Here is a 138,612-nt window from a genome sequence, read left to right as displayed (position 1 = left end):
ATTTTTTTTTAAGTTGTTTTTAGTTGTTTTTAGTTGATTCTATGCTGTTTTATTGTGTTTTTTTTTTAATATAGGGCTGTTTTAATGTTTATGTATTATGTGTTTTATTTATTTATTTATTTTTGCTGTTTTCTGTTATTCTATTGTTTTTAACTTATTTTCTGTACAGCACTTTGGTCCTGTGCTGGGTATTTTAAAGTGCTTTATAAATAAAATTGGATTGGATTGGGATGATGTACGTTGGTCCACCAGTTAAGGGGGAGAGGCAAAATAGAGATATAGATACTTACATGTGCCACGAACGTTATAGTATGGTATTATTTATATTTTTTATCTGATGTAAATCAATCATTTATTATAAATGATTGTCTGCAAACTATTTTTGAATGAACCCTAGTTTTATGTTGAGGGAGAACCTATTTTAAGACCAGTTTGAGCAGATGGTTAGACATCCTTTCAAAGATGTTTTAATTGCAATGACAGTGTAAAAATGTGACGCAGCTTCCAGGTCTGAAAAGTGGACCAAGTGCTGAAGTGTCTTGAAGCTCTTTCTAATAGCTTGTAGGTGGTGAGCAAGATTTGTCGATGTCTATGGGGACAATAACCCTCAGCTGCCCTGCTGACCAACGAACCAACGAACTTAAAAAAGGTTCGTTGGTTGAGGCCTTGTCAATCACAAGTCACCAGCCAATGAGACGGCAGTGTTAGAATTAGTTCTAGTGCTGTTTCCTTGCCAAAATTAAACTTTTGTCATTTGACATGTCTTGGATTTTTTTTTTTTAGTTAAATTATGCATTTTCTACTGATTGCAATATAAAGTGGCAATTGATAAACAATATCTCAAACTAGAAAGTATCCCTGCAAGGTTTAATGAACTTTCCCATACAGCATTTTTACATCTATAAATCTACGAAGTTGTAGTCGGACAGAAATGTTAATTTGAATTCTTTTTGTGTCATAGCAAATTCAGGACTGACATAACAAATTTAGGAAACTGAGTGTCTTTCATATATACACAAGTCTACCTTCATCTGTCTGAGGGGGAAGTCGCCAACTGTGATCAGCCCAAACATCTTTGCTTTCTCTATCAGCGTTCAGTTTCATTCTGCCTACAAATTGTGGTGCCACTTGAGAGTGCAACGCATAAATCAGTTTTTATTGATATTTTATGTCATATCTCAGTATACAACCGCTTTCCACTGCCTAGACATCAACAATGGAATGGCCTCATGATGACTAAAGTGTTATGTAAACATGCAACTAAGAAAAAGTTCCATTTGAGCACAAGTGGATTGATTTATGAAACCGCATAATTCTGCTTTTAAATTTTCTGTGTGGAATCCTGTTGACAGGGACATGCATTGTTTTAAAACAGAAGTGTCTTTTTATTGTGAATATGTAATGCCCTAGGGCATGCCAGTGTGGGTTCCCCCTGAAGTCATTGTTAGAATAACTAAAGCAGAGACAGACAGGAACTTTGCAAGGACTGATTGGAAGCAAGAAAAAGTGATCAGGATCTTGTCCAATCGAGGACCTCTGTGTTTATGACTTTTGATCGGCACGAGGAGTTTGTCTCTGCTGCTTGGCTGTATGAGCTTTTGGCTATGAATCAGGGCAGCCTCTCTGAGTGTGAAGAATTGAATTGGTGTGGGTATTTGTACAAGGGACTGGATGATGGCAGGGGAGGAAATGCTAATGATCTTTATGGGGCAATAAACAATAAACTTTGCTGTGATTTAGTTCCACTGAGTGAGTGTCAGGGGAAGAATGACGTCAAAAGGCATTTTGGCTTTTTAGTGAAGCAGAGATGACAAAACACAGAAGTTGAAAAGCTCTTTGCCAGGACATGCTGTTGACTATAGATCATTTCTGTTCTTCCAAGCATCATATTTCGCAACACCTCCTGTCTAAAAATAGTTTCCCAACTTCCACCTTCTTTCAATCTATGAATGACTTACTAACGTTGATGTGTCACCTTTCGACTACATCTGTGTGTGTGTCATTTGTTGTAACACTATTGATCATTCTGGTATATCCCAGTTATTGACCTCTGGTTTACTATTTAATAAGGTAAGGGAAGACTAGTAGGACACTTCACAGTATGCACACTCCTTGGTGCCACTTCTACAAGGCCTCAGTAACACAGGCCTAGAGACCAGTGGGTGACTGCTTGTCATCCACCAGATGCTAGGAAAATAGATTATTCGTGCACACTCACCAATTGCTTGCCAAGTAGTAAACAAATGGTGAAAAGTGTGACAAAAAACCTCAAGAAACAGTTTGCCTTCAGAGTAAATGTGCCTTTTGAAACTTGTTGGTTTCATTGGCAAGACACCAATGTTAGTTGGTGAGTGTTTTTACTTACTCTTCCATGCAAGTTAAGGCCACCACTGGTAATCTGCTGATTGGTCACTAGGCCTGTGCCACTAATGGTGGCACAAGTCTTATGCCTCTTATGCCACCATTAATGGTGAAGAGATACAACTGATTTTGAACTTCTTCAAAAACATAGTACTAACTTTCTTGCTGATGCACCACCAATGGCTTTATGGTCAAATTAACATTATAAGTACTACTAAAACGTAATATTTAAACAACAGTCACTTCCTGGGCTGGAACTTGCTTCTTCTTTGCACAATTAGTTCCTTTGGAAAGAACTGGTTCTAGTTCATACATTAGCTTTAAAGCCTCTTCAGTAGCTTAGACGATTGTGCTACAACTGTTGTATAGTGTTGGAAAATGTTAGTGTTAATTTGCAAACTGCATAAATAAGTCAAATAAAGTTTAAGAGCTGTGAGAAATACCTTTCCCAAAGAAGAATGATTTACTGCCTGAAATGAAAAAGCTTTACTTCCTGGAGCCAGTTAGCTTAACATACATACCATTGCAGTCACTTTTTTTGTACAAATTAAACAAACAAGACGTGACCTGTTTAGTGTCATTCCTAAACATGTCATGTCACACCCTCACCCTGTCTAGGGTTAACATAGCTACTATAGCTATATTAGGGTAAGCTAGTAAGCGATAGAATGACACATATTTCACAAAATTTTAAAGTCAAACACACAAGTAATCTCACCCTTCTACTAGTTTCATCAACCTGCCAGTTTTTTTTAACTACTTAGTGATTTCTGCATGCAAAGATATGCTCTATTGTGTAATTTAATAACAATAACCAAAAAGCAAGAAGTTTTATGACTTCATGCTGTGGTTGTGGCAAATGTTGTAGCTTTAACGCGAGATCAGGCTGAAACCATAATTTGTAAGACGTTTCTCTTTTCACACCGTTGTGGTGTGCCAAACAGCCACCAGCGGGTGATCTAACATTAACCATGCATTTTTTGGGAAAAAAGCCGCAGAATCAGACCACATGTTTCATGCACAGTCCCATAAGGTACATGCTGGCTCGCAAGTGTTTGAATGAAACAGCTCAAATAATGATTTCTACATGGGGAACACATACTGTGTAATAATATACTTCAGGGAGAAGTTGACTGTGCTAGCAGATGAATGCAATCCAGCCTTAAATTCATTATTTATGCGGCTTCCTCCTTTTCATCACCCTCAGCTGTTAGGCCTAGACTTCTAGATGAAAGCACTCTTAGTGTCACTTGCCTATACTTGTGTTTCAGTTTTTCAGCCCCATATACCTGATAGTACAGTCAGTGTATGAGGTGGGACTATTTAAATTCTGAATTCATTATCCTAAGCTTCTTTTCAAGTTGTTAAAATTTCTAAAGCCACAAAACATACAGCTGTCATTTTTGCACAACCAGCTTCAAACGCTGATAATCCACATTCCTGCATTCAAGTTCAAAGAGTGCTTTTTCTCTCAGAGCTCAAATTATATGAAACTACATACGCATGAAGTCCATTGATCTCGCGCTGATGCTCATTATATGGATGACTGGCTTCATGAGATCTCTTAGTGTTAAAAGCTAGCGCACCCAAATTAAAACATCTGCTGTGTGCATGATGTTTAAGTGGCTGTAGCACCTGTTCCAGCTTGATGAATAGTGCAGATACAGATCAGGTTACACTTGCACAAAAGTTGATTTCGTATTATTTTTGTCTATTTTTCTCAACTTGAGCTTTTCCAAGCAGGGGAATGCTTTTATTAAAGGAGAGGAAGGAAAGCGAATGGATGTGAAAACATGCGCAAAAACAGTGTATTCATCAGAGACGAGGTGGGTTCATGTTGAAATAGCTCCCGAAAGATTAATCATTAGCTTCCTTACAAAATACACAATTCTGCTTTGACTCATGTGGGGATAAAAAGGAAGGTTAAACAATATCAGCCTTTCTGGCACACTAAGTTGTACGATTAAAACATCATCTTGACTGTAGGGAAATCTTTGGTTACCATGGCTCAAGCCACAGTTAGGGAGGTCTGGACAAAGTTACCCAACATAGCGTGGTTGAGAAAAGGCAATAAATCTGAAGGCTATTATCATAATTCAAACCTGTCATATTTCTGTATTGTGTGGTAATAGGCACTTTAATACTGTGAAGCAAAGCCGTCAAGTTACAAACATGTAAATGACTAAAACAGCTGTGTTTTGTGCATAATGCCAGAAACATGTCTTAGATTCACTGTAAACATGTACTGTTCTTGCCTTTGTTTTTAAATTCTGCTGGCAAACATGATATAACTGGAAGTGAAATCTTGCAGCTTGCTGTTGTTTTACTAATGTTACACAGATGCCCTGAGAAAACACTATAATTTTTGTTATAAAAAAAAATCAAGTTCATAAGTGATATCATAATGAGTAGAGTTGGGCGTGTAAAGGCTGGGCTGAAGCTGTACAATTTGAAATGCGCCTTTTTTCTTGTTTAGAAACACACACACACTCACTTTATTAGGTACAGCTTTCTAGGACTTGTTTGGACCCTCTTTTGCCTTTAAACTGCCTTAATTCTTTGTTGCATACATTCAACGAGATATTTTCAGATATTTTAGTCCATATTAACATCATAGCATGATGAAGTGGACCAAAAAAGTGTTCCCCACACCTTACACCTCTATTACTAGCCTGAACCAATGAAACATGGCTGGCTGGACACATGCCATCATACTGATAACGCCGAAGTTCTGATCATACCATGTAGATGTTGCAGCAGAACTCGAGACTCATCATACCAAAGCAGCTTTTTCCTTTCTTCTGTTGTACAGTTTTGATGAGCCTGTTCGAGCTGTAGCCTCAGTTTACTCTGAGACGAGTGACACCCAGTGTTGTTTTCTACTGCTCTTGGCCATCTGCTTCAGGATTTTCAGAGATACTCATTTGAATATGTTGGCTGTAGCCCATGGTTGTTTGAGTTACAGTTGCCTTCTTGACATCTCAAAGCCGTCTGACCATTCTCCTCTGACCCCTGGCATCAACAAAGGATTTTCACCCAAAGACCTTTTGCTCACTGGATATTTCCTGTTTTTCTCTGTAAATTCCAGCAGATCAACATTTTCAGCAACACACATGGCACATTCAAAGTCACTTAAATTAATCTTTTAGCCTATTTTGATTCAGCAGGTCAGGTGGCTATGTCTACCTTATAAAGTGGCTGCTGGTATAAAAAGGAGAACTTTTCCAAGTTTCTCACAGACAAGTCTGAGCTAGCTTATTCAGTTGTACAGTGAAAAATAAAATAAATACACCAATAGTCCACCTGAGTCAACTACAACCTTGGTTGTGGTTGTTCTGAAGAACAGCCAATAAAACCAATTGTGTTTTCAGCAAAAACTAATCAATGTGCACATTGAGCTTCCAGATGTGCTTGTAGGCAGATGTTGTTTTCTTGAGAGGGAGTTAAATCAAAATGCTTCTTAGCATGCAAAAGAATGGTATTAATCTTTTCATCCAACCTCTTTCTTATTTTGGCTCTAACTGGATCACTATAGAACTGACCCGTGCAATAAGCTGTTGGTCTGTCTGTATCTTGTACCCATTTGGTAAAAAATCTTCCATTAGAAGATCATTTGAAATGGAAAATAAAATGAACCCTTTTCAGTAGTACTCTTGTCTCCTAGAGAAAAGAAACGCACACAGTATTTGAATCTAACCTTGGTTGGTGTTGAGAAAAGATGCGGTTTAAATGAAATAAACACATCGTCTCTCAGGTCACTGTAAACTTTATTTGTGTAGACTTCAATATTTTGCCAACCTGACCTCAAGGCTGTGAGGGTTGCAGTCACCACAAAAGATTATTGTACTGCAAGATGCAATAACTTAACAATTACTTGATGAATTAAGTTAGAAAATGTCATCCTTTCTTCCCAAAACATATTGCAGTTGCAGTTTAACTGTTAATACATTTCTTTTCTACATAACTGTTTAAATTCTTCCACAAAAGCCCCTTTTTAATGAGAGGTCTGCTCAACACACACACATGTTAGTGACATGATGACATGACAGACTTAAAAAAAAACCCATCAAACTTTGTATTTTAATTTATTCCAAGCTCCAGAGTCATTCCCTAAAACCAGTTCCTTTCATCAGCTGATCTTACGGTTGGAATATTGGCCGGTTTTGGTATCTGAGTTACGAAATGTAGTTGCTGATCTGTGAAATAGTGCAAGCAAAACACATTAGCTATGCTGTTTTCAGAGTGGTGCTGTGTGTGTGTGTCTCTCTCTGTCTGGCTACACTGTGGGCCTTTTCAGTTGCCCCTCTCTGGGCCTCCTTCCCCTCCAAAACCCTCCTACTCGCTATTGTTCATCTGTTTGGTGCTTTGTTTGAGGCTTTCTCTTATCATCTGTACAGGCTCCAACTGTCCTATTTATAAACATCTCAAATTCTCCCCCCGTTGCGCACTAACTGCCTGGCTCCCGAAAGCTGCAATAACAAATATAACATTAAACACAGCTAATTAGTTGACAAATCTGCAGGACATATTTGTCTGCATCCATCACATATCACCAAGTTTTCTTCACTCTCAGGACATTCTCCACCCTTTGCCTGCCAGCAGCCCCTTTTATTGGCCCTTTTAGTGCATTGTGGGAGGCTTGTGTGGAGGTAGAGTTAAGGCTGCCCGCCCTTGTCTGGAAGGTTTGTTTTATGGGAGGTCTGCGTTCACCGCACAGGATTTTCTAGAGACATGCAGAGTTTAGCAGATGACAGACTTACCTCTCTGTCTGCACGCAGAGTTAGAATCTACACGCAGGTACATAAGGGATTGTTCCCATGTTTGTAAAATTCTTATTATTTATATGCTTAAGCTGCAAGACCGGAAAGTCGTGTTGGGAAAGTAAAGCTATATAGGTGCGACTAGGACCACTGAACCGCAAGGGTGTCATTACACAGTTTTGCTTACATCAGCCACATATCCTTCACACCCCAAAACACATGACTGTAGTGCAAACAAAGAGCATGCCTCCGCTCTGTCCAGAAACTCAAAGGCAGACTGAGTGCCCTCACCGCAAAGTTTGACTTCCCAAAGTCCTGGGTTTTCCAGGGTGACATCTTGAACTTGAGTTACTCCAGAGCAGCTGTGCAGGAGAGGCAGACTTCAAGCTTAAATGACTTGTACAAGAAAGCCTGAATAAATGCATGGGCCTCCATGTGCTTTCAATCAGATAAGAGTAAGTCCAGGGAGCAGGCATGGACTTCTCTGAGCATTCCTGTGCTGCTACACAAGACGGCTTTTGTCTTCCCTCCGTAGCTGTGGCCCCTATTTCACTGGGAGTGTTAGATGTGTGCTGTTTTTAAGATGCAAAAGGCTTTATCTGCTTGTGCCTAACTGGATCACACAGAAAGATGATGCGATTAGAGCCAACATCTACTGTAGATAATGGGCCACCCAGCTGTACGTGGCATTAAATGCCATATAAACTCCAGAGAGACAGTACTGCATCTGCATATTAAATAACCAACTTAAAGTTTAATTTAGCTGCACTTACATAATTATTTTATACGTACAACTTTTTATGTTTTGTTCACCTTTCAATAACGATTCCCTTTCGTGTGTCTAAGAAACTGCATCAGACAGCACATGTAAGTTCAAATTCATCTTGAGCTTTGCACTGTAGCATTCAGCTGGAGATACAAGGGGTTAATGTTCTTTGCTGGGACACAGGGAGAAGTACTATCATTATATTCAAAGCCCTCTAGGGCATTTCTGAATTTCCGACACCTGGCTACATTAAATTCAAAGAAAATATGCTGCACAAGTAAAAAAAACAAGATCATTTACATTTCTGTGGTAGATGTAGTCTTACCTGCCAAGACTTTTAGGATCTCTTAATCACAAAGAAAAGGACGAAATATAATCTGGCCATTTGATTAGGTACATCTCACTAGTATTGGGTTGGACCCCGTTTTTCCTTATGAACTACCTTAGTGTTTCATGATTTAGAAATAACAAGGCAGTCGAAACATTTTGAAAGTGAAAGCAGTTTGAGATTACTTTTTGACGTGGTGCGTTATCCCGCTGGAAGTAGCCATCAGAAGATGAGTACAGCAGCAACACTCACAATCCAGCCTTTAACAAGCCTGCTGCGCAGTCAACTGTACAGTAAAAGTATAAGGATCACTTGCACATTTGATTATGTTATTTTTACCATATGTTCACTTTATTACTTCGATCTTGTATCCTGTGTTTTATCACTTTACTATTTTGTGTACCTGCAGGGAATACAGATGGAAATTAACTAGCAGCTAAATCTGGAATGAGGAATTTTTTTTCTCATGAGATCAATATTTTTGTGCATAATCCCTAACAAATAAAGAATAAAACTAAATTAACATAAAACATCTTTTCGTATCTAGAAAGTACATCTTTCTTTTTAGTCAGAATTTCTTATTAGCTAATGTCTGCATATAATTGCAGGTTCTAACTTTTTCCTTTAGACTCCTGCTTCCTGATTTTCATACATTGCGTCAAAATCTTCTGTCCATCAAATCAAAAGTCACACTTATGTTGTCAACCAGCTTTCATCACAAATTGCTGTTGAAACTGTAAATCTTTTTCCGTTTACGGTAACACACCTCCCGAGTTTTGCTGATGGATGAAGTCACCATGAAGTATTTCCATCCCATTAATATCTGATGTCATTATGCTGGCGTTTATTTTTGCAGCATTCAGTTTTCCTTAAGTAATATTTCATTAAGTCTAATGGCTTGTTTACTAGTTTTGGCTCGACGAAGAGTGTGATGTATGGTTCTTTAAACGTTGTGCACTACACTGCAGTTTAGCCGGGACAGAGATTTATGACACCGATTATTGTCTAAGTGTGTGCATACAAGACAAAAAAAATGATTTTAAACTGAGGGGTAACTATGTGTACGTGAGGCTCGTGAACTATTTTGAATTCAATTCACTGAGAACATTGAACGTTTAATGGTTTCTACTTTTTGTGTGCTCTATCCACCTGGGAAACTGAAGATGTAGATTAACACAGAGCCAGACTAACCTGTTTGTTATCTCCATTCAGACATCTGCTCCTGCAATAACGGCGAGATAAATGTTAGATGAACAGACAGAGCAGGGTTTTACAGTAGGGTTTCATCCTCAGATGATAAAAAAACAACCACTCCCCACTCTCCTCACTTCAAAGAGAGCAGTGCATTCTGGGGCAAACTGCAGGATTTTACTGTTGTGTAACAACCATGGGGTGTTTCTAGGATCTGAGTGAAAGGGAAGCTGTATGTGTGTGTGTGTGTGCGTATGTGCGTGCGTCTGGCTGGCTGGGTTGATATGTGTGAGCGTGTGGATGTTTGTATGCACTCGATCTGATAAAGTACAGTCTGTCTGCTCATGCACTGATTACCGAGGCTGTTTGGTATTTTCCATTGAAGCTTTGGGAGATGTGCATATAAGCGAAGACTGGATAACCTCGGTTTACATTCACGTCAATTGTTCAGCTTATATAAATGTTATTTCATGACATAATACATTGTTCTTTTTTTGTCTTATTTTGATAGAGAATCCTGACAATTTACTGACAATCACTAAGCCTGAAAAAGTGGAAGACCCGCTCATGTTTTTGTCTGATTTTGGATAATTTTGCTGTTAAAGCAAAGCTCCGCTGCTATGTGAGGAATCAGCCATGTTGCTAGTGGAATCCACTCAGGGGTATAGGATGAGACAGTGCTGGTGTTGCCAAATAGCAGGCATCTGGATTGAGTTTCATCACGCTGAGGCCTGGTCCTCAGCAGATGGTGCTCGCCAAACAAGCAACGCTGATTAGAACCAGAGGGGCAGCCCTCTCACTTATATGCACACATTTCACGCATGCTTGTCCAAAGGCCAGTTTTAATAACATGTAAGGAAAGTGAGTGCCGTACACGCCTCTGTGATCAGGGTAGGGGAAAGCTTCATTTACAGTAAAAAGCTGGTGGCGACTGATTAACAGCATTGTCTTTCTGTTTCTGTTCACTTTATTGCGAACCTTTGAGTGCTGATTGTAACCTTTACTGGCATTTTGGGTAAGAACAAAGTCTACAAATTTGTTTGCATGTTACGAAAGAATTTAGGGGCAAATGGTCTTTGTCAAGCATGCCAGCAAGAACAAACAAGTACATTAGCATAAAGAAATGCATACTACTGAGCATGAGAGGGATGCCCGAGGTACATTTCTACTGGAATACAGGCGGGCAATTTTTTCTTTCTAAATCTCACCACATGATGTCCACATGATATGAAAATACAGAGCAGTGCTTACCCACAGTGGCCACAGAGTTTTTTAACTGCGTGGGAGCTGATGAGAGCAGACTGTGAGTGTTGGCAGCTGCCATGGTGGTCCCAGGGACTCAATGATGGCATCCATTGGGGCTCTGAGCAAACTAAATAGGCTGAATGTGGGTTTTTGGCTGAAGTCTAACTGTAGAGCATTTTGACTTGTCGAGGCCAAATAGTTTGCTTTGCTTAAACTGTCACCTTTGAGCCGTTTGTCTCCTTCTGTGTATGCATCTTTGTTCCAGTGACACACTCAAATAATATACCGCTTACAATAAGCTTTTTTAAATTTTTGAATTTCTTCAGCTGTGTGGTCACATACTGTGTTTAACTGAGGCTGTTTATTTATGCGGACATGGCATGGCTGGAAGAATGTTTTGGAGACAACAGGACTATTTCTGACAGCCTCAGCTTTCCCCTTTGGCTCATGTGAAATCATTTGCATGTTTCAACACCAGTAAGACAAGCTAGGGTCTGTGCCTTTGTTCCCGCCTTTCGTGATAGATTTCCTACCTACTCTGATGATCTGTTAAGAGGTGTTTAAAGTCAAGATCACAGGAGACTGCAAAACAAAACGTGGGACAGCTGAGCCGGCTGTAAAATACGTGTGATTGGACAGGATGTTAGGATAACATTTTAACAGCTGCTCCCGTCCATGAAAAAACACACAATTTGAAAGTGCCAACACCCCCATAACTGAGACCCCATCCACCTACTCTCCACCACCCAGGGAAAGTTGATTTGGCTTATGTGGAGGTCTGGGGGCATGGGAGAGAGGCTGACATTTATACACTACACCCACAGGCCGAGTGACCGCAGATTTGTGTTAGATTTGTGTTTCTTACCCCTATTCTCTTTTGGGAGGATTCTTTGAATCTATTCCCACAGCCTCCATGCAAGAGGTCCGGTCAGGAAAGAGAAAGGGGGGCACTGTTTACAGCTGTACCCTCTACCCTGTGAACCTCGACTTTATGGCACTTTCAGGAAGTGCTGCAGGAATAGCCCCCATTATCGCAAATCTCCTCATCGTCCACGAAGAAATGTGTGCTATTTTATTTCATCTGAAATTGTTGAGGATATGCGTTTCCCTGTTCAATACAGTTATATTTCACCACTTCATTTGCACACTGCATTGTTCAGTCATCCAGCTAATGCATGCAGTGAAAGAGGGCATGAGATCCTTCATGTGAGCTGACTGGAAATCTTCCAAGGAAACGGAATAGCTGGCACTGAAAAACAAGACAGCTCTTTACAGCTCTCACGTATACTTTATGAATTTGCAGTCATGCAAAAGCCCCCGAGGGATGCGAGAGGAAACACATTGTGGTGGAGTCTGCTTCGGCAGCCAGCGTTTCCTGTATGAATCATCACAAGCCTATGAAAGTTATAAAGGAGTGGTAAAGGTTTGGTACACAATTTATATCTTGTCCAAAAAAAAGTTGGGGAAGTGTGAAAAGTCTGCTGACCTTGAAATGAACTGGGAGATTTCAACTGCAGTGACTGGTCACATTCTCCCTCTTTCACCACTGGTGGCCATGGATACAGTTGTCTTTATTAGTTAGTCACCTTCAAAGACTTCAAAGATGGAGCTGTGGGCACTTTGGCTTTAAGACTGACCACTTGACCCTCAGATGCCCTGCTCGTGGAGAGCTGTGATAGGAAATGAACTGAAGATTAGTCTGCCTACAATCAGTCAGGGGATAAAAAGAGGCTTTACACCAGAGGATATTAGCCTTTGCAACAAGAAGCGAGAAGAATACACCGGGCACTCAGAGATAAATACAAGGGTGGTGGTCCTTCAGATTCAATTAATCCTGACTTTGGGTGGCACGGCGGCTACTTTGAAGAATTCAGACTTTGGTTCTGTTATTTCTTGCCTGTGAAAAGGGCAGCGGTGACAACGAATGAATAACAAGAGGTCTAAACAACTCTGGTCAAAATGTCATCTTTAATGTCACCCCAGGCATTGGTGGAATGGTTTGCATTCTTCGATATGCATGAGATACAGATCCATTCTTTTGGATGCGGTCCCCACCTTTTGTGACCTTCTTGCTCTCTCGTGAAATTAGAGTGAGCGCCTTTTTTTTTCTTCCCCATTTTTTAAAGGAAGTGAAATAACTTTCATTGCATCCATCAACACAGCCAGCATGAGCCAGAAAGAGGAAAGGTTTAGGTTTGCTTGTGCAGTTGTAGTAAAAGTAAGACTGCGTCACATCGTATGACTAATGTGATGAAAAATAGATTTAGTGCTGGATAAAAATTATTCACTTTGAACTGTTTTATCAATGCCAGATTGCTGGCACGATCCCTAAATGCAGTTCTCCTTAAAGCCTGCCAATGTTCTCTCTCAGTGCCAAAGCAAACAGCATGAATAAGTGCACATTGTGTTGAAATAGTGTGTTTTTCTAATTAATGCTATTGACTGCATATAAGGAGTGAGGTATCGAAAGCTATTAGGGAAACACGCAACAATTAAAAAGTCGTTTATTTTGCTTTGCTCTTATAATAAGCAGACCAGAAGTATAAACAAGTCCCCCTGATTGTAAATGAAACTACGAAAATAAAAACATCCTTGTGGTGAGATATGTTTCCTCGTGTATTTAAAACCTTAAATACAACCTGCATTTAAATCCAAAATTAAAATCACACACATTCAACTGAAATGACCATTTATGGTATGTGTTTTTCTACCAAGCGCTATATTTCCCACTGATGTTTGCAGCGCAACACAGCGTGGCGAGTTGTGCACAGTCTAGCGTCTAGCTCAGGTTTTTAATCTCAAACTTTCCGTCATTTACCATTTTACATCTGCTCTGAACCATATGTTCGCTGATGAACGTTAAATTTTAGCGGCATCTTACTGATGAAGACTTGAAGACTCGAAGAAATCAGCAGCTTGAGGCCAGCCTTGCATGTAAAGTCCTGCCAAGCAGCAAATTATGTTGGCCTCCTGTTAAACTACGGGCTCATTTTAAGACGACAAGCAAAGTTAGGAACAGTTAGTCTCTCCATTAAGACGCACTGCCAAGAGAAAATCAAGCATGAATGCCCATACTGTAGACAAAGGAGAATACCAGGGGGAGATAACAATGTTTAATGCTCACTTTCAGTCATATAATTACTGTGCCAACATGTTTTTCTTCCAGCGTTGTGATTTGTTTGGGAGCTTTGTGTAAGTACATACTGCTGTGGAAGTATAAGTCTTTTATAATGTTGCAGAAATAGCTGGGGATAGATGTGCGTGTTTGAGACCAACTGAGTGAATGCGGTTAGTGTGCTCCCCGCACTGAGTGGATAAACAGAGGATTCATGTGGACATGCCCTGCCACAATAATGACTTCTTCACAGAAAGAAGAAAGAAAACCGTTCTGTTTTTATTTAAGTCCCAAAATGAACATCCTTCACCGACATCAAAGCGCAGGGCTGGCCTGCCTCAACTGTGAGCTCCTGTCTCTGCTTTTTAGGTTCTGGGTTTGTGCAGCTGACCTCCTCAGTCCATGGTCTACCAGCAAAGGAGTCATTCACATGCAAGCTGTCTAGTAATTCCTGGAGTATGACTAGAAAAAAATCCTCTGATAACCTTTTATAGCTATCATAAGTCAAAAAAGGCCAGAATGCTGAATGTGTGCTGAGGCACTGCACATTTTTTGTGTATACGATCTATTGTTTAGCTGTCATAACTAATTATTTACAGCTCTTCAAAGCTTACAGCACAATTACTGTGTGAACACAATGGAGACATTTGAACAAGAGCATGAACAGAAAGATGGAGTGAAGGCTTTGAGGCAGACTCTGCAAGGGCACCAGCAGGGGAGGAGCGAGACAGCGGGGTGTCTCCTTGATTAGTTTGTTCTTTAAACTACTTCCAACTGTCACTCCTTCAAGTGAAGAATGAGGAAAAGTTAATTATTATTGCAACCCGGGAGTCATGTCATGTGGAGCAATTGTGGACAAAGAAAACAACAACATAATGCACAACACAGAGAGAAGAAGGGAGTTCAGTGGCGTGCGAGTGCATTGTGTAGACACAGGGTTAAACACAAATGTATTGAAGTGTCAAATAGGGTTGTGTAGGTTGTGTAGGTTATTGATATTCTGACTTCTTTTTGTAACTGAATTGAAGAATTTTCTGGCCACTTGGGAGCAACTTTAACAAACCACTGGCATTTTAATATCTTTCAAATTCATAGGTAACTTATTGCAAATTCCTTCCTGCTCTCTCACAAATGTCTCAGAGGAATAAATATCTAAATGCTCTGCATTGCTAGGGCTGAGGAATTTAGGCAGGACAAAAAAAAAACAAAACAGTTACCTGGTTTAAACTTTGAATGCTAGATGAAAATTGACAACCAGCCATTCCCAATTTTAAGGCCCCAACGCTCCTTTTAATCTGAAAAACCTTCTGCAGGCCACCCAAACCTTTGATAACACCTCTGATCATCAAGCAAGCCCAAAATAAAGTCTTTGGGGTTTTTTTTAAAATTCATTTTACTCTAAAACTAATTTACCTCTTGAAGTCTATTCTACATTAATGACTGTTCTTCGAGCACCATCGATTTAGTTCTATGACAATTAAACATATCTTTTTTTAAAAGCACAAAATTTAATGTAATTTAAAAAAACAACTTTCAATAGTTTTCATTCTTTTAAAATACATTTTTTGTCACTGTTGAGCAAACAAGTTTTATTATATTTATTTATTTCAAATGATGTCAGCAGTACCTTCGCGACCCATCAGGGGGCCGAGCTCCACACAGTTTACTTACCCCTTGTGAAGCGATCTGGGTCACATTTGATTACTTAATTATTTGCAGTCTAAATTTGAATGTGTCCTGATGCATCCCTGACAAGTACACATCAAGGAAATATGTCATCACCTCAGTACTCTGAGTACTTCTTGGGAAATGAAATGAACAGTGATGTATCTTGGTAGTTGTTTCAAGGTAGTTCACTTGTTTGAGGTGAGGCCACAAGAAACTGGTAATCAAACAATATAGCACAGCTTTAATAGTTTAGAAAATCTGTATTTAATGGAATGTATATGAACTTTGCTGGTTTTGCTGGTCAGCCACGGTGGTTGGCACTTGTCACCCTTTGCCACGAGTGGTGACCTACATGCTTGCACTAACGTCACGGACAGGATAACATGAATGCATGAGGATAATAGCTCAAAATAGCATATTGCTCTTCATAGTGACCGGAGCACAGGCATTTCTGTGGTCAGGGAAGTGAGGCTCATGTTTTGTATCTCATTAAATGAGTGTTACTAAAAGGGGGGATAATAATAAAGCCATATTGTTATTGGCTGAGATCATCTATAAACATTAGAAATTTGCTATTATTGGATGAACTCACTGCAATGGTGCCTGGCTATATTCTTGTAGGCCTAAACTTGTTCTTTCCAAATCTGGGGTCAAATCCAGGCTTTGGGTTTCCCTTGTTGTTCATTTTAATAATTTAATAACGCTATGAATCATGGGTAATGTCCTGACCAGCTGTCGCTCCCGATTCTTGGATTCTGACCTGGTGGAAACACACGACTCGAGGCGGACTTCTCAGTTCAAGAACTTCTTTATTCACCCATGAACGAGGGGAGATGTGCACAGCGCGAAGTCCCTCGATCTGTTACATTTATACTTTTTCAAAGTTCCTCATTCAGTGCCTACTTTTCCTGTTATTTAATACTCTGTGTTCCTGTACCCTTCATACACAGTTTTGATCAAAACATCTCCTCCTTCCTTTAACATTCTTATCTTTTCCTTTTACAGTCTTACATGAATTCATCTCTCCTTCTCTGCACGCCCTCATTTTCTATGCACGTGGGTGCTGCATGTAGGGTCTCTAAATAAGCTAAGCTTTCTACCTAGTTCTACTTTTTTGATCTATACTTATCAAGATGTGTTAGACGGCAGTTAGTGCTGCCCTTTTCACCCACTCCTGTAATGCTGCTTCTTAACTCTTTCCTATAATGCTGTTTTATGTTGCAACTACTTGCTCCTGCAGTTACAAAGGGGCCTGCTAGTAGGGCTGTTCGATATAACGATATGTATCGGATGACGATATAAAAACGTCTATCGTTTCATTTTACGCTATCGCTTGTTTTGTGGTGTTGCAAAATAAACTGTTTACGGCAATATTTTTTCATCGTTTTGATGGTCACTGTAGTGGCTATATTAATTTCTTAAAGTTCTCTCTTTCTCTTATATTTAATATAACCACACTACCAACAGACAAGCGCCTGTTTTTATGTGTTGTCGTTAGCAACAACGATGGTAAAACCATCATGTGCCTGCGTGTTTATTTTCCACATAAACCTTTCACAATAAAGCTCAAGATCCTGTTGAGACTTTTCAAAATAAACTGAATCGCGTGAAATAGTATGCAGAGAGTTTATGGATGACAAGCAAAAAAGAGCCGCCAGGTGCTAAAAAATAAACCTTAGACTCAAACGTTAGAACAGGCTTTTCCCCGCAGCACGCTGTGTAATAAATACTCACAAAGAAAACGGCGGCCGTTACAACCTATGTCTAAAAATGTGTTTCATGCATCAGTAAAACACTCGACTCCAGGTACACGCTGGAAACACTTCAGCTACCCGAGATTCACAGAATTTACAGAAAATGTTAAATTTTTGTGATTTATATCGTTATCGGACGATAGATTTTGGTCATATCGCACAGCCCTACCTGCTAGCAGTATAATACTATATACAGTTCCACAGTAATTCTTTTAAAAAGTGTTGGTGGGACTGTAGACTTCAGAGAGACCTCAAGCACTTATTGCTTGAACATTGGGTTAAAGGTAATGTCTATGTCAAAACCCACGTGTCTATATTGATGGACCAGGAATAGACTTGCTTTCCCACTCTATAGAGATCAGTCGATACAACTTTGTGTGAAGATGATTCTGCGATGGGTCTCATTAAAAAGCTCACTGGCTTTGGCCCAAACACTGTCCTATTTGCATTCCTCATAGGCAAGCTGTCCAATATTATCTCTACTCACTCCATCACAGGCCCCTGAAACCACAAAGGACTTGCTGTGTTGGCTTCTTCCCACATCATATTTGCCGGAGAGGAGAGTCCAGACAGACTCTCCTCTCTAATAATGCTGACGCCACACCAAAGGATGCACCTGCAGTCAACAGGTGTTTTTGTCCTCAGCCTGCGAGGAGCCTTCCTTTATTCTGAGGAAGGCTTCTGAGGTCCTGCCAGTGTGCTGTGTCTATATATATTCACATTTTCCGTGAAGCCTCAAAGGTGGATCTTTCTCTGGAAGCGATTCAGATGTGAATTCTTTTCATTGTTTGAAGTGGAAGTTTTTAAAGATTTTTTAAAATAACTCAAGCAAGCGAGCGCATGCTGATATACATGACAGATTGGTTAAGCTGAATTAATAACCTCCCTCTCCTCCTTCAGCACATGTATCAAGCTACAAAACTAAACCTGTGATATCAGTCTAAGAAAGCCATACAGTGCCATGTCTGGAAATCTGCAGGTGTGAAATTTTACATCTCAGACAAACAAAACAAAAGTGTCTGTGTGGGGGATCCAGGCTGACCTGCTGCAGTGGGAGGAGACGGCCTCTGCAGTGTAACATTACTGTGTGGAGTTGGAGGGTTGTTTGAGGGAAGATAAGAGATTGTGGGATCAGTGCGCTGTTAAATGTATCTGCCAGAGCCAGCAGAGGAGCTACAGCAATGCAGTGACTCTGCCAACATTCCTGGGGATCAACACGAGCTAAATGCTCCCACCTCTCTCCTCCACGGCTAGAAGTTAAAGAAAACCTGATAGATGGAGCTCACTGGAGCTTCCAGCACACTAAACTGTCTTCTTATGTCTCTATTGCTTTGTTTTAAATCAGGTTACTGTCCAAAAATAAAAAAAAACTAAACTCTGTTGATGGAAAATACTTACACTGTAAAAAATGCCCCTGATAAAGAACAATACTGGCAGGAAAACACATCACAAAAATGGTATTATAGGCCTATTCTATGAATGAATATGGACTATACTTTATGATGCTGTCTGTTTGGTTGGTATTAAGTGTATTGATGTGATCTCCACAAAGTTTATTACTGTAAAATATAATCACACACCCTCCCCCTGTACTCAGCAACTGTTGCCCATTACTTGCATTGCAAGGGGACAGAAGTCTGAATGTATTCATTGCAAATGTCATTCACAGTAGCCCATTGGCAGCTATACTTTAACACTGCTCTTGGTCACACAAACAGTGCAAACTGCATCACACTTCCACAACAAAGTCTACATATATTGTATTTTAAAAAAAAGTACAGTAGTTTGCTCTTATTTTCTTTTACCATAAAGGCCACCAATCTTGCAGTATAGCAGATTATTTTAGAAAACGTCCTGGGTTTTTTGTAGCAATTTGTTACATTGTTAGTACTTTTACTCATGTACTTCTACACCACTAAAGCTCAAAGAGCAACATTATTTCTCTCATTTCTGTCTCTCTCTTTGGTCCATTAAGATTTATTTAAGATTTGCCACACAAACATGACGATAAGAAATAATAACGTGCATTTTCCCACAATTATTACACTTGCTTTTTATGTTTTGACTGAATCAAATCACTAGTCACAGCAGCAGGCGCTTATATCTGTATGTCTGAAAACATGCATGCATGCCCCAACACCCAGCGTCACCAGCTGAAGGCTGTCTAGTCCTTTCGATAGAGGAAGAACCTTAAAAGGATAAAGTAGTCACTTCTTATTCTGTGCTCCTATCACAAAATAATGTAAACAATCAAGTGACATCAGGCCTAGGGCGACCCCTATAAGGCTGAGTGAGGATTTGTAAAGTTACGACTACATCTAGTGGTTAGAACTGGAAATCCTTGGGACCATTTCTGTCTACTGAGCACCTCTCTCACACAAATACATGTTATCGCGCAAACACTGAATATAGCTTGTATTTTAGAATCCAGAATAGATGACAGTCAACCAGCGAGAGCATTAATAATCTGTACGTCGGCTCACAGGTGCACGGAGACATTAAAAGACCAGAGAGTTGTCATATGCACCGACAGATGTAGTGAGCGCTGGCACTGACTAGAGGGCATAATGTCTGCATTAGATGACAAGTTCCTCTCCACACCTGAGCCAGCATGCAATTCAATACCCTTCAGTCATCACCAGGCTTCTAATTTAGAACGTATCGACTAGTGTTCAGTAGAGCACAAGCACTCGCAGACATTCATGTCCTCCAGCTGTGAGAAATTCTTGTCTAATCTACTATCACAGCAGCTCCTTGAGAAATACGAACAGCAAGGCGATTGTGTCGAAGTATGTTTCACTGGCTGTGGAATATGATTTTTGTGGTCGTATGCGATTTTTCTGCAGGGCTGCTGCTGCGTTACAAGGTGCATTTGATCTTCATGTAACTGCTGCCAAGGGGATGTAAAACATTAAAGGTCATCCGAAAACCAGGGACACAAAACTTGGGGTGGGGGTGGGGTAGGAGGGCTGATGGTCGGGATGACGGAGTGAACAAATAGGTGTGAGCCTACAGCATGCCTCCACACTGACACAGATGCAGCAAATGCTATCTAAGTGACGGCACTGAGTTTAAAGTTAAATACAATCTTTATTGGGTTTGTAGACATTTCCCAAAGGTATAATCCAATAAACAGCAACACAGGCATTTACAATTCAAGGACAAATAATTCACTTTCACAATAACAAATTGAAAGAGTTTTGCCTCTTGCAGATACTTTTCACCAGCAGTCCCTTTAAATCTAAACGACCAAAGAAAGTGCTCAACTCAGCAACATATCACATAATAGTTTAAATAAACTATTGGTTAAGCTGTGACACTAGGTCATAATGACGGTGTGTTGATTCACAGTCTGATTTCCTTTGCCACACTTCCTGTATATTCAGAACTAAACATTTTACATCGTTTTCAATGAACCAAACACTATGTTAACACTTTGACTTAACTGAACATTTAACGACCAAAATGTTTCATTTGCTTCTGAATAATCAGCAGAACAAATCCATAATAATACTGACCGGATCTGCCTGTCTAAGGGCAACGTTAGGAAATTTACAAAACTGTGACTGAGTATAGACAAATCTTTAATAACTGGAAAATATAGTTGCGTTCTTCAACTGCATTCTGGAAAAAAAAGGTTTTTGCTTCTTTTTCTAAAATTTAAAATCATCAGTGTTAGTTTTAATTTGACTATAAATATGCAACTTACTCCTGCATGTTGATCCTACAATATAAGACTTATCTTATAACATTTATTTGACTTTAAAATAGTTGCTTACGCTCAAAGTGAGGTTGCATTTTTCTTTGTAAACATCTGGCCAGAAGAACTGGTTTTAAAATAATACGGAGAAAATATAATCGCAACACTGGTACTCACTCAAATATCACAGTTACATCCTTTTATCACGCCTATGAAAACCTGCAGACTTAACAGTGGAGATGCTGGGTGATTTTTTTTTCCTGCAACAACGCCAACACTATTCTACCTGAAATATCCTAAGAACTAAATGTAAAGCCAAGTGCTCTTCAGATGGACTGAAAGCATTCCCAGCTCCTGTTTGTAAGGCAGGCTTATCGAACGCTTTAATAATGCCTGTAAATGCAGCACACTCTCCAGGCATAGATATGGTTTTTTGGGTGCTTCATCCTCACGGCTCCACAGGTTAACGACAAAGCACTACACAAGCAGCTACTGTAAAGTTACATCACTATCAAAATGCTGTCGGTGTGAAGATTTTGGTGCTAAGTACTTGCTACAGTGTTTTTTCAGTGTTTCTTCACTACACCTCTGTTACTACTCTGTGATCCCGCTGTCTCGTCTAAAAAAGGTTCCATTCGTAATTAGAACTGCGATTTTAATACTTTCCAATAACCCGAATGTATTCCTGTTTTTTTAAATGCTTTTAACATAGGTCTCAAATCCCCTTTGGGGTCACGTCAGGAAGGGCAACTGGCATGAAACACTCTGCCAGATCAAACATGCAGAGCTACCCGCTGTGGTGACCCCTTGTACCAAGGGAGCAGCTGAAAGTAGCTTGTTACAACAGCAGATGACTGTTCAGAGTTTCTAGTGCATTACAACTGTAAAACTTGAGCTACATTTTTGATATTAGGGGCAATTTCCTAGAAAAATATAGCATTAAACCTCCAATTTAAAAGTTCTGGTTGTCAATGAAAATAATTAAAGGTACAGTACTCGGCAGAACTCTTGAGCCACCCCTCATTTGTTTTTATTTTCCTTCCTTGCAGACTCAAGTGGTCTTGAGCAATAGTTCTCCAACCTTTCTGATGCTCTTTCTGATTTTTTCTTTTGACATTGACTGCTTGTTTGTTAAGCCACTTAACACTGACCTATGAACCTATCAATTGACTCATTCAAGCATAAAAAAAGGTTCATATCTCAAGGTGTGGAATTAGTGTTGAGTCAGACCTTAACATTTTCAAGAAACCTGGAGAACTATTCCAGCAGACAACTTAAAGAAAAAACAAGAAAGCTGCTTAAGAGAATTTGGCTTGTGTCGAAGAATAAAGGTGGTCATAGCGAGTACTGACTTTTAAAATATGTTGTATTTCCAGGTGTGATAAGACATGCTTCAACAAATGTCTGCATGTATTTCTCATTTTCCTAGCAAAAGTCAAATAAATGAGGGGCGGCTGATTTCTTTGCAAAGTACTCCGCTCGTTTTCAATGTTTTGTTCCTTTTTTAAAATTTTGTTTGCTGAAAGATGGCTTGAGTTGTTGATATTATTCTCAATGTCACCCGACCTCTAACACTAAAGACTGAAATTAAGCTCATTAATCCACAACCTCCCCTTTAAAAGTAAATATGAGGTTTACTAAAAAAGCCTCTTTTTAAAAGTATAATTGGCTAATTTTTTATTTCAACCTTCCTAGGAAATGAGCCCTTTAGAATTAAATGAGTGTGAAATTGAGAATACTCCATTATTATATATTTTTTTTAAATAAAATGGTTTGTTAATCTTTAAATTGCATAAAAATATAACAACAATCCCATGTGGTTAACAAGATAAATAGTGGCTGGATTTCTGGGTGTGGTTTAACCCTCACCTTAACATCCTCTCAGTTACTGGCACAGCTTTGAGAGACTGGCTGGTGTTATTTCTGTCAGCCACATGAGAGCAGCTGCTGGTAAGGAGAGCTTTCTTTACCCCTTAAGTATGATTAAGCCACTGCGCAGGTTCATTAACCTTATTTCCTTTTGACCTCAAGAGATTAAACTTCAGAACACGACATAATGTTCATTTCTTTTCCTCGCAAAAGGACTACGATGAGTTCAAATGTGATCAATGGAGATTTTTTGATGTTTGATGGTTTTCTGAACACTACTGTTTCACCTAATGAATATTTTTTAACCTCTTTCATTGGGGCTTAGGGCCACACACTGTGCCACAAAGTGTATTACTTTTTGAGAGTGTCAGGGGATATATTCCCCCACCCATCAGATTGATCTAGATCTGATGTAGCAAAGAGTAATAGTTATTAAGGATTTCACATGTACTCGGTTGAAAAAAAACCCAACTAATTTATCATGTTTAATAACGAAAACTTTAAAAAGGGGTCCTGCCTCTCTCTTTCGACTGTTCTTTGCAATTCCACTCTGCAATTCCCCATGGCCTTGCAGATGCAGTGAAAGTCTTTTGGTGGTGAGTGGGCTTGATTGCATGATTTTCCACACTTGAGAAGATGTGGATAAAAGCATTACTAAGGTAACAGAGAGGGACACCACTTTTTACCATTGCTCTCCTGACTGTGCTTTTCAATAGCTCGCTCCTAGATTAGAATTTTGAATGTGCAGCGAGTTCAGTGCTGCTGTTTTCATAAGCTCTACTCTCCATCTCCCAACCACGCTGCCTCGGATATCAGATCGTAATAATAAGTGACTAATAAGTCGACATGTGTGTGACGCATTAATGTAACAACACCCCCTACCATAAACCAGACTTCTTAATAACGCTGAACTTCTGGAGTACAAATGTTATTAGGAGTTATTTCCTCCTTGGGATATCTGCTGTCTAAATGAACCAACTGTCTATTTAGCAGGAACCTCTTATACTCTTTCATAACTGCATCTTTATTCTTGGACTCTACTTAGAGTATCTTTGGATGAACAAGCTCTTTAAGCTCCTCTCACTTTGCCAACTTTCTACTGATTGGCTGCCTCTTGGAAACAAAAGCTTTGTACATCAGATGGGGAAAGCTTCTATGCTGAGATGACCATATTATAGATATCCCTCTCAGTGACATCATGTCAGATCGAAAAGCAGAAAAAAGTGTCTGAAATTGAGTGTTAGGGATTAGCTACACATATGATGCCCTCATTATCTGAAAGTTTGTCCATATTTTAATGAGCATCCACTATGGAAATGCACAAACACGCAACATTTCAACCTTTTGCACACGGAGGATACATTTGTTTCTGGCGCTATGTCTGTAAAGTTAATCTGTCAGTTGAGCAAGTGGTGTCGCACAAAATACGGGAAGGAGTTCAAATGATAGATCTTTCCAGCACTAAGGTAGCACTGTCTTTGGTCTCTTCACTGACCCATCACAATCTTTGTGAGGAACAATCTGAAAAGTTGAATGAACCCGAGCTGTGGCGTGTGCCTCAGGGGAACGTTAAGCCTTCCTGCTGCTCCTCCTGCTGCTCCTGCTGCTGCTGAGTGAATGACTGGTGCAGTTTCCCAAAGCTGTGCATTATGTTTTCATGAGTTCTACTACAAATTTCTATTTAAAATTCAACTTGTGAAATGGAAACTAAATGCGGGTTCACGGTTTTACTTTCTTAATAGTCCTTCCCACAATTTATCTCCACAAAGTCATGAAGAATGTCAAACTTCCCTTCAACTAATGAGCATATCTGAGGTATAGACTTTGACTAAATACTATTGGATGTGTAAGCTACTTCCACAAAATAGTTCTAAAATGTTAAATCTATCATATCAAAGAGTATACAACAAAGATAACGATTACCTCATTACAAAAAATATAGACTAGTAACATTTAGGATCAGCTATCCACTGAATTCTAAAATATAGTTTAACTGAGACAGCATCGAGTTGCACAGTGACAGGACGTTCATTCAGTAAGAAAACAGAAATATGCTTCACTGTCTTCCTTTTCTTTTCATTTTGGTATAATTACTGAACAAACAATACATCAGGGAGGGGAAAAAATAATTTCAATAGTGTAAACATTGTACCAGTACAAAAGCACATGTCGCAAGACGTGGTCAGAAAAAACACCAACACAGGCAGCGCTGTCACCCTTTACTCTTCCTCCATTGACTTCTCAATCTCTTTCAGCCTGCGGACAAACTCCTGAGCCTCCCGGTCCCCGACGCGAGCTTCCAGCATCCCCATGATTGGCTTCTCTGGAGGCGAGAGAAAACAGATGAGCACAGTTTCTACACCTGACACAAATATCTCTTGATTGAATGGCTTTTCATGCTGCATTGAAGAAGTAATTGGAAACCCAGACTTACACCCCCTGGTCTTAAAGAAGCAAACATTATGTTTGAGTAAACAAAACGACGGCATAACCCCCCCCCCCAAAAAAACAAAAAAACCCAAAAAACAAAATAAATGATACAGCCCGGAGCCGTATGTACCGCTGGGTTTACTGCGAGACAGATGCAGAATGACAGGCTGGACGCTCTTGCCAGCCGCTGAGGCGTTCGGTCTCCCCGGCCAGCAGAAGTCGCTGAGAGGAGCGACGGCTTCTCCAGCGAAGTCGTTGGTGGACAGCCAATCGTAGTCCATCACAGTAAAGGTCAAACAGGCAAACCTGTGCCTGTACTGTTCAGGACTGACGTGGCTGGAAGACAATGGAATCAAACAAATCAGCCGCAGGGTGTGTGCATATAAACAGGGAGACCTAACAAAAGGGCAGAGTACTCACAAGTAAAAGAGCTCATCGAACACTGGGTGCAGCGTCTTAAGCTTCACTTGCGTGCGTTGACTCTTGGCCATAGGAAACAGGTGGTGAGGACATAACTCCACTATGACGAAGGGATCACTCAGACCTGAGGAAGTAGTGTTCAACTTTAATATTTAATTTAAGACAAAAATTTAAATTCATAAATTCACATATTTACCATTGGCATCCAGTGCAATGATATCAGCAGCATGCAGGATCTCCACTGTCAGGCGCTGCTCTGGAGCATCATAGTAGCACTTCACGCTGATCCGACCGTAACGTGTATGTTTGAGAGTTTTCTGCAACATTAAGTATTGACAGAAATATTAAGCATGCATCCATCCTCATTTCGCGGGTTGTGTCGTGTCTTCAAAGGGCCGACGAGAAGGCAGATTTTTAATCAGAGGTATAACAACAGAAGAAAGAGCACTCTGCTGTCCAATCAATACTTCTTTCTTCACTTCAAAGGAGAACAAAATGAGATTGTCAGTCTTGTAGGTTGAAACGCACCTGGTGGGAAATCTTCTCCAGATAGTACTGTTCAATCAGCTCAAAGGATGAACATTTATTCAGCCTCAGCTCCTCATCCAAGACCTAAAACAGCATCGAGATTGTCACAAAGCGATCAATAGCATGATGGATAATGCAACATAAATCTGACCTTAAACCCACTTATCAAGATACCAGGAGCCAGACTAGTAGATGTACTAGTAGATGTTCACCACTAAAAGTGTGTGTAATGGAAAAAGTGCAGAAATTTGCTTCTTTTATAAATCTTTGGACTTTACAGAAAGTGGAACTTGTAGAGTTTAACAATGTAGCAGAGCATCTGTCATAAAAACAAAAATATTTTAGAAATCTTTCGAAAACTTTAAAACTAAAAACTATATCACTTATTAGCCAAATAACAAACTGAATTTAGATTTTTATACCCAAACTAAACTTCTCTGGAAAATTAGGAATTAATCAAGTGTTTTAATGACTTTTTTTTTTTTAAATAAATAATGTATTTTACTGTTTTTTCCTTATGTAAAACTGAAAGGCTGCAGTTTTATGCAACATTTTAGCGTTAAAAATTATTATTTTAATTAAAGACCTTGCACATACTGGTGAATTAACCATAACAGAAACATAAAAATATTATTATTATTATTTGGCAATTACCAACAATGACAATTTAGGGCAGCTGTGGCATATATAAATAAACCTGGCATTGGGTGGTGGTCTAATAATTTGGTTAAGCACTGTAGAAAATTTCCTTCCTTATGGAATCATGAACAGAAGAAAAATGCCAAAAATGTAGAAGTAAAAGTAACTGAAGCCATCAACTCTGTAAGTTCAGGGTAAAAGATCACGGCAGATTTAGGACTGGAAGACAAACATGAACCATTAGTAAAACAGAAGGACCGCCTGCCAAAATAAGTGTAATATTAAACGCAAGTTTTGTGAAAATTGTCTGTTTTGTTGCACTTTTTAAAATCTCAACTTTATCAGATCATGTGCAGTGTGCACAACATTTTTCATGCACCTTTTTGTTTATAAAAATCAGTATACGTTTGGGAAAAGATGTACATTATTTATACAGCCGGCTCCTGGTTGACAGATTGGATGAGTTCCTACCTTGTAGTCTCCGCTCTTCATGTCTTCCAGGAAAAGACCCTCTCCCCTAGCATGAAAGAACTGCAACAGAGTCTAAAGCGATTGAACAAAAGCATTAAACTCGGGAGCTCATAACATTTATCCCTCTATTTTTGATAGACTTGTTGTTCACACAAACAGCATGAAACCTCTGGCAAACATTGCATCTGTCTGCCAGCCTCCGAATTCATGCCATGACTTTTCATGCAAATATGTCACGTCCTCTTCCAGCTGGTTAAATTGGAATTAGAATATACAACAGTTCCCACATTGTCATTCATAAGGGAGCTCACTTTGGCACTGAACTATTACCTAGTGTCTTCATGAATATCTGATATATGCTAATGATTGCACGCCAAAGGGCATACCGAGATAATTAAAGAATGCAAGTGGCAATGATAATCTTAACATATTAGACACGTCTTTTAAAACAGACCATTCTTTTCAGTGGGCACACAGACTAAAAGGATTATTGTGCGATGCAGTAATCACTGACCTCTACTGTGTACTGGAAGCGGTTGTAAAACTCCACCTGGACACCCCTGTTTTCAGTGACCGTGTCCAGGATCATCCGCAGGAGGAGCTCCCACATGCTCTGGAGAACTCTACCAGGAAGCAGACAATGAGACACCCACACATGTGTGTTTACCAGCTCTTCCAATTACACCCCATGTACTCTCACTATGTTTTCACAGATAATAGCCCGATAATGAATACTTGTAAGTAGTGTAAGTGCTAAAGGCTATTATTATTATTGCAACGCTTACATTCATACACAAGCGCAGCATCTTATTTGCTGAGCTGTCACACATTTTATGTAGTGCAACAGAATAGGGAAAATCTCTTTTCTTTTTCGAGGAAACAATGGATTTTGTTGTGTAACTGCGGTTGGAGTGAACCAGAAATCTATTTTGGGTTGGCTTGGATTCATTGTGGTTTTAACAATCAAATATATGCTGATCATGCAGTGTTTCATGTGCATGGGAAACATAAGGAACCAGGGGATATTTGGTGTGGTGCATACTGGCTGAACTCATATAAATCATATTTATAGTACAGTGCAAAAATCTTGAGCCACCCTTATACAGTTTGTACAGTTCTAACAAGCCTAAAATTCATATTTTGTATGGCCTCCTTTATTCTCAAACACGACCTGAACTCTTTTAGGCAAGCTTTCTTGTAATTTCTCTAAGTCGTCCTCAGGAACAGTTCTCCAGGCTTCTTCAGGGACATTAGAAGTTCTTCTTTGGAAACTGGCTGCCTTTTCTTTTGTTTTTATCAAGACGATCCCAAACTCCTTTAATAATATAGAGGTCCAGGCTTTGGGGATGCCAGTTCTTAACCAATAGTGTTCCATTGTGGGTTTCCCTATCCTGGTATCTTTCACTGCAGTGTGTTTGGGATCGTTGTTATATTGAAAAATGAAGCCGTGGCAGATGCTTTCCAGAGGGCATTGCATGATGGATCTGAGTTCATAATCCCATCAACTTTGACAAGATTCACAACAACACTGACTGAAATGTGGCTGAAATTTATGACAAAGCCTCTGCCAGATTTTATTGGTTAGTCCAGTTTTGTGTAATTTCACACACCTCAGCCTCCTTGATTCCCTTCCACTGACACCATTTCTGTTGAGGCTTTGGTGAACAGTAGATGGATCAACTGGAGGGCAGATACATCTCTCAGGTCCTTTGTCAGGTCTTTTTTTGCTATTTCTTAAGGACATGACTTTGAGATACTGTTGATCTGCTGTAGATAGTTTTTCAGGCCTGCCACTTCTTTTTTTTGTCCTCCACTAGTCCAGTTTCCTGTGTCAAGATGTCAATTTTTGGCTAATAGCTCTTTGGGAATAACCTTGTTGTAGTGCAATAGGTGAATCCTAAAGCGCAAAAATAAAATCTTGCTATTTTATGCCTGTCAAACTGTGTTATCTGTGTCATCATTTCCCGTAGATTAAAAAATGGGGGCAATTATGTGCTTTTTCTGCAGGCTACTGAAAAACAAAAGGGTAAGAGTTTTAAATTTGACCTTTGTTTTTTTGAAAGTGGTGATTTGCTAAATGCACTGTTACATGTCTTTTTAGGCTTGAATGATTCATAGATATGTGTTAAGTGGCTTAAATAAACCAAAAAACAAATAAAAACATTCCTCTGAAAAAGCCTGGAAAAGATACAAGCACTGGACGGAAAATTAGTGAAAAGCAGTCAGTGTTAAAGAAATCATCCAAAGCTCCAGAAAGCCTGGAGAACTTTTGCTCAAGACCACCTTGAAACATTACGAGAAAGTCTAGATCCTTGGATGCTTGCATCAGTGTTATGCACATCTTAAGTTAGTATAAAGATACCATACTTTGAAATAAGCCTCAGAACAGTCTTTTCCTGCTACAGTCAAACTTATTTTCACAGTATTTTGACTATCACTCAAATTAATGTTGTGATTAGTTTTGCATGTATGCCTAAGGAGCTTGGAAAGAAAAGCGTCTGGACTTCTTTAAGTTGCTTGAAGACATTTCACCTCTCATCCGAGAAGCTTCTTCAGTTCTAGGGTCAAATGGTGGAGAGTCCCAGATTTAAGCTCTGTGGGAGTAACCCACCAAGAGGAACAATGGACCCCCTAATGATCCTCTACCTAATCACGTGAGCCAAGGTGTGGAAATAGGTGTAGGTCACAATCAGCCAAGGTTTCGGGTGAACTCATTGTGAAACCTAGCCCCACCCTGGGAATTCCTGAGGTCAGGTGACCCAGGATGTGAGAGGGTGTTAAGGCGTCTGGGAAGGGATCTCAAAACTGGATTGGCAGACAGTTGGTGTCGTAAACCACCGACTCTGTTCAAAGATGGTCGCTCACATCAGACACCAACTAGGGAGGATAAGAAGGACAAACGCAACAACATTGCCATCCCCTATGTAAGTTTCACAATGAGCTCACCCGAAACCTTGGCTGATTGTGACCTACACCCTATTTCCACACCTTGGCTCATGTGATTAGGTACAGGATCATTAGGGGGTCCATTGTCCCTCTTGGTGGGTTACTCACACAGAGCTTAAATCTGAGACTCTCCACCATTTGACTCTAGAACTGAAGAAGCTTCTTGAATGAGAGGTGAAACGTCTTCAAGCAACTTAAAGAAGTCCAGACGCTTTTCTTTCCAAGCTCCTTAGACTACTATGACCTGGACGACTGAGAACCTTCACAGACATTTGCATGTATGCCTCTTCAACTATGAGCTCTATGTGCCCATTCTGATTTCTCATGTTCTTTGTTATGTTCATGTTTTGTCTTGTGTATGACATGATTCAGTGGTTTTGTACTGAATGTCTATTTCTTTTAGCACATTGTGACTCACAACAGTTATTAACGCATTAAAGTCTACCTCCCCCCTGCCTTTTTTTGGCATCTTGTGATGTCATTGCATAGTGACTCAAAAAGCAAGTTTTGCTAAAGGCAACAAAATTCTGTGTGCTGTTTTTTTTTTTAGAAAGAAATGCAAGAAAAAGAACTTAATATTAATAGTAAAAAGAGAATTAAAAAGTACCTGGTTAGATTTTCTTTTACAAGGTTTTCTGTCAGGATGACCATAGTGTCTTGTAAGTACTTCATGAGAGGGGAAACAGCCTGGGAGAATGTCACACATTACATAAATACCACGAAACACCGCTAATATAAGGATAAAAAAGGCTAGGCGGCTATTGCTACATACGTCATCATTGTTGATGGAGTCAGGAGACAGGCTGATGTGCTGGATGTACCTCCGCAGCTCAGGCAGCATCTGCACAGGAATATTTAGTCTCAGATGTTCATGAAGGTGCATACTTCAAGTATATAGATGTCCGGATACGCTCAAAAAGTTCTACAAACTGCTTTGTGAGAAACAGGAAAATTATACTCCTCGTGTTCACCTTGTCAGTGAGCAGTGTGATGAGGCGTTTAGCTTCTCTCTGCAGGTCCAGGTCCATGTTGAACAGCTGTCCATTCAGAGCCTTGTAAACCTGCTCTTTCCCCTCCACCCCGCATGATTCCTCCATGGCGCGCTCCACACCCTGCCAGTCCAGGTCCCGGGGCAGGTGACCCAGGAAAACACGCACATGCTCTATGTTGTTCAGGGCGATGCAGAGCTAGCAGAAAGCGAGGAGGAGCAAAGGCGGAGAAACAGAGGGTAGAGATGGAGAAAAAAAGAAGGAAAAGAAGCAGGGCTACAGAGAAGTGGAGGGATTGAGTTTGAGTGTAAATGATTGATGACGACAAGAAGCAACTGCTTTGTTTTTGTGTGTATAACATATCTGCTCTCCCGCTGAGCCCTTTGTGTTGACAGAGAGCTTGCTGACATCGTTGACGTAATTCTGTGCCCACCCCCGGTTCTGTCTTGCTACAGGCGTTACCTGCACTGTGAAACTCTTGTGGTCTCGGCCCAGCTGGTTCCTCTCAATCTTGTGCGTTATCATCTCTGAGTAGCACACGGCCTCACTGCAGAAATTCTGCAGTAGATAAAATCAGTCTTGTCATTACGGCACAGCTCCCTCAGTTTCCTTTATGATTTTGACTGATAAACTGTATGTGTCATGTTTCTATGTGCACAGAATATGAGTATGTGAGTGTGGCAACACTATAAGTGGCACTCACGTCTGTCAAACGTGTGACAAAGATGAAGGCCCCCGCAGAGTCTGGCCAGGCCAGCTGGACCCAGATCTCGCGTACCTGGCTGAAGCAAGCTGTCGCTTCAACTGCTGAGGAACTGTGCTTGGCTTGCTGCAAAGGTCCAAGCTACTCACAAAAAATAAAATCAATCTTAAAAAAGACAAAGCATGGATTTCCTAATATTTACATTTTTTTTTTACATGCATGAAAATCTGTAACATTTTAGCAGATTTTGCAAGCAGGGAATGAATAACTGTTTTAAACTTAACACGGTAAAACATTTTAATGTAGTTCCAAGGAGGTACATGACCTGCGATTAAAAAGTAGGCAGTTCATTCATAAAAAACAGACCTGATTTAAAATTTCCCCTTTAAGGTCATATAGTTGTAAAGCTCACTTCCAATGCTGCTCCTTCTAATTGGATCACTTCTATTATAGCTCATCTCAACTGATCGAGGGACTGGCTGATCAGCAAATGAATGCTAGCTTATAGCGCCAGACAAATTATTTATCAGCAGATTAATGCTTCTCCTTAAAGTGAATACTGTACATGTTTAATAATGGTGAATAAATCATTATTGTACAAAATATTTTAATTCTTAGGAAAAAATATAGAAAAACAAGAGAGCTGGGGGTCTCATAATTTTTTTTACACCTTTGGTAACAATGGAACACCTTTGAGCAATAAGGATACAATATATATATAATTAATTACAGGTTAATTGTACATTGATGCTGTGATAATGTGTTAATTGATAACACATTAAAGGTGCCTTTTACAGCTATTCACAGCTACAATCCTAATGAGTTTTAGCTTGTTCTAAAGCTTTAGACCTACTCTATGTGGCACACAGCTATATTTTACACACCTGCGTGTTCAGTACTTCTGTAAGTTGACTTGTCTTCTGAGAAAGAGTCTATTATGTTCCTTCTATTATTCATGCCATTTTTCACCTTATCTGTTTCCACTGCCTTGCGAATCCTGTCACAGGACCTGTCGTGAACAATCTGCAGCCACTTGTGAATTGAGGACTTGAACCAGTTATGGAAACCTGTCAAGGCCAACATTTTAGCATCCCTGTAAAAGAGAAATACATTCATTAGGACATGACTTCCAGTCAGAGCCTTTTACATTGTTACATCAATAGACGTTGGAGTCAAAAGGATAACCAACTTGAGAGGAAGAAACTCTCGAAAGCCTTTGAGGATTTTCAAGGACACGAAGAGCTCGAAGATGGTCTCTCCCATTGTCTGAGACAGTCTGGAGCTCTCCTGCTCGAGAGTCCCACACACCCGCTCCATCGCCACGTTCACATCATCAGCTACCTGTCAGGTCAAAGGAAGTCAGCGTGTTTCATCCGTGTAAAAGTTAGCAGCAACAACAACATATGACTCAGAAAGACTTGTCATGTCATGTTTACAGTGACCTGTCGCATCATTTTCAGTGACATACCTGCTTTTCCAACAGTCTGTATGATATGCTGAAGAAATCTACTTTCACTGCACTGTGGAGAAAACAAACAAACAAACAAACAAAGAAAAATATAAAAATCCCATCAACAACCAAGCACACAAATCAGTGTGTCACCACTGAATAATATAGCATGACACTTATCGGTTGTTTTTTTTTCTCCCTCGGATTTCTTGCAGAAAACTGCTGTTCACCTGTAGAAAAGTTTATTGTAGATGTTCTGGGCCCTCTGGACGTCTGCACATGCAGCATCAATCACCTGAACGAGCTTCTTCAGCTGTTCCTCCAGAGTCTGCATTGTCAGAATATAATGAACATCATCCTGGATGAAAAAACTCAAGGTACACTGTGTAAAAGATGTTAGGATATCTATGATTTAGGACCAAAACAAGCTTACTCCTTCCTCTGGTTTATATCGAGCGATTAAGCTCTCGTACCACTCAGCAGTTCCTTTCTGTTCAAAAGATTAAAAGGAGAATAACTGGGCTGAAGTAAAGGGCTCTTATTGACTAGTAAGTATTTCTTACATTCAGCATTTCTCATCAAAAACACTCTATGAATCAATAAAAGCTCAAGTGTTAAACACATTTACTTCCTCATTTAAAACTAATATCCATATTTCCATATTTTATTGGTACTTTGCTCCATTAAGACCAACAATGACATCCACAGATATGCAGTACATCACTACACTCTGTACACTAAATGACTAGGTTATTAGGTACATCTGTTCAACTGCTAACCAGCTATGACAGCAACTCAAAATATTCACGTATGGTTGTCAGTTTATTTCAGAATTTCAGAAACTGCTGATCTGCCTGGACTTTCCCACACAACCATCTGTAGGTTTTACAGAGAATGGTCTGAAAAAGATAAAATGGCACTGGGTGCCACTCCTGTCGGCTAAGAAAAATATCTACACAAGGTCAACAGACAATAGAAGATTGGAAAAACATTGCCAGGTCTGATGAATTTCACTTTCTTTCCGATGCTAGTGTCAGGATTTCTCATTAAATACATGAATGCACTGATCCATCCAGCCTTGTATTAATAGTTTGAGTTGCTGCTCTTGGTTTAACAACGTGGGGAATATTTTATTTGGGACACTTTGGGCCCTTAGTACCAAATGAGCATCATTTCAGTGTCACAGCGTACCTGACCATGTCCTCCATGGCAAGGTCACAAAATTCAAATCATCTCAAACAGTTTTTTAAACATGAAAATGAGTTTGTGTTCAAACTGTATCCACACCCAGCAGATCCTTCATGACAATATAGACCAAAATCTGTGAGGAACATTTCCAGCACCTTCTTGAATCTACACTATGAAGATTTAAGGTCAAGGTCAAGGTCAAATTTATTTATATAGCACATTTCCAGATAGATGATGCTGCACAAAGTGCTTAACAATATAAAAATGTCATAAAAAAGAAACAACGTAAAACAATAATAACAATATAAAACAATGATAGGACAATAAAAGAATTAAAACAATAACTAAGATTATTAAATAAGACCAAAATGCTTGGGTCATAGTGTGTTAAAAGCCAGGGCATAAAAATATGTCTTCAGAAGTGATTTAAATTGATCAAGTGTTTGTGCAGATCTAATTTTTAGGGGAAGACTATTGCAAAGTCTGAGACCTGCCACAGAGAAGGCTCTATCGCCACGAGATTTGAGATTAGTCCGTGGGATGGATAGCATTAATTTTGAGCTAGACCTAATGGATTTTCCTGGAGCATAAACAGAAAGGAGCTCAGACAGGTAAGAAGGGGCTCCGGCGTTAAGTGACTTAAAAACAAAAAGTAAAAGTTTAAATTGGATCCTGTAGGAGACAGGAAGCCAGTGTAGAGAAGCTTGACTAGCTGTCTTAACTGAAAGAAGCAGGATTAGACTACTTGCACTCACCTGCTTATTCAATTTAAAAGAACCATCAAGGTAGACACTGAGGTTTTTTACATGCAAGGTTTTTTTAGGGCAGTTCTAGCACCTGGTACCTAATAAAGTCTCATAAGTACATGCATGAAGGACAACAATTAATTCATGTACTACATTAAAAAAAATCCTGCTGGTCAAAAACTTCATGGGTCACCCACACAGGTTTTCTTGTTACCTTAATAGCAGTAGTGATGTCGAGATGCAGGTCATTTCGAAGAGGACACACAGTCTTAAAGGCACGCATGTTTTGCATGTACCCAATCCCCCTGACAGTCACAGAAAGGAAAAAGCCAGCGACAATGTATGAGTGCGATTATATCATAAAGCAGTTATACAGTAACATAATGTTCTTTACACCTCAGAAAATATAAAAGCTATATCTATTGCACTTTAATTGTATGCAAGATTCTGCATATCTGTGGAGAAAATGAGAAAGATAACTTTAACTGTTAGTGAGTCACTTTATGTGTGTGTGTTTCAGAGTGTAGAAAAGAGTTCCCTTGAGGTGCTGATAACTGGGCAGAGCAAGACTTCTTACTGTAAAAGCTTCTATAAAAAGCCAGTCGCCTCTAAATTAGTCCAAACCAGGCACATGAACTTCAATAATAAAGCTTCTTTTACTGCAATTTATAAGATACAGACTCCTCATCTCTGTGCTCTTACTTTCTTCCTTTGGTCACTGCTACGTACAAGCAAAAGCCAAAAGATGACGATTCTTCTCTTGCTGATCCAGATTTTGCTTGTCGATGGTTTCTCATTTCTAGTTATCCAAGACTTCTAGTTAAAATTTCCCTCTTGGTACATTAGTCAGGTGTTAGTCTTTTTTTTATTTATTTATTTATTTTTTACAACAAATTGGGCGTTGAGGAAAAGGTGTTATAGCTCTTTTGACATGAGTAATGAACAATGACATTTAAAACATTGTTTAGTGAGTAAGGAACCCAACACTGCTTCCTCCACAGAGGCTTGTAGTCTCTCTGTGTTTGTTGGGGTGAATGGCTGAACATGTTGGTATGAGAGCACGGGCGAGTGCGTGATGTGATGGTGGTGTGCCTTTACCTCAGCATGAGCTCGTAGCGTGTAATGGCAGCAGCGCTGGTGCAGGGGAAAACCTGACGCATGTTCTTCATCAGGCACAGGCAGTGCTCTGTGTACAGCCTGAAGCTGTCTGACAGCTGCCTCTCCTGGACACAGGAAGGGCCCTCAGTTATAGCTTCCAGTACACTGGCTGTGAGACATTTTTGGCTGAACCAAAAACCTTGATGAATGTCAGTGAGGAGCTGAGCTAATGAGGTGACTGTTTCTAGATGATGAAAGGTTTTTGTTTTTTTCCCTGTTGGGGGAGCAATGGTGTAGAACCTACTAGGTCTCCCCGCACAGCGGGAGGGTCCCACTCTGCATCGATAGTCCTCAGGAGGCGCAGCAGCAGGGAGTAGCACACCCTCTGGGTCCGATGGTGGCTGCTGTAGCACTGCCAGCGACTGCATTAAAAATAAAACACGCACCTTCCACCTGATGCTAAAGCGTTCATATAACATTTGATCAATTTTATTCCTCCATTAATACTCACATAATAGCCTGTTGCAGAGGTGAGAGATCAGTTTGCACAGCATGGTGAGTTAGCACAGTCCATGCTGGAGGAGAAACCTGCCCGTTCCAGTTGTACGGCTCTCGCTGGAAATACATGTGGAAGATTACAGTCATTTCAATCACACTTCAATGTAAGAAGTAACTCTTTGTACAGTTTGTGCACTGTTGAGGCTTCGTTTATAAATACAATCATTTTAGCCATGTGATAAACTGGCAGCCTATGCAGGCTCTGACAGCAGGATTATTTCCATCTGTATAAGTTTACATTTAATGATAAAAAATATGACTAAATAGTTAAACAGAAAACAATAGAAGCTGTTATAAAAGTGTGTGCGTATAAAAAAAACCATCTAAAGGAAACTCACCTTAACATGAGCATGCTCATACTCCACAATCTGACTCAGCAGTTTCTTGTGAATGGAGACATTTGTCTCCTTCTTAGACAAAGCTGTGTCTCTCTGAAGGTCAAATGAACATTTGAAGTCTTATCGTACACAGAGGAAGACACGTTTTTTTATATAATGAATAACTGTTGTACTTTTAATACCTGGCTGGTGAAGAGCTTCAGAATCAGGTGACATTCTCCCTGAACTTTAGATGCACTCGAGCGTGGCTCAAGCTTGAACCAGGTGTCGTAGCCCATAACGGGAATTTCCTGAAGAAGGAAAGCAGCTTGACTTGACATACTGACAAATCTTTTACAGTATGTCCTTTAATGTATATGAGTTTGTGTGAGATTTTGAAGATGCAAGGGGCAGGGGTAGAATTAATGGGCTAAACCATCTGAAGCCACAGATTGAGCATAAGAGAAGGGAAGAAGCATGGAGCGGGTGAAGTATTAGAGGTGATTCGTGACAGAAGGATAGCAGCAAGAGAAGGAGATGATTTACAAGATGGTGGGAGACGTGCTATGATGTTTGCTTTGGATGTGGTGGCACTGGAAAAAAACAAATAAACAATAACCAACCAATCAACCAAAAAAAAGCCCAAAAGAGGCCAAGCGGAAGCTAGCAGAGTTAAAGACGGTAAGACTGTTAGTGACCAGAAGTGACCAGCCCGTTCTCACTCCCGAGGCGTAACATGTCGACGTTTTGTCACGTCCCGCGGCGTTCCTGAGGAACGCGAAAGGAGACCTTCGGCGTTCTTATGGTACGCAGCGGGTTATGGCTGGAATCCAGTGCAATGACGCTCCCGCGGTAATAGACGTTCCAGCCCTGTATTCCAGCCCTAAACCTAACCTTATCCCTAGCCCTGACCATAACCTTATTCCTGATCTTAACCAGGACTATAATGATGTTAAATAGCGTGTTTCTAAGCGATTTGAAGAAAAAGAGCGAACATGTGTAGATGGAGTCCAGACGGTTCTCATATTTCCTCTTTTTTCCGAGGTCGTCATTTAGGAACGTGGCGGGTAGCCGAAAACGTAATATGTTGACGATTTGTCACCTAGCGTAAAATGTTACACTTTGGGAGTGAGAACGTGTTGAAGTGACAGGACAAAATTAGAAATGAGTATATCAGAGTGACATCTCAGGTTCAGCAGTTTGAAGACAAAGGTAGAGAGGCAAGGCTGACATGGTTTGGACATGTGCAGAGGAGGATGACATGTACAAAGGATGTTGAATATGGAGCTGCCGGGCAGGAGGATAAAGAAGATTCGTGACAGAGAAGATTCAGGGATTCAGTGAAGGAAGACATGCAGAGGGTTAGTGTGATGGAAGAAGATGCTAAGGATTGGGGTGAGACAGAGGCAGATGGTTCGCTGTGGTGACCCCTAAAGGGAGCAGCTGAAAGAAGAAAAGCTTGTGTGTGGTTTCTCTGCGGAGACAGTTGCACTTTGTTCACTCACATTCAAAGGAATATTGATGCATCCGAGGAAGTCATCTACATTCTCCTCGGAGCCCGATGATGCAGATCCATTCGCACGCACCGACTTTGCTATTTGCTTAAAATACCTGAGCGGAAAATGCGAGGAACAAAGTAAATGGTGAGTTTTCAGTTTTTCTGCATTTAGCTAATGCCTTCATTATGTGTGACTCACAATTAGAGATACTGCATTTATTTACTGATGCCAGCTGACCACTTGTTACTTTCTTGTTGGATTAAAATTGCAGATTTTTCACCACGGGATGAGGATCCTTTAATCCCTTGGCTATGGTTGGCATTCTCAGGTTTTCATTAGACATGTCTGCTATTTATTAGTCTCTCTGTGACCTGGCAGATCTCCTCATGTTTTCTGTGTGCACAGATTTATTGGCACCAGGGTTTTCTGTATGTCAGTCTTTCAAAGGGCAAATACCAAATGATCCCGTAAAATTAACAAGTAGGCTGCTATCAGCTTTTTGAACATGTGGAGACAAACCAGGTCTCTATACTCATCAGCTGGAACTTCTGGAATATTTCACATGGAAATTACATATTTAATGACTCATATTTTTACTGTTGCAATGTCAACTGGACTCACAAATTAACAAGTTTAATTGTTTCCAAAATTAGGGAAGTTTTAAGGATTTCTGACAAAATTACACTGGAAATCCAGAATTAGTGTAGTTAGCATGCAGTACTTTCTTCTACCTGCCCATTCCTCGAAGTCCACTGACTTCATTGAGCTTTTTGCAGGCCTCAGCAACAGATACGTCGTCATCGTGATCCCTGAAGGAAAGAAGACAAATAAAAGCTTGTTACACTCTCACTTACTGCAAAACATGAGAGGCTGTAAGAAGCTGTAATAAACTGAGAAGAGAAGGTCATCTATAATCAAGGCCCATTGTTGTTTAAGAAAAGCAACTTTTACCATGACAAGAGGCAGGAAATGTTTCGGTAACAGCTGAATAATGGGGACATTTTGTAATTTAGAAGAGCACATTTTAACAGGCTATTTGATTTGCATAGTAATGATATTCACACTGAATGGTGCGGATAAAATTGTTACATTTTTGCATAATTAGAAAGGATGATTGCTTCGCTTCACTTTGGACGTTTTCTCTTTTGCTTGTAAAACTTTGATCTGCTAAAATTGACAAAGTGAGCAGAACCAAGCGCTAAACTGGGAAGATTGTAAAGCTTTTGACAAAGTAATAAAAAAGATAGAGCTCTGTGACTTTTCTAGAGCTGCAGTGATGAGCTATTTTAGAGGATTTTGTTGCTCAAACACAAAATATAAACTTTTTTTGACTGTTAATTTTCCAAAAAACCCAAAATATGATGATTTATGTTTCTCAGCTGAAAGAGTATGCTGCCTTACATTTAATTTTAATTGAATTGATATACCTTTATTAGTCCCACAAGGGCAGCGCCATCTTACCCTCTGACCATACATACATTACACAAAACATCACAGGGAAGACAGGTCAGAGAGGTATAACAATGGAAAATGCACCACATGAGGAAAGATAAGGAGAAAAAAATAACTCCCCCCAGACTGAGCTCCAACAGGGAGATCAGTTTGAGAACAGAAAAAAACACCTCTGCACATAGCACATGAAAAAACTCTTAATACACCAAAGAAACACATGACAAGCAACAGGGGTGGGTAAAGGGTGCAGTATCGGAAGGGAATAAGCGTCGAAGGCGTTTGGAAAGGGAGGGGGGATGAGTGTGTGCATATCAGTGTGTGCGTGTCCAGAGTTCAGCTGAGACAGTGTCCTTCGCCCTGCTAGGCTAAGTAAACAGTCTCCCAGCCAACCCACGTGCCTTGCATGGAATGGGAAGGAACAGACTAAACACAGTCGTTATCAGGGTGTTTTTGTTCGCCTCCAGCCCTGCGAACGCAGCTGGCGCCAAAGGGGTATCCGCATGAAGTGATGGTGGTTTTTACATTAGTGCGAACAGCTCATATGAATTTCAAAGCAGTTCTACAGTCCAACACTGGTCTCTCAATCTCCCGTTGGAGAGCCGCGAGCTTCGCCATACTTGCGTTCTGTGATGTTGTCATTTCTTGTGCTCAAGGAGCCGATTTCTGAGAACTCACGGCAGTGTGCCTCCCCGAGATGTCATCCAATTTGCGCCCAGAGATGTTATTCCGAGCTAGCCCTTCCGAGATGTATCCAGTCTGCAGTCAGAGATCTCATTCTGAGTATTCACAAGATCCAAGATCTTATCCGTGCTGCACTCAATGAGCCCATTTTGAGAAACTCACGCCTCTTCCCATCGTTCCAATCCCAGCGGGCAGCCTTGTGGGGGTTTGAACAGCTGGTTCCGCTTTCTTAATTCTTCGATAAGTCAGGGCCAAGCCAGCTCCGATCAGCTAGCACCCTGTTACCAAGGTTCCGAATAGGTAGATATCTTCAGCACTCAGGCTCACCCAAGCCCAAACTTCTCGTTGAGAAAGGGGTGTCAATTGCATTTAGGGACCAGTTGATCCAATCCATAATTCCTCTTTTAGGTTTTAGAGAACAGACTGTGAGAGAGTGTTCCAGGGAAAAGTAATACAAAAAAACACGAGACTAGACAAGGATATAAGAGGCTAAGCAGGGAAGCTGAGGGAGAAGAGGAGGAGGAGAGGAGAAAAGTGCGACCGCCTTCGTCAAGAGCAAGAGCAGAAGAATTAACTCAATTGTATATCAATAGATTTTGACACCTAACTGATCAAATCAAACACATTAGTTGAGAATAATTCAATTTGTCATGTTTTTCAAAAGTTTGCATAGATCTAATTATTAACTGATAAAGTAATCAGTTATTGTATACTTAATATATTTATTTACTGCAATGTAATAATCTGGCATTAAAGCAAAAACAAATCAAATATACTGTAGGTTATGTTTGTAGCTGTAAGAGCTTGGCATTACTATGCACAGTCTCCTCAGATCATACACTGACACTGCATTAATAGGAAATAAAGTTGAATTGAATTATCTTACCATATGTCCAGATGTAAGAGGTCATTGTGGACATCGTCTATTTCACTAGAACACAACAACAGCAAAGCAACAATAAAAAACTAAAGACCCGGAAACATCATCGTTTAAGCGCTCAATTTCATCAGCAACACCGACAATAATCGGCTCAATTCTTCAGTGGCTCTTTTCACAGAAATGACATTGTGGCGCACTGGTCACATAACTAGCAGCTTTGGGCGTTAGTGTGAAACTAATGAAACCGTGATTCCTGCATATCACACATACCAGCGTGTGCAGCTCTCTGATAAAGGTTAGAATTTGTCTTATACTCACAACACGAAGTGCTCGTCCCACACTGGGTTCAGAGTCTCAGGTTTGACCTCAGTCACCTGAATACACCTGGCTGGTAACACTTCCTTGGTGCTGGAGCGTTTCTCCAGCTTGTCCTTCCTCTTCCTGAAGCTGAACTTTCTCTCCTTCTTCTCCTCCGTTTCCCGAGGGCTCTGGCCCACGAGGATGCCCAGCATGCAGTACGGGTCACTGTAGCCTGCAGGGTGACAACCAGAAGACAGTGTTGGATAGTTACTGTTATTGCTGTTTCATTAGCATAGTTCATTGGTCATAGAGTAAACATTATATCAGATTACTTAGGTTATAACATCAGCACTCATCATTACACTTTAGGCTTAGTGGCTTCTTTTTGTACAAAGTGTCAGAGTAGAGAAGTAAAGTGATTAATCACAGTGAGTGGATGAAGCATTTCAATTAAATATTAGAAAAAGATCATGTAATGAATGAAATATCTCACCATTTGCATCCTTGGCCATTAGATTCTTTGCTTTCATAACAGAAACTCTCAAGGAAAAATTAGCTCTCTGTGGAAAAAGAATTTCATGCCTGTTTAGTTTAAAACATCTGAGTATATTTCAAGGATGATGGGCATGAATTTTAAAAAACGATAACTTCCTATTTCCTGATAAACTTCAAGTAAAAAGTCAGTAAAACTCAGGCAACCTCTATTTCAAAACACTTCAAAGTTCTTTACGTGGATATTAAAAAGTGCAAAGTGGCAGTCAAGTAAATAGCCAAAAAGCCCCAAAAAACATGCTGTACAAAATGTAGCTTTTACTTGTTACTGTCACAGTTCTGGGTCTTTCTGACCCAGCTTTTTGAGTTCTTGTGTTTTTTATATTATGGTTCATGTTTTGAGTCCTTTGTTGTACTGTTTCTTATTTCCCTAGGTTTCAGTTATGGTTATCATAGGTTTAGTTCTTAGGTTTTGTAATATGGCTTCCCTGCGTTCCATGTTATGTCTACTGTGACTTTTTGTACCATGTTTCAGGTTCCTATGTTCCGTCTCCCCAGTTGCTGTTAAGTTTACATGTCTAGAGTTCAGTCAGTGTGTTTCCTGTTTTACTTTGAAGGTCCGTGTATCATGTCAGTGTTTCTAGTTTTGCTTCCCTTGTCTCATCCAGCATGATTGCTCCCAGCTGTGCTCTCCTTCTATCTCTCATTCCCTCGTTATCCCTCAGTGTATTTAAGCCCTGTGTTTCTCTTTGTCAGTGTTGTAGAGTCCCTCATAGCTGTGCGATGGGCCCTGTGGCGCCTTGTGCTTAGGTTTAAGTTTAGGTTTAGGTTTAGGTTTAAGTTTAGGTTTAAGTTTAGGTTTAAGTTTAGGTTTAAGTTTAGGTTTAGTTTTTCGTGTCCCCCTACACCAGCAATAAAGCTGTGTTTTTGAGTTTACCTTTGTCTCTGCGAGTTTGCGTTTGGGTCCTTCTCTTGCCTGCACACAGCCATATTGTGACAGAAGACTACGACCAGACAATGGACCCAACAGCTCACAATCCCTCCGCTGAGCTCCAGGAGGACATGATTTACGTGGTGGAGTTTCTATGTCAGGAGTTGTTTGCCCTGCCTATTAAGGAATACCAGGAGGAGCTAGCTATTCGGTTACAGAGAATGGTTTCTGGACTTCCCTGGCTATTTGGCGCACTACACCCACTCATTCAAGACTTCCTTGTTTCCATCGTACGCGTCCACCCTGAGCAGCCGCTCCTGTGTGAAGAGCTGGAGGATTTTCAGCCGAGAACGCTGGAGGGTTCGTGGGCCGACCCGTCTCCTCCCTCTTCCAGGAGAAAGCGGTGTTCACGCCGCCGTCGCTCCACGGCAGCTGAGCAGATGACTTTCATGAGTGAAAATGACTGTTTGCCACATTCTCCACATTCTGGTACCAGACTTACTGCCATTTCATCCATGGTTAATCACGCTCCTTCTATGAACACTTTGGTTTTTCAACCGACTCCTCTGAACCTCGATAATCCTGCTTCTGTGTCTGAGACTCCCAGTGTTGCTCCGCCAGTACCTCACCGTATTTTTTCTGTGCCTCAGTTGGAAAATGTGACTAGCAACAGAGTACCATCTGCCTTATTAAAACTGGCTAGGAAGATTGGACTCAGTGCCTCAGAACCATTGAATCAAGTTGAGTTTTGTGTTTCAGAACCATTTCACCTTGACCCAGCTCACCATGCTTTTGTGTCCACCGTTAGTGTGGCTTTACCCCCGGACGGTGCTACTCACCAGCCCATTTACACAGAAACTGTCAGTGAAAATGCTCCTGAGCTCCAGTCCCTGCACCCAGGGCAGCTCGGGCCCAACTTTCCCCTGCACTTGTACCAGTCCCTCAGGTGAGGGAGGCTGAGGTCCAGCTGGTCCCTGCTCTGGTTTCCAGGCTGGCTGAGGCTCTGCCAGTCCCTGCACCTGTACCAGCTCCTCGGGTGGGGACAGCAGCTGCCCAGCTGTCGCCGGTACCTGTCCCGGCTCCCAGGGTGAGGCCAGCCAGGACACAGCCTACCTCCGCACCCGTACCTACTCCTCGGGTGGGTGGGCTCATGTCCGGCAGGTGCCTGCACCCATTCCTGTGTCCGCTGGAGGCTCAGGCAAGCCTATCCAGCCCCTGTCCTTGTGTTCTGGAGGGTCAGAGTTAAGTCAGCAACCACTACCACAATCACTACAACCTCTCATTTTTTCCATAGTTCAGTCTGTTGCTCAGTTATTATCTCAGTCATTTGTTCCGTCATCAGTTTTGCCTCCAGGTCAGGCTTCAGTTTTGTCACCTATACCCCTTTCATTAGCCCAAACATCTGCACAGCCAACTGCTCAACAGTCTGTTCAGCACTCCGCGGCTCCCACGTCGCTGCCTGTTCCAGCTGGAGGGCTCGGGGAGCCCGTCCAGCCTCGTGCCACGTCAGCTGGGGGTTCTGGAGCACCCATCCAGCATCTCTCCGTGTCTGCTGACATCTCTGAGTCCGTTCAGCCACCACCTGCTTCACCACCTGTGGCTTCCATGCCGCCGCTTGCAGCGCCGCCATCTGCTCCTTTGCACGCAGCTGCCACACCCTCGTCTGGTCCTGCTATTGCCACGCCACCACCTCGTCCACGCCTAGCACAGCTGGCTTTTCCACGGTCATCTCCTCGACATCACCGGCCACTTTCCAGGCCTCTGGCTGGGCATCATGGCCATTGTGGGCGGCCCCCAGACCTGCTCCATCGCCGCCACTGCCGTCCGCACGGCTGGCCCCCTGAACCGTTTGATCATGAACTCCTGTGCCGTTGGCCTCTTACGAACTATGGATTTCTGGACCATCACCCTCCGGGTCGGCCCCCTGAGGGGTTATGAACTGTTCCCTGCATTCCTGTGCCTTTGATGGACACATCAAACACACATTTTGGACACATTTTTGTTTTTGTGCTTGGTTTCTGCACCTCCTGTGGGGGCATGGCTGACTTTTTTCAAGATTTTTTTTTTTCTACAATGTTTCACTTTAACTTAGGGATATCGTGAAAGGCTCACCCGAAAAAAGCATATTTGATATAAGTCACATAATACTGCAGCTGAATTCTGCCTGTCCTATAACAGAAGACACAAAATTTGCTTGAACACCACAAACAAATCTCACCTTGGATTCTTGAACTTTTTGGAGAATGATTTCATGTTCTTCCTCACCCATATCAAAAACCTTTAAGGAGGAGAGTGTCAGTCAAAAAAGACCTTTTAACCATATCTGAATTAGAGTTTCTTGGTAGCAAGATTAAAACCTACAAAATAGATAACAGAGTTACTGCTTAAATCTAACAAACCATCTCAGAAATATAAAAAACATAATTCGGTCAAAGTCCCTGGCAGAAGCTAACCTTCTGTTAAAACAAGAAAGCCAGAAAAAGATGCCCACTTCAGAAAAAAACAAAAGGAGACTACGATTCATAGCATGACATCATCTGAATGAATGTAATATAACAGCTGAATATCAGTACACAGTGTGACTGGGCTTTGATGTTTAATCAGTTTTGAGCCAAGAGCATCTGCTCTGATTCTTACAGCCCGCTCACAACAAATAACGCTCTCTCTGAGGCTACCATCAGTGTTACTGACAGAGATTTAATGAAGCTCAAGAAATACAGTCTGCTCTTCTCATGTGTCCACGAGACAGAGAAAAAGACGGATGGACGGACAGACAGACAGACAAATAGATACCTTCAGCAGGTAAGCAAATAGCTCATCGTCACTTTTCACATGTTCGGATGAGGGCACTCCAACCCTGTTGACCACCGTGTACACAGCTTCCTCATAAAGCAGGTCCAGCTACATGAAAACACACTCCAGTTAATAACAACCTTTCAAAAATAAAAAGCTCGTGTTCTTTTGCCCTTATGCGTTCTGCTCCACTGCACATCAAAAGCAGGAATAAAAAGCCTCAACTGTGTTGTTACTGTGAGTTTTGAGATTTAATCCCTGCTGAAATAAGATGAAAACAGAGAAGCTGAGCTCACGCACCTCTGTCCTGCTGATTCTGTCGGGGATAAAGGCCTGGTCCACATGCTCTTGGGGTGGTGGAACTGTGCAGGCCCCTCTTTGGCACTGCGAGAGGACAAAACCAGTTCAGCCAAAATAAAATTGGCCTTGGATAAAGGCTGTGTTGAGAGGAAGAACTTATAAGACACATGTTTGGCTTTTTTTTGTTTGTTTTTTCAACCTAAAAAATCTTCCAGTGGTAGGAGAAGTACAACGCCCATTTATTTGGGTAATAGCATCAATACAACAATATAAAAATAATCTTTTTGAACTAAAAACACAAAAGCAAAAATTACAATCTAAGACGCCTCACTGAAAACTGAGGAAATTTCATGGAAATTATCTTCAAGACACATATCTGATTAAAAAATTCCTACTGTGTCACAGATTTCAAATGATTTGCAGTTTTTCCATGAATGCACAACTCATCCTAAGAGCTGCTCTCTTTTGCGAAAAAGAATAAAAAACGAAATAATTTAACAGGATCTGCAGGTAATTGGTGTCAAAAAAATCATAAAAACTGAAGGGTAGTCAAATGCCTTTGTTCTCCAAAAAGAACATTACAGCAAACCTGCCACTGAACACAAGGATAAAAACCGTGCCTAAAGGAATGTGCTCTTGATGATGGATCAAAGTCATTGGCCAACAAATATTTGTACAATATTTGTTTGTTGTTGACCAATGACAGCTATGAAAAGAACCTTATAAAGGCATGGTCTTGTCCCCATACCCTCAGGAGCCAGTCAGGTTGTAGTTATTGATTCAGCAATGTATTCTGCACAACATCAAAAAGTGCTGAAAGACGACATGATCACAACCAAACCGAAAGTTGAAACGGAACTCAAGTTGAACTTCCACTGACGACTGGTTCAAGAATGGAGAAATGGTCAATAGTTATGGACAGGTTTACAAGGGACAACTCGTAAATCAGTGCCAACATCAATGTCCAAACTCTTCTGTGCTCCTGGAAAAATGGTCAAAAACTTCTATAAACAAACTCTTAAACCTTGTGGAAAGGAATGGGCTGAAATCGGATTACACCCAATGTATTAAGAATGGGATGTCACTCAATTTCATTTGCATGGAAAGCCCTCTGTAAAGCCCTTTGACTTACCTTGTGTTTGAATAGCACTATACAAATGAATCTGACTCAACTTGATCCCTCTGGTGGAATAGAAATTCAGAGTTCAATTGTCTTTCTATCTTGCACACACAAACAAAATAAATAAATAAGCGTAAATTTAGCCGCCGACGGATAGGGGAAAAAACAAAACAAACAAACAAAAAAATCATGTTTCCAGAAGACAATATGATAAATGGCATGCTGAGTGAATATACCTTCTGTTTTGATCACAGTCAGCAGTTTGCTTTGGGCTTATTGGCTATTTTGCTGACAGCGATACAGCAATTTGGAAATGAAATCATCAAGCATTTGCTACAAATTTTTAAAAAGCATCACTGTCTAGCTTTGGCAGTAGGAGAAACTGAACACAGCCTCGACAGCAGTTTGTCACAGCCGAGTTTCCAGCCCTTTGAGCGCCCTGCTTAACCTAGTCCGTCTGTCTATAGACGTCAGAGTGGTCATGGTGGTGGGCTGAAAGACAGCGCAGAGATCTACACTCGCTACACATGCTGTACATGTTTCAAGCCTGTAACAGACAGAAATACGGAGGTTAGGTGGGGGTTACCTCCGCCTGGGCCGCCCGCATCATGTTCTCCTGTTTCTGCAGGATGGCATTCATACGCTCAAAGAACTCCACGCTCTCCTCTGAAATCCTGCCAAGTAGACGGAGCACATTGAAAATCGATTATCTTTAAAGATAGAGAGGGAAAATAAAAAAGTGAGTTGAAATGCATGTTGTACTCTGTTATACACCCACACAATCTGATCAACCTAAATTATTTATGGATGGTAATTACAGCAGGATTCAGTGACATTTGTGGGATCACACAGCATCCTGTTTGCAGACACTTTGAAGAAGCATCTGTCAATAAAGAGGATCTTTTTCTTTTAATGTTGAACTACTGGACTCCATCGCCTACCGTTCAGCTTTTTATTACTTATCAAACACCCTCTTGTCTCAAGCTTAAAAAAAGAAAAAGTCAGCATGTCTGCACCCTGCATGAACCATGTTAATCTGCTATGAGCCGGGCTGTGTGCAAAATGCAAATGATGTTTCTGTTTCCTCCAGGTGTGAGTGAATCCCCGGACTCCCGCCAGCCCCAGTTGTCATGGTGATTCGGGCACATTCACTGAGCTGGCTGAACACCTTGGGAATCCCCACCACCACCACCACGACTTACACCCCATCTCTCCCAGTATCGTCCAAATCTCTCTAGGGGGAATCTTCCCCTCAGCCTTTATGGAATTCACAGACACCGGCAGCCACTCTTATGTGAGCTGTAGCGGAACCATCAGGATCAGCCATGCCGTCTGCCTTTAACTTCTCACCTCCACCACCTAACCCTACCACCACATCTACCTCTTTTCTTATCCTGGCATACTTTAAAAGAACTGTCCACAGAGGCCCTGACACACTCTTTTATTAGCATCCCAGCATCCCACATCCCAGCACTTACTGAATATCACAGTGGTGGGGCAGCAGATGGTAAACCCATGAGGTTTTTAATGGATACTAATTGCTGCCATGCTGGGTGAGTTGGTGAAGTTTCCACTGGGGTGAGGCCCAGTTGAACTGGAAAAGTGAAAGTTTCCTTGGGTAAACTTTTATAATCATATCAGAGTCACTAAAACATTCATTTTAACATGACACTCATGCATGGCTATAACTATACCACATAGTGGTTTTTTATGGGTTTATAATTGTGAACAGGGATAAAGAGAAAAACACTGCATTGCAGTGGTATTTGATTTATCTTTGAGTGTCATGCCTTTGGTATACCCCCACCCCCCCCAAAAAAAAGAAAAAAAGAAAAGTGAGGTGTACAGCTTGACAGTGAGGTCAGTCCTCCCAATATCAGTGTCAAATGTTAGGCCTTCAGTGGTTGTTTTTTTTAATCTACAGCCAAGAAACCATTTTACCAAAGCAGTTTATTGGTATGATGCCATTTCATCTGACTCTGTTTGTAAAATTGATGGAGTTAGAAATCTTTTTTGTAGGTAAGTGACAGCTTATAGATATTTGGAGGGAATAAATCATGTATGAATATTTTCTAAAGAGTATTTTCTTCATTGCAGTTTCAACCCATAAAAAAATCGACAACTCATTTCAGGTGACTGAGTCATTGCAGCCTTACTGGTCATTATGGCAGGATTCACATGGCTTTATTTCAGGCTTCAGTGTTCTCACTTCTTGTCACTTTGAGTTGGTGATGTCATGCATTGCTGAAATGAATTCTCTTTTCTTACGCTACACATGGTGAAAGTCAAGAGAAATTCAACTTCTGAAGTGCCAGCATGGCTGTTAGTCAATTAAATTTTTTATGCAAATATCCTGAGAGCATGAATTGGCCCGTCTGTTTATTTTTTTATAGGAGTAATTGATCATTGCAGTGAATAATCAAGCTGTTGGATATAAACAAAGTTAGTAACAAGCATTAGCTAGCTTGGCTAATGCTAACATTAGTCAAAGCCCTGCTAGCTAGTCTTTTGATGACTGGTTATAGTTGCTATGACAATTGCCCTAGTAAAGATATCCTGACCTCAAAATTCTGGAAAGCCTGAATCCTCTGTGAATCTTGCCTTAGTGATTTGATCCCCAACTAATCTAATCTGAAGTTTCTTTGGGTCAGATACTAAATCCCAAATTTCCCTCAACACATCCCCAAAATAAAAATAAAACTTTAAAAAAACCCAACCTTTTTGAATATGTTTGGAACTTGTTGAATGTCCATTAGTCAGTAAGACTAGCTAAGCATTATTTAATGTTTACTCAATAAAAAATTCGACACTCAAACTTGCTTCAGGATTTCTTGCCTATTCCCATCAAAAATCCCAAAACAAATGGTATCTTCTTTTGTCTAAGTGACATTTCAACAACAACAACAAAAAAAATCCAGCAATTAACTGATAACCAGGACAGCTGCTGAATTTGCTCTACATTAAAACAGTTCTGAATAAAACCCATAGCTATACTTTTCAACCACCCTCCTGCATTATACAGAAAATAAAACCACAGCTGTTTTTCGTAAGTAAACCTCCTCAGACAGCATTTGAAAGAAACCCCCAAACCGAGTCTGTCAAAGACAAAGCCTGTTCCACTAACAAGGGATTGGGAGCTTTGTTTCACGGAGCTTCAGTTTTCATTTGCACAAATAGTACAAATAAGCTTCATTCCACACTAAGACTTGTGTTTAGAGACACTTGGTTCTCTCCACATTCGGGTTGAATTGCCCAGAGTATTTTTGTATCCAGAAATCTGTCCCATCTTTTGTCAGTCAGCTTGAGGATTTGTCCAAACAGTCTGGGATATTTTTTTTTTCTTTCTGGGGGCTTGGGACAACATGTTCATGGGAAGCAGTACAGCACAAATGATGCAAATCAAGTCCATTTTAACATGATACATCAAAAAGATATATTAAAGATGTATTAAGTTAAATCGTTCTCTCCATCTCTCATCCACACACACAAACACACACACACACACACACACACACACATGCACGCACGCTACCAGAATAACAAACTGATTTGATGTTGCTAGGAAACAGGTCCCTTTTTTTAAAACCTCATTTTATTGTAATTTATTTTCTGAATTCATTCAAATGCTTCAATTATGATTTCCTGTCTGGAGAGTAAATCAGAAGGAAAACAAATAAAAACAAGAATGTCTTCTGTCTAAAAGAATATCTCAGAATAAACATGAACTGACTGAGAGTGCGAAGATGACAGAAGCCCTTCACTTCAAACCCCAATACATGATGGCAGTGCATACGTAGTAATTAATATTGCCGACATCGCTGTCATCTGCGTCATCTTCTAGTAAAGTTAAATGTTGTTTTATTTATTTATTTATTTTTAATCTAATTCCTTATGGATGTCAATCCATAATATAAGCCTGTGGCTCCAATCATAAACTGAGATCTCTATGACAAGGAACCCCTCAAAACAACACAGAAGACTGTTTGTTATACTCTAATTACACATTTGATTAAGCAGCAAAACATTACAGGTGGAAGGCTTCAGCGCGGAGATAAAATCACAAAAGCTCTGATTGAATCTTTCCATTCAATACCGTGGAAGAATCTGCAGTCGCTCATGCAGCCAGTGGTACTGACAGACATAAAAGTAGCCTGGTGTGAAATTATTTCCAACTCAAGACTTCTTGGTTGCTTCCCAGTTGCGTTTCACAGTTTTTACTTTCTCATTCCGTGGGTCAGTGGCTGACTGTGGATCTGACATATTTTAAAACAGAGCACTGTCAGGTTTAAAGTAAAGGTTTGGCATGCTTTCTGAAAACAAAAGCAGTGTCAACAAGAAATCTGACACAAAGACACAATTAAAGGATTGCTGAAGTAAAAGACAATTCTCCTGGATACTTTGAGTAAATGGCTATTCCTTCCTTAAACTTTTTCCCCACTTATCACATACTGTTTTCACAATTTTAAGTAAGATGTGCCCCCTCAGAGCTCTTTGAGCATGCACAATCTTATTCTTCTTTTGACGGCTCGCTTTAGGGGTCATTACAGCGGATCATTTGCCTTCATCTAACTATGTCCTAGTATCCTCTTCTGTCACACTAACTCTCTGCTTGTCCTGCTTCATTACATCCACAAATCTTCTAGGGTGGTCTTCCTCTTTTCTCCTGTCTGGCAGCTCTATATTTAACATCATTTGCCCAGTATATCCACTATGCTTCCACTGTATGTCCAAACCATCTCAGAATTTTATCGTCACCTTTGTCTCTGAATGTCTCAACTTCAGCTTTCCCTCTGATATACTTGTTCATAATTCTATCCATTCTCGTCACCCAAATGATAATCTTAGCATCTTCATCTCTGCCACGTCCTGCTCTGCGTCATGTCTTTTTGTTAGTGCTAGTGTCCCCAGGCCATGCATCACAGCATGTCTCATTACCATGAAGAATAGCGCATCACTATAACATTTCAAATGTTGTAAAAATGTGTGGGACCACTTTGTTTTTTTACACGTTTATTTTTGTGTTTGATTTGTCTTCTCTGTTGTTATTTGGTTATTTTTAAGGGGAAAAAAAATGCAATTTAATGCATTTAGGCATGGAGACATGGTTAAGGCTACCGACAGAAGATCAAACCCACACCACCATCTCTAGGATTTACAGAGAATGGTCTCCAAAAGGGAAAATATCTACTGGTCCGCAGTGAAAAATGCCTTGTTGATGCCAGAGTTCAGAGAAGAATGGCCAGTCTGCTTTGGATAGCCAATATTAACTCAAACATAATGTTGAATCTGGAAGCAGATGGGCTATAGTGGCAGAAGACCACACTGTGTCACTCCTATCAGCTAGGAACAAGAAGGTGAGGCTGACATTCAAAAGTGGACAAAAGAACTTTGGAAAAACATGATGTGGTCTGATGAGTATCAGAGCAGATCACCCCTTTTATCTTCAAAAATTAAGGATGTTTTGAGGGTAAAAGGGAGTCCAGCCCAGTATTAGCAAGTTTTACCAAATAAAGTGGCCAGTGAGGGTATACAACATTAACCAGGAAATCTTTTCACATCTGCAACAAACCCATGATCTCATAAAACTCACAGATGGCCAAAGTCTAGCTATTTAATTGTGTGGAACTATCCTGCCCACTGAAAAATTAAATTAAATGGAGTCCCAGCATACTACAATACAATCCTTACAGGTGCTGACCAAGCGTTGTAACATTGTGCTTACTGACACAACTAAATGTGCATTAGAGGTTGCCTGTCTTGTAGTATTTTAGATTTTCATAATTTCCACAACTCCCACAACTAAAAACCAAATCCAAAACTGAACTTTAAACTAAACTAAAGCTTAACTACAAACTGAGTCATTTTCAAAGTGTTCCAATATCTGATCCAGAATGCTATAAATGCCAGAAACCGGCTAATTAAATTTGACATTGTAATTCATTTTAATTCATGAAACATCCTTGTGCAACAATGTTTCACTCTGTGTCATGTTCATTCATTACAATTATAATATGTACTGTGATATAAGATACATTCTGATATTTATATCAGTTAAAGAAAAGGCTATAGAAAAATGCAAAAATAAAAAAGCAGTGATTCTATTTTAAAAACCGCAGGAAACCAATCAAGGAAACTTGATCATTATTATTCTGGAGGTTGGAGCATCCCATCAGCTACTTTTCCTGTGAATCGCTGTCCCTCATAAACAAAAACGTAAACAGGTGGGTTAGGCTATCTGAAATGATTACAATAAGGATATTGCCTCTCAATAGTGTCAAGAGTTAAAAGAACTTCTGAAACCTAAAAGTTTGTCTCACTGTGACTACTTCCACATATGGTCATTATTTGGAACTTGTGTAATATAAGGATTCTCTACGGGAACTGTATATAAATTTTATCCTGATCAGTGTGGTGTCATGGTCTGTGGGTTTTGTTTGGTAGCTTTTTGTTCTCAATTATCCCAAGTATTTTGAAGCTTCAGTTTTTGCTATATTTTAAGGTCAAGGTCAAGGTCAAATTTATTTATATAGCACATTTCAAACAGCCGATGCTGCACAAAGTGCTTAACAATATAAAAATGGTATTAAAAAGCAACAATGTAATACAATAATAACAATAAAAAACAATAATAGGATAATAAAAGAATTAAAACAATAACTAAACTAATTAAAATAAGACCAAAATGCTTGGGTCATAGTGTGTTAAAAGCCAGGGCATAGAAATGAGTCTTTAGTAAAGATTTAAATTGCTCAAGTGTTTGTGCAGATCTAATATTTAAGGGGAGACTATTCCAAAGTCTGGGACCTGCCACAGAGAAGGATCTATCACCACGGGATTTGAGATTAGTCCATGGGATGGACAGCATTAGTTTTGAGCTAGACCTCGTGGTTTTTCCTGGAGCATAGGCAGAGAGGAGCTCAGACAGGTAAGGAGGGGCTCGGGCATTAAGTGACTTAAAAACAAAAAGTAAAAGTTTAAATTGGATCCTGTAGGAGACAGGAAGCCAGTGTAAAGAAGCTAAAACTGGGGTTATATGCTCTCTCCGTTTGGTACCAGTTAGCAGGCGAGCAGCTGCATTTTGAACCATCTGAAGACGATGGATGGTGGCCTGATCTAGACCATAATGCAATGAATTGCAGTAGTCTAATCTGCAAGTAAGAAAAAGGTGAATAACACGCTCAAAGACGTTAACCGGAAGGTATGGCTTTACCTTGGCTAGCTGTCTTAACTGAAAAAAACAGGACTGAACTACTGCACTCACCTGCATTTTAGTACTGTTTATAGTACTATCCTCTGTGTTTCCTTTTTGTCTATCCTCCTGTGTCTTTCCCCTGTGCCAAGCTTATTCTTGTGTGTGTTTCCCTGTTTTGTGTGCACCTGTGTCTCATTTCTTCCCAACTGTGTTTAAATTCCTAATTCACCATCAGTGTGTATGTGTACCCTTTGTCCTCACAGCATCTGTTTTCCTCCCCATGTGTTTTCTGCCTATTTTGGATTCTGTTTTTCTTTCTTTGGATTTGTATCAGCTGAAATAAAGGGCTTTCCTTTTTTTATTCAGTCTGCCTAGGAGTCTGCATTTTGGCTCATCCTCCTCTGATACTTGACAGGTGGAGCTGTTTGGAACAAATACACTTTAGGATGTTTATATATATCCTATGTTTAAATAACCTATTTAGGACACCATATTACATTTTGCAGAGCTTGTAAAACAGTCAACTTTACAATATTTATCCAAATCAGAGTGGAAAGCACAACTGCCTCTTTTAATAGTGCATGCACAGAACTACTCTGTTACTTTCCATCCCTGGTTGGTTATTCCCACAATACGATCTAAATTCTTGTTTGAATGCAAAAACAACTACTCATGTGATGCAGGAAGCAGTCTCAAATAAGTGCAGTATTATTATTTGACTGACATGCTAAAGGCTGAGATTCTCAGCTACTTTACTGAGCTCTTTTAAAATTTAATTACTACACAAAGAAATAAAGTTTTACTAAGATTTTCTAGGTTTTGGGAAGACAGCCAGGAAGTCAGGAAAATAAAGTAAAACATGGTAGGTCCTGCTCATTTCAAGGACTTGTAAAGCAAAATTTAAAAAAATACTAGTCTTGGCTGACTTTGCAATAGCAGGTGTTGACTTTTATTGCATTAGGGGTTTCTGTTTAATGTCACTCTCAATTGACTGTGTTATTCTGCATTATTAAAAAACGAGAGCCTCGATACTGTGACACTGAGAAGTCAGAGCCATTAAGCAAGCTGGGGATTCGAAACACAGTGAAGTCAAGTGTGAAATATGAAGACTACTTCTCTTGACGGATGTGGAAGCGGACAGCAAAGTAATCAAGCAACAACAACAACAACAAAAAAGCAAAATATAAATTTAAATATAAACCCTGGTGGGTTTATATGCTGTACCGTCAGTCGAGCTGATTGCTGACAGTGTATTGTGCTTTTCCACATTGTTAAAAAACCAGCTCACATAGAGGTAAAAACATAATTTGCTCTACTGAATTAAAAAGTTCACCTCCGATGTGCAGGTCTCTGCTCGGAAAGGGCTCGGCTCTGACAGCCGACTGTACTACTGGGTCAACAACCGTGGATGGAGCAGCCTAAATCCACCCGGCCTCATTTGCAAATTCTCAATTAAAGTGAAAGTGCATCCAGGTCAGCAGGCGTCTGAATGGATAACAAAGATCAACAGCCTGACTCTAATGATGAGGGCTCAGGGTATGCACACAGCTGAGACTCAGTGGGGAAGCTGCAGCACCAAGAAGCTGGCATGGGAAATGAGAGAAAGGTGCGATACTGTCAGGTCGAATCACTGCTTAATGAAGACAATAAATCAGGTCTTTAATAAAGAGCACAAATCAGCTTCTATTATGTGATATTAATTTTGCTTAAAAATATTAAAATCCTAAATCAATAAACCTCTTTAAGTTATCTTAAAAAATACAATGAATTAAAATGTATGTGAAAAATGCGTCAAAAATAATCTGTATGTTCAGCATCACACTTTCAAATTCAAATTTGATTAGTGTTCAACGCAGCGATTGAGGTTATCTTCAATGTTAAAAATAGAAATGGTTGTTATTACAAGTATAAGTTCACATCACGGCAGCAGCCTGTGTTTAGGTTGCTATAGAAACCTCAGGTTCATACGATTACTTTTGGCTTTATATAAAGCTTCAAAACACGACTGAAATAAATCAGATGACTCTTTTTTTTTTTCTTCTTTTTTTTACCTATTCCACTTGTTGCGAAGAAAAAACTAAACTCCACTAACATAACTAGCATAAGCTAATGGTAACACATTTAAGAAATTAATTAAAAATAGCATTATAAGAGAGAGAAAAAAATAGAAAACATCACAAGGTATCTAGTGGATATACTGCAGAGTATAGATAAATATGTATGTGTGTATGGCATGAAGATGAACAATACAGGGCAACCACTGTCTATACTGGCTTAAAGGGTGACTAAAATGCTGGATTTAGATTAATGTGCCCTTTCAGAGATTCAGATAGGTTTTATCCATTTAGTTTTCTATTGTTGGCTATCTGCATAAAAAAGCTCTGAGGTTAGCATATTCACTGGCCTGTCACAAGGTTTCTATCTACCATAATCTCATTTCAGAAATAGGATCTGTAACATTACTGGCTTCATCAGACTGTCACCATCACGGCGCTTTTGTCATGTGAATGTGTCACTTTTACGTTAATGATCCTCATAACTCTATACAGACATATCCATGACAGTAACGGAGCCACAGTAACCAGGCAATGTTTTTCATACACTCAAGAATACAGTGCCTTCAAAAGAAAAATATATAAGGTCTCAGTTTTCTTGCTAGTTTTGTAGTTACTTAGAAAGAACTGCGATGAACCTGAGGAAGACTAAAGTATCTGCAGTTAGTCACAAACAGCAAATTATTTAACAGTAGGATATAAAGCGTGATGGAGTTTTGTCAAATTCTGACTCTACAGTCTTTGTGGATGGATCTTCAGTGCAGTAAAGGTTTTACTTAAAAGTTGTTGTTTACAGGTGTTTCAATTTGTAATAGGAAACTGTTAAATGAGGGAAAACTCAACATCTATTAAATGTGTTTTGTGATTTTGGAGAGGTCTAGTTTAAAGCAACTGAACTATGTCTTTTGTGCTTTCACTGCAGGTGCCAAAATGTGGAAAAAACATTTATTTTTTTTCCTTAAATGAGCTTTGAGACTTCCGCTTATCATTAGGGAGATTATCATGAGCATTATATATCTGATTCTACATCTGGCAGAGATTTATTTTTGCCTCATGGTAATGGTGTTTAGGGCTTTTGCAAAACCTGTCATGTTTGTGCGCTGAGTAACTCTTGAGTATCCACAGGAGACTAGGGTTTCACAATACTAGGATTTAAATGTTTCTGCTACTGTAAACATCACGTCCGGATCAACAGAATGAACCTTTTGGGACTAGGGTTTAAACTTGACACGGATACCCAGGAAAATCCTTGACACCATTTTCAATACCACAGGGGAAAAAAAAGACAAAATAAAATCAAGATGCACTTTTTTCAGTTACGTAAATGAGAAAACTATTTGTCAAGCTCTCTGCCATAGTGAGAAACAAAACAGAAGCTGTAAAATAACCATGCAACCAATTCTGGGTTGCGGGGAAGCTGGAGTATATCACACATTTTAAAAGAAAAGATCAGGTAGTTCAGGAACTTTTTAATACTACAATGCTACATTTCTTTTTTAAATGGGACCTTTACTCACTTTTAAATTCCTCATAAAGTGTAGTTCAGTGGTATGAATCTCAACGATTGCTGAAGTGTTCAGCTGCTAGTGAGGGGAGGGGGCTTTGATAAGGATGGTCAAGGGCCACTTCCCCCTTGGAATGAAAAGTTCGTATAAATCAATGCAAAGTTGTTTGGAGTGATCTGTCCTATTTCATAACATTTCTATCCTGATAAGCACGTTTTCATCTTGTTAGCGGTTGTGGGATCAAAATAAAAAAAAATTATGAACACTTTTACCCAAAACTGCCGGGTACGTCATTTTGACCCCAAAGGAATTAATGTAAAACTACTACTGCTGCACGCCTGGTTGCCTAGCAACATTATTTTTTTTTACACATAATTAGATTTGAAGGCTGCTATAACATGACCCAAAATTAGATAGACGTTATTGATAACTCTGCATGCCTTTCTTCATCAAATCCTAGAATCTTCTCTGTGGTCTTCATCATTTCCTCCTCTCTGGCAATTCAATATTCAGTGTTTCCAAACCATCTCAACCTTGCCTCTCTAACCTTGCCTCCAAAACACTCAACCTGTTCTGATATACCAATTTCTAATCCTGACTGTTCTGGTTGCTCTCACTGAAAACCTTAACATCTTCAACTCTTCCAGGATCATTCATCACAGCAGGTCTCTAATTACTATCTTGTAAATTTTCACTCTATTCTCCTTCTCCTCTCTAGTGCACTGTCAGTTGCTTTATATGGTCGACACCAAGCATTTAAACACATCCACCTTCACTACCTCTGCTCCTTGCAGCTTCTTGTAACACCCGTCTCCCTCTCATTTACATAGGTATTCTGTCTTGCATCTCCTGACTTTCATTTGTCTTCTCTCTAGAGGATACCTCCACCTCAGACAGACCACAACAATGTCTATGAATATACAGTCCACAGAGACTTAGCTCAACTGTCAGCCTATCCATCACCATTGCAAACAAAAAGGGGCTCCGAGGCGATGCCTGATGAACCCATCTGTCACTCCTATCACACACCTCTCCACTGCCTTGCTGTCCTCAAACATCTCCTGCACAACCCTAGAATACTTCTCTACACTCCTGACTTCCTCATAAAACACCACAGATCTTCTCATGTTATCCTATCATATGTTTGCTCTAGATCCACAAAGAAACAGTGCAACTCTTTCTGACCTCTATACTTTTCCATCAACACCCTCAAAGCACATATTTCATTTGTAGTGCTCCTTCTCAGAATAAAGCCATACTGTTGCTCACTGAACTCTTCTAACATATCTTTAACAACGCTTTCCCATATTCTCAAAATTTAACCAACTTAACCATTTTATTCCTTTGCACATCCTTGTTCTTGAAAATCAACAGCAGTACACTTCCTCTCCACTCCTCAAACATCCTCTGACTCTCCAACTTTGTGTTAAACAGTCTGAATAAAAAGCTCACTGCCCTCTCTCCTAGACATCTCCATCCCTGCACAGATGTGTTACCTGGGCCAACCATCTTTTTACCACGTGATTCACTAACCTTCCTCCATCCATCCATCCATCAATCCATCCATCTTTTCATTTTCATCATTCACGAGCTTCTCAATGTACTCCACCTTGACACTCTCGTCACTCGTTGGTACATTTTAATATCCCTAATTTGCTGCACATCCTTTCCAGGTCGATCTTTCTGCCTAACAGAAGTCCTTTTCCCCAGAGGTGGCGTGGAATGCGGGTATGGAAATCTTATTCTCGGTGAACATATATGATTGAATGTTTGTTTATTTGTTTGTGGTACTATTTGTACATGTATGTGCATCCGGCTGACTCACCTGCGAGGTAAGGGGTCAGGACAGTGTGTGAGGGGGCTGCTGGCAGTCGGAGGAGGAGGTTCCCTTCGGCTCCTTAGCGACTGGCTCCTCTGCACCTGCCTCAGCACACTACTTTTTAGGTCCAGCAGCGTAGTCATGATGTTTCACTGCAGAGTGGAGACAGGAAGCACATGTTAAGACTCTGCAACTCGCTGCAACCCCTGAGAGTTAGTAATTTGCAGGCTCAACTCTGGGAAGGTTTGTCATAATACATTTGATTTTAGGTACAAGACAATATTCATAAAACTACTTGTTTCTAGAAATACACTTGGTCTGAAGGCTTCTTTTAGTTTAATCAGCTGCATAATCACACTCTTTCACCTTTAACATAATTATTCTCTTCTTCAGCAGGAGCTGTGTTCTATTTCTGTCTGCACCTAACCCATGCTGCAGGGTATGCAATTTATCTTTCACCTTTATGTCTGGCCTGCTCAGAGCCAATTGAACCCTATTTTTTCTACTGCACTTTGTAAAAAAATATGCAAAACAAAAGAGACAGAGTGGAAAAACAAGGCTGCATAAAAGTAATGGTCACAAAAGATGTTTTATAATTAAAAGAACCATAAAATATATGTTAAAAAAATAATGAGTTACGTAGAAACTAAATTTGGAAATGAATGTCTTAATTATAGACCTGGTCTTTGTGCGGATGTAATTTTATGCAATTCTACATCGTACTGCTAAAACAGTTCAGATTCCTTGAGGCACAGACTCCGCTTGATCTTCTAGCGTGTCAGGAAACCAGACGTGAGTAAGAGGTAGAGCGTCTGTGGACTGGACTGAGTTTCCACTTTACTGGTATCTGGTATCTGGTTTACAATAATTTTAGGTAAGTGGTAGTTGGCAGTGTAATATCTGCATGAATGCCAGGAACAAGGATTTCTTAGCAGAACTTTAGCCAGATCATCACACCATGTTCACACTACAATATGAGCCAGCCTTAGCTTTTCACAGGCATCAGTGAGCTATGGCCATCCCAAAACCTATAATGGGCTTAGCATTTGTCCTTCTTGGGAATTAGTAGGTACTTATTAGGTACTAACCACTGCATATCACAAAACCGGCTGCTTTGACCCTGCTGCTTGCTGTTATAATTTGCTCTTTTGCTAAGTCATCCACATTTTTTCTTGCTTCCAGTACATCAAGTACAAACTGACTGTTCACTTTGTTCTAGACTAGGATTGTACTCGCTTGCAGACACTAACACCGACAGCTATGCACACGTTAACCAAGTATTTGTTCCTGTTATACATTTTAGAAGTCAGTGTCTGCACAGGCTGTCACAATAATTCAGCAGGCACACATAAATTTTCATAGACCTGAGCAGACTTTCTCTTACATACAATACTTATGTATCCCACTCCTTATCAACTACTATTGTATCAACATAATCAGTGTTATTCACGTCCTTTTAATTTGCTGCTAATCTGTCTAGCATGTATTAACCCTGCCTGCAGTGACTGGGGAAAACATCTTACATAATCAAAACCAGTTTACATGAAAGCAGTAAATATTAATGTAAACGTAATTATTCAAGTTCTCATACCTGACCATTTTCGAAGAATTGATTTGTTTTTGTTTGTTTGTTTGTTTGTTTGTTTGTTTGTTTAAGCCACTTAATGTTGACTTAAAATAGACAAATAAGACAACTTAAAAAAATGATTTTTAATTCCTTTAGGCACGTTATTACTAGGTGCCTAATGCAAAAGTATAATTTGTTCTGATGTATGCCAAATTACACAAGAACTTATGAGATCTTATGGAGGGATGAGTGCAAATTTGAACTCTTTAGTTCAAATGTTAAGCAGTATGTGCATGATCCACCCGACAATACCTGATTTGATTGGCAACATATTCATTTTTCAGCTTAACAATGATCCCAAACATACTGCCAGTGCAGTAAACGGAAAGAAAAACACACAAAGGAACACTATTGGTCAATAAATCTCTTAATAAATAAAGATTATATTCCCAATTTTCCTAGCAAAATATAGACAAATAATGGGTGGCTGATGTAGCTATGATGTAGCTGCATTTTGGGGGATTCAGCATTGTGTGATGAATGGGAATTTTAACATCTCGAGATTTTGCAACTTTTGCACATGATTGTTTCGCATTTCTTGGCAATTAACGTTATTGTTTTGTCGCTTAAATTTGATTAATAAGATTGATAGCAAGTGTTGCGTCTCTTAGTAAATAAGATGCTGGCAGCTTCAGCTGCTCTTCTTGGCTTAGCTCACAGACTGATAACTGAACTGGCTGCCTTTACCTTCTGTTTTATGTACATTACACAAAACAGATATTACGGAATGTGGTGACTAATGATAGGTGGATTTTGAGAAATCAGAGATTGGCAATTCCCTGTAGGTTGGAGCTCAGAAGACTACCAGCTGCTTTCTGTCGTTTTATATTCATTTTTGGGACAAGTGCTATCAGTCCTGTCATCTGTCTTTTGGCTAGAAAGTCAGGATCACAAAAAATTCTTCATTAATTCCATCTGGGTAAAAAACAAAACAAAATCCCCTAAAGGAACTTAGTGATCTCAAACTGACCTTGGTCATTCAATTATTCTGGATGATGAATGTTTTAACTTGTAAATGACCGATTTGTAACAGCATTAATTAGACTTATTGAACTAAGGAGCCATTCATCAAGCTATGCCACACACACTACTGAAGCATTCAATGAGTGGACAGCTGAGCTACACAGGATGAAACCAGGTTGACTGTTATCTTTGCAAACAATAACTAAGAGTTGTTTGCATATAATACATTTAATTAAACAACATTATGTCCAATAGTTAATTTCTTATATAGTTATTTCATAACATGACAGGTTTTTTTTTTTTCAACAAATTCAAAAATGGCATCTGAGCATATATAAAGAAAGCTATCCTCGGGCTGTCATGAGTATGAAATATGAATTTAGAAATCTGAGCCTATGCAACATCCTGAAAGAGATTGGCACTGTGTTGCTAAGCGATTCTCTGAGACTGAGTAGTTCTCTCTCAAAGCCAATTGCCATAAAGTGAATTCTCATTTTGGCTTCATAGTGACTTTCAAGTGTAACTAAATTATATGTCCTAATAACAATATCATATGCTTTCACAGCTCTGTGCAGAGCCAAACAATCAAACAAATTCTTCTGGATGGAAATATCACATGCTGTCATTTTCACCATGTAAAGGAATAACACAAATATGTGAAGGAACCACAATATAAAGCTTAAAATATCAAGAATATCAAAAATCAGCTGTGGTTAGCCTATAACCACAGTTTGCACCAAAACTATGGCACACAAAAAATATTTTTTTAAGCTTCAGTTTTTTTTGTCTTAGTCAAGCAAAGAACTTCATTATGTATGTCGGAAGCACGTGCTGTTTATTAGGACTTAATCTACAAATGCTTGCAATTTAATATTAAAGTTAGGGTGTGGATGATTAAACATGTTTTATTTTTAATTGTGATTCTAGGCTCTAGTGATTATTTAAAAATACAATCAAGAGACGATGATTATCCTGCTGTATTTCATTTCCTGTCTTGTTTTGTAGAGTGATATCAGATGAACGGTTAACTCTTTTCACTCTATTTCCAGTCTTCAGTTTCACACACACTCTAACCAATTTCAACCTTGTTGACTAATTTCTAAAGGCAAAATCTAACATCATATCAATTTGTTACTGATCCATAATAGGGGTACCGGAAAAATACCAATAGAGCATCATTTTGCAATATTTTGCATGGTGATATTCTTTTCATACAAGGACACTAAATATCTATATTTTATAAAATAAATTTAAATACTAACAAAAAGAAGGCTCATCTCAGACACCACTATTGTGAGATTACGTTAGCAAATTGACTCGGCCCAAAAAAACAACCAAACAAACAAAAAAAATCCAACATCGGACACACTTAGCTTGATAAAGCTAGCTCCTAATAATGGCTCAGTCACAGGAGTCATCAGTCACAATTAAAAAATAAATAAATTGGTGGCTAAATGGTAATTACATGGAATTGTTTTGGGGGTTTTTTTTACATCCTGGTACCGATCACTACTTGTGGTGACTAAAAAGGCTTGGACCGACAGCAATCATCCTCAAAGAGATAGCAATTATTTGCATATCTCACAATCTAATTTATAAATGTAGACAGATTGCCAACATTTTGCTGTCATTCTGAATTAGTCTTTATCAATGAGGACAACCTAAGGGCACTCAACTCAACATTTATGGCAGGTTTTGCTGACAGTGTCATCAAATGAGACAGCTTTATCTTTTTGATAAAACAGATATTGACAAACTTTCAATTTGAGGACATCATTTGCAGTTGAAGAAGGTTACAAATCTCACTATATGTTATTGCAATACTTACCATACTGAAAAATGTCAAAATATTGTGATCACATTGTATTTTGTGGTGGCTGGTGTGTCCCACCTCTGATGTTAACATACTGGTTTTTCCTGGAGTTTTAAGAGTGGCAAGCAACAAAGTAAAATAGTCTCAAATGACCATATTAAGACCATTTTCTTTTTTTTTTACTGTGTTATGAATTCAGCACACGCCTTTTCTTTGCAGCATTCCACTTTGACCTCTCCTTAAAAGCCCAAACCATGTTTTGAACTGTTTACTTCAGACAGCACATGACAGGAAATGAGCTTTGGTCAGCAAGATTGATCTAGAGGATGTAAAAGTCATAAGGAGGTTTTCAGAGGTAGACATCTGGAAAAATGATTAATAGTTACCTGCCTGATCACCACCTGTCCTCCCTCTTTTGTGCCTGGATCAGACACAGGGGTATACCCTGACATTCCCCCCCCACCTGTGTAGATTGGACTTCAGGCCTCTGCAGTTCTTATCTGTCATTCATTCACTTGAATTATATGAAAAATTGTGATTTAGCAGTATATTATTTGCTCAGCCTTAACTGATGTTGATTACCAAACTTTCACAGGAACACAGTACACTTATTAGCTGCCACATTTCTGAGCACTAACATTACATTTGTAATCACCGCAGCAGCAAAACAGTTTATAGTTGTGTTTACTTTTCATTTCACTCTTCATGTCAAAAGGCTTTACAATGATTGCAACCTCATTAATCACGCAGCTTGTATCTGTCTAGTAACTGATGAGGAGAGTATCAAGAATCCCCTTCACATCTCCCCATCGACACTGCTTATGGCTTTTAAATTTTGATGTGAAATTTGTATAAAAGGGACTGAGATTGCAGCTCCACCTGGATGAATGAGTGGCTTTTGTGCAACTGCAACAGTGTCTGTGCCACGAAAAACAGTGAAAGAAGAAGAGACAGAACACTCAAAAAAAGAAATGACAAGGACACAACGGAGAGAGGGTTTGATTGATGGAGAAGTTGTTTCAGAAGACAGTCAGACAGCCTCAAACAGTCAGACTCCTTTTCAATATTTGACAGCCAGTGTCTGCGCATCGACGAGAAAGAAACAGAGTGAGCCAGGGGAAGGGTTTGTTCTGACTTTTACAAGACACAATATCAACGTTAGAGGATAATTATCTTGGTGGATATGTGGGAAGAGATTCTGAGCTGATGGCACCCATTTTACTGGCAATGTTGTTTTTTTTTTGTCTTTTTAGGATGGTGCTGATGAAGGTTGCCTGTTTGAATTGAATTTGCTTACACCAAATGAATCCAGAAAATGAAACATACTGTATTTGTGTGTGTGACTGTCAGTCGGTGCACCAGGCCAACTGCACAGAGAGAGCAGCATGCAGTCGGCTTCGGTTCGGAGTAAGCCAGAAGCTCGGGGTAGAAGTTGCATCATTGACTGTGCCAAAGGAGAGTATGCTATCGATCCTGGAGGCTGGCATCTGTTGTCCACATGGAGAATTCACACTTTACTTTGTTAGACTCGAGCGTTGATACTTCTTCTCTGCTAGATAACATCAGTGTTTTGTTTCCAGTGCACCACAGAGGGAAACTCTTGGAATTTCCTCTACTTCGACTCACTTAGCAATTTTCGATGTTTCCCAAAATGGTAGCGACAAGGCGTAAATTTGCCGTTTTGAATCAGTGGTGGTGATTGTACATATAGACATGCCAGCAATTACAGCAGGACTAAGAAAGATTGCATGTTTTTAAAATGTAATTTAAACTCCTCCTGACTATAATATCCTCACATAATCTTTCCTGGTCCTGGGCACTTCGAGCCAGCACTTAATTAAAACTAATTTTTGTTGTGGACTTGTGATTCTGTTATTTTGGGAAATGAAACATTCAACTTCTATATTTTGTCCTTTGAAGTATTATATTGTTTGTTTGTGTGTTTGTGTTTCTTTGAGTTTTGTTTTCTATCCTTCTACCCTTTTCTTTCCTGTCCAGTCTGCCCTAGGCTTGTCAGTATGTCTGTGTGCCTTTCTGTCTCCTCTGTCGTGTCCCTGTGTTGGTCTGGTTTCTCAGTGTGCTGTCTTTGGGATCCCTTTTTAATTCTCTCAAGTTTGTATGTCTTAGTCCTGATCCCAGTGTTTGTTATCTCCTATTTTACCTCCTACTTTTGCACCCCCTTGTCTCATTAGTTAGATTCAGTTCAACTGTGTTTTCTCAGATGTTTCCACTCTACCCCAATCTCCTCTTGTCTATTTATACCCTCAGTTTGCCTCTGTCTTTGTTGTGTCCTCCCTTGACATTTATCCCCATAGCAGACTTGTTGTTTTGGTTTCCTTGGTTTTTGACCTGCATTATTTTGTAGTTAGTTTAAGTTCAGCAATAAAGCTGCGTTTTAGTTTACCTCTTGTTTTAGAGTCCTGTGTTTTGATCCGACTCCTGCCTGCCACACAGCCAGCCTCGACAACACCATTATTTTTTTCATATTTTACAATATTTGAGTAAACTGTAAGACCTGCTATGATATATGGTTTAGAGATGGTGATGCTAGGGATATGGTGAGGAAGAGGAACCACTGCGATGACCCCTAAAGGAAGCAGTCGAAGAAGAAAAGTTATTCGTAATCGAATGACTTCCCGTGGTTTTGAGATTCTCAATGTTCAAATATGTTTGATCAGTAGGGTTAAGACTCCTAGTCCCCTACAAATGCAATTATTAACACTTATTTGTTTGACTTATATTGACATTTTTTTGCATGATAATCAAAGACCACACTATATTCAAGTGGTGCTATAAATGAGGCATTTTTAGTTTGCTTCCTATTCATATGATACACTTGTAATTTACTAGGTTTCCTGGTTGACTGCCAAAAAGTAGCTTATAAAGGAAGCAATTGTGGCCTAATTTTCAGGGTGCTTTTTTCAAGAGCTTAAATGTTGCTTCTTCAGTGTTTGACAGGAAACAACAGTTAAGTCCTTCCAGTTCTTTATTGTGAGTTGTAGGTGAGAGGAAAGTGACAGTGAACAATGACAAGTTTTGCAGTTATCCAGAGATTTAAGCATTCGGAACAGAAAGCACAGTGCGGTGGAAAAAGAAAAGGCTATGGTAATGTATGGGGTACTTTGTACTTGTAAAGCAAATATTTATATGATTTGTATAAAAAAACAGATATTGCAAAAAAAAGTTTTTTTAGTCAGTCAGTTAATATCACAAAAATTAAAAAAAAATCATTCAAGCCTAGAAAAATTTCAAAAAGCATTAATTGTAACATAAATGTTATGTTCCAGCTGGATTCGTGTGCACTTGCCACTTGTCACAGCTTTATTGCAGAGCATCTATTTAACAGAGTTATGCTCTGTGGATGACATCTTACAAAGGCCACACAGCTGAAATACCTGAGGCATCTCTTTCAACTTCCACACTATGGCGCCACCAGTGGAAGACTTGCTCAGGCATCATATGATATCTACTACATGCAGACTGGCAAGCGTGGACTGTTGACAGGTAACAGGTGCCGCAGAGCAGCTGTCTCCCAGGTGAACTCATTTCAATTACGGGAGTGGATTTCTCCCAGCTGATTTCACTCTGTCTCGGCTGTCAACCCATAGTGACAAAATGGGTCGACGTGCCACTATTGGTGTGGCGCCAGCTGCCAAGGAAACACTGTCAAAGCCAAGCAAATGCTTTTCTCACTACACTGGTGCCGAAATCAAGCCAGGGAAACACTGGCTCACCAGTGTCTCTTTCCTGTGAGATCCAATGAGCCCGGCAGCCAAAGGCGACTTGCTGATAGGGATGGTTAGTCTCTATGGTAACAGCAGCGGAAAGGAGTCGGTAAATACAGGTAAATGGAATTCTGCAAGGGCTGAAAAAAAGACCCTGGGTTTTATAATGCATTCACTTTAATGCTGCAAAATACAAAGCTGATACTGACATTACATTTGCCTATTTAGTGCCAGTCATTAGTTCACCTAATGCTCAGTCCTGAGAATATTTCAGTGTGACTCATGAGCTAATAACTACAGTTCATACTTTTAACTTGGTCCCATTTGATATTTCCAATTCTGTCCAAAAGACAGCGAAAGAATAAAAAATCAATAACCTCAAAAAAGTGTAGCGCGTTCTGCAATAGTTGATTAACAACAGCTCTAAAGAGACACCTCGATCAACATAGTTGAAATGCTATTACATTCCTCTTGAGTCGCTGAAATAAAAGGGAACAATTAACCATCCCTTTATGGCAGTTTATGTAATTGAATAAAACAAGACGTGCTTATTTTGACCTGCATATTCCTCAAAACTTAATTTAAGCATGGCAGCCGGAGGGGATACACATTCAGATCATATCATAACTCTAAGTAGATTATTCTGCAGAGTTGCCCGTGTTAAAAACCACCTTTAAGTCAAATCCAAGAGCCTCGTCACTGGCCCCGAATGTTATTATGTGGCTGGCCCTTGGGGACACAAAAGGCTAAATGGATTAAACTGCCAGCTCTCTGTAAAATCTTTTCAGTGGGATCAATGGGAAAAAGTGCAGACATTACATCGTAGTGACCTGTACTGTATGCACCTGCAGATAACACCTAATCTATGATTCACCTAAAAACACTGAACATTTAGCTGTCTATTCCCAGGAGCTAACAGAGTCGGTGTTGTCAAGGCACATGACAGGCACTCCGGCTTGGAAATTGATTGCCAGAGAAAATCCCAGGAATTGACGGCAGAGAGCTTTTGTAAAGGGCGTCTGCAGCACAGTAAGGCAGCAAAAGCCACTGACAGCCACGCACAAAATATAAAATTTAAACAATAGTGAAAATCCTTGCTTATTATACTACACACAATGCATCTTTTGTCACCCTGAAAGCGCTCAGCAGCAGTAACACTACTCTCAAAAATAGAAACCACTGACTTATTATGCAGCGGCAATAATGCTCTATAGTTTACGCAAAAACATCAATCTGCATCTACAAGACACTGAGCTACAATACGATTCTCTGAAGACATGCAACACTTCACAAAGGCTGTAATTAATGGCGTACTACCAAACATCTGAATACTCTGTTTGTACAGCATTACCATAACCTTTTGTCATGCCTCTATGAGTGTGCGCAAGCCGCTTTTTACATAGACAGGTTTGTGAGTAATGACCACTGAGGCCCTGTATGATAAAAAGAGGTAACGATTAATTAATGTCTAATGGACTCATGACTCTAAAGTGGGGCTATGACCTGCACCAGCAAGGCTCATAAGGAGATAGCTGAAGGGAGGCCACAGAGAGCAAGGAATTATGAACTGGAGATGATTTCTGCAAAATTGAGAATCGCTATGTTTGTTTGTTTTCGTTTTGTTTTGTTTCATACACCACCAGCGCTTTGAGTTTTACACAGATGGTGAATAATGAGGTATAATCCTTTTTATTACCCTTTTAATCTGCTGTACATGTAATTATTGTCAATATAAATAGCTCAGGTAAATTACCAGCTCACTATTGCTGCGGCTTTCACTGGGGGAAAAGACGCTTCAAGCAGAGAAGTCGGTGTTTGTGTGTGTGTGTGTGTGTGTGAGAGAGAGAGAGAGTGAGAGAGAGAGAGAGGGTGCGCTTCACATACATCTCTATGACAGAACATTGATTTATACATAAAGCTCAGTAAGCATTACAAATAAGCTCAATAAGCTTTAGAACTGACATGATTAAGTAGTAAAAAAACAAAAACAAATCAAAAGGTTTAAATCCAACTTACCTTTATCTTCCTGAGTGTGTGTGTGTGTGTGTGTGTTTTATGGGTGTGGGGCATTGTATCTATAGAAATTTGAAGAGTAAACAGCTTTATACCCTCAGCTCAATTATATAAACCACATGCATAAAACATAGTAGTAATAATACTAATGATGATACCATACAATCATATCTACCTGTGAGAGTTTAAGGCCAACATAATTCTACTAAAATGAATATTTATTATTAAATGTATACCAGTGTTTCCTCGAGCTTCTGATCAAGCTTGCAGCACCATGTTTATGATCTGTATGTTTATCAGTGGGGGCAACTTTTGGCCATATGGCAGAGAGATTGTGCAGGATCTTTTTACGAGAAATGCCATAAATGCTGCCCAGTGCATAAATCCTCACGTCGTTCTTCATGTGCTATTCCAGTAGAGCCTACTTTCATATCATCAGTACGTCAACAGAACTTTATCATCCTTTAAAAAGACTAATTTTAAATGATTTCCAACTAGAGGAAATGCAGATCAACAGGTGCCAATTTAACATCCTTATAAATGACGATGAGTCTGCAGCTGTGTGACGCATTTTTTCTAATTTTTTTGGTTAATTAGTTTAAAAGGGGGGTTTTTGTAAGGTGTTAAATGATTCAAAATAAAAAAAAAACACCTTACCTGTGCCTCCTGACAGTTTTCTCAGTGTCAAATGTTCTTTTGTTGCTGCGTGTCAGAGTTCCTGTGAATCAAAGCTCACTGCAGCAGGACGCTGCTTCCCTCTGTGAACGCGGCGCAGTCAACTTATGTGAAAACAACGTTTGGATTTTTTTTTTCTTATGACAGACGACAGACAAAAGCTCATTTTAGTCCTTCGAAATGCTTTCCTGTGCTCACGCTCCACCGATGCTCACTCCAAATATGGCCATAGGAAGTGCCGCGATACTTCAATGCCCTTGAATACTGTCGGATGTATGGCTATTAAGCGTTGACCGTTTTGTGGACAACCGATCGTTAAACAAAGTGTACTGCGTAGATTGATTGTTACTGTTTATACACGAGTAAGTAATATGGCTGGCCGGGTTAACCGATAAGGAGAAAAAAAGTATAAGGCAAAGGAAATAGAAACGAAACAGTCGAATCATTTATCGTGTAACATGGCCAACATTTGCTACCTCGACTTAAAGTGAAAATCAAAAATAAATTAAAAAAAATGTATTAGGCTACATATTTTTTTATGTTAGTAATTTTATTTATTTTATTTTTTAACTTTTGAGGGGTGAGGTAGGTTTAGAAGAGAATTTGTTTTCTGATGACAAGTTGGGCAGAATACAAGAGCACCCTTTTCTTCTTCTACTTCTACTTCTCCTCCTGCTGCTGCCTTTAGGGTTCGCCCCAGCGGATAATCTTCCTTACTTTCACATCACCTCTATTATCTTTCACACCAACGTCCTCCATCACTATATTCGTGAATTTTCTCTGACTTCTTCCTCTTTTCCTCCTGCTTGCCAGCCCCATCTTCAAAATGCTTCCCCCTTATATCCACTATCTTTCCCCCGCACATGTCCAAACAATCTCAGCCTTGCGTCTCCAACTTTAATTTCAGCTCAAACCTGTGCTGTCCCTCTGATCATTTATCATTAATATTCAAGTCACTTTTTTAGTCATATTCCACTTAAGTCAGTAAAATTACTAGTCTACTTTCTGTCCTTTAAATGAACGCTTTCCAACACTGATTTACAGTACAAGGTATGTCTTGTCCCCTGCCCGTTTCATGCTGATTGTTACTAACCAAGCTACTTTAGTGAAATTCGGAAGTTTACATTGTTCACCTGAAGGCATCATTTGACTGTTGCTGAGGGATGTCGCCGAGAATAATCCTCTCAGCGGCAGAGGGGAGCAAGTTCAGCTGTCAGTCAGATTGAGATTCATGTACTTTTTTCTTTGCTTTGCTTAATTAGCTCTTCCGGTGCTCTGACAGCGTTGTTGCACCTAAACGGGACTTTAATAAAAGTAGAGTATGCCCTATGCAGAATACCAAAAAGGCATTAGAGGTTTCTCAAACTGAGGTCTCATTTTCATACAAAAAGACAATATTTCACTTTTTCTTTTCTTTTCTTTCTTTCTTTTTTTTTTTTTTAAATACAGAGTGTTAGTTCTGAATGTACATTATGTGTTGAACATGAAATTTCTCCACAGGCAGAGCAATGTGGGACAAATGGACAAAAGAAAACATGCTGCAACCAAAAAAATTCAAGTAGACTACAAATACACAATTGGATATAATGGCCACTGTAGGTAATCCATTATTAATAACCATTTCCCATTTAATTTAAAAATGTGGGATTAGTATTTAAATGATAGAAATAATCCTTTTCTTTATGTAGCTAAATTAGACATCTTGGCAATACACCTGCTTTGATAATAAGTTTTCATTGCAGTAATATAATGTTACTCTGAGGGTTAAATAGATAAAACACAGCATATGGGAGTCATTTCTTTTATGACACGTCAGAAATTTTCTCACACGACACATGAATGAACGTGCATGTGCTTTAAACTGGCTCAGGAACATTAATCATACCATTGCTTTTTTCTAATTATAGACATCATAGCAGAAGGTGCAAGCAGGCATCATCTTGTAGCGTAGGACTGGCAATTCACTAATGTATACTATTCATCAGCGTCAACAAAGTCAAAGCTTATCTTATTAGGGGATTTCATTTATCACAGTTTACTGACAATAAGCTACATAAAAGCCTGGAGCAGTTATTGTGTTACAATGGTTTTAAATTAAGTAAGAGTGACCTTTGTTTATAAAGCCCATAAAGCCCATAAAACATAGACATGTTTTATGGAAATAATTTAGCATATTATTTCAAATCACGGTAAACAAAAAAAAGTTTTTCCATCTATTTTAGAGCCTCTTGACATTCCAATTAAAACCAAAACAATACCAGAGCACTTCAGCTGTATTTTGAGTAAACACATTGGCATTCAAGAACATAAGAGCTGTAGTTCAGTCTTCAAAATTAATCTTATATTTTGCTGTTTTTCTGCTCAAAGCCTTTTCTAATTGATACTTGATCACTGGGAGGGTCGTGATGGGATAATTGCCAATGTTAAGAGCCTGTTTATTTGATTTATTTATTTATTTCTTCATTTTTTTTTCTTTTCTATTTTTTTATGAGAGGTATTTTTTTCATGACTGATTGCAAGTGCCTCCTGTGAGTAATACAAAAATAGACTGACAAGGACTCCAAAGCTGGAGTCGGAAGAATAATATCAAAAGCCTTATCAAATCTACTAATGAGGAAAACCAAAAAGGTAGACTGTTCCTTGATTTTGATGTATTTTGACATCATTTTAAAATCTAAGAAAAATCAAGCACAGGGCTTTTCCTGTCTTGAGTGATAAGACACATGTGACCCTGTGCCTTGTTTCCATGGACACATCATTAGCGAACTTCCCCAGCTGGCTCCAAGTGCTTGAAGTATTGGTGGCAAATAATAAGAGAAGGATTTTTCAAAAGGAAGACAAAAGCAAAAGTGACTTTCAAAGTCCAGCACTTGAAGAGATTAAAGTCCTACAGATGCCACATAATTGAGCAGTTATAGTATATATTCAATATAGTCTTGGAATTTAGTGCATTGAATCATTTCCTTCCATTGAACGAGACCTTGCACTTTCTTGATGAGAACTTCAGTTTTTTCAACCATTATAAGGTGGTTAAAACGCACTTCCTGTAATTGTTACCTTGAAATCCCCAACCCACCCAACAGCGTCATATTCTCAGCACATATGTATATTAGTTGTAACATCGTTCTCTGTACAGATAAATCCATTATACATTGCATAAAGGGTGTCCAGACCCAGTAGGTACGTACAGCTTTATTGATTTTAATAAACAATAACTGGGATTACAAGTTGGATTCTTTTATTTTCTCTAATTCACACAGGGTTAAAATTTTACGTACAAGCTAAAATGTATACTTACTCCCCACTAAGATTTTTGCTGAATGTCCCTTAGAAAGTTGTACCTTGACCAGACATTTTTGGTAGTCAGGAGTAAGCTTCTGGATATATGACCACTCTTCTTGGCAGAATTGAGTTCATCTAAACTGGTTGGTTTCCTAGCAGGGACCTGCCTTCTAAGCATAAATTTTGAACAAATTTTCCATAGAGGTGAGGTTAGGGCTTTGCAAAGTACCAGCAAAACATCCCTAGAGCATGATGCCACTGCAAACATGCTTGAAATCGGAGGTTTAAAAGCCTCAACTGCACTCCTCCAAATATATACCTCTTGTCATTGTGGTCAAATAGCTCAATGTTTGTCTGACCATAAAACATTTCTCCGAAGTGCATTTGGCTTGTCCATGTGGATAACTGCGAAACTGAATTTTAAGATTTTTTTCTTGGTCTGCACCCTCAGTTTATGATGATAAAAAACTGGCTTCACGTTGGAGATGGGACGCTGGTGTTCTAGCAGTGTCCAGTTCTTGGCAAGGTTGAGTTTTGGTGGTTTCTAGGTTGTTTCTGAAAATCCTTAGCAATTTTATCCAAGGGTGACAGTTTGTGTCTTCTTCCAGACCTGGGCAAAGTGGTGACACATCCAAACTTTTACTTCCATGCTGCCTTTTTATGCTGCCACAGAGAAAACTGCCAGTTGGAGTTCGTCACGATCACGAATGAGAATTTAATAGGTCTTAGCCTTTATCTGCAGCAGATGAACAGTATCTGAAAGTCACATTTTTAAGAAGGATGTGACACAGAGGACCTGAGACATGCATCTGTCCCTTCATTTGACTCATGTACTATTCACGAAAGCCTCACCAGAAATGGTGTCCATGGGGTGGCTGTCGAGCAATCATTCTTAAGAAAAGAAAACAGGGAGAAAAGACTGATGTGTGCCAAATTACTCAATAACTGGACAGGAAATCAGTGGCAACAGCTCTTATGAAGTGATGAGTGCGAATGGGAACTTTTTGCTTCAAGGAGATAGGTACAGCAGAGAAGATCGTGGTCTGGAGCTGCATTTCACTCAGTGGTATTAGGGATCTTGTCAAAATTGGTGGAATTATGATGCCACACAATCTGGAAAGTAAATGATTGGCAACAGCTTAGAGAGAACAGAAAAAAAAAAGGCAGCCAGCATCAAAATAGGCCTGGAGAGGTTTTCCTAAAGACTACTTAAAGAATTATTAGAAACCTTCTAAAGAAAATTTAGCCTGTGTTGGAGAATAAAAGTGATCATACCAAATATTGGCTTTAAAGTACTTTAGAAGTGCACAAACTCTTTTTTAAATTACATCTATATACTGTATTTCTATGTACGACAAACATCTTTCAATAAATTACTGAGCCTAGTTCTCCTTTTTCTAGCAAAATATAAATGAATGAATAGGGTGGGGTGGCTCGGACTTTTTTACACAATGCTTTATGCTTTATTTGGAAAAAAAGAAGCTCACATTTGGCCCTGTAATCTCTGTAATCTTTAAAAGGATGGCTGGAAGTGTCACCCTGTTAAGGTTAGTAGCAACAATGTTACTTGACTGTTTTGAGAGCATCAAAAATATCCAGCCTGAGTTAAATTATAACCCACAAAAACACATGTACAAAAACACTCCACAAATAACAGTCAGTTTGACAATGTAGCTGCTACTAACTAGCTAAGAGTAAAATGCATATGACCCTTTTCAGACTGAACACAACCGATATCAGATTTGACTTGGACACAAGGACATTAGAAAGTCTGACTAAGCAGCTTTTAAATAATGAATTGCTGCATTTGGACTGATAAATAAAATACAATCTCCTAAACTGCAACACACAGTGTCTTCTCTCACAGTCACGATAGTGTATTTTATCAAACATATCCTGCGTTAATTATTTTGATTCTTTGTTTGAAAAAATGTACAAAGATATGGACAACCATATGCTAGCATGGCCATACAAAATTCACACACGTGTAGATATACACATACCACCTTCTAATATATGTACTTCGGTTACTCAGATAATCAGATAAATAGGCACACTTGTGGCTCTCCTTTTCCTTTTTTAATGCTTGTTGCACCTCCTTCAGGCACAATAGTGAACTGAAAGTAATGAATGTTGAGACAATTGCTTCCAGTGTGTACACATCTTAACAACTTAACACTCAATTCTGAAATACCCTTCCCAAAGCCCTGGTCTCAACCCTACTAAGTTGTGTTGTAAATTGTGGACAATGCTTAAAAGCCAGGTCTATACCAAGAAACCAGCCAACTTAAGTTTTGCCAAGAAGAGTGGTCTCTTATCCAACTAGAATTATGTCAGAAAACTGGTTATTAGCTACCAAAAGTTTCTGGTTGAGGAACTTGCCAGAGGACATTTAACCAAATATTAGTGCTGGTGTATGTATTTAGAGCCTGTATGTTTACTTTTTACTCTTTGTGGATTAGAGAAAATCCAGCTCCTGTAAGCTTTTGTAAAGTACATAATAGATGTATGCTGTATACCCTGGAAAAAGAACACTTCAAAGAAATCATTAAAATCCCCAAATTACTCATGTCCATGATGTGTGAACTTCAGACTACAATTGTAAATCCCAGAATAAGATGTGATCTAACCAATTTGAGAAAGATTAAGAGATGCAAAATGATTACAAGAGAAATTCACTAAGCCCAAAGTGTGGCACAAAATGAGATATAAAAACACCAAATGAGAGACAAAAAACCCAAAACAAAAGAAAGTATAACACAAAGATACACAAAATGACACTAAAGATGCAAAAAAACCCAAACAAAACAAAACAAAAAAACAACCCAACCAAACAAGCAAAAAAACCAGTGTCAACAGCAGGACGCAGAGGAGCAAATGACTGTAAACAGAATCATAAATGATCAATATAAGAGACAGACGATGACTGGTATCAGCATGGTTAGTCCTTTGCGTGTATTACACCCCTGTGGTGAGTACAGCCCAGTACTGTCACTAATCTGAATTCTTAAGATCTCCTTCCTGAAACTAATATATCTCTTAAAAATTAAACCTTTGATCAGAACTTTAGCGTTAATTATAATTGAATGATAGCCACGGTAGGTACATTTTCCCAGTTAACAAAAGAATATAATCTTAAACCGCTGATCCAACTCCTAGCCAATAGGTGGCGGTATATTAGCTCTAAACAGAGTTATCTGCCGACTACTCGGACAAGAAGAAAAAGAAGAAGTAAACGACAAGCTACTTGGTAGCTTATCCCGAATGTGCCTCTGAATGTGCTAGAAGATGTGAGGTTTAACTGGATTTCGTACACACTCTGCTTAGAGTGTAATTGCCTGCATACCATGGCGGACTGTCTGCTCGTATCGGACCGTGGTGGCTGGGCCGGGAAGCACTGCCGCGGTTTCTGCTGCTCTTGTTGAACCGTTAGCTAATTCAGCTAACGCTGCTGTTTTTACTTCAGCACAGCCGCTGTCGCTTCGGTGCTGCAGGGCAGTAGATCGCAACAACACGGTAACTTTGAAGCAAGTTGCAGGCATAAACAGCTAACCTAAGCAATGTCAGTGCTGCATCTCTTCCGCCATTAGGTCGTTTGGTTTGTTTTGTAGGCAGGATTGTTGTGGAGGATTAGCTAACGTTTTTCGACAACATAAAGACCGCTGCATGCTTTTGGAAGACACAACTTAGTGAACATGTTACCCGCAAACACATCTAACACTCCCTGCAGCTCTAACGTTAACCACTGCTGCTGTCTACATATTTTGAGATGTAGCATCAGTTAGCCAGCAAGATGACTCGGACTCCGTGCAGCACATCTGAGTTTTCCGTCTGCATGTGAGCTGTCTGTGAGAGGGGAAATCATGTCTTGTAAAGCCGCAACCAAGGACAAGAAGTCCAGCTTCAGCAAGAAGCTGTTCAGGCGAGGCTCTGTGCGCTCTGTGGGCAGTTTTATGAGTAAACTCCTGAGGACACTCACAGCGCTGTCACACTTTGGATCCGAAGTGCAAACCGAGGATGACAAAGATGATGGAGGATTTTCCACGTTTAAATCTGGAAGTAAAGATGTACCCATGGAAGATGGGGACCTGGGGGGCTTCCTATCCAGGGAAAGGGTTCCTGGGGTGTCCGGTCTAAAAAACCACGGCAACACCTGCTTCATGAATGCAATTCTGCAGTGCCTCAGTAACACTGAACTCTTTGCCGAGTACCTCGTTTTGGAGCACTACAAAGGCGAGGAGGAGGACGAGGACCAACCAAAGACAAATGGTGTGCATTTGCAGAAGAAGGGTCTTCTGGCCAAAGGAGAGGTCACGGAGCAGCTGTCAGGACTTGTGCGGGCTTTATGGACGTTTGAGTATACCCCCCAGCATAGCAGGGACTTCAAGGTAAGAGTGACATCAATAAATCAAGGCGAGATAACACCAGTAAATAGGGGACCTATTATGCTTTTTCATGTTTTCTGTCTTATATATACTCTTACAGTAGTGTATACAGTCATATTTAACATGACCAAAGTTTCAAAGAATGAGGGCAGTGCACTGTATAAACAAGGAATTCCTTTGGGCCAAACTTAAGCTTCTGCCTGCTTTAGATGCTTGGATGGAGATATGTTTTTCTACACTTGTCTCTGTATGATGTCAGTGATTGCAGTGGCTGCTTTTGTTTGTTGATGCAACCAACCACTTCTAATAAAATAGCTTAAAGGGAAGTTGAATGGGCTCGTTTTAGACCGTGGATGAGCAGGAGTGGTGATAAGGGATCTGAGATAAATAAAGATTATTTTGAACCGTTGCTGATGCAGAACTACTTGCATAGGATAAAAAAAGTATTGAGTTGGACATGAGCATAACAAGCCCTCTTTAAGTAAAGATGACCAGGATTATATTTTTATAACAGTGTATGGTAAAAACAATGCGTACCTACACCACACAAGTCTTATACCTGTTGTTAATAAAGCTTTACTCAATGATCTAGATATTCAGAGTGATTTCAGGATAAACGGTGGCAGGCATCGTAACTTTTGGACCATGCTGTTTCTTGCAGAATGTTGTGTCAAAAAATGCCACACAGTTTAAAGGAAACGCTCAGCATGATGCCCAAGAGTTTCTGCTGTGGCTGCTGGACAGAGTACACGAGGATCTCAACACCGTCAACCCCAACAGCAGGCCTGCTATTAAGGTGAATCCAGAAAATATTTGGTGTTCTAATGTACGTAACCCCCCCTAATCAAGCCACAATTGTGAATCATTAACTGGATATTTTCTCCTCATTGCAACTCATCAGTTTTCATTCCAAGGCTATTTTGTTTCAGTTTATATCTCATCAGTGTTCGGGGTGTTTTGGTCACTTGGTGCAGCTTCCAAATGAGCGGCATTCACAGTCTGGCTCATCTAGGCTTGCCAGGCTTTGTTTTCTCTTTTTTCCCCAGAGCTACTCAATAACAAGACTGTGTAGCTCCCACAGCAGCTTGTGAACCCTGATAGACCAGAATTTATTATGATGAAGTAATCAGACTAAACAAACCTGTTTGTTTTTGTTCAGCCACCTATTGAAGAAGACGATCAAAGCATAGAGGGACCATCTCCTCCCCTTTCTGCTGGGTCGTTTGTACAAGAACTGTTTCAGGCTCAGTACAGGTAAGCCGTAGATGTAGAAGCTCTGTTGCTCTGACGGTGTGACAGGGATGTCTCTGCACCACATTAAGATTTTTAATGTTTTCCCAACAGGTCTTCTCTTACCTGCCCTCATTGCCAAAAGCAGAGCAATACCTTTGATCCCTTCCTCTGTATCTCATTACCAATCCCGCTGCCTCACACACGGTGAGTTTCTCCCTCTGAGCTGTGCTATAGGTCAGGGAGTGATCAGTTGACAACACTTTGATGGCATGTTCTTACATGTTTCTGATGTGTTTGTTGCTCTACCAGGTTGTTTGCATTTCTACACTTTAAGCAGGCATGTTTGTTTAAAGGTCTTTAGAGGAATGATACCTTTCACTGGATGTAAAACAGAATGTGTGTGAAAATATACAGTATATGTGATTGCAAAAGTGGGCGTGTTAAATGTCCAGGAGTAGATTTGTTTGTTGTTGTTGTGTTGTAGAGCATACATCTCATTTTATAAATTAAAAAAAAAGTTCTTCAGGCCATGATATTCACATTTTATTTCAATTAAAATAATAGATTTTTACATGAAGGTCTAAAGCCATGATTAAGTTTACATTAGTAGTGAAAGAATTTGATATGGCCCTCTTAACATGAATTCCATTAGCTAAAAAGTAATCTCTTCCCTAAAGAAAAGAGCTCACGTGGCTCAGAGGTGACAGAGTTGGAATGTGTATCGAGGTTGTCTGACATTTTAAGGAATAAAGCCCTTTGGAGATGAGTTGGAAGGCCAAAAAGCACGACTCCTCCCATGAAGAAGAGAATTTGAGAGTATGTGACTAGAACCTTAAAGGATTCATAACAGAAAACAAACACTCTGTAAGCCTCAGAGACTGAAAGACCCAGAGTGAAATTTCAAAAGCATACAAAAGAAGCGCAGAGTTTTTGAACAAAGCTTTACTGTTTGGATAAAGTAAAGATGATTCCCTAGCTAAGTGAAAGAAAGAGGAAGATGTCACCAGGGAAGCTACAAATTGTATGGCGATGTCTAAAGGTCACTGACAAACAAAGTTCCACAAACTATGAAATATGAGGATTTTGGCGTGTCACCATACTGTTACTTTTTAACCTCTGGAGCTTGGGCATCACCAGGGCTCTGCTATTAGAAGTCTCATAGACATTTCTGTTCTATGATATGATCCTATCCAAATATTTACTTTATTGTAATATCCATTATTATACTTTACACTGATTGTTCTGGACTCGCAAAGAACAAATATTGCCTAACTGTCCAAATGCTTTTAGGCTCAAAGTATTTGGATTACATATCAAAGTATTTTTATGGTTGCAGTACGATAAAGAGAAAAAGTGGCTTTATAGCACTTGGACACAAAGACGGCGTCATGGACTAAACAAACCTGGCGTAATGTTATCTTAGCGTGTACTTTCAGGTAGCATGCAGAATCAGAGGTGTGATGTGTTACGCAACAGTGCCTGCGTCTAGTGTGGCACCTTTCCCGTCATATCAGTTCAGCTCCGGCTTACTTAAAGGCCAAGCTGCAACACCACACCCTCCCCATTTTGTCCAGTATTAAATAGGTGTGTGAATTTTTGTGTGTGTGTTTATTTGTGCTGCTCATTCCTGTTTCTTTTTGTTAGGCCCTTGTATGTGACGGTGGTGTACCAGGGGAAGTACTCTCACTGTATGAGGATTGGAGTTGCTGTTCCGCTCAACAGCACCGTGTATCGCCTCAGAGATGCTGTGTCACGCGAGACTAAGATCCCAATGGACCAGGTGCTATTCCTGTCACTTATCAGGGTCTGCCACAGTGAGACTATATTACGGGCACAGTGTCGGTACAGCCAGTTCTAAAACAGAAGCGAGTTTTGCTACAAGCCCCTGGCTGTTATAGGTTATATTTGGGAGGTAGTACGCAAGTCTAACATTTGTTCTTAGTACTACAGCAGCAAAAAAGGGCTTGAGAGCATATGTAAATTACAGCTAAAGCAGGATGCAGCTGCTAATAAGATTACTGAATTGCTGTAATACTGATATGGACTTAATACAGAATAATTGCTACAAGGTTTAAATGTGTTGTTTTTCTCTTGTAGTTTGTTTTGACTGAAATGTACTACGACGGCTTTCACCGTTCGTTTTGTGACGATGATGACGATCTTGACATCATACAAGAGAGCGATTCCATCTTTGCCTTTGAGACACCTGAGACCTTCAGGCTGGAAAACATCCGCACAAAAAGAGGTTACTCAGTAGCTTTAAAATTTTATTTTATTTTTATTTTTATAAAAGGTGTGTTCTGCATTTTCCACGTTTACTCACTCACGTGCCATGCTGTCTTTCACAGGAAGCCTTCTGGCAAATCTGAATCATAACAACTTGAAGTATGGGACAGAAATCAGCAGGACTCCGTCTTTTATGCAGGGGGCTGTGACACCTGTAACTGCATCACCCAATAAAAACCTGGGACCAGAAAAAATGATCCTTTTGGTGTGTAACAGAGCGTGTACTGGCCACCAAGGAAAGAGGTACTGCACCTCAGAGTGATTTTATGTTCTGTATTTCTTACTCATCCGCTCTGCTTCTTCTGATTATGTAATACATGCCCTGTTCTTGTGGGTCTGTCAGTGATAAAGAAGGGTTATTGACATAACCCACAATTTGTCCCTGGCATTTACCTAATAACAGGCCTGATGGAGAAGCTGATAGCAGCTAATGGAACTTGTGCATTTTGTTTTTTTATTTTTAGGTTTGGCCTGCCTTTTGTACTGTACTTGGAGCGCACTGTGACCTGGGATGCTCTGCAAAAAGAGATCCTTGAGAAAATGCGCCATCTTTTGAGGCCTGGGGTCTACATTCAGGTAGGATGACAACCACTCACTCTGCCTTATACTCAGTTTATTTCCTTAAGTAGTCCTGCAGCCTTTATTTACCTGAACCGCTGAAGTCAAAGGTTTTATTTGGAGGTGGTTTATAGTGATCGTACCCTCTGTTTGATCACAAGTAAGTACAAACCTTCCTCCAGCATTCTCCTGTTTATACCGACTATACAAGCAGTGACTACCACTTGTGGGGAGATTATTAAGAAAGCTTTATTTTAAACAACAAGGTATCTAGACCCATCAGTCTAGATACCTCCTGCACTGATGGGTCACATCTTTGCTAACTTAACATGAAAGTTCATAAAACAGAAACAAATGTAGAGTGACACTTTCTGACAGATGATGCACAGCTGGAAAGACAATACTGTCCTAATTTATTTTTTAAGTGAAGTTGAAATTTTAATAGGTATCAAAACTATTTTTAAGAAAAAAAGAGTTTGAAGTAGTTGGATGACACTGGGGGGTTTATATTTCATTTTCATTCTGTGTGCAGGTTGGACCTTTCAGTCTTCGAGTGGTTGGCGTTGTTGGCATCACCTACCTCCTGCCCCAAGATGAGCGACCACTGTGTCATCCAACTGTGGAAAGGTCCGTTCAGATAGCCATTGTTATATTTGATAACTACTTGATTTCAGATGAGAAGTATGACCTAAAATTTAACTAAGTCGGGATATGTTTATTCAGAACGTTCTTTAGTAAATTTCAGCTTACTCACACTGTGACTTCTTGTGACAGCTCATAAAAGCAACTCATAAGGCTAATAACCCAGACTATAAAATGACTGTTTTTCTCTCTAAAGCCTGTTTACATTGCCATAATTATATTGGATCACTGAACTTAAAAAAAAACCAAACAAATATAACCTTGCCTTGCAAAACAAGTATAGCCGTTTGACATGTCGTAGTCATGTAGTAACAAACTCAGCAGTTTAAAAAAGGTGTATTACCGGTGCCAGGCTCTCCAAATGCCTTAATGTTTTGCAGCAGTCACAGCACGTCAGTGAAAGTGAGAAAATCTGAAATCCTAATAAATACTGGTGCATAAACATAAAGGTAAAGGCAGGCATGAGCTTGAGTAAATAGTTTGAAGTTGTAATTACATCAATTTTCAGCTTTAATCTCGCCTCTCCACACTTGCCCCATCAGTTCTACTTCACTTATGACCTGAGCAGAGGACATGCCCTAACAGGATTTGAATGTTAAATTACCAGTTTGGCCTGTTTGACTTAGAACCTGAATGATTTCAGAATAACAAAACAAGTCACAACACTGCAGATGCACAAACCAAAGTGCAATTATATTTGATTTTATTATGATCATGATTAATCAGTGGCGATCATAACTAGCATGCTTTCTTTTGTTTATTGAATACAGTCCTGAAACATTTAATATAGCTCTGTTCTCAGTATAAACGATTAACTGTCATACTGTATTCAAATATCTGTCTGACATAAAGGTGTTTTTAAATTACATTTAAGTGAATGGAACTCTTGTCATACAGTGCTTGGAAGAGGGGAAAAAAACCTTTTTCACTCATCTTACTTTGTTGCTAAATGATTTTTTTCTCATTACAGAGCATACAAGTCCTGTGGACAAGGGGGACCACCACATGTGAAAATTGTAGTTGAATGGGACAAAGAGACCAAGGACTAGTAAGTGGAAAAAAATACAGATGTGTATGTGTCCAGTTTCACTTGTCTACAGCACAGTTGTTCTGCAAAGGATAAAAGGTTTGAATTGGAATTTGTGGGCATTTTAACCAGAGCTAAACAAATATCATTGTTAAATTAAAAAAGTATAGTTTTTGTTAGCCATGACCTATCTACCCAAATATAAAAGCCAGCTTTGACAAATGAGTAAGAAATGAGGTCTTTACTATAGGCAGACCAATTCTGCTTAAGACCCATTTTGAGATGGGGAAATCCTGAAAACTGTTCTGAAAATTGGTAAAGCCACTGGTTATAACTGACTTTGTTGACATAACATTGACTCTGTAATTGATTATGATTGCTACAGACAGCCTAGTTTTGCTTCGTAAGCAGTTCCATTCAGACCACCATAGAAATGATGGAACATTACAGACAAATGCGGCTGAACTTCAAAGTGTTTTGATGTCTGCAGTTGCAGAATTTTGACCCGTTTCTGGTCCTGACTTAATGTAACTGCTTTTTGACTTTAAGGGCAAAATCTGTAGTGCCACAGACACAGAAAATCCCCCACCTTCCCCACTCCCATCTCTTCTATTGTAGCTGTCAGGGCTGTGGTTTAGCAGTTCAATGTGTCTCAGCATTTTCAGTAAAATTGATGGTGACAGTAATTGCTTTGCCGAGTGTTTCTGAAAAGACGTTCAAATTGAGCAACACCTCAAACTTAACTAAGGGTGTTTCAGAGGACGTGGCCTTTTCTGTGCGTACCTCCTAACATATCGTTTGCTTGACAGGATTTCTTTTTTCAAGAACTAACTTATGTAAAATGTCAAAAAATTCACGCTGCATTTGAAGCAGTTCCTTCTTTCTCACTAAGCTGACTAATATGTCGAGCAGTTAACACAAACGCCCATGCTGGCCAAATCAAACTTTTTTTTTTTCCCCTTTTTGGTACTTGGATATTGATGATGTTGATGATGTTGGCTTTGAACAAATCCTGTCGAGTTCATGTGTAATGCATGTCTGCACAAGTGCTGTTTGTGAAGCCCTTTAAAGTCTTAAATCCTTTAGTTGCACTGCTGGGTGTGAAGCGTTAATGTAAAGACAAACAGCATTCTTATGACATGGTAAACAATTACTTCATCTGTCTCAGTTACAATAAAATACTGGTCAGTTTATTTTTCTTTTATCAATCTCAGATCCTGTGATCCTCACCTGACTGCGCTGTTACACGAAGGGTGTGTTTCTTTTTCTGTTTCCCACAGTCTGTTTGGACACACCGAGGAAGAGTATATTCCGGATGCTGAGAGTGTCTATCTGCATCGAGAACAACATCACCAGCCGCAGGCCTGCACCCTTGCTCAGTGCTTTCAGCTGTACACTAAAGAAGAGCAGGTAGACACACGAGCATGTATGCATGCGTGCAAGACGGCACTGTTAGTAGTTTTAGTTGAATAAATAAATCGTAAACTGGCCTTGGCACATGCACTCACAGTGGTTTTACTGTGTTTTGCTCTGGAGTAAAAGAGAGAAGTTGGAGGGAAATTCGGGGCCTCATCCTGTGTGAGGTCTATTATATAAGCTCTGTGGTTGGGGCTTTCTCTTCATAGCTACTCCTTGGGTCTTGTGTGTTTTAGCTGGCCCCAGACGACGCCTGGCGCTGTCCCCACTGCAAGCAGCTGCAGCAGGGCCGGATTAAGCTCAGCCTGTGGACGCTCCCGGATGTACTCATACTGCATCTCAAGAGGTTCAGACAGGTATTTTAGTTCATCTGGATATTTTCAGTAAGAATTTGTAAGTAAGTTTTTTGCTAAATCCTATATGTTGACCAGCAGATATTAAAAATTAACACTGTACATCTGCAGAACTTAAAGGTTAGAGTTTTAGTCTAGGTGGACAGCTGATGGTCAGATAACGAGACTCTGTTGCAACATGCTTCTATATTTTTGTTTCAGGAGGGGGACCGGAGGGTGAAGATGCAGAACATGGTGAGGTTCCCGTTGATGGGGATGGACATGGCTCCTCACGTGGTTAAGAGAAGCCAGAGTAGCTGGAGTTTACCTTCCCATTGGTCTCCGTGGAGACGGTCCTATGGACTGGGAAGGAATCCTGATGACTACCTGTATGACCTGTATGCTGTTTGCAACCATCACGGGAACATGCACGGAGGCCACTACACTGGTAATGCGAGCAGTTCTTTGCTTCAGACCTATTTTAAAATGGATCAGAAATGCAAATTAAACCTTTTTTTAATGCCTGTCCTTATTTTCTCTCATATGTGCAATGTTACTGTGTTTGAAAGTCAAATGAAATGTGGGCAAGCTGTCAAATAGTGATGTAAAAGTATATAAAAGTAATCCCTGTAAGCCAAAAGCTCAGAGTCAGCCTCCAGACTACTGGAATATAAGCTTCATGCCAAGCTAATGTCAGCGAAGCACATGATTTCCTTATATTTCCAAGTGTTATATGCCAGTAGAGTCAAACTACAAGCTGCTTGGTAACATTTTTGCTGAGCAGTATTTTGGGATTAGGAGAAAGTGGGCTTTCAGACAAGCGGGCATTTAAAGGGGACAAAACCAAAAAATGGCTTGTTTCAGCCTGAGGTAAAACTGAGTGGGACATCAGGGGAAGGAGTAAAAAAAAGATAAAGTCAAACAAACAATGAATCACTGATTTGCTTTTAACTGTGATAAGATGCAAATTAAACGTTGTATTGGAAATGAGCATAACAAGCAGCTGAATGTGTTTGCCATCCATGTTAACTCATTCTTTACTTTGTGCTCACAGCATACTGCAAAAACTCCATTGATGGTCAGTGGTACTGCTTTGATGACAGTGAAGTTACAGCAATAGCTGATGATGACGTGTGCCAGCAAACAGCCTATATACTGTTCTATCAGAGGAGAACAGTCATCCCCTCTTGGTCTGCCAATAGCTCTGTGGCTGGTCAGTATTTATTTATACACCATTTGTCCACCTAGCATATGTAATGTATACTGTACCATAAAGTGGCATAACAAGCTTTATGTGACATTTAAGGCTTAAAATGTATCCATGTTTGTGTTTTAATCAGGCTCTACTAGTTCATCCTTGTGTGATCACTGGATCAACAGGCTACCTGGCAGCAGGCCTGCTAGTTTGGCCTCTGGAGCCTCATCCAGACGCACTTCTCTGGCTTCACTGGCTGAGTCGGTTGAGTTTCCAGTCGAACGTAGTGAGGATGACGGTGAGAAAATGCTGAACTTTCATTTATTTATTTATTTTTATTTAAAGGTTCCTGATTGTTCATTTTCATTGATTTTCATCATACACACATCTACTGCCTCCTGAGCGGGTCATAGTTTCAGAAATGCACAAAGTTCAGAGTTTGGTTTCAAGGTTTTTTAAGTCCATCGCATTTATAGGGATAGTTTAAAGCTTCCTCTAAAGACAATATCTAAAGTGGGATTAAAAATTACAGTCAAGAATTACAAACTCAGACCTTAAATTTACCAATCCCAACTCTAATAATTAAAGTCACAAGGCAAATATGGCATTGGAGTGAAATGAACAAGTCCCCACAGATCTCTGAGGTGTGGGAAACCTTCACTAGCCAGTCTGCAAGATATGGCTTGCATGTTGTAAAATTTCAGAAAACTATGCATGACTTGTCTCGGATGCTCCCTTTTTATTAACTTATAATTTAACTTGGTTTTTACTAGTCATCGTGTAGGCCTTGGTCTTGTACTAAGCGAGAATAACATTACAGGCACTGTAAATGTGATAAAGTCCTTTATTATATAGCATAGCTTTGTAGCAATGTAGAAATATGGCCTGAGTGATGTTTAAGGTCCAGTGGGTTATAGCTGTTTGCAATTTTATTGATATTGGCTTTGATAATGGCTAATAAATGAAAATTTAAAAACTAGAGAGTATTACATAGTTTGTCCATCAGATGGCACTCTGCAAGTTCCCTGTTGGTAACATGTGTTTATAATGCTGCAAAACAACCAGCTGATCACAGTAGAGTCAGTGTTAATGAGCAATAGATGATCTGTTGTGGTAATAAAACAAGATTATTTTTTTAAACGACACTGTCACATAATCTAATAAGGACTCAAAAAAAGAAAACCAGCCAAAATGTCTATTTTTTTTAAATAATCAAATATCAGTGTCAGTATTGTTATTGATGTAGATACACTGATGGATTTACCCTCCAAAAGTGTGAAACAGTACAACTATTTCATTTGATTCTTAATATAAAAATAATAATGCTTGTTCATTATTGTGTAGATGTTGGTGTGTTTTAAACTAAATAATTCCCTGTTTTTTAGGAGGATTCTCTGTCCGCCCCTTTGTGAGGAGTATTCAGCGACAGAGTTTGTCCTCCAGGTCATCCATTGCCAGTCCTTTAGCTTTCAGTGACAGTGGGATAAAACCTTCCTGGTCTCTCTCTGCCAAGCTGCACATGAGATCTAACTCTCCCTCACGGTTCTCCCTTGACTCTCGGTGTTCCCCTCCTTTAGAGAGGATAGGAGAGGCATGTGACGACAAGGTTTCCACATCGTGTTTTGGCAGCTACAGTAAACACGAACGATACTTTGGCAACAGGACTCCGTTGTCTATGATGGAGAGCAGTTTCCCCGACCAGGACAACAATAAAAGGTTCTTAGACATGTACTGTCGGGCTTCCACTCCAGTGGAAAAGAAGATCACCAAAAATGAGCCAACTGAAAACAACAACCAGATTACAGCTATAGACCAAAACATATTACCCACTCAAGCTACTCCCTCCAAAGAACAGAAACGTAAGAATAGTATCGGAGGATTTGGCTTAAAGGCTGAAAGCACAGGATCCACAAAGAGTGTCAGCAAAGTGGAGCAAGATAAAAGCTCCAAAAAACGATTGTGCTCGACCCACAAGACCTCTGCACCTGAGACGTCTTCCAGTACACCAGTGAAAGGTAAAAAGCTGAGCAATACTAAAGAGAAGAGTGCAAATGCTAAGAAAAGCACCTCGACGCCTAGCGGGACTCCCTCCAAAACGAAAGAGTCAAATCAGCCTCCAGAGGCTACGCCACAACATAAGCCATGCGTCCGTTCCACGCCTCAGTCCTCAGCTTCTCCTTCACCAACCTCAAAGAAGAATTCCACTGTCACTGAGAAGAGCTCAACAAACAGCAGGAAGCGGCTTATAGAAAGGAGCTACAGTAGAGATTCTATGCACACTAGCCCTCTGGCTGACAACCTCAGATGCAGCTCGGTAGCACGCTGCTCACTTTCAAAGAGCGGCGAAAGCAACCGTCCTGAGAGGAGATTTGTGCGGAGTTCCAGCAGCAGTTCTTCTGTCACTAGCCTGCGTTCACCCAGCGTTTCCACCAGAGATCTGCAGCGCAGCAGCAAATCTGAGGAGAAAGGGTTGTCTTTCTTCAAGAGTGCCCTCCGACAAAGGGAAAGCCGCCGGTCGGCTGATTTAGGAAAAAGTACCATGCTCACCAAAAAAGCCTCGGAGAGGACATGCAAGCAGAATGGACAAGCCAAGGAGATCGGTGGCAATGGTGGAAAGCCAGGAGACGCGGCGTCTTCTCCGAAATCTGCAGAGACTCCTGGAGGTGAGACAAAATCAGAGACAAAGGAGTCTTCCAAGCCCCCCAGCTCTCTGAGTCGCTCTCTTTTAAATGTAGGCAAGTCCAAGTCTTCCACTTCTGAAGTAAGTTCCAAATCTCCTAATGGGAAGAAACCCCTTGAAAGAATGACATCTTCCCGAAAACTGTCATCGAGCATGCAATCTCCTGCACGAACAACACAGAGGCCTCAATGATACATCTATAGTCGGTATATTGAACAAGCATAATGCAGCTAATCTTTGTGCCTAAGTTTCAGCGAGCTCCAGATGTATTTAAGACACATTTTTGATGTTATGGTTTTGTACTCTTGGTTTAAATGCACATGTTGGGTTTGCAATTTGAGTATTGGCAGCCAGCTTTGAGTGTTTAAAGATATTTAAAAGTACTGTATCATCATCCGCCTACCTGAGTGCCAAGCACTTGTGTAGTATGCTGCCAATTTAGCTTCTTCCAGTAGTAAATATTGATACCTTTTCCACCTTTGGTGGTGCAGCAGCGTATTTGATTTTGTGCACGGAAGACCTGTACGACACGAGCGTGAAACAAAACTTGATTTAAAATGCAGCAGCTTATCCATTTGAACTTGAGTCTCTACGAAATACTTATCAATGTCTTGTGCACCAGTAACTTGTAATTCAGATATTGTAGTAGTTTTGTTGTAGTTTTCTGTTACACAGGTTCCAACTCTTCTAGTTATTCTAGAATTGATTAGCTGGCTGCTGATGCTTGGATTCTGCTGCTGTTCTGTAAGCATTTCAAATCATTGTCAAAGGGTACAAAACTTTAACATCAAAAATAGCCTCTGACAAATACTGAAACAAAATTATTCAGACATGCACACAATTACAAAAGAGTTTCATTCCGAAATAGAGTTGGCTAATAGTACATTTCATTGATTGTTTTTACCACTGATGGGTTAAATCTCTGTTCTTCAAGCAAGTTTCTCCATGCACCTACTGCTTTAGTCTATAAAGGTCTTACAAATATTATTCTTACTCCATTTTTCCATTAAGAAAAAATAAGTAATCTCATAATGTGGCTCTACTTGATAGTTCCTAGCATTGATACAGAGCAGCAGGAAGAACAAAACCAGAACTAATGTTGGCAAGAAATTAGAATTGGTTTACAATTTGTCCAATAATTCAAAACGTTATTATTTTTTTTTACGAGTACCTTTTTAAATATAAATCTATTTTTCAAAATTTTATTGAAGTACTTTTGCATTAAATTGATAGTGTGTTTTGGAATGAAACCCTTTACAGTCACGGTATATAAATATATGTATATGTGTCTGTACATATATTGACAGAAAGTATATGGTATGTAACTCATTTTTTATTTTCTCCTTCCATGAGCAAGATGAAAATAATCTTAAGCGCCTTTCAATGCTGTACATGTAAACAAATAATTGCCTTTGGCAACATAGTAGTCTTCTACTGTATGCATCACTGAGTAGGAATGTTTTGTTCGCACTTTGTAAACACGAAGCAGTGTCGTAATTATTAATTTAGTAGTTTCGAGACATATCAGACAGTAGATTCAACAGGCCTTAGACTTGAAATGATAAAAGTGTACATTCATCTCGATGTTTCAGGGGCCATTTTTTTTTAAGAAATCACCCCTTTATTTCACCTGGTGCTCTAAAATGCCACTGCTCCACTAGCTCTTGTTTCTTAAATGAGCATTCTTTCAAATGATGACATTCAGAACTGTGACCACAAACTTCAGAAAAGGTATTGTTTATCATAACCCGCGGTACCTCACTGGAGAATATTTTCCATTTTGTTATTCATCAGCTTGAATCAGAATATTGATAATGAGCCATTTGGTTGATTATAGATCTACACATACATTGTCATGGAGTGGTTGTTGTCCAAATATGGACATGTATGGGAAAATAACAGATGCATTGTGGAGTAAAGTTCAAAGCAGTGGCAGAATATTATCAGTGCTGCCGTCATGATGCTTGCTGGCCTTTTTGTGAACAATCAGCTTTAGTTCACTATAGAAATGCCCCATTTATAAGACAATACTCATACATTAGGCACCACTATAGTGTATGTTTCAAAAGATTCAAAGTTATTTTATTATAAACCACAACTAAGTGATTTTACTTCTAGCATAAAACATTTTGAGTTTGGTATTTTGCAGTATCTTTCTCACTATTTCTCTGTAGCATATATGAGGTTTCAGGTTTACATTGGGTTCTCAGATGGTTTTGGATACCACTCATTTTTAAACAGTTCGGTGTATTATTTCAATGGTCTGTACAGGTTGTTAAAATTGAAATTATACCCAGAAACGTTTAATCTACCTGGTTTGCTTGATGAATTGTCACGTTTAGACAACACGATGTGCTCGAGCAACACTAGATGACGTTTCATGTCTTTATTGAAGCCACCTGTTAAACCTTTCCTTGCATTTAATAACTGGTCGAACATCCTGTTAACCTTCCAGTAATAATTAATTTGTTTATAACTGGGACACTTATTAAAGTAGCCTCAAACCTGACATTTAAGGGAAGCTTTTGAAGGTCTCAGTCAGTTTACCTTTTAAGTGATGAACATCCTATTTATCCTCAGGACGTTTTTATCGCTACTTCTGCGATTTAACATGGTGTGCTAATCTTTAGTGTTAGTGTGGGGTTGCATAAAAAGGTGTCTGCTGCAGACCTGGGACTTTTCTCCGTACGTGGACTGACTATGGCATTCAAGCTGCAACAGACCACAGAGATTACATAGAGCTGTTTAAATATGGTGGTGTTCTTGTAGCTGCTCTTTTCTACTTAACATGTGTAATCTATCAGGAAGCTGACAATGGCACTTTGGATCAAAGCAGGATCATTTTAAGTACATTTAGCTTTCCCTTTCTTGTTTGCCTGTTTAGAAGTCTGTAATTGAAATGTAGTGGTTAGTGTGTATTTTAGAGAGCTGGGCCTTGGCATTAAGCTTTTTTTTTTTTTTTTTTTTTTTTTTTTTTTTTTTTTGGGTCCATAAATTTGCTTGCTACATAAACAATTTATTAGAACATCTCACGAAGCAGTAGACAATCTCATAATGTAATAAAGTCAAAATGTATAGTGTTTATAACACACTGTGTAAATACGGTTTGTGGTTTGAGGTGCGGATGTCGCCAAACCTTTTATTTGGCTTTTTTCCTGTATATGTTGGACACTAAAAACTGCAGGATGTTTTCACTCATGTTTATAGATTGGCTTTGTTTTGATAACGTAGGGTTAGATGAGAGCTGTTGATTTAGCAGTTGCAGTTAAAGGTCCTAATGGCAAGCGGTTTGTTGAGCTTAAAATTGGCGGTGTGCAGTCTAAACTCTTGAAAGAAAGCTGGAAGCATATTGCGCACCTGTTACAGCCCTGCTGCCAAACATGAACCATAAAAACACTACGATTGCAAAAATCTAAAAAAAAAATCATAACATCATGTCTTTGTTGTTTGGTGTTCATCAGATGGATTCAGTTTGATTTACAAAAACGTGTCAAACTGCCGCATTTGAGGGCCACTGAATTTATTAACGGTTGAAGGACAAAATATAAGATTCCTAGTTATCAATTCCAGGATCGGTCATCTCGTAGCTTTATCTCCACGCCAGTTATGTGTCTGCATTTTTCATTTTTGTTTGTAAATTTGTTGTCAGTGTACAAAATCGAGAATGATTAAGGAATGCAGTATTGCATGAAAACGCTAATGCATGTATTTATTAACTATGCAAAATTCCGCAGCTGTGTAAAGTAGAAAGCAAAGCATGGCTGGTATATTCATCGCTTAATTTGCACGTCATTTAGAAACTGTAAAATCTAGCATACTTCATCATTGCTTTAAAGGATTAAACTTAATGTTGCCTATATGAAAGAAAATCTATTTAATTCCCTAACTGCATATAGCATTATATCAATTAGTGTTTTGTTTTTTTTCTCACTTTGTTATTTAATTCTGCTGATCTGTGCTCTCTGGGTGCTCCTACCACAGTGGTTGTTTATTGTGTCTTCTTTAATATTTACTGTTGTACACCAGCAGAGACAACACTATGGAATCGATTATCTCTCTTTGATCACTATATAGACTCATTATGTACGCGTATATCGTAAGAATTCCAACTTTGGTTCACCTCAGTGAACGGTTTGTGAACCCCTGTTTCCATATTCTCAGCTGCATTGAAGATGTGGTCTGTCTGTCATATAAAATAGATACATGTAGCTCAATGCAATAAACAAAGATAGTAAATTTATAGTTTTATAACACAGTACATGGTCAGTGACATTATAATATTAATATCTTAATACTTTTGAGGGTTATTTTATTTTTCTTATTGTAAACTGTTTATCAACAAACGGTAACTTCCAATGTTTTAAAGCGGTGCCATTTATTCTTTTTTTTTTCTTTCTAATGACTGGTGAAGTGGGTATTAAACGTTAATCACTTTAGTTGTAAAATGCATTCAGGCTTCCCTGCAGAACTTAATTAGGATTAGAGAATCCTGCTTGGAGTTGTTGTTGCGACATAGACGTTTTGTTTTGCTGTTAAAATTCATGATGTTCAATTCAAAGTTGCAGTAGCAAAACTACCATAATCCTACATTTGAGGTACAGACTTAAGGTTCTGCAGATGGCGAGGTACTGCAAATACACACCTGGATGAGCTGAAATAGCCGGTGAGGATTTGAGAAGCTTTTGAGAGCATTTTCAAACGGAAACACTACAAAAAAAGGATGCTGAAACTTTTCAGAAGCCTTAAGCAAAGAAAATTGTAATGGACAGTTTCTATCTTTGGATCAGAGAATCTAAGGAGAGGTTTGATGAATGAATGTCACAAGTCTCATTTTCTTTTAAACTATTTTAACACTACAGTGCTTAATGAAAGCATGCCTCTTCTTTTGGTTTTTGCTCTTTTACTTTCTGTATAAATTGTAATGCGTTTGTACACTGCATTCATGGAGATTTGTTTTCATTCTAAAGTCTTTTACTGTACTCCCTGCTGAACTATGTGGTTATTATATTGACATCTGCAGTGTCTGAATTGACCAATTTTTCTTTCTTTCTTTTCTTTTTTTTTTTTTTTTAATTTTAGTTTACATTAGAGTATTTGTTCCAGCATATGCCTGCTATTTAACTTTTTTTTAATATATATTTTTACAATTGAAACAACCAGTTTCAAGTTCATTAGACTGTGTCCAAGCATTCTGTTAATTTATTTGTGTTTGTCGTTTTTTTTAAAGTCATATATGCACTTTTTTTCCCTCCAAAAGAACGAATGTGTATATACTTTGTTGGTTAATCCATGCAAGTATAAATTGAAAAAGATTAAAAATATTGAAACTGTCTTGGTTGTTGTGCTTTTACTTTGTGTAATGTTGAGGTATAGCTATTCCTACACTAGGGGGAGTGTTTCTCTAACAAATCTGTTCACAGCATGACTCCTAATGCATCTCATGTGTTTTCTTGGTTTATGCATCATTAAAAAAACGAAGAAAAAATATGTAGTCTTTGGGTAAGATTGTGTGCATTACTGTTGCACAGCTCGAGATTGATAAATGCCAGAAAAGCATGACTTACCTATAATTCAGGCAAACCTATATGTGGTCAGTTTTCAGAACACTGTTCAAAGCTTGGTGCATTAAAAAAGAAAGAGCATTCTGGAGTTCAAAGTTCCCTTTTTATCAATATCAAAGTGAGCTAGGTTTGGATGTCCAAGTGAATGAGCACACACAATTTACTGGTTATTGTCTCGCTGCTGTAGAGACTGTTTTGTCTGAGATCTCAAGGTTTTGAAATACATAAGAGGCTCTAAATTTCTGGACAGGGTTATTATTTCAAGCTTTCACTGGTTCCAGAATATCGAGGTCCGGGGGTGGGAAGTGCAGATGGGAGCAAGTCCGAGCTTAGCTTTTACTCAAAGACGTAATCACTTGTCAGATTTTTGTTTTTTCCGTCCATCTTTTGGCTTCTGTGTCAGTGAAAAGGGATTTAAAAAAACAAACAAAAAACTTGCATAGCAGAATAGCAGAGCATGTTCCCAAGACAAGTTAAAAGAAGATCATTTTCTGCCAATACTTTGCAACAAATTAGATAAAACATATCTTTTTCAGGCAGGAGGTAAAATATGAGGTATTCCCAGTAATACTTCAAACTTCCAGCTCTGAGACACTGCAAATTTACAATTATGTTTTAAATAAACTGATTCTTTTTTTTAAAAGAACCCTTAAAAAAATATGAATTTATTATTAGTTTAGCATAGTTTCTATTCTCTTCTCCTATAAAATATTTCATAGTGGTCGTATTAATACTTTGTGTAAAAGATCTTTGATAAATGTTCATTTTTTTTTTTTTAAATCAGATTCTTCATTTTGTTACCAGATAAGAACAATCAGCATTTAGGTGCCACATGTAGAGGCCTCGCTACTGGCTCTCTGTCATGGGTCATTGTAAAGCAGCCGTTAAGCCATAGCGGTGTTTGCCTAAATTTTGAGGCATCTGAATATCTCTTACTGTCTGTCTGACTGTTATCAACTTCTCAGCTTACACTATCAAACAGGACAGCCAGTCAGCTGCTGGCTGACATCCACTTCATGCATCATTTGAAATTTCCTGGTAAACGAAGGATGCCATTTACTCTTATTCTCCAGTGCTTTTAAATGGAGTCAGAGCAGCATCTGAGTCTCCTATCACGATAATACCAGTCCCCTGTGGTACAGTGAAGTTACTTTAGCAATTCGCCTGTGGTTTTATCTTCTTTGTCCCCTCTTTTGACTCCACCCCAGAGAGTGCAGCAAAATCAATAATAATTGATTTTAGAAAGCAGGAAAAGGAGGTTAGAATTCAAGGGAAGGACCAGAGGAAGACAGAGACAGAGAGGTACGAGCAAAGAGGTGCAAGACCCTAAGCATAATATGCATGTGCTGGCACAGATAAAGGTCACCAACATGAACCTGTCTGTAACAACAGATTATAAAGTGTCTAGCCTCGCAGTTACTGAGGTCTCGCGTATAAAAGAAGAATAGTGGCAGCTGCAAACAGTTACAGTGACAGTAAGTCATTTTATTCAATAAAAAGGTAGGTGTGTTGAGTTCAGTAAAAGTCAATTTTAGAGATTTTTAAAAGAGAAGACATTTCTTGGCAGTTGTGCTTATAAACACTGAGATTTTGACATTTTCTGTTCATTTAAAAAAAAAAAAAAGCATTAAATCAGATATAAAACCTGCTGCCCTTGTATAAGCATTCATTGTGATGTTTCTCCTTGTAGCAGCCAATTAGTTGCTTATTTTCCTGTTTCCTGTTGTCGCTTTTAAGGTTGAGTTTTTATCAGTCCTCTATTCCCAAGACCACTCAATCAGGGTAATGTTCAAAGCAGGACAAAACAGCAACAGACTTTCAGTACAGAGAAGAAAGGCTGTTTGATTTCTATTGCAGGATTTGTCTGGGGTCTGATGGGTCAGCGTGGCTGACAGCTTGGAGATTGATAGTTGAGATCTTTCCCAGGCGGAACAGTGTTGGACAACATGAGCAGTGATCCAAGGCACCAGCAGAGCAGAGTGGAGGTGGGGCAAAAACTGCAGATGTGGTGAAGAGTCTATATGCGAGCGGGCCTGTGTGTGGTCTTTTGGCTGAAGGCCATATCCCTCCTGTCATCAGGACTGCTGAATGGTACTCAGCACCTGCAGACTCAGATCTAAGCACCTGGGGATCCATCAGTGCTTCAGGATGAGTAAAATTTCAAAGAAAATGGAATCTTTTATTTTTTTTTCTCTTTTTTTGTTCTTTGTCCTCTTATTGAATTTTTTTTTTATTATTCCCTGCTGTCATTTCCTTTCCTTTCTTATCTAGTGTTCTCAGACAAAGCAAATACCCCAAGATTAGCACTGAGAGAAATCGTCACTCTTCCTGATGTTGATCAGAGCCATCCGAACGGTGAGTTGATTTTAATATAGATACATACACACATGCACATCCAATCGCAGTGCAGCTACAGTGTTCCACTGATGTTTCCTCTCTTATGAAAACAACATGCTTATAAAAGTGATTTTAAAAGTTGATATCGCCGGGTTCTCCACTTCAGGGTATGCATTGTGGAAAGGTGGATGACCTTTCACATAATATTGTGTGCGTCTCATAGAGGAAACATTTTCTGACACAAGATTTTGACTTCAGCCGGCAGCTTGTTATTGTGACGATATATGGAAGTATTCATCAGTATATGGCAGCATAAAGTATAACAGAATAAACAATTACTATACAGCGACCATGTATCGGCATGACTAGGAATCTTCAAAGTTTGCAGCATAGCTTGCAGTATGTATTAAAAATCCCTTCTTATGTTATTGTGGTTGCATGACCAGAATCAGACAGGTGCAATAACCTTTTATAAAGCTCAGCAGATTTATAGTGAGAGCCTTTTCACTATGACTTTGATGGCCAGTTTCTATTTTGGCTGTATTACTTTCAGTGTGGGATAAAACATAAAGAACTCAAACCTGGCACTGAGCAGGTGACAGGTACTTGAATATTGCCTTTGCATAGATGTATTTGCATACATTTCTGGAATAATGATGTAAAATGAAAATTAATGTTGTAGGCATTTTCTTGAAAATGAGTACTTATTCAGTTAGTGTAGCTAATGCAATTGCTGCCCTACCGTTTCACTAAGAGGACAAAATAAGGGCAAATTCTCAACGCTTTACAGAAACATACATTTTAAATATGAAAAATATCACAGAAATAACATTTTCATAAGGCCCACAATTAATTGTGTATTTCCGCTAGAACGGAATCTATTATATCTGAAATATACTAAAATAAAGGGGTAACACTTAAAGTTTATACATGAAAGAAGAAATAATTGAACTATATGTAATTTTAAGTAGTGCATAATGTCTTAGAAGTATATAAGATAGGCCTATAACCTGCAATGTTTGATGGTGTTTATTTTTTTTTATTGTAAGTAGGAAAGGGAGATTGGTCATTATCACAATTTATATGTACTATAAGAGTACAGCTGAAGAGTCAAAAACCCATCATGTGTGCAATTACGACATAAGACTGGAAGGTTAAGCTACTCTAGAATACAGCCAGTGGCCCTGAAAGTACAGTGCATTCACAGAATAAGTTGTGGAAATATTGCTTATTTTTATGCGGGAATACGTGGAAGATACTCACTACTTGCTTGCAGGATAATTTGTGTCTTCTTGTATCTTGTGTAGATAAAATATATTTAAATTCCTTTTAATTCTAAGGAAATTACACCCTTAGCCGTGTCCCTCATTGTAGTTGTAACAAATCAGGAAACAAAAATCTCATAATTGATAATGCAATTTGTCTCATTGCAGTTCAGCAATGAGACAAATTTCATTATTTTTTTGCGTCTGTACGTCATCACAACAGCTTTAAAAAAATAAATAAAGCAAGATGCAGTTGAAGTCTAGACTCTCACTTTTGCAGTTCCCTATTTTAGGAGATTAGAAGATATCAGTGCAAAAGAAATAGACCACCAGCTGCAACAACAAAGCAAATCCAACATTGTGAGAGCAGAAACTTTAGGGGTGGTTGGATAAACAGTTTTAAAACAATCAGGGGGATAAAAAAATCAACTTGGCAACATCAAAAAGCCTGATTGTCCACTGAGCACAACGGTGGTTGTTGATCACAGGATCCTTTCCATAGTAAAGAAAAACTCAAGCCAATTGAATAACACTTTCCAGCTGGCAGAGGATGTCCTTATGCAAGTTGACCATAGAGAAATGACCTTGTGATAGCAAATACTGGGAGCTCATTACACTGGTGTTTACTGATGATGTGGAAGTTGGATGAATTCTGATGAATTCTGAAGTGTGTAGAGCAATGTGTTCTGCTCATATTCAGGCATATGGGATAAAGTTGATTGTGCAGCACTTCGCAGCACTTCGCAGCACAGATACAGTGACCCAAAACATACGGCAAAAGCTGCCAGGAGTTTTTGAAGGTCAGATAGTGGAATATTATGCAATGGGTCAAACACCGGATCTCAACCTCATTGAGCATGCATTTAATTTGCTGAAGATAAAACTAGAGGATAAAGACCCAAGAACAATCAACTGAAGCGTATCTGTAACCGGAAGGTCGCCGGTTCGATCCCCGGGCTCTCTGTCCTGGTCGTTGTGTCCTTGGGCAAGACACTTTACTCTACCGCCTACTGGTGTTGGCCAGAGGGGCCGATGGCGCGATATGGCAGCCTCGCTTCTGTCAGTCTGCCCCAGGGCAGCTGTGGCTACAACCGTAGCTTGCCTCCACCAGTGTGTGAATGTGAGAGTGAATGAATAGTGGTATTGTAAAGCGCTTTGGGTGCCTTGAAAAGCGCTATATAAATCCAATCCATTATTATCATTATTAAGATAGGCGCAGTAAAAGCATCACAAAAATGATGAAGTTTGAAGGATAAAAAGATGGATTGTGTACACAAACAAATGCAGTTCCTCAAAAGTTAATGCAGTTATTCTGTTCAATGCTTTAAATTACAGCAGGAAGCCTGAACTTGTATTTATCATGTTTCGTTTAACACAAAGGAACACTGTGTCACTGTCTAGAAATCTCTACACATATTTATGTGATCGCCCTTTGGACAGTTAATAATCAAGGCAGCAGAGTAAAAACTGTAAAGGTCATGCATGGTCAAGTGTAAATTGTATATCTTAGACTAGATCCAGCATAAACTTTGCAGCCTGACCTAATATATGTTCTGTCAGTATTATATCTGTTTTTGCTGTGAACCATCACATTGCTGGATTTGGACAAGAAATATAACATGACTCTTAATGTTATGTTTTTCTACAGGAAGAAAAGGCTTGAAGGAACAATATTTTAATGAGGCTCGGTGCTATGAATCCTCTTTATCATGATACATGGTTTCACGAGCACAGCAGCTATACGGATATAAAGCCAGATGTCCCTATAAGCTGTTTCACCATTATTTATTTATGAATGAATATCCTCCAACTTCACTAATACATCCCTGGGCTTAGGGAAATGGCCTAATATTTTTGTTAAGCATGGCCTGGGATTTTTTATTGCCTGTCAAATCTCTAAAGTTAACACTTTGTCATTTGTGTTTTTTTTCCTGTTTTCTTTCACCCCCTACTATACAGAAAATCTGCAGGAGCTGACAGTGGATGACAGTCGAGCCTGTAGAGGCACTAAGATCTAAATACCGGTAAGTGCTTTTGTTATTATATCCTGCAGTTGATGCATTCTAAAAACAGAAATGAAAATTTGATCATAATCGTCAGAAGCGCAAATGCTGTTGATTGCTCACCAAAGCAGGAAAGCAGTAAAAGCCCGAGCAAATAGTTTCTGAGTATAAAGAAAATAGAGTCCTTTTCTAATGCAGCTTTAAAAGAGGAAATGATCTTCATTTCTTTATGCCCCCGATGCAAATACTCCATCTTCACTGACATATTTACGTAATAAACATAACCTTGTGCTTTGAAGTTGAATGAATGATAAACCTAATAGTGTCTGAAGGGGATATATCCCTACTCCTGTAGTTCTATTTTTGTAGCATTTGAGAAGAGCGCTTTGGTTGACACAAAGATACATTTAAAACTGCTTTACTATTCAAAACAATCTCTGGTGAATTCTGTTGGTTTAATGTGGATGAATACAGCAACAAAGTGCTACCCTTGTACTGAGTTGAGCTTATTTATTCGGTTCTGAAGTTCCCATATGTCTTTGAAACCCCTCAATTAAGCTCAACCATGAACGCTGAGGCAGTGGACAAATCCAGAAGGACTTGATTGGCCTTTTTTAATTTTTTTTTTTTTTTACTGTTATTCATATTTCCTTGCTGAGAGATAGCTTAAAAGATAGCTTTTACAAAGAAAAGTGAACTACAAATTGTACCGCTGCTATATGGCAATGAATCAAATTCTGCACTCAGTAACGGCCTTGTGTCATGTTCATGAGAAGTGAAAAAAAAAAGCCAATCTCTCTGCTCTGCTAATTAATAGTAAGAAGAGACCCTATCACATTCCCCAGAGTCTCCTTTTCACCAGTGAGAATAACAATGAACCCAGTTGAATGAATTATAGATTGCCCTATACTCTGAAGAATAATTCGAGTGCTTTAGTACACAGTAAATTTTGGTGACCATTTAAAGCACTTTTAAGCTGTTTTCAGCACCCACAGAAACTGACTAATGAGTGTACTCATGGTGCTGTAATGAGTCAGCCAAGTGTTGGCTTTAGCCAGAGCAGCACCTTAAACCAGAGCCCATGCTCCTGCTGATGTGTGTATGCTGTGTTTCAAGCGTTCTCCTTCACTTCCCACCAGTTTCTGGCTGGGTTCCCAAACAGGCTTTCTTTGGTGATAAGCACTACCTTTGTTGTTGTTTTTTTTTTTTAAATTTTGTTATTTAAAATGCAAATAAGCAATACTTGCTGCAGCCTCACAAGAACAGCACATTCTTGAGACATAGATACCAACATTTTCAGATTCTCAGTGGATAGCATGAAACAGAATTTCAGATTTGACTATTTTTTTCAATTTTCCCATAAAAAGGGATCTTTTTTCTCCAGATTTATATACTCAATATATTCTTATCGTCTCCAGCCAGAATGAGTTCATTTAGCTGTTGATGTAAAAGATCAGATGAAGCTCATAAGTGCTGGAGAAGAGTCACTGCAGTTTGCTCCTTGAAATGTCAGCATTGACTTTGAGGCAAGCTCCTTAAGTCTACCTCTATAATTATGACGTGAGGAAACACGTTAATGAATAAAATATCAAACTGTGCCTTGAGTGTGTAAACTTGAAAACCCCCTGGCAAGTCACGAGGATCTTAAAACTCCTACTTTCATGCATTTTTAATTGGTGGTAAAATAAAGGGAACGGGAAAGAAAACAGAGCAAAATGAACTCCACAAAAAGTCTTTACATGTAATGCAGAGGCAATTTACAGCAATTTAGTGTGGCTGGAATCCAGCAGCCTCCTCAGGCGCCTCTTTTATTTTCATAGAAGATGCAGTGACAGTAATGAATCATAGTTAAGACCATACTGCAGTGTAAGCTTGCAGTTTATTAAACAGTCAGCAGCTCATTGCTTTTGATCCTTGGGAACGTCACTGTAATAGATTACAGTCCACCATGTTGATAGTTCTTCCACTGATTTGTCTCTGGTATTCTTTCCTCTCTGTGGGCTCAGAGGAAAAAACAACAAGCAAACAGACCTAAGAAACCATGTTTTGGAATGTGAATGCGGTGACCTTGGCTTGCGTTATCCTCTCGAGCGTCGAGTTTCCCCGTGGCTGAAGGCAGGAATTTAATCATTGCATTCTTTTGTCTCTGAATCGGGTTCGCACTGACATCTCGGTGAAGGACGAGATATGTTTGGAAAGAGTTATCAGGTCTTACAAAGAAGCAGAAGACTTTCACTTTCCCTTGACTGCATCATTTATCCTCACATGACTGATACTTCTATCTGGTGCTAACGTGAAGCCATTATTCTTAATTCTTCCCAGCCTCTGCTATTTAAGCCAGAGGAATGAGTTGGAGTTGGGTTACATTGTTGATTACTGTGACTCATCAGTATTGGTGAGATTTGCCACATTAACATTGCCTGCCAAATACTATTGATTACGAAGGACAAAAATATTGTTCTGTAACTCTCAAATGGGTAACAAATGTGTGTCAGCTGAACAACATAAGGAGGTGCCAGTGCCCAATGAAGAAGACATCCACCTTCATGTCTTAAGTCACAGCTTTGGTTCTGGTTACTAAGTGATCAATGCCAGGTTTCAATTAAATGATATGTATGAAATTTTATAGCTTATACTATTCAAGTGCTTGTTCTCATCTTCACAAGCTTTCCCTTAAAGCCTGTTTTGAATGCTCTTCCAGCCACCATTCAGTGTTAGCATTTCCTTATTACTGTAGGAGCTATTTTTGGGTTGATACCCTATGTATGCAGCCAGAAGTCACTTTTCGATGTGTTGAATGTATTTAAGGTAGACACGCGTAATTAGCGGCAGGTGTGTTGTTGATTGGAAGGAGGCAAACAGTTTGTGTCCGCTGCGCTGCTATGTTAAATCGTGGAAGGACAAGATGAGTAAGGCTGGGGTTATTGGACTGTATCAAGTTTAATAAATTCATGCATACCAGTGGCATCGCGTCACCCCCGTCAACGAACACCTCAGTGGCTTCAAGCGTAGGCTTAGCCCCTACAATTACAGTTACCCACATTTTACTAAAAACAGTATTTTCTTTTATTTATTGCACTTTTTACACAGGACAGTTGTTTGCTAATCTTAATTTGCAGAATATATCAGTGATATTGTGCATACTTTGCCTCCTGCTCTATAACAGCTGGGACAGGCTCCAACCCAACCACAACCCTTAGCTGAATAAGTGGAGCAAAATGGACGGATAGATGGATACTTATTGTTCACTGCCTTACTGCTTGCTCCAGCAATTCTCCTTAGTATTCTCTTCTTGTCCTCAGCAGAGACTTTTTGCCAGCTTCAAAAACCACTGTTCAAATCTTACATTTTCCCCCATTCCCCTTTTATTTTTTCTCTCTTTAGTGCTTACATGTGTAACTCAGTTTTCCAGACAACTATCGTCACAACAAAGAAAATGTATACATATAAAGAAGTGGAAGCCAGAAGACACATATTGAAAAATGTTGAAGTAAAACACAGAAATAAGATAAAAACATAGTTGGCTATTGCTGCGTACCTCCAAAGCCCCCGACTGTCTGCGCTGGCTGTTGTGTCTGTCATGAATCTCAGCATTGATCTCAGTTCTGAATACCTTTTGTATAACATTGTAGGTGATGGGCCACACAGTGGTGCACAAGTTGTGCACACAGTCTAATATTTCAGTGACTAAAAAAAGCTTTTGTAAAAGTTAATTTACAATATTGTGCACAGTGGAAAATATATAGTGAAAAAACCAGTGATCAAATATGAGGACATTTATGTTTTTGTATTTGGTGATTTAAAATAATTTTTTCTTTCATATACATGAAACATACAAAGATTTCCCTAAAATTGTGTAGTTTATGGGTCTTTACTAAGGTAATATGACCTTACAGCTCTCTCTTCTTTACTCTTTAAATTTATTTGTTGCCCATTAATGAATGTTCATCCAAATATTGGCAAATAGCTAATAGCTCTATTTTTTTTTTTTACACTTTGTGTAAACCCATGCACTAACAACCAAACATTCTCTGGACCAGAGCTTTGCTATATCATATTGTCGCCAATAATACTGGTAAAAAATATATATAAGTGATATAAAAATATCATCACAATAGCATCTATAACATAATCATGTGTTTATGTTCTCTAGTGCAATAGAAATAAGCCCAGGCATGTCGAGCAAGAGACATGTTCAGCCACCATAATTATTACTGAACAAGGGCGCTACTTTAGCAACCGTCAGCAAAACACAGTACTTTTGCAAAATATGCAAGAAAACTGTGGAACTGTTCAAGTTGGAAACAGCAAATGTGTTTTAGCACTTGACCACCACTGGTCTAGTATTACCAGGTTATGAAGGAGTGAATGCTAGTAGCTGGTGATGTGCAATGTAAATGTAAATAAATTGCACCACCCAGTACCACCCAGTGGAGTACCTGCCAGTTGCTCTCTATATGACACAAAGAACAAAAAGATGGGAAAGCAGGTCTTTAAGCAACTGGTTAAAAAAGATTGGCCCTAGATACAATATCCCAATATTATGTGACAATAATATGTGAAGAAGAGTTACAAGGTTAAGTTACTTCAGTTAATGTTAAACTAAAGTGTGACTGAGTTGTTTTATACTGTTACTTAGAACTTCATAAGAAAACACTACCTAGGCTACTTTTGTGCTTACATTTGACTTATGTTGTGTCACTACTATCGCACTATAATGTTGCTGCTGCTAGCACCTTTTTCAATAGATTCACACTTCAAATTAGGTAGTGTATCATCAATGACAGTAGCTCACTGGAAAAGAAAAATGGGAAATGCTCTTCATTTCTTACACTTACTGTATGAATGCCGCTACCTGCAAGCCGCAAGCATTGATAAAACACTCAGTAGTTTTTCTGTATCATCAGAAATACTGCTATCGCAAGTTTTCTTGAAATATCATGATATAATTTTACAGTACCCACCCCTACTCTGGACCTTCATCCTTGATAATCCAAAACTTTATAATGGGAACAAACTGAGCACATGCGTGCTGTGTCATACACACCATCTCTGCAGCTTGAAATATTCGTTTTATGAACTGATACAAAATAGTAGAGGTGCACTCTTTTGGGGCCTGTTGTGTTTAGATTTTGGATTTCCTTTTGTCCTTTTGCCTTGAAAGCATTGCATTAGTCATTAGCGTTCTCTTCAAAGTCGTTCTTCAGAACTGAATTTATTCAAATTTTTGACAGAGTCTGTCATGTGTGAAATAGTTTAGAAGCAGCCACCAGCTGCCCAGCTCAGCTTCCATCCTTGGTGAGAGGATCGAACACAGTCCAGGACATAATGTGTCACAGACTGCAAATCACAGCACACAGAGCTGCACAATGAACAATGAGGAGGTTGCATTGCATAACATGCCAGGTGCTACACTTTCCTCTGCTCCCCTACAGTTCTCTCGGCATGAATTTTCCCTTGGTAATGTTCACAGTGGGGGATTGGGTGGTTGAGCTGGTCCAAGTTGGTCAAAGCTTTTCCTCTAATACATGAAGGGCCTTTGATGCTGTTTCTGCAATGATTGCAAAGAAAAGTCTGTGATAGTCATCAGTCTACTGTCTGCGTGCAGCTTTGACTCAGAAAAACACAGAAATGTTACGCGTATAATCCTAGTTTCAGAGGCGCAGTGCATCAAATTTTGAGCTAAATATGCAGTAACAATGAGGCAAAGTTTTTAACATAAAGCAGTTTTGTAGAAAGACGGTCATTCCACTTGTGTTAGTTTGAATAAAACATCAGCTAAAAGATAATAACTGGAACTTTGAAGCACTCAAAAAATGGGCAGCAGGTCTTGTGCAATGTGATGTAAGATTTACAACATCTCAAAGTAAAAACACCAAAACAACAAACATGAAAGTGACATGTCATGAAATCTTTTTTCTTTAGGGAAGCTGTGCTAATATATAGAAAAAACATCCTTGACAAAACCTGAATTAATTAATAGCAAAATAATTTAAATGGTTTCAGGTGCTAATGAACATCAATTTGCTACTTTATTACAATTCCAAAGTCAATCACTAATCAGTGAAACACTACCCCACGAGCCTGCACTTTTTCTACATGTGATTAACAAACTGATAAGAAGAGTAAACGGGACTCCAGCCCCCACCAGGAATGGTCATGGAAAGAAAGTTTCTACTTAATCGTGTCTAAGCCTCCCGGTAAGCTGCCTCTGGCACCATGGGTATGATCAAAAACACAACCGCATAGAATTAGACCGGACCAGACAGCCATCCCATGCTTGCCGGATTTGCATCAGCAGAAGAATCTGCAGAGCAAAGCAATCTAAAAGCTGTTCTACTAACTGAGACAGAGCATCTAACGGCCCCGTTCCTGGGGGCATATAATTTCCCATTTCAGCATACTGGCCGCTTGTGTAATTAATCTTAATATAGGGACAGGAATTGGCAGGACAGGATGCTATATGAAAGGTTCAGAGTTTGGTCTGCTGTCAGGTTGAACCTTGTGTCTCAAGAACACACGTGGTTGTTTTCAGGAAAACTTAAGAGGCTGCAGGAATGATTTAGCGTCTCTGTTTGGGTTATAATGAGACAACATACATGTGGCTGATTTTGATAGGATATCTAACTCCACAGCTCCAATCAAATCAAATCAAGTCGCTAATACTTTGTTATACATCAATTGTCTTATTATATCATTTCCTCAAACAGAGAAATACATTTGTATTAGCACTGAATGCTACTTCTTTATGATTTCTAAAACAGCAGAGTCAACAAATGGGTATACTGTGATGATCGTATGTAACGACAATGCCCAGATACACTTAAACATGGCTGAATGGAGAAATGTGCTGTAATGTGTGTGTCTATAATTACTTTTTCTTTCACTAGAAAAGAAAATTATTGGTTATTTTTAAATTTTTCAGATGTTATTTTCTAATTAAAGCAATGAATACTGAGTCACACTGTAAATATGTGACCGCCCATCTCCATATTTACTTGAAATATAAGCCAAGGACTGAGATGGAAAAGGACATGGTGTTTAATGTGTTCTGCACATGCTAATGCAGTATCTAATTTATGTTTGCACATATCTTAACAAAGATGAAATACGACTTGGGGCTTCAGGGAAGTTACTCAAATGTCAAATGTTTAAAAATAATGTTAACATTCTGTGTGTTTCATCTGAAAAATCACCCAGAGCCAGCTCCAGTTTTGTAATAACCCCACAAATGAAACTGGACATGAGCTCCATCTTCAAAATGTAGATAACCTCAACTGACAGGTGAAACCTCAGAGCTCAGAGGACACACTGCTGTGTATAGGGGTTTAATTGCAACAGTTTATTTATTTAAATCTGTTAAAGGACACAACGTACTGTAGGATTTACCATTAGGTATCTATATGACGATTAGCTTAAGAGATGCAAAGGCACGCAGATCAGGACAGTACCCAGAATTCTCTGTGAAGTTTTTAAGGACTTGTATGTGTTTAAAGTGGGAATCAGTTGCTCACTAAGGCCACATCCTCCTTCACAATTCAGACTAATGAATGTGTTGTTTAATACTACAAAGATTATTGGGCTGATCCTTTTGCAAGACTGCAGCTGGTTATACTGAGATTCCAACCACAGTCTGAGGTTCAAGCTCAAAATCCCCGTGACGTGTCTAAAATATCAAGTAGCTGTAATTGTGCATATTTGCATTGATGGACTTGCTGTTATTTCACTTGGATGATATGCAGGATATGTCGTTTGGGAGATATTAACTCCTCACCCCACTCTATCTCTTCCCGTTTCTCCTCCAGTCCTCCTTTTCTGATTCTCCCTCCCCCTTTCATCTCTCATCTGCAGCTCTCGGCTGATCTGCCATCTTTAAAGTCACTCTGGATCACTGAGACTGTTGCTCACTCAGCAGCTATGGTTGAGCTTATCCTTACAGTCTGGTGCATTATAGAAGCCATGTAAGTGTGTGCGATACCTATAGCTTTACGCATATACTCTCTATGACAGATTTATAGAGTGCAAAATATGAAAGATCGCTATCAAATGGAAACATGAAGACAGCGTTTTCCTTTATAAGATTAAAATTGTGAAAACCTTTGTTATCTATAATGGGAAAAGCAGAGAGACTTTATTTTACTTATCACTACAGAAAGTCAACATGTCTGGTTTTATTTGTCTAGACACTGGTAACATACAGGCCTGAATACTTTCAAAAATCTGATGTAGAGCAATCCAAACAAGATAGGCTCTTTTCTTCTAATCAGTGCCTTGATTGTTATCGATCTTCTCTCCAATCTGCAAACAGAAGTCCAGGAGTATTTTTATCATTTCAAAGTGGAGAAGCTTCTCTCCTGTGACTGTGTTGGTTCAGGAGAAGCGGTTTGATTTTTTTCTTTTTCTTTTAATGTATCTATGTATTTATTTATTTCTTTTGTGTCAATAATTTGCCTTCTGACTAGTTGGAATGAGGCAAGAGCAGACACAAATGCGATTTCACACGGCTGTGGGTTTATTAGAGTGATGGACATCATCACAATCAATAATGAATACGAAAAAAATCTTAGAGCTCCTGTAAATGTTCTAAAGTGAAGCGAGTTCGCTTTATAATGAGAGCTATTTTGCAGCCAACTGATACTTAAAAATCAGGTCATTGTTTGAAATATGTCTTTGACCTTGTTATAAGAGTACACTGCAGCAGCAGCAGACGTGTGTTAAACTGTGATGACCCTTGGACTTTGCTGTCAGTTCTTTTCTTTGTCTGCCCATGTCTCAGGTGCCTGGTGGGCAGGGCAGGGATCCTGTAATCCTTCTTTTGATTTTGTTTTCCTGCACCACACAGCGCTCACCCACTACGTCCAATCTCATGCGCATCTCCCAACCCTGTATCCACACTGATCCTCATGCATCATGTATTTTCTTTGTTTCTTTGTTTCTTTGTTTTTTTATTTTTTTGTTTTTTTTTTGTTGGGGGGTGGTGGTGGTCATATTTAATCAGTCTCAGTGTTTCTTTGCTTTTTTTTTTGTTTTCATAAATTATTTTTGTTCATTGCATTGGACTTGAAAGCCAAATGACAAAGCACTCCAATGATTTGGGTCAAGTTGTGTCAAAATGCCACTTTTTTATTGTGCAGGTGGATAATATGTTATCTATAACCCGATGCCCTTAGTGAAAATGACAGTCATTAAAGATAATGATCGTCAATCTATCAATCACAGTTGACAGTAATTAGCACACTTTATCCAGTCCTGTGAACCCTCAGCAATTAGTTGGTGTTTTACAAGAATGTGTAATGTCTGTCTGCAGGCCTTTCTGAACATCAAACAAGTTGGGTTTTACTTCTGATAAATTATATAAGACACGATTCTTCTCCTCTCGGGCATATCAGTTCAAAAGAATCTTCTGTACAATACCCCGCACTCATCATTTTATAAGACATGAACTCTATATGAAAAATCAATAACAAGGCAACATAAGTCTACCTAATATACTTTATATATAAGACTTCTTGTTTGGCTCAGTTTTGCCCTTTCTTGTTTGTTTTCAGTTTCTCTCTGGCAGAGCTGAGGCCAGGATACGCTTGAGTGTTTTTGAGGGCACTGACCTGTCCGCCTTCACTCCACTTCCTGCCAACGAACAATGTGTCACTTGGACATGTTATTTACCAGACTGTTGCTGTTCTTTAACGCAACACTAGAGCGAGACATCCCATGGATGAAAAGAGTGTTTTCAAATCATATGTATCCCTAAAAGAGACATGACAGCAAGGGGTAATCTATGGTGCCTGTCAGGGATTTGCCAAAAAAAATAACACAGAATAAATATCTCGTGGTCTTTCTACATAATGAAGTGTTATTGTTACTGCCTGCACCCATGTAAGTTAACCTCCAAATAATTTGCTGTAGATACCAAAAGAAAACACTGCGTTCATAATCACAACTGCAGTAATGCTATATTTGTTGTGTCCAGGCATAACTTTTCCTACTTCTCAGTATTTTTTGCGTCAAAGATTATGTAGTAAAATACTTTTCTTCTGGTCATTTCAAAGTTTCAATGACCAAGAAACACTGAAGGAACAACTCAAATGGATTAATTTATGCTGATACGAAAAACGAAAGGTTTTCATAGGACTCGATGCAGGAATTTGAGCCACTCTTTTTTACACCGGTGTTTCATTTCAGGTACTGTGGCTGCATAACTTGCTCAAATCATCACCCCTTCACCGCTCTACTGAACAGCTGGTTTGGGGTGCTTGTGCTGATATGCTGTGTTTGGTTTTCTGTATATATGGTGGTGTGCACTATGGTCAAACATCACTACTTTGGTCTCATATGTCCAAAGGCCATTGTCCTACAAGTCTTGTGGTTTGTTCAGATGTTCAGAACTTTGCAAACTTAAGCTATGCTGTAACCCATCACCCCACTATGCTCTCGCGCTGCAGGCTTACTTGTTGTTCCTAGAGTACATAAAAGTAGAATGGGAGGCAGAGCCTTCAGTTTTCAGGCCCATCTTCTGTGGAATAAGCTTCCAGTTTGGATTCAGACACAGACGCTCTCTCTACTTTTTAGGCTTAACTTCTCTTTTTGCTAAAACAGATAATTAGGTCTGGATCAGGTGACCCTGAATCCTCCCTTAATTATGCTGCAATAGGTGTAGGGTGCTGGGGGATTCCCATGATGCACTGAGTATTTCTTCTTCAGGGACCTTTCTCACTCACTGTGTGTTAATAAACCTCTCTGCATTGAATCATTGCTTGTTATTAATATCTGTCTCTCTTCCACAGCATGTCTTCTGTCTTGTCTTCCTCCTCTCTCCCCAACTGGTCGCGACAGATGGCCGCCCCTCCCTGAGCTTGGTTCTGCTGGAGGTTTCTTGTTAAAAGGGAGTTTTTCCTTCCCACTGTCGCCAAAGTGCTTGCTAATATGGGGTCATATGATTGCTGGGTTTTCTCTGTATGTATAATTGTCGGGTCTACCTTACAATATAAAGCCCCCTTAGGCAACTGTTGATGTGATTTGTCGTTGCATAAATAAAATAAAATTGAACTGAATTTTAGCGAGATGGCGCTTTCTCTTGAAAACTCTTCCAAAGTCATATTTATTCACTGTTTTTCAAATTGTACAACCATGAACTCAAACATGTAGCCTTGACTACTGAGCCCTATAAATTTGGAGATGTAGTTCTTGGGGTTTTTGGAAATTCCCTGCCCGTTCTCTAGTCTGATCTTTGGGTAAATTTGCCGGAATGTCCATTCCTCGGAAGGTTTTAATATTGTGTTATGCCTCTTAATTTCTATGTAAACAGTAAGGATCTACTTTTTCACAGGACTGCATAGAGCCTGGAAAATGTTCTTTTTAACATGACTATACATGTAGAGGGCAGCATAGTGGTGTGGTGGTAAGCACGCTTGCCTCACAGCAAGAAGGTCCTGAGTTTGACTTCACCACCTGGCTGTGGCCTTTCCGTGTGGAGTTTGTACTTTAGAGATGTTGAAATGTAAATAAAAATAAAACATCGCATTGAGTTGTTACTCAAAAAAGATGCTTCTTTAGCATTTCCCCCAGCTTATATCTGTAAGGTGAAAAATATCTCCACTAATGAACATAAAGGAGTTTTTATGGCCCATTTACTAGGTACTAATTCGGAAAAAAACCTGAATGAGTGGGAGGCTAACTGAGGAGTTTAAAATATTACTTGAATAAAAAGAAGATGAAAGCAGAGATGCTTCACTGTTGCTAATTTTGCTGGTCAATTAAACTCAATCATTACCATTAGCCTCCAGAAATCAGAAATTCAAATAAGGATTAATGTAGTTTGAAAGTAGGGATTATAGTTACACAGAAGAAATATTTATTACAACTAGCATCAGCAGATTTCTCCTTCAGTGGCTAAAACAAGCCTATATTAATCTCTTTGCACTGAAACTGACCTCTTATGCTGAATTTCTATACATGACAGTCTCTTTCTATTTACACTGAAGAATAAACAATATATGTTTTATGGATTTCCATTCAATAACATACACATTCATGTTTAATCAGAGAAAAAAACACAAGCTCTCCAGATTGCAGCTTGGAAACTTGTTAGAATGTCAGCCAACCATTCCTAGTATGTAAATTAGCGTAGGGCCAGGAAGCCTAGCATGAGGAATTGTCAGTGTCAAGGCCTCTTTTTTGATCCCTGACCTCAGTGGGGCCACTCAGTGCATAACAAAGTGACCCGTGTGCTTCATTCACACCCTTGCAGCACTCTCTGTCCTCTCAACATCTGATTTAGGTGAAGATATACAGTTCGAAAAAATGAACTGTATATCTCTTTTAACCCTCTCCCGGACAACAAACTCAGGCGTAGTCGGTAAGGTCTTTTAGGGTGGATAATTTATTTAGCCGGCCTCCCCAGTGCACAGAAAATTATTATGTACAGCAAATAGAATTGACTTAGGTCAGTGTCAACAAAACGTCTGTATACCCGACCCAGCCTACACGTTACCCTCCTTGTAACAGCTCACTGGGCTCTCTCCCCACCCCGTATGACCTGTCTCTTATATCCCATAGCCCCTCCCCCTAGGCGTAACAATCATTTCTTTATTATTACTTTAATCCCCACTATACCCCCTCAGCTTCTTTCCCGCTGTAGTCTCACAACACACACATCTATTTACAGACTCTTAGGCCACTTCCAATCAGCCTACAATGTTTCACAAAACATTAAAACAATCCAAACAAAGGATGCAGTTCACGTGACCGTCCAAGCCCACGTGAACCCATCATTTAAACCCCGGAACACCATACCATCGGCTTGCATCATCCCGCATCATTGGAGATCACAGCGCGTCTCCTCGACCGACTTTATTAACAAGGTAAGGGGAAATAAGTTGGCCACCCTCTATGCTGCTCCAAATCCCCCCCTCACCCCCTTTTTATTTATTGGTGTCTGTTAGAACTAATGGTGGCGGTGCGTATATGCGCCCCGATCAGCTATCTGCGGCTGGGGCGATGTAACTCCGTCACATCATCCCCTTCCACCCGGAGGTGGCCGATGTGCGGCAACCTGGAAAGATAATCTGCCACCACATTGAGCTTGCCTGGTCTATGACGGATGGTGAATCTGAAAGGCTGCAGTGACAGGTACCAGCGGGTGAGTCGACTGTTATGATCCTTCATGGACTGGATCCAGGTGAGCGCTCGGTGATCGGTTTCCAGCTCAAACTCTCTTCCAAGTAAATAATACCTGAGCTTTTCCAACGCCCACTTAATAGCTAAGGCCTCTTTTTCCACCGTCGAGTAGTTGGTCTCCCGTGGCAGCAGCTTGCGGCTTAAGTATAGGACTGGATGTTCCTCTCCAGGGTCCCCTTGAGCCAGCACTGCTCCCAGGCCACTTTTGGAGGCATCCACCTGGACCAAAAACCTCTTTTTGAAGTCCGGGCTCCAGAGAACTGGGGTCGTACACAGGCAGGTTTTCAGCCCCTGGAAAGCTTGTTCACATTCTGCGGTCCATATGACCGGATTCCGTTGGTTCTTACCGGTCAACGCAGTAAGAGGGGCCGCAATGGTTGCAAACTGGGGCACAAACCTTCGGTACCAGCCAACCAGCCCCAGGAAAGACCGGACCTCCTTTTTAGTGCGAGGCCGAGGGCAGTTCTGGATAGCTTCCACTTTATCCATCTGCGGCCGCACCTCACCCCTGCCCACTTGGTAGCCAAGGTAGCGGGTCTCCTGCCGTGCCCACTCACACTTAGTGGGGTTGAGGGTCAATCCCGCCTTATGAATTCTTCCCAAGACTTCGGATAAGTGCTGCAGATGCTCCTCCCAGGTGTTGCTGAAGATCACTACATCATCCAGGTAAGCAGCACTATAGGGGTCACACCCCTGTAGTAATTTGTCCATCAGCCTTTGAAAGGTGGCTGGTGCCCCATGTAAGCCAAATGGCATCACGGTGAACTGGAACAGGCCGGCAGGGGTCCTGAAGGCGGTGTACTGTCTCGATGACTCCTCCAGTGGCACCTGCCAGTAACCCTTGCACAGGTCCAGAGTAGTGATGTATCTGGCTGCTCCGATCTTCTCCAGTAAATCCTCGATTCGGGGCATGGGGTAAGCGTCAAACTCAGAAATGGCATTAAGCTTCCGGAAGTCAATGCAGATACGTAGGGAGCCATCTTTCTTGAAGATAATGACCACCGGGCTACACCATTCAGAGCAGGACGGCTCGATCACTCCCAGCTCCAGCATCTGCTCCACCTCTTGTCGCAGTTTATCCACCAAGTGTTGTGGAACCCGGTATGGCCGTTGGCGGATGGGATGTCCCTCCTTTAGCCGTATCACATGTTCCACCAAGGTAGTCCTGCCAGGGTTAGCTGAACACAGCGATGGAGTCTCCCGGAAGATTTCCAGTAGCTCAGCAGCCTGCTGTGGGGTCAGATGAGCCAATACCGGAAACATTGGATCGACTCCCTGCTCAGGTTCGCTCTGTCCTTCTCTTGGCACACTCCTGGCCATCAGTGCCTCCGTTGGGGCCTGATGGGGCCGCTCCGCCCATTCTTTCAGGAGGTTCACATGGTACGTTTGCTTCGGTTTCCTTCTTTCCGGATGATGAACCTCATAAGTCACGGGTCCCATTCTGCGCAGAATGGTGTAGGGGCCTTGCCATTTCGCCAGCAGTTTACTGTTGGATGAGGGGAGAAGTAACAACACTTTTTGACCGGGCTGGAATTCACGTTGCCGGGCCTGTTGGTCATACCAGATCTTCTGGCTTCGTTGAGCATCTCGCAGGTTGACTTCGGCCTCTGCCTGGTATCTCCCCAACCGATCTCTCATCTCCAGCACAAACTGCACCACTCCTTTATCATTTTGAGCTGAAGCAGGAGTCTCCCAACCCTTCCGGAGGAGATCCAATGGCCCCTGCACATCCCAACCATAGAGTAGCTCGAATGGTGAGAAACCGGTGGAAGCCTGGGGAACTTCTCTGTATGCAAACAGCAGGAAGGGTAGCCACTGGTCCCAGTCTTTCCCAGTGTCTGACACAAACTTCTGCAACATCCTCTTCAAAGTTTGGTTGAACCTCTCCACCAACCCATCTGTCTGTGGATGGTAAGGTGACGTCCTGATGGCAGAAATGCCTAGCTGCTTGTGGAAGAGCTGCATCAACTTAGAGGTAAAGTTAGTCCCTTGGTCAGTTAAAATCTCATCTGGTATCCCCACCCGGGAAAACAACTGTACCAGTGCACGCAGAACATTAGGCGCCGTGAGCGCACGCAACGGGAACGCTTCTGGAAAACGGGTCGCATAATCACACACCACCAAAATGTACTGATGACCCCGGCTACTTTTTACCAGCGGACCCACAATATCCATAGCTATCCTACGGAAGGGTGTGGAGATGATTGGAAGGGGCTGTAGCAAGGCCCGGTCCGATTTGCGGGCTAGACATGTTTTCTGACATACAGGGCATGTACGGCAATAATTTTGTACATCAGTGTACATCGACGGCCAAAAGAAACGAGAGCTAACTCGCAGATAAGTTTTTTGGCGCCCCAAATGACCTGCCCAGGGGAGGGTGTGTGCTAAGTGCAAAATGAGGGATTTACAACTAGCAGGAATCACAAGCCGTTGGTGGTCCCCGTCAACTGCATACAACACATTTTTATCAAGAACAAACTTCTCTTTCCCTCCCCATTTCCCCGTTCCCCCTTCAATCACATTAGCAAACAACACATTTAACGTTTCATCCTCCCTTTGCAACACAGAGATATTTTCGGGCACATCCCATTTCATGTTCTTAGTGTCCGGCTCTTTTGACCATATCTGCTTCTCAAAGCGGCGTTGGCGGCGAGATTTTCTTGGCCCTTTCGTGCCACCCTCGCACAGACTACTGTCAAAGTCTGGCAGGGGTTGGCATTCAGCCTTCGCCCGGGCCCTAGTGACCACCGGGCCTAACACATTCACTTTAACCTTCCCCGCTTCCCCCCTCTCAGGCTCTGTGGCCCGTTCTTCTTTTTCTTGCAACAAATCCATAAGCACAGGCAAGTCCATCCCCAGAATAACCTCTACCGGCAAATTCTGTACCACCCCAACTGACAATAGGTATGGCTGTTCATTAATAGTCACTGTTACTTCCACCTTTGGGTATGGGTGTTTATCACCATGCACACATAACACTTCTTCTTGTCTGCTGTAATCCACACAGTTCACTGGTACCAAGCTTTGCTTAATTAATGACATGAAACTACCAGTGTCCAGCAAAGCAGTAACCTGCTGACCATTTACTATCACTTTTTTATAGCGTTGCACATCCACTGGCTGGACCCTTGTAGGCTCCGCCTCCAGTCGGGGTGCATAGCAGGCACCCGTGACTTTGGCCTTTCGAATAGGGCACACCGAGGCTTTATGGCCTGGCTGCTGGCAATAATAACAAAGAAAGTCCTTACCCGCTCCTCGTAGATTAGATACCTTGGGGATCCCGGGTGGCTCGGGGTTGCTCTCCCTCTTCAAAAACCCCGACGATGGAAGTGGTGGTCGCTGTGGCGTCCCAGATGAGCGTGTAGGTGGTGCTCCTTTACGGGCGTTGAAGTACTGTGACACCAGCTTAGCAGCGGCCAGTCCATCTGCTGGCTCATGCTCCCTCACCCAGGTCCTCACCTCCCCTGGCAGTACTCGAATTAACTGCTCCAAGATGATCGCTTCTCCCATCTCGTCCTTCGTGTGCTGCTCTGGTCGGAGCCAGCGTCGATAAAGTCCTTTCAGGCGATAATAGGTCTCGGTGGGGCTCTCACCAGGTGGAATTATATTAGAGCGAAACCGCTGCCGATACGTTTCCGGTGAAATGTCAAACTTAATTAACAAGGCAGTTTTGAGATCTTCATACCGATGGGCTCTTTCTTCATCCATTGCAGTATAAGCCTCCAACGCCTTCCCCGCTAGCAGTGGAACTAGCCGACAGGCCCATTCGCTCTCTGGCCATCTCCATGTTCTGGCCACCCGCTCAAAACGCAACAAATAGTTCTCAATATCTTCCCCCATCTGATAAGGCGGGATCTTCGGCCCCGCCGATCGCCTCCACTCTCCCCCTGACGGGTCGATACTGCTAATCCCTCCTTGGGACTGACGAGAGGGAACCTCCGCTGGCGACTCCCCGTATTCCCTCTGCCGCGCCGGTGTAGGCAGTACCATTCGGGGGCTGCTTGCTGTTGCCGTGCTTGGCGTAGCCGTTGCTGCCGTGGTGCTAGCTCCGGCTAGTGCGGGACCTGGGCTTTGCTGACCAGCCACATCTGCGGGCAGCGGCGCATTATGAGGGGAAACGGTCCTCAGTCCCCGGAGTTCTGCCAATAACACAGTCTCTCTCCTTTGCTGTCCCGCCAGGAAGTCCCTCATCATCGCAATCAGTTCTCCATCACGTGCTGCGGTCGAGGTGGTAGGCAACTCCGGGCCAATCCTGCCGGAAATCTCCTCCTCCTCTGCTGAAGAAGACGACGCCGGCACTGTGTCCCACGCCAACTCCTCTGCTGCTGTCTTCTCCACCGGAAGCTCATGCTGCTGGGACCGCAGCCCTGTGCGCCTAGCTGGGAGGCGCGTTTTCCTCTTCCGACTAGCCATCCCACTTCTGACACCATATGTCGCGGGGTCCTCTTTTAACCCTCTCCCGGACAACAAACTCAGGCGTAGTCGGTAAGGTCTTTTAGGGTGGATAATTTATTTAGCCGGCCTCCCCAGTGCACAGAAAATTATTATGTACAGCAAATAGAATTGACTTAGGTCAGTGTCAACAAAACGTCTGTATACCCGACCCAGCCTACACGTTACCCTCCTTGTAACAGCTCACTGGGCTCTCTCCCCACCCCGTATGACCTGTCTCTTATATCCCATAGCCCCTCCCCCTAGGCGTAACAATCATTTCTTTATTATTACTTTAATCCCCACTATACCCCCTCAGCTTCTTTCCCGCTGTAGTCTCACAACACACACATCTATTTACAGACTCTTAGGCCACTTCCAATCAGCCTACAATGTTTCACAAAACATTAAAACAATCCAAACAAAGGATGCAGTTCACGTGACCGTCCAAGCCCACGTGAACCCATCATTTAAACCCCGGAACACCATACCATCGGCTTGCATCATCCCGCATCATTGGAGATCACAGCGCGTCTCCTCGACCGACTTTATTAACAAGGTAAGGGGAAATAAGTTGGCCACCCTCTATGCTGCTCCAAATCCCCCCCTCACCCCCTTTTTATTTATTGGTGTCTGTTAGAACTAATGGTGGCGGTGCGTATATGCGCCCCGATCAGCTATCTGCGGCTGGGGCGATGTAACTCCGTCACACAAGCCTATATTAATCTCTTTGCACTGAAACTGACCTCTTATGCTGAATTTCTATACATGACAGTCTCTTTCTATTTACACTGAAGAATAAACAATATATGTTTTATGGATTTCCATTCAATAACATACACATTCATGTTTAATCAGAGAAAAAAACACAAGCTCTCCAGATTGCAGCTTGGAAACTTGTTAGAATGTCAGCCAACCATTCCTAGTATGTAAATTAGCGTAGGGCCAGGAAGCCTAGCATGAGGAATTGTCAGTGTCAAGGCCTCTTTTTTGATCCCTGACCTCAGTGGGGCCACTCAGTGCATAACAAAGTGACCCGTGTGCTTCATTCACACCCTTGCAGCACTCTCTGTCCTCTCAACATCTGATTTAGGTGAAGATATACAGTTTGAAAAAATGAAAAAAAAAAATCTACCAAACACACACCTAACAGATAAATTCATCATGCGCGCTGCAAGTCGCACCACTTGTGCAATCAGAAGTGTGAAGCCAGTGCAAATGAGCAGCTTGTGTGTGGCTGGTGTGCAGTTACAGAGCTGCAATCTGAATCTTACAGCAGAGGCTTGTGATTGTTCCTTTAGGACAGTTTGTGTGCCATAAATATTCAGGATCACTTTCAGTGTATCTGCACCTACCAGATATTTGTTTAACCAAGACCAGACTCTTTATTTCTCTACTTGTGCATTAAGAAAGCTTATTTGACCAAAATCCTAGTTATGCATAGTTATGCATTTTTGCATGTTTTTCTTCTTCTTCATTCAGCTAAATTATAAGGCAGTGTCTTTGGACCCAGAGTGTTTGGCTCAAACTCTCATTCAACTTGAGACTTTTTCATTCACACCAAATGGAGTGTTGGTTTGGTGTAAAGACTTTGGAGTGCATGCACAATTACTCCAGGCTGTCCCATTTTCTGAACATGTTAAATACTGATGATAAAACTGCCAGGGAGTATGCCAGTGCTTCTTTGTTTTTTGGATATGTTTCTGGACTCGAGGCTCTTGCACAACAGCCAGGTTTCCTGAGGCTCCAGAAAAAAATCCATCTCGTTGCCAAGTTGAACTTGTGTGACTTTAAGGGTTTGTGGTCATCCCAGTCTGAAACACTGGTGAATGAGATTTATACTATATCAGTAAACTGGTGCTCTTACATTTAGATGAATACATAAATGAACATATAAATGAACAGTTTGATACAATACAATCAGTGGCGGTCCGAGCCTGTTTGGCACCCTGGGCAAACACCCCCCGACACACACACACATAAAACATATAAAGGATTGTACATTAACATAAAACTGTTGTCGGGACCATACTGAATTTCACCAGAGAAACATAGACACACACATATGAAGAGAGAGAGAGTATGCATAGTATGCAAACAGTTACCAAACAACCATCATAATTTGTCATACAATGAGAACAGGACAAATCAACAATTGACAATGACTAATTAATATTAAAATCTGTAACATAATGTATCTTTTGCTCGTTCCTCCTTCTCTTCTTTTCTATTTTTTCTAAACTGAGCACCTGATGGCTTTGAACTTTTCTTGTCCATCTTCCATTGGTTTTAATTTTGTACTCCAGTATGAACACAAATCCCCCAACCCGAGAATCACCACAACATAGCCTAATAGACCTACACCTTAGTTCACAGATTTGCTTTGTCTAGGGTTTATTTCTGGGATTTCGCACAACCCAGGATTCAAATCATGAATACATAATGGGCTTGGATTGACAATATTATGAATCAAATGTGCTCTATTTGGAAGCAGCCGCCCTCGCCCCCCCCCCCCCCCTTTTTTTTTGACGGGTTGTGTGTGAGACTTTAAATCATCAAACTGTAAGTTATAAATTTTAAAATGTTATTGATCCCTTTACCCCGAGCCCTAAAGTCTATATTTATTTTCTTACTCTTCTTATATTTATTGTTTGTTTTCTTGCACTGCTGTAACTGGAGCCTCATCGTCTCGTCTCTCTATATACTTGACTGTATGTAGCGGAGATGACAATAAAGTTTACTTTGACTTCAGCAGCGAGCAGGCGCACCGAGGGCTCTCGCGCTCACTTTATAGAATTGCGAAAAAACATCGGTGCAAATTATAAGTCTGTATCATAATGTCTGGTGTTTTCGTGTTTGTTGGTTTGTTTTGATCTTGTTTTATTTTGCGAGTTGGTTATTAGATGCTGCTCCAGCCAGCCAGAGACTCCCCCGCCGCCCCGCCCTCTCCTCCCTGTGCCGCAAGCAGCAGGCGCACCTCGCAAACGGAGGGCGCCCTTACTCCCAGCAAATGGGCGATAGAAAACCGATCTGTGCCTGTACCATTCCCAATATGCGCTGGCATGATGTTGGGGCAGCATGAATACGAGCAATTTTTATTTATTTATTTATTTATTTTTGCCGATGCCCGTGATGCAGGACATCTACGCTGAAAGGTGCAGATCCCGGGCCATCAGGATCACTAACGACTCCAGCCATCCCGCTTACAAACTGTTCAGGCCACTGAGGTCAGGGAAACGCCTCTGTAGCCTGAAAACAAGAACTGAAAGGTTCAGGAGGAGTTTTTACCCACAAACAGTGAGACTCCTCAATCAAAACACAAATCGGACAACATGATGGACAATTCCATACACAGTATATAATTTTCCTTGAGTTTTATCCTTATTTTTATTTGTATTTTTATCATATACATCTGTATTTATGTAAATACGTACACTATAGCTCTTAACTATTACAGCGTAATATTTTGCACGATATTATACATTTTTATACTTTTATATAGATATTTTTTTATTATAAGTTTAGTAAGATGCACAGTCGGGGGGGGAGTACTTTTTAGCCGGAAAAAACATTTCACTGTGTGTTGTACTAGTTATAACTACATGTGACAAATAAATAAAGAATTGAAGAATTGAATTGAATTGAATTGATGCCGCCCCCCACCACGATGCCGCCCCGGGCAACCGCCCGTGTCGCCCGTATCAAAAACCGCTACTGAATACAATGTAGCTGTACTAATCTATTGGTTATTAAACACTAGGCTTCAATCATCATATCTCCTATAGACATATTTTTATCACTACAGCCATGATTTGCCATTTGTCACTGTTTTACAGCAGCATCCTAAACTCTTCAAGGACGGCACATCTACATGTGCCATTGCCAGAAAATTTGCTGCATCACCCAACATCAAGAGCATAAAGAAATTTCCAAGAGAAAGGCAGCTACTCTAGGAGACCTGAACAAGGATTTAAAAGGTCTTTAACCCAGCAGCGGGACCGGTAACTGCTCCTTTTTCCAAGGAGGAATAGGATGAGCACTGCCAGATGCTTACAAAATAACCCCAGCAAGCCAGTGGTGTGAATGTCTCTGACTAAACAATTAGAACCAAATTTGATAAGGGTGGCCTGAAGGTACGGCATTCCTTAGTGGGGTCTGTGTGCACTGCCCGACACCATGGAGCCTGACTGACATTTGCCACAGAACACCAGAAATAGCAGGTTCACTACTAACACTCGTTGTTTTTCAAGGGTTCACCCTGTGACAGATGTGAAAGGGTCTGAGAACATTGAGAACATTATGTTGCCTTTAACATTATTCTGCATGACTGGTTTAATGGTGGGTCAGGGAATATCAGTGGAGGGACACACAAAACTCTACAGGCTAGGCAACTGGCCTGACTCCCATTAGGTTTTGGGATGAAATCCTTGGACCCATTGTCAAGCCCTGCGCTGGTCCAGTGGGTCCTGGGTTTCTCCTGCTGCATAACAATGCTCAGCCTCATGTGGTGAGAGTATGCAGGCAGTTCCTGGAGGATGAGGGAATTGATAGTATTAACTGGCCCACACGCTCGCCTGACCTAAATCCAACAGCGACTTTACAAACTACTGACTGCCATTCTGGCAAATGCAAAGGAAAAGACATATAGTGAGGTGGCTGGACACTAAGAAACAAGAAAATGACTTATATCAGTTGGCTAGGTAAAGAGATTGAGCTGGAAAGGCCCCACAGCAGGTTAGGGTGATTACAGAATTAAAGATAGATGTGAAAATGTACTAACGAGTGAAAAGACAGTGGAAGGAGTGCTCTGAATGAGATAAAGGAGGACAGATAGTGAATATGAAAGTGCAGAGGATTAGTAAGGAGGACGTAAACGCAACTATGAAGAGGATGAGGAGTGGAAAGGCAGCTGGTCCAGGTGACAAACCTGTGGAGGGATGGAGATGTCCTGGGAAAATGCCGTTGATGTTTTAACCAGATTGCTCAACACAGTCTTGGAGAGAGAGGATGATTTCCATGAACAAAGGTGATGTGCACAGTTGTAGTAACTAAGAGGGATAAGGTTGATGAGCCATAACATGAAGCTATGGGAACAGATGCTGAAGGTAGGCTGAAAAAGAGGTGAGAATTAGTAAGCTGCAGTATGGCTTCATGCTGAGAAAGAGCACTAGAGATGTTGTATTTGCTTTAAGCGTGTTGATGGAGAGGTACAGAGCAGGTCAGAGTGTTTTTGTGGATTTAGAGAAAGCATATGGCAGGGTACTGACTGTGGTTCTACATGTATGTGAGGCTGGTGCACGATATGTGGACAGTGGTGGGATGTGCAGTAGGACTAACAGGTGGACTCAAAGTGGGGGTGTGATTTCATCAGGGATTGGTTCTGAGCCCCTTCTTGTTTGCAGTAGACGGGCAAATGGTAAATAGATTGGTTCTTGCATAGCACTGTTCTACTTTACTTAAGCACTCAAAGCACATATTAGATCAAGCAGCAAGAGAAAAGACATCACATGCATGTTAGGCTAACTGGTGATTCTAAATTGGCCATAGGTGAGTGTGCATGATTGTCTGTCTCTCTATGTTAGCTTTGTATAAGCAGAAGAAAATGGTTGGATCAAAAGAGCATAAAAATATATTAAACAAAAGAAAAAAGAAGTATTTTAAGTGCATGAGTGCAATTGCCACAGATGCAAACCTACACTTAACAGTGTAGTGTAGAAACAGTCACCTTTACTGCTTTTTTAGCGCTAACTGTGTCTATGAGTGCCTCTAAGCATCCATCCAACTGATTTAATCCTCAGACTGTCTGGGACTGACTGCTGCTGAACATGAAATTTCTAAGTAATTGCAGGAAAACAGAAAAATCCCAGAACATATACACTACTGTACTATCAGGAAATGATTTGAATTTTTCTTGACATTGATATTACAATCACACGCTTCATGGCAGGTTGTCTGAAAAATTTCTGAGGGAAGCCTGAAGCATAAATATTCTTTTAACACTAAAGATCAATTGTCTCCAATGATCAAAAACTACAGTGCTGAGCTGATTCCCTTTGAAGTTTAAGGCAGCACGGCTGAAGGCTCCTGATTTCAAACATTGCTGATTCAGTGGCATTTCGTAACCTCTGCAGTACATTATCACACACTTATCTATTCTGAATAATACAAGGATGGCATAGTAGAAACACTATCTTGATCAGTCTAATGCAGCATGTTATGCAGCATATAATATATACAGTTAGGTGCATACATTTTTGGATACATATCACATTTATTGCTGCACATATTGATAGTGGATTTTAAACTAGTTTAAACTATTCGGGTTGTTTTTACAGTGTGCTTTTTATTCATTACTGGACAAACAGGTTCAATCCATGGAGGCCTCACCTTGCATCTCACAGGATTTAAAGGATCCATCTTGGTGCCAGATACCCCAGGGCACCTTCAGTCCATGCCTCAAGCCAGTGAGAGTTATTTTAGCAGCAGCAGAATATTAGGCAGATGATCATAATGTTACCCTACAACATTAGAAAGAAACCCCTGTAAGCAAGCACCTGGGAAAGAAAAAGCTCCCTTTTAATAGCAAGAAACCTCTGGCAGAACCAGGCTCAGGGAGGGGTAAGCATCTGCTGTGATGGGTTGGGGGTGAGGTGAAAGAAAAGGGAACAGAGAGAGAACTATGGGAGCTACAGCCAAAGTTGAACACTTACTGCTTAAATATAATAGTGATGTCTGTAATGTAATGTACTGTAATATGTGGCTTTATTTTAAACAAAAACAAAGAAACAAACAACACAAAACTGTATAAAGAGATGAGTGAATCATGGGAAGTCCCTCAGCAGCCTAAGCCTACTGCAGTATAACTTAGGGATGGTTCAGGGTCACCAGATCCAGTTTTAACTATAAGCTTTATCAAAAAGAAAAGCTCTAACCCTAATCCTAAACTGTAGAAAGCATCATGAATCCAAACTTGGAGCTGATTAGTTAGTTGTTTTTTTTTTTAAATTAGTTAAAAAAAAAAAAAAACTGTGCAAAAAATAGTTTTCTTGTTTGTTTATCAAATAGTGCCTTCTAGGCTTCATAAGATTTGTCTGGTGTCCCTTTTTCATATTATGTGTCAACAGTGCAATGTCAGCATTTCAGTTCATAGCACCTCATTATACTGAAATCAAACTTGGTGTGCTGAAAAATGACAAGCCAGCTCACGGTCACTAAATGGGGAAAATGCAGCGGCAGTCGCTTTAAAAGCTGGACGGGACAGTGCATTACAGCGTGAAATATTCGTAGTATTTTGTGATAATCGGTACCAAACTGCAGCTCTGTGTTGAAATGCATCTCCTGTCGACTTAACATGGTCTCTCTCTTTGGATGCTCATCAGACTCTCTGTGCAGCAATATGTGTGACCTTTACATGATGGACCATGTGGGGCCACGGTTCTGACATATCGTTTTGTCTTGGGAGTATTTGGCAAAGAGGCTCAACTCTCCTCAGTGCAAGAAAGCATGACAGAGTTCTGGAGTTTTTGAAAGGCCACTATCCATTTTCAGAACATTTAACAAGCAATTAGGACACACTGCTATTGCTTGGCCCCATGAATCATATCTCCTCAACCACATCATACCCCTTTATTTGCTCTAATGTGTTTTTAGCTTGAGGAAAAAACATTGAGTTGTCTTAGTGATAAAACAGAGTTGAGTTTATGCTTGCCAGTTCTACTTCTCTAAGTTCTGTAAGTGCACCATGATGAACTTCAACTGAAACTGTACCCTCTACATGCACATTGTTCTGTTAGTTAAGTGGGAAAGTATTGTTGCAAACATGATGTGCATAACATATTGAAGTACTTTTTTGATGTTGACATAAAAATGATAAGAAATAACAAATTCGTTTTAATGACCAAATTCATTATTAAATAGCACTACAAAGTTCACTAACTGTTATATAATTTCTTTATTCAGTGTTTTTTATTCAGTTTTAATTCTGCCAGAATTATACAGTAAAATGATCCTCTAACAAGAAAAAGAAATAGCTCAAATTTAGTCAGTAACATAAAACTCACCCTCAAATTATCTCTTTTTTTGGAAACTTTCTGTGACGTGAAAACAATGAATTCTATTAAGGTGGGGAAAAAACTGTATCAAAAAGTTTTTGGAGCATAGTTGACTCTAGCTTTAACTACTGGAATCATACTTTGGTACTAAGACTTGAATAGTCCTTGAATTTTGATATGTCATCATTTTTTTTTTATTTCAGTTCTTGCTGCTGAGTGAAGCACACATGTCATTCATTTTGAGAGAAAGAAAAATGCATTCGGAAACCTTCAGCATGAGCTCCTTGAAGACGTTTGGAAGCGTTGGCGTGTTTTAAAGAAACAGACATTCACTTCAAAGTCAAGCATTGATTTCTGGCTGTGTTAAAGCACCAACACGACTTCTAGAAAGAGAAAAAAAATCTGCAGCAAATAGAACTGCACTTACTTGTTCTTGACACTTTGTGGTAAGTCACTCCTCAACACTTACAGATAACACAATATTTATATAAGAGCAACTGCAGAGCAAACATGATAAAAAATAAATAAATTCTCTGCTTCAGTCTCAGAGAAAATCCAGTACAAAACTCTTCAGTACAAGCTCTGTTTTCTGTTAAATATTTACATGCTGGGGAGTCGAAAAAGGTCTCTGTAAAGTCCTGAAACTCATGATTACAAATTGAACTCTCATCTCAGAGTTGTTTCATCACCTTCTGTTACTATCCAAATAGTACGGCCATTAATAGAGGAGATTCTTGCCACGCTTTTCTGTCTTTTTGTGTACAACCAATGTTTTATTCAACTGAATCGTCTTACACAACTTTGATACTATAAGACAAAGGCTGACAATTGCAGTGGAGCTCACTGAAAGTCCCAGTTATGTCAGCAAACATTAATCCTCTTACATTTCGAACCCATGTAGAGTAACTTGTCATGCATTTCACATTGATTCTTTGTTGCTTGCATATAGCTGTAAAGCGCCTCTGCCAGCTACAAGCCATTAAGCTGCACCCATTTCACAGGCAGAGAGAACAGATGAGCCTTGTTATGTCTTTACCTTCTCTCTCAAGATTTCGAGGGTGTGTTTGAAATCATTCAGACTTAAATAACTGTACTTCCACACGAGGAGAACTGATGAAATCTGACGTTAAATGGGTGATTTTCTCTCATTTGCAGAGAAGATTGTTGTTTTAAGTGTGCATTAACATATCATTTTAAGCTCTTAGCACGTAGTGTTGAAAAAATGCCAAAATGAGGCATGCATTAACACACACTGCCCGTGTCTTCTTTGGGTCTGTTCTAAATTTTTCTCAGCGTGGGGATATTGCCAAAGTTTAAATGCTTTCTATAAAATCAATAACTGTGCTGCAATAAGCAATGGATTGCAGAAAATTCTAGATGCATGAATTAATAAAACCACAAACATCCACATTAATCATATTCAGTCTTTAGAAGCAGCAGACTTGTTTAATGATCAAAATACTTAAATCTTCAGGTTATCTGTCTATGATGAGCTGAAGAAAGTCTCATCACGCTATAACTTCAACCACTTCACAATCTAATTGAAACAGTCTCTGTGTGCCATAGCTTAATTAATTTTAATTCTCCTTTTCTTTATTTTTAGCCCTTATCTACGTTCTACACTTAAAATCAATTATATATTTTTTAAATGGTCTCTGTGACCATTTCTTTGATGTATTTTTGCGTCTTAGTGAGCTGTTGTTCAAAGCAGTCATAATGTTTGAAAGTTGCTATTGATATAAACTTACTTTGGATGGCTGTAGCTTTCTGTTTGTGCCAAGTTTGTCATCTTTGAGGTTGTGTGCTTAATGTTTGAAATTTCTGATGAAAAGATCAATACTTCTTTCATATCTGTATTTTACAAATTCATAATAAAAATATGAATAATATTAATAAATGTCTGGCTTGCAGCTCCTCGTTAGCCCTGTTATTAGCACATTTTCTCTATGTAACCAAAGTGTAAACAATAATAATTTTAGCTATTGTCACTGAGTAATGTTTCTTGGCTTATACCATGAATCAAGTTTAACATACCTGTAATATCTGACATATAATTACAATTGCTATTCTATTAAATTAATTAAATATGTTCATTAGTTTCTGTAAAACTGTTTTGGCCTTTTTCTTTCATCTGCAACCCAAGAAAACATAAAAATGGCAGCAATTAAAAGATGTGGGTGCCTTGTTTTAGGATGATGTCACTGTATTAAGGTTTGTAGAACAATATTGCTTTAAACAGGAAAAAAGCATGAATAATGTTGCTGCTTAAAAGTTCTGTTTGTTGATTGAGGCTCAACAGAGAAAGACAAAAACTGTAGAATATCTTTCAAATGTATACACTCACTTACTGCCTGCTCACTGACATCCAGCGGCTTTTCCAGGAACGGACACTATTTTCCAGAGAACTGATTGCTCTGTAGGTGGTGATTTCATACCCCTTGATCTCTTATCTACAGTATTACCTGCTCCTGAGTAGGTCTGCTGTGCAAGTTACCACTTCTTACCTCAGTAAGAAGTGAAACACCTTTGTAACCTTATGTTTTGACAAATCCTGTTTATAATGTGTGTACGTGTGTACGTGTACGTGACAAATAAAATTTGAATAAAATTTGAATTTTTAATGCTGTGTTTCTTTTACCTCAGAAGTCGGATGTAGGAGCTGCGAGTAACGTCACTCCCAAATTGTTCACTTTTGAGAAGAATAGCAAAGAAAAGAAAAAATACAGATTTGTTTTGCTCCCTAGCAAGGTGAAGCCATTCATGCGTCACTAGAAATACAATGCCTCTTTTTTTTAAACAGATGCTGTTTGAGCCTTCTTGGAACTTTGGACTTTTTTCAGTTCAGTTCAATTCAAATTGGTTTCATTTACATAGCACCAAATCACAACGAAAATCACCTTAAGGTGTTTTAAATTGTAAATAACGATCCTACAATAACACAGAAAAAACCACAACAATCAGACTAACTCCTCCAAGCAAGAGCTTGGCGACAATGGGAAGGAAAAACTCCCCTTTAACAGGAAGGAACCTCAGCAAGAAACCGCACAACCAGGATCAGGGGAGGGGAGGCATCTGCTGCCACCAGCTGGGGTTGAGGGGAAAGACAATGTGGACGAGACGCAGAGATTAATAACAGCTAATAATTAAATGCAAAGTGATGTATAACCAAAGTGAAAGCAGAGAGTGAAAAGATGTGAATGAAGAAGAACTGCTCAGTGCATCATGGGAAGCCCCCAGCTGCGCAGGCCTATTGGAGCATTACTAAGGGAGGGCAGAAGAAAGTCTGAAAACTGAAGGCTCAAGCTTGTCTACTGTTTACATGCACTGCGGCCATCTTGGATGGTGATGTTGGAGATGTGTGACTTCTCCAAATTGAGACTTGGAAGTCTGGATTTACAATTTCAAAGCAGCAGTAGCGCAGACCTCAGTGAGTTCTGTTTGTCAATCAGACAATCCTTAATTTGTCCCTAAATATGTGACACAGAGTGTAATACTTTGTTTGTCATGACCATTGTATGTGCGCGGTTTTAATTCATTATGTCTCTAGATCTATTTTAAATAACCCTGTTTGTCTGTTAGTTGTCTTCAGTATTTTTTGGTACATCTTAGTTTTTCTTTGCATCTTTGACCTGTCCCTGCCTCTGTGATACCCTGATTATTTAAACCTGCTCCTAATTACTTTGGTATATTTACCCATTTATTTTCTTCTGTGTCCTTAGTTTGTTTTTCTCTCTCTCACCATTTAGTTGTTTTTAAGTCTGTCTTATCCTTTTTTTTTTTAAATCTTCAATTTGCTTTAAACTTGTATTTTTTATTATTCCTTTCCTCTTTGTCTCAGCATCTACCTTTATGTCCTTACACTGAACTACATAAAAAGCAGAATAGTTTGAAATCCAGATAGATGCCTCTCTCTCTTAAAAAAATAAAAAATCTTAAAACCAGTGAAAAACATTGATGCCCATTCTCCTTTGCATAAAGAAATATACTGCGCAGTCAAACAATCAAAGGGTATGAGGAAGAGTAATCGGGGCAGAGAGCTGGTTGGCGTGAGCAGCAAATATCTTAAAATATTTAATATGTGGGTTGGGGGTTGAGGGTTGCTGAAAGGCGAGACGGTAAAAGATAAGAGAAGGAGTTGGACTGAAACTGACTGAATGAGCCCATTTTCTCTGAAAGCATGAAAGTAATGACACAATGGAAATGCTTTAATAAGTCACATTACGCTAAAGCAGAGCCAGTGTGATTGCAAAAACCTTTGCTACAATCTAAGCTAATTTCTCTCTAGAATTCATCCCAGGCAGACAGAGGCAATCTCAGTGGCTTTGCATTTGCTCTGATTATTGTCTCCTGTTCTCCAAAGTAAGGCCATTAGTTCCACAATTACAGAGAGTTATATTCAAAAATGATTCCCCATTTCCCCCCCCTAAAATGCCTACACATTAAGGGTCAATGAGGCATTATATCAACAGAGCACGTCCTCATCCATGTTTATGACACTGATGGCATTTTGCTCATACCCTGAAAACAATCATGGCAGCTTTATAGTTCCATTTCATTAGAGATGCCTTCATAAATCTCAACCTTACATTAATAATTATGTCTGAACAAGCAGCACAAATATGCAGTATCATTCAAACAAGTCAAACACAAGTATAATTCTTATAATTTGTAATTGTAGTATAGAGACTAAGAGTTTAAATAGTGTACAATTGTGCAAGCATTGTACTCATAGTGGGAGCAGAAGTGGTTGGGAGCGTTTGATAGATCACCTGATAGTGGGTGAGATATGTAAAGGAGCAAGTAAAAATGCTGTCCTCAAAGTTGTTGTTTTAGAAGCAGGAAAAATGGGCATGCATGAGGATTTAAACAAATTTAACAAGGATGGAACAACGGTGGTCCAGCAACAGAATCATGGGTGGCCAAGGCTCACTGATGCATATGGAGATTGCAGACTGGCCCCTGTGGTCTGATCCAACAGATGAGCTTCTGTGGCTCAAATTGCAGAAACATTTAATGCTGGTTATCAGAGAACATTATTTGAATGCACAGTCCAGAGCAGTTTTTTGTGCATGGGGCTACACAGCCACAGACCAGTCATGGTACCCATGCTCACCCCTGTCCAGCACCTAAAGCTCCAACAGTGAGCATCAGAACAGGACTATGGAGCAATGGAAGAAGGTTGCCTGGTCTGATTAATCATGTTTTTTTCATGTCTTTGGCAAGTACTACCTACCTAAACCAGACCACGTGGACTCTTTCATGGAATGGCTGTGACCTCTTTCAGCAGGATAATGTACCCTGCCACAAAGCTAAAGTGATCCAGGAATGGTTTGAGGAGCACAACAACACGTTTGAGGTGTTGACTTGACCTCCAAATTTCCAAGATCTCAGTCTAATTGAGCATCTAAAGGGATATGCTGGTCAAACAAGTCTGAGACCCATGGAGACCCAACCTCACAACTTACAGGACTGAAAGGATCTACTGCTAACATCTTGGTTCCAAATACCACAACACACCTTCAGGGGTCTAGTGGAGTCCATGCCTCCACTGGTCAGGCGTGTTTGGCTGCAAAAGGGAGACCAACGCAATATTATCGCAGATGGTCATAAGTTTATGCTTGGTATGTTTTTTTCATATTCCAAAAGTATGAAAAAAGAAAAGGCACTATATAAATTACCAAGCAATTCATAAGTTTTATATATTAGGACATAATAAAAATCATCTGGTCCTTAGCATGTCTTAAAATTACTTGAATACAATCTCTGATGAACACAAAGCACATGGCATATTACACACAGTCATTATTTATTGTACTAGGCGTATGTGAGAAATTATTGGCCAGCAGTAACAGTATTGAGATTACTAGTTCAGATGTTCTTTTTTTTTTTTTTTTTACTAGGAGTTAAGTTTATGTTTTTTTAAAATGATATTTTATTCATTTTCACCACCTGCTCACTCTAAAAAAGTTTTCCAAAACTATGAGCTTCTTGTAACTGAGGCTGATGGGCTCTGGGATTTAGTAAGAAGAAGAAGAGTAGTGGAAGTTTGGGTCAGTGGTGGTCATTTGGCTGAGCTCCTTTTTTTTTTTTTGCTAAGCAATCTTGAACATGCTGCCAGGCACATTCACATAGCTGAAAAAGGTCTTAATTAACTAGTTCCAGACTACATTTATCAGGGATCCTGGAGAGTCTGTCTGTTATCATTGCGTACCTCTGCTTCTCCTTTGGGAGGTCCCTTGGGCACAGTCCTGTACACTGAACTGACTTTGTCTGTGATCCCACTTTTAAATGGAGGGCAGCGGGCAGAGCATATTCCTCTGACAACCCTGAATAGTTGCTCGTCTTTCAAAGCTTCCGCCTCTATAACAGTTTGTCATGTGTTCTCCCAATGTTTTTATCAAAAAAATTAAAAAATAAATACAAATGGCAGTTTAGTTTTCAGCAGATTATTTGCAAATTTTAAATATTGCATTATATACTGACATAAAGTACAGATTGTTGCTAAAAGACCTTTTACCAGATCTCTGTAAAGGAGGGGTTCAATGTATTTGGCAAATATGCTTTAGAGATTTTGAATTTCCCCCATTTTGAATTAAGATCAAATTAAGATTTTTAACAGTATTGATACCAAGGATTCTATCTTTGTCTCCTCCAGCTGACACAAACTCAGAGATTGACACCTGGTGTGGTCGCATGGTACTGTATCCCCATCTCCTTCAAGGTTCAAAAATGTGCATTTCTAGATGTATTGAGTTGCTGCCATGTGATTGGCTTATTAGATATTTGGATAGCAGTTTCTATCACAGCACAGTAATAAAGTGGAAATAGTAGATTAACAAGGCAGAAACACAATGTGATAATGTGGTATATTCTAAATTGTTACCATGCATTTATCAAAGTAGTAACCAAGTAATATCATGGTAACAACAGTGGTTACAGTTGATTTTATGTAATTGGATAATGAGGGCCCAAAAACTGGGGATATAATGTGGAAATACAGCTCGGTAATAAAGTGGTAATAGTAGGGTAACAAGGCCGAGACGATATTGTAATAATGTGGTAATTTCGAAGTTATTGCCACTCAATTAACTGTGGTAGTTTCTGTGTAATAAGCAGGAAACAGACCAGCAAAATGCAAAACTGCCTGTTTCTATTTAATAACATACTAATAACCTAGCAAACTGTAAATGTGTGTGATTATTACCTGGAAACACAGGCATTCCTGATAAAGTAGCTGGTGAATGTAAATTCAGCACTGAACTAGTACCTATATGCATTTTTGTCTTATTTTTCCAGTAAAAATATCATCCAGAAGAACACTTCTGCAATGCTGTTGGCTGGACTGCAGTAGAGGTAGTTTCTTTTTAAGGAACATTTCCTTTCAATGATAAAGCCATTGATGGATAAAAATAAATGACCAAATCTTTTAATCAAATAAGCATTTTGCAATTACATTCTCATACTATCACAATTAAGATTATATATATATATATATATATATATATATATATATATATATATATATATATATATACACTTGCATTTGTTTTATGGTATTTAATAATGAGTAATGTTTTAATGATTTGCATTAAAAATGGGAATAGCTGAGTGATTCAGACATTGGTTTTTGGGTTTTTTCTAAATGTTACCATAAAATTGATTTCTGTCCTGATATATAATAGTAGTGGTCTTTCATATTTCACAAGAGCAGTGTAATGCAAATCCCTTCTGTGCTTGCATTCGAAACAATATATTCGGTAGCCTCGAGGGTGGCTACCGACTGCAGCGGTCTCCTAGGAGCTGGTACGCATCTTCTACCACTACTGCTTAATTAGTTGAGTGTGTGCCTGGAGACCAGTTCTGCACTTGACCTTTCTGAAGGTAAGGCAAGCAGTACATGTTCAACAGACCAGAGGAAATGAGGTGAGGGGAAAGGTTTTTACATTGGTTAGTGGTGTGTGCATGTACATATAGCAGTTGTGCGTGTGTGGCTATGTTACTCCTCTTTCTCCCAAGAATGTGTAGCGCTCTTAATGGGAAGAATTTCATTAGTGCGGCACAAAAATTTGTCAGTCGCATCAACCATGGAGAAATTGCAGAGACATTTGAAACGTCCTCAGAAAATCCTAACATGCATCTGCAGTGGAAATAAATCAGTTTTGTACATCCTTTAATTTAGAGGAAAAGCTTGAAGTACTTGAAGATGCACAGTGATAGAACATATTCTAGGAAATACCTTGGGGAATGATGACATATTCAAACAGCGCATCGATGCAGGTAGAGGTTACCGCGTATGCCATTTTAGTATTTAATGAGATTTCATCTAGAGGGGTTTCTGGCTGCCAAGTTTCAAATCATCTAAAAGAAAGTCTGCTCTTCTCATTGTCCATCGAGAAAAGGGACATCCTCATTATCCTCCATGGCTTTGGCTCATTAAGGGGGACAAGGAGATGTATCCATATAAATACTGTCACACTATACCCCAAATGAAGAAAAAAAAAGACTTTTTGGGAGAAATTATACATTCCACCAAGAAACAAGGTGGAGATCAGTTTCCACTGCATGTGGAAATGTCAAGAAATTGAATATAAAACAAGGCACACTAGAGAGAACAAGTCTACAAATATTCTAACATTTTTTAATCATTTTATTGTTATTTATTTATTTATTTTTAGACAGGGTATATGAGCTAGAGAATATAAATAGCTGTTTTTCTTTAGATGTCTTACCTAAAATACAGTGGCACACACGCACAGACGATTTTGAAGTGTGTGAGAAGTTTCAAGGTTGAAATACAAGCTCAATGGACTTTTATAATGGCAGTTTCAAAACCACTCTGCAGCTTTAGAGTCCACAAGAGGTGACTGTAGAAGACATATTTGAATTCTGCTTCGTTATTTATTTTTATTTAATAAAAAGGAAAATAAATGGACTCCATGGTAATGGATTTCAGTGTGTACGGCCAGACATTTCTGATGAGTAGCAGAGGTGTATTTTACCTGGGAGTCTTTCAAAGTTCATGACATTTACAAGAGCTTCTTTGGTATTTACTTTGAAGGTTAGAAAGGTTAGTCAGACAGCTTGTGAACCTTTGTTTCTTCATAATGAGGAGTTAATACAATATATACATCAATGAACTGTGTGCTTTGATCGCCGCAGCTACATCTGTGACATTGAAGGCGTAGGTTGTCTTAAAAAAAAAAAAAAGAAGCAACAACAAAAAAAATATAAATGTGGAAAAGCTATGTGGCCCAGTGCAATATGTTGCAATTGGTTAAGGAAGCATGAATATTTCCAAAAAAGTTTATTATCTTTTAATAGAAGTCACAAGGGGAAAAAGTCATATTTAGGACTGATAACACATGAGAGTATTCATTGGGTATCATATGGTGGCAATGATGTGGGAGCTTTTCCTCAGCGCCATGTCATCAAGCTCTAAGCATTCTTGGGGAAAAGTTATAATTAACTGAGCAGAGATAAAGTTGAGCTTGTTGCTAAACTGGTGTGTCTGCTGATGGCTCACTAAGTAGCAGGCAGCTGAAGACAGCATTGGCAGGTTAATCAAAAATTAATGGGGAATATCACAAATGACAGTTTAAATACTGCCGTTGGCCGACGGACATGTACTGGTGGAGCACAGTCAGAATGCAAGTGAATATCTAATTTCCTTAATATGGAAGGTCACATTGTCACATTTGCACATTAGTCTAAGTGTGACTAGATAGAACTCCTGAATTTAAAGCCCTGTAGCAGGAGATTAAACAATGAAAGTGAAACACCTATAGAAGAATTTACTGCTTTTCATATGCTAAATATGCAAGAACTAGTTTGAAAATTAGTACAGCAAATTGGTTCAGCCAGGATGTTTTCCTTGGATATATATATATATATATATATATATATATATTCTATATTCTAATATAGAATATTCTAATATGATCTACACTTTCAAGCTGAAGCTATCCCGTGTCATTACTGTGAAACATCACTGAAAATGACATTGTGAGGCATTTTCATTTGAAGTTTCTATTAAGTTTAGCTGATGTCATGAAAAGTGTGTGTAATTTTTATTTGTAAAGTTTTAGATTCAGATATTTTCTGAATACATACAGGTGTGTGATAACACAATGCCCTAATCTTGCCCCTAGGAGTGGACATCCCACCAAATTCAGCCCAGGACCAGAGTGTGCAGTACTTAGAGAAACTGCAAAAACAAACAAACCCAAGAGCTACCTCAGACTCCACAGTCAGACTCTTTAAGCTCATCAGTACTTTTGAAGATTGACTTTTGTTTTCATTCATTTTCTCCTTTTTTTCTGAGAATTTTGGAGTCATCAGTGGAAATCATTAATGACCACTCTGATTGGCTTCAGGGTGAAATTTATGTGGTTAATGTGGCCCCTGCATGGTATGTACCACCGGCAGATAGAGGAAGTGGCTGACATCCAGAAGTCCCACCAGTGGAACGGCATAACTAAGTGGCCGGCGTAGTGTACAGGAACATCTGTGCCAGAGACACCTCATAGGGTGGTTAAGAATGACCGATCTAAGATCCTGTGGGACTTCCAGATACAGACGAACAAAATGGTGGTGGCTAACCAACCAGACGATGACGGCTGTAGTGATAGATGCAGCGATACTCAGTGTTGGGAAGGTTACTTTTAAAATGTATTCCATTACAGAATACAGAATACATGCCCCAAAATGTATTCTGTAACGTATTCCGTTACGTTACTCAATGACAGTAACGTATTCTGAATACTTTGGATTACTTAATATATTATCATGGTTTTTACAACAACGTGAATGTACTATTGCTGTGTGATTTATTACTATTACTGAAGGTCCGCGACTCCGAACTGTAGTAAAGGGACCTCTGACTAATACGGCGGGGTCCCTGTTGGGCTCGTACCCGAAAAATAGCTTTACTTTGTTGTGTGGGTCAGCTTTTCTTGCGAGAGACAGAGAGAGGCGTTGAAAGACTGCTCCAACGGAACTTATTGTTTTCGGAGGAAAACACGAACACGGTGTACAGTCGAGTCTTAATAGCTTACTTACAACTGGGCTCGTCAGGCACTCTTCTTGGCTGAAGTGGTTATTATTATATTTACATGCTTCCAGCTCCCGTTTTTCCTCGATGACAACTCGTACCTTTCCACTCCCCTTTTTCTCCCTCCTCGCGCTTACAGACCCATAAAGTGCATGGCAGTCCATTCTCCCTGCAACACGGACTACACTGCCCATGATGCTACATTCTTTAGAGCTACGCTTGTAGCATTCTGCCTGTTAGCTTAGCACAACAACAACAACAACGAAAAGGCGCTCTCTCACCCAGGAAACACACAGTCGCAGAGAGAGAGAGAGAGAGAGAGAGCGTCGCCCTGTAACCATGGCAACCGTAACGCTGCCGCCTGGAACAACAGAACGTAGCTGTCAAACAAAACCCAAACAGTCCTGACCCGCGACAAAATGAAACAGGAAAGTACCGCAGTGTAATCCATTTATTTCAACAAAGTAACTGTATTCAGAATACCACCTTTTTAAACGGTAACTGTAACGGAATACAGTTACTCATATTTTGTATTTTAAATACGTAACGGCGGTACATGTATTCCGTTACTCCCCAACATTGGCGATACTGAATGACAGCAATATCTGGAAGAAGGAACACAAAAAGC

General features: G+C 39.9%; 2 protein-coding genes across 2 annotated transcripts; one reads left to right on the top strand and one right to left on the bottom strand.

Annotated features, from left to right (window-relative positions):
* Positions 1 to 21,148: 21,148 nt before the first annotated feature.
* On the bottom strand, positions 21,149 to 71,379 carry baiap3 (BAI1 associated protein 3). The gene is made up of 34 exons (XM_040046808.1): positions 71,057 to 71,379; positions 60,265 to 60,410; positions 48,275 to 48,362; positions 46,569 to 46,652; positions 46,269 to 46,376; positions 45,694 to 45,753; positions 42,546 to 42,612; positions 42,071 to 42,284; positions 41,759 to 41,803; positions 39,471 to 39,548; positions 38,746 to 38,851; positions 37,444 to 37,551; positions 37,262 to 37,354; positions 36,877 to 36,980; positions 36,670 to 36,787; positions 36,366 to 36,490; positions 35,482 to 35,572; positions 33,767 to 33,823; positions 33,564 to 33,661; positions 33,352 to 33,403; positions 33,073 to 33,224; positions 32,853 to 32,976; positions 31,884 to 32,024; positions 31,643 to 31,738; positions 31,163 to 31,378; positions 30,964 to 31,032; positions 30,799 to 30,878; positions 27,760 to 27,868; positions 27,246 to 27,317; positions 26,136 to 26,219; positions 25,804 to 25,924; positions 25,608 to 25,731; positions 25,318 to 25,523; positions 21,149 to 25,080 (listed from the first exon to the last, which is right to left on the bottom strand). Exons 2-34 carry the CDS (start codon positions 60,399 to 60,401, stop codon positions 24,977 to 24,979), a joined length of 3,531 nt encoding a protein of 1,176 aa, XP_039902742.1. The 5' UTR covers positions 60,402 to 60,410; positions 71,057 to 71,379; the 3' UTR covers positions 21,149 to 24,976.
* A 6,182-nt stretch (positions 71,380 to 77,561) lies between these two features.
* On the top strand, positions 77,562 to 95,441 carry usp31 (ubiquitin specific peptidase 31). Its single transcript, XM_040046799.1, has 16 exons — positions 77,562 to 78,744; positions 79,403 to 79,537; positions 79,901 to 79,995; positions 80,086 to 80,178; positions 81,619 to 81,754; positions 82,072 to 82,219; positions 82,323 to 82,503; positions 82,725 to 82,836; positions 83,351 to 83,445; positions 84,431 to 84,508; positions 85,768 to 85,897; positions 86,140 to 86,259; positions 86,458 to 86,683; positions 87,290 to 87,448; positions 87,576 to 87,728; positions 88,816 to 95,441. Exons 1-16 carry the CDS (start codon positions 78,220 to 78,222, stop codon positions 90,300 to 90,302), a joined length of 3,873 nt encoding a protein of 1,290 aa, XP_039902733.1. The 5' UTR covers positions 77,562 to 78,219; the 3' UTR covers positions 90,303 to 95,441.
* The last annotated feature ends 43,171 nt before the right edge of the window (positions 95,442 to 138,612 follow it).

The sequence above is a fragment of the Simochromis diagramma genome, unplaced genomic scaffold (assembly GCF_900408965.1).
Source record: "Simochromis diagramma unplaced genomic scaffold, fSimDia1.1 OVJJ01000321.1, whole genome shotgun sequence".
In the NCBI taxonomy this organism is placed as follows: domain Eukaryota; kingdom Metazoa; phylum Chordata; class Actinopteri; order Cichliformes; family Cichlidae; genus Simochromis; species Simochromis diagramma.
Note: the sequence above shows the minus strand (reverse complement) of the source record. Positions and strands in the feature narration are given on the sequence as shown.

What these genes read in the sequence shown, in the direction of transcription:
- baiap3 (XM_040046808.1), bottom strand. Translation starts at nt 60,401, where the DNA reads ATGACTACGCTGCTGGACCTAAAAAGTAGTGTGCTGAGGCAGGTGCAG. An exon ending in AATGGCCAAGGATGCAAATG is followed by an intron (nt 42,285 to 42,545) that starts GTGAGATATTTC and finishes GTCACCCTGCAG; the next exon opens with GCTACAGTGACCCGTACTGC. An exon ending in GTCTCGCAGTAAACCCAGCG is followed by an intron (nt 25,081 to 25,317) that starts GTACATACGGCT and finishes TCTCGCCTCCAG; the next exon opens with AGAAGCCAATCATGGGGATG.
- usp31 (XM_040046799.1), top strand. Translation starts at nt 78,220, where the DNA reads ATGTCTTGTAAAGCCGCAACCAAGGACAAGAAGTCCAGCTTCAGCAAG. An exon ending in AAACATCCGCACAAAAAGAG is followed by an intron (nt 82,220 to 82,322) that starts GTTACTCAGTAG and finishes TGTCTTTCACAG; the next exon opens with GAAGCCTTCTGGCAAATCTG. An exon ending in ATCTCAAGAGGTTCAGACAG is followed by an intron (nt 86,260 to 86,457) that starts GTATTTTAGTTC and finishes TTTTTGTTTCAG; the next exon opens with GAGGGGGACCGGAGGGTGAA.